This window comes from Girardinichthys multiradiatus, chromosome 12 (genome assembly GCF_021462225.1).
Source record: "Girardinichthys multiradiatus isolate DD_20200921_A chromosome 12, DD_fGirMul_XY1, whole genome shotgun sequence".
NCBI lineage: Eukaryota > Metazoa > Chordata > Actinopteri > Cyprinodontiformes > Goodeidae > Girardinichthys > Girardinichthys multiradiatus.
Window position 1 is genome coordinate 16,886,047 of NC_061805.1, and position 144,179 is coordinate 17,030,225.

General features: G+C 40.5%; 5 protein-coding genes and 2 long non-coding RNA genes across 14 annotated transcripts in view; 4 read left to right on the forward strand and 3 right to left on the reverse strand.

Moving 5' to 3' along the window:
- Positions 1 to 3,846: 3,846 nt before the first annotated feature.
- On the reverse strand, positions 3,847 to 11,867 carry unm_hu7912 (un-named hu7912). The gene is made up of 2 exons (XM_047382677.1): positions 11,674 to 11,867; positions 3,847 to 8,348 (listed from the first exon to the last, which is right to left on the reverse strand). Exon 2 carries the CDS (start codon positions 8,294 to 8,296, stop codon positions 5,105 to 5,107), a length of 3,192 nt encoding a protein of 1,063 aa, XP_047238633.1. The 5' UTR covers positions 8,297 to 8,348; positions 11,674 to 11,867; the 3' UTR covers positions 3,847 to 5,104.
- Positions 11,868 to 19,106: 7,239 nt separating this feature from the next.
- LOC124878617 lies at positions 19,107 to 23,292 on the forward strand. The gene is made up of 3 exons (XR_007040831.1): positions 19,107 to 19,897; positions 22,599 to 22,713; positions 22,795 to 23,292. It is a non-coding gene; the product is annotated as an uncharacterized LOC124878617 (long non-coding RNA).
- A 2,226-nt stretch (positions 23,293 to 25,518) lies between these two features.
- On the reverse strand, positions 25,519 to 44,745 carry syn1 (synapsin I). 3 transcript variants are annotated; one of them, XM_047382194.1, is made up of 14 exons: positions 44,411 to 44,745; positions 43,735 to 44,187; positions 41,905 to 41,962; positions 37,743 to 37,834; positions 37,513 to 37,669; positions 37,327 to 37,416; positions 36,526 to 36,588; positions 36,296 to 36,438; positions 36,124 to 36,198; positions 35,937 to 36,039; positions 35,701 to 35,850; positions 32,606 to 32,675; positions 31,991 to 32,489; positions 25,519 to 29,785 (listed from the first exon to the last, which is right to left on the reverse strand). In XM_047382194.1, the coding sequence occupies exons 2-14, from the start codon at positions 44,052 to 44,054 to the stop codon at positions 29,650 to 29,652; spliced, it is 1,956 nt and encodes a 651-aa protein (XP_047238150.1). In that variant the 5' UTR covers positions 44,055 to 44,187; positions 44,411 to 44,745; the 3' UTR covers positions 25,519 to 29,649. The 3 variants fall into 3 exon arrangements, with proteins under 3 accessions (XP_047238150.1, XP_047238149.1, XP_047238151.1); XM_047382193.1 differs by having other exon boundaries at positions 43,735 to 44,066; positions 44,411 to 44,738; XM_047382195.1 differs by having other exon boundaries at positions 25,519 to 29,747; positions 43,735 to 44,066; positions 44,411 to 44,706.
- An 8,113-nt stretch (positions 44,746 to 52,858) lies between these two features.
- On the reverse strand, positions 52,859 to 59,189 carry ccdc157 (coiled-coil domain containing 157). Of its 5 annotated transcripts, none has more exons than XM_047381806.1 (9): positions 58,838 to 59,189; positions 57,240 to 57,390; positions 56,490 to 57,165; positions 55,912 to 55,989; positions 55,657 to 55,826; positions 55,389 to 55,565; positions 55,142 to 55,310; positions 54,289 to 54,422; positions 52,859 to 53,003 (listed from the first exon to the last, which is right to left on the reverse strand). In XM_047381806.1, exons 1-9 carry the CDS (start codon positions 59,083 to 59,085, stop codon positions 52,980 to 52,982), a joined length of 1,827 nt encoding a protein of 608 aa, XP_047237762.1. In that variant the 5' UTR covers positions 59,086 to 59,189; the 3' UTR covers positions 52,859 to 52,979. The 5 variants fall into 5 exon arrangements, with proteins under 5 accessions (XP_047237762.1, XP_047237761.1, XP_047237763.1 ...); XM_047381805.1 differs by having other exon boundaries at positions 54,289 to 54,428; XM_047381807.1 differs by having other exon boundaries at positions 54,289 to 54,428; positions 57,269 to 57,390; positions 58,838 to 59,056.
- Positions 59,190 to 59,212: 23 nt separating this feature from the next.
- On the forward strand, positions 59,213 to 71,360 carry sf3a1 (splicing factor 3a, subunit 1). 2 transcript variants are annotated; one of them, XM_047381810.1, is made up of 16 exons: positions 59,213 to 59,263; positions 59,379 to 59,460; positions 62,109 to 62,221; positions 62,316 to 62,523; positions 62,612 to 62,869; positions 62,963 to 63,037; positions 63,127 to 63,277; positions 63,358 to 63,554; positions 63,734 to 63,851; positions 65,839 to 66,146; positions 66,257 to 66,505; positions 67,934 to 68,138; positions 68,233 to 68,387; positions 70,624 to 70,725; positions 70,814 to 70,885; positions 70,974 to 71,360. In XM_047381810.1, the coding sequence occupies exons 2-16, from the start codon at positions 59,413 to 59,415 to the stop codon at positions 71,073 to 71,075; spliced, it is 2,361 nt and encodes a 786-aa protein (XP_047237766.1). In that variant the 5' UTR covers positions 59,213 to 59,263; positions 59,379 to 59,412; the 3' UTR covers positions 71,076 to 71,360. The 2 variants fall into 2 exon arrangements, with proteins under 2 accessions (XP_047237766.1, XP_047237767.1); XM_047381811.1 differs by having other exon boundaries at positions 62,112 to 62,221.
- A 4,068-nt stretch (positions 71,361 to 75,428) lies between these two features.
- On the forward strand, positions 75,429 to 90,562 carry LOC124878090 (TBC1 domain family member 10A-like). The gene is made up of 9 exons (XM_047381872.1): positions 75,429 to 76,071; positions 78,305 to 78,404; positions 80,546 to 80,653; positions 80,969 to 81,075; positions 81,176 to 81,290; positions 84,257 to 84,322; positions 84,539 to 84,728; positions 84,812 to 84,966; positions 88,184 to 90,562. The coding sequence occupies exons 1-9, from the start codon at positions 75,890 to 75,892 to the stop codon at positions 88,688 to 88,690; spliced, it is 1,530 nt and encodes a 509-aa protein (XP_047237828.1). The 5' UTR covers positions 75,429 to 75,889; the 3' UTR covers positions 88,691 to 90,562.
- A 42,062-nt stretch (positions 90,563 to 132,624) lies between these two features.
- LOC124878313 overlaps positions 132,625 to 144,179 on the forward strand; it is a 15,551-nt gene continuing 3,996 nt past the window's right edge. Inside the window, exons 1-2 of the long non-coding RNA XR_007040710.1 lie at positions 132,625 to 132,710; positions 141,591 to 141,717. This is a non-coding gene — a long non-coding RNA (uncharacterized LOC124878313). The remainder of the gene's footprint in view (positions 132,711 to 141,590; positions 141,718 to 144,179) is intronic.

Here is a 144,179-nt window from a genome sequence, read left to right on the forward strand (position 1 = left end):
AAGCAGACAAGAGTGAACAACACACTTTATCACCTTTGAAATCATAAGATTGATATAGAAACAACAAACCCAACTTCATGTTCCGGTTCCAACTTGAAAAACCTGTGGAATATACTAACTGCTGGGCTTGGTAACAAGATAACTACTGTAGCAAAATAAGCAATTTCTTTGCATTTTATGTGTTGAAACGGTAATGGAACTAACAGAGCTTGTATACTAAGATGTTTATGAAAGTGTTGATAAAATACACACTGTCAGAAGGTCATTAAACACTCGAATGTATGCTAATATCTCTACATTTTAAATACAAGGCAGCCATATTTGCAGTGGCGGTTCTAGACCAAATTTAACAAAGGGGGCCAGGGTGGGGGCAGGGTTTTTTCATGGGGTACAAATGAATGAATGAAACAGAAATAACAGGGCATTATTTAATCAAGAACCGCCTATGTATATTGGATATAGAAGTTTGAGCAGGTGAGAAAACTCAGACTGTCCCACTAGGAGATTCGATTTTAAGGTACTTCCCCTTTGGTTTTTTAATGTGGAACTTGGAAGTTTATTTTAATAGTAAAAGAGAAATTCCTAATTATACCACATCCATGATTCAAACTTTCCAATAAAAATCTTTTCTGTATTTCTAATATCAAATTGTAAAACACCAAGTCCTGCTGTATTACTGTTTTAAAATGTCTGTCAGTACTTGTTACAAAAATGTTTGAGAATCACTGATTTAAGATATTCATCAGAACTAGCTGAGCATAAGATTCCTTCATATAAATGACAAATGTTTCACTGTATGTTATGAACTGGGTCAGATTAAATAACTAATACCCACTAATACTTACAAACCCACCTCATCAAAGTGTTTTGAAAAAGTATTGCCTCCTTACAGATTTCCCTTGTTTTGATTTATTGGCAATTTTCAAGAGATGCAGCCAGTTTACATGTTTGAAACCGTGTAAATACTTTTGATATCAGGCAAAAATAACCAGTGTAAATACAAACAAAAAAAGAGTTTAAATTATGACTTTATTTATTAAAGGGGAAAAAGCTATGACACTAAAAAACCTGGCCCCATGGGAAAAGGTCACTTCTTTCTTTTAAAGTTTATTGAACTTTTGTAAATTACAAATAATGACTGTAATACAATAAATTATAGTTGTTCAAAGGAGTGAGTAGAAGTATAAACTTATTAAAACCAACCCCTTCTCCCACAACATCACAATTATAATCTCTTCCTATTTATAAGCATTGTAGCAGTATACCTTCATTCTTGGTTAATGCAGTACATTCTATAATGTGCTTTCAATATTCCCATAGGTGAAAGTATTACTATAGGATCGTGAATAATATTAACAACAATCAATAATATTTATGCTAATAATGCTATAATAACAACAATAACATAATAACAACATAATATATCAAGATAGTTTATCATATTTAGAATAGGCCATTTCCTTATACAGAAGTTTAAATTGTTTAATATTTGGACATTGCCTTAATTCCACAGTCAAATTGTTCCATAGTTTCACCACAAACTGAAATGCAAAATCTTCTTCTTGAGGTTCTAAATCTTACAAACTCTAAATCTGCATTTCCCTATAAGATTATAAAATCCTTCTTCTTTTGAAAAAAACTATTGCATATTTTCTGGTAACTGTTAATTTTGTACTTTAAAAAGGATAAACACTGCTTGTAAATGCACCAAGTCAGCAAGTTTTAATAATTTAGAATTTATAAATAATGGGTTTGAGTGATCCAGGCGGCCAACTAAATTAATAATTCTTATTGCTTTTTTTGCAATATAATTATTGGCTGTAATGTAATTGCATAATTGTTGCCCCATATATCTGTGCAGTAACTGAGGTAGGGTAAAACTAGGGAACAGTAAAGAATCTGCAATGCTTTCTGAGTGACCAAATGTTTGGTCACTCAGAATGGTGTGCTTCAAGTTATTGACCTGCTGCATAACCCAAGTGTGCTTGAGGTTTGCCATAAGCTTGTGACCTTTGGTAAGGTCACAAACTAATGGCTGGACATTCTTCATTAGGGTTTTCTGCTAGAGAGCAGAATTTATGTTTCCATCACTGCAATGTTCCAAGTCCTGCAGCAAAGCAGCCCCAGACCTTCACACTAAGACAACAATGTTTGACCGTCGGTATGGTGTTTAATATCTGAAATGCTGTTAGTTTTACGCTCAATATAATGCAACATACACCTTGCAAAAAATGGTTACCTTTTGTCCCATCAGTCACTTTCTACCGCTTCTTCCATAGTGGGTCGTAGGGAAGCTGGTGTCTATCTCCAGCAGTCTATGGGCGAGAGGCAGGGTACACCCTGGAGAGGTTGCCAGTCCATCGCAGGGCAACACACAAACAACCATGCACACACTCATTCATACACCTAAGGGCAATTTAGAGTGACCAATTAACCTAACAGGCATGTCTTTGGACTGTGGGAGGAAGCCAGAATACCCGGAGAGAACCCAAGCATGGGGAGAACATGCAAACTCCACACAGAAAGACTGTCGGCCAGGAATCGAACCCAGGACCTTCTTGCTGCAAGGCAACAGTGTTACCAACTGCACCACCGTGCAGCCCCCTTTGTCTCATCACTCCACATAATATTTTCCCAAAGGTCTTCGGGATTATAAAGATGTTTTCTGAAAAATATGAGACCGGACCTTGTAGTCCTTTCGGTCAACAGTGATTTTTCCATTCTCCCATGATTCAGTTTTTTCCTAGTTCATTATTCAATTTTTGGATAATGAATGCTGTCCTCAACTGAGGCAATTGAGGACTGAGAGCTTTAGATGTTGTTCTTGGCTCTGTTGTGACCTCCTGGATGAGACATTTATGCGCTCTTTGAGTAATTAATTTTAGTAAGCATGCAACTCCTGGGAATGTTCACCACTCTTCCATCCCATTTGTAAAAAATGGCTTGATGATTCACTTGAGCCAAAAATCTTCAGAAATGGCTTTGCAATGCTTTCCAGACTGAGAGATGTTTGAAAGATGACTTTGTTTCTTATTATATGTTAACTTTCTTTAGCCTACTTCATGATCTTAGACAGGTTCCACAAAAGTCATTTCTTGTTCAACATGTCTGGCAGTAATCAGGTCTGCTTGTGACTAGTGAAACTGAAATTGGATTTCCAAAATAAAAGGTTAATCACATAATTTACCAAAGGTGGTAATTACTTTTCACATAGGTCCAGGCTAATTTAGATAGCTTTTTCTCTCTTGGTAAGTGATATCATTTGAAATCTGCGTATTGTATTTACACAGGTTATCTTTGTCTGAAATAGAAAATTGTTTGATGACCTGAAGCATTTAAGAATAACAAAAAGTAAAAACAGAATAAACCTGAATGGGGTTAAAAACTTTTTTCCACAGCACTGTTGATTATGCAAGTTGTGGAAAATATTAGTGGACGTAATAGGTGCTTTCTTCCACTAGGTTGTGCTCTAACAGCAGAAATGCGCACACACCTTGACTAGGCAATGCCACACAGTAGCAAGAATAAGAAAGATTTAATGCTCACTCACAGGTTGTCAAAAACCATGTCTCCACAAGTCACTTTGTTGATTGCTGGAACTAAATCCTTTAACAAAAGCCAACGAAAACTAGCGACTTTGGATTTTACATGTATAAATTCAATTAGGTTCCTTTAAAAATACTTGTTTAAGTGTGACACTTGTTATGGTGGCAAAATCTCAGTTGAACATTTAAAGGGATGTTGTTGGTCAAAAATGCTGAGGAGAGCAAATGATCTGACTGGCTAGAACAGCATTAAAACCATTATTTTACACATCCTAATTTGGAGAAATCTGTCACACTTGGCCACTTGTTAAAGTCAATTTATTATATATTTATACAGTAGTTAGAAACATCACAAAATAGAAACTTGAGTAGGGCTCTTGCACAAAGATATATAATATATATATAATATAATCAAGTTAAAGAGCAACCTTAGCTTGGTGATTAAGGACAATTAAAGCAGGCTTTCAGTGCTGGAGCATTGTGAACATTACTATTTTAGGACTCATGTCTTAGTGCAAACAGCTCAATTTAAAGGACTTATTCAGTTTTCATAGTAAAATAGGATTTTACAACGCAAGGTTGCTCTTTCATTGCATATAGGTTAAATTCAGAAAGTTTGGTGGTAATAGTTTCAATATGGTCTCTCGGTCAATATGTTCAAATGATCCAATACTCATAACATACTGTGTGATATACCTCTCACATTTCTAAGCAGCAACTGTTATCAACATAATAAATTCACTCAAAAGCAATTTTGCCTAAATATAAATAACATGCTTTAAGCAAAATAGTTATCTATTTACAGTTATAGTTAAACTTATTTCTAAAGCTCATAATACATTAGAAATACCTATCTCATACATTGCTCTGTGTCAGATGCATTTGTTTGTTTTTAACTGAAGGCCACTTTCATACTAAGCAATTTGTACAAGAATGACATCAAGCAATAGTAATAAATGAAATAAGCTCCAACTAAAATGCTTAGTCTGATGGGCAAAAAAATAAATGGTTCGATTGTACTTCTTTGTCTATGAAACATAATGTAAGAATGTGTTGTTTAATAATATCCACACAACCATACCAAGGAAATACTTGAATACAAACTGTTGTAATTTTACAACCACTGCAACATGGCATTTAAATTTCTAATATAACATTTGATAGTGAAAATACAGCTACCATTGCAATATGGCATTGGCTGTCTTAACTATGACATGGAGTAAATGAATGTGCACTCCCTGAATAATATGTGCTTCATTTATTGTCTTTCTACACGTCAACACCTGAATAACTGGGTTTAAGCCTAGTCTACATGCAGACTATTAGTTCTTCTGAGTGCATGATAATCAAAACAAGCCAACACAGATAAACCTTTGAAAGTGCATTTGTTTTGTCTTTGAGTTTAGGGAGTGGTTGGGGACAACTAAGAGAGGGGGAGACAATGAGTAAATTAAGTCACATATTTACACATATGCAATTGTTCAGTTTGCCACCATATGTATTTACAGTAAATACATTTAGTGCTGCTGACATCATTATTGTTGCTATTTAATGCTATGCTATATAATATCATCTAAAAGATGAGGAGTACCCAACCAGTCAAGTGTTCTTGGCTCAGATGCTGCCATGATCATGCACATGAACTGCTTCCCTGTTCTCTTATCTATTGGGTAAATAGTCGTGGGAGTGAACCTTTTGTTGCTCTCCACAAACTCGCACAGCTGATTATAGATTTTGGGGTACTCGTGACGGAGGAAGACTCCCCTGGTCCTGAGTTCACGCTGGATATTAACGAAACAAACCTCCCTCGCTTTCCTTCCCTCCTCCCCTTCTTTGTCAATGTCAGGTGTGCCTGGAGGCGGCGTGAGAATGAGAGTTTCCATTTCATTATCCTTCTTGAGCACTTTTTTGTCTGGACTCGAGGAGGCCAAAGATACCTTTGCATATTTTCGAACTGTTGGTGTTTGGACCCTTGGTGAAGGTCTGTTAGGCACTAGTTCACCGACAGCTACTGACACATTCAGAAGAAAACATTCATTGGGGTCGTACTCATTGCCTGCCTGCTGCAATTCCTTGCAGTATTCACCTAGGTTGTCCTTAAAGCCTTCCAGCTCTCTAAGTGACAAGTATGTAGGACATATAAGGAGGCTTTCCAGCCCAACTTGCAGGAAGTTCTCTGCAGTTTCTGGATTTGCAAAACCCAAAAAGAGAACACCTCTCCCTCTGGAGAGGTAGCCAGCTTTAGCAATGCGCGAGAAGGCCTTGTGGATTTCAGATTTCTCTCTGCAGAACTTTAGAGTATGCCGACACACACTGCTGACACGACCATAGAGACATGTCTCTTTATGGATCTCCCAGTCATCCCTGCGGCAATTTCTTGAGCAGTAAAAGGTGTAACAACTGTGACAGGATTTGAAGTACAAGCAAGCGTTGAACATGCTCTCAATTCTGCTGCACTTCTTGTTAGCGCATGCCATACTGTCATCTTCATCTGTGCTGTGGTCTGGAGAACATTCTTCTGCGCTCCTTTGGAAAGCATCACATCCACTATCAGGGTCTTTCAATGTATCTGGGCTAGATTTAGAAGATGGAAGCTGCGTGCCGAGGCATTCTAGGTTGTCGAGTCCCGGGGATTCTGTGTTTTTGTTATTGTCTTCAGTGATCAGTTGTTTTAACTGATCTAAAAGATTTTCACTTGACTTTTTGCTTGTCGGGGGTTTGTAGTCAACAACCAAATCAGCTAAGAGTTCATCCAGTTGTTCCAGGCTCTGCTGAAGTGAGAAGTTGTTATGTTTCCTTTCTTTGGTGATCTCTGTTGTGTTGGATGGCTTCTTCTGATTAAGTAACCTCTGAGTTGATGCCTTCTCACCGTCAGAAGTATCCCAGCTGACGGAATGGACATCACGATGCCTGGCATTGCCTGCACATAGGTCATTGTCTGTTATGGTGATCTCTGGAGTAACAAACCAGTGTCCACTCTTAGAATTTCTCCATGGTTTGTTTGAATTCCTTTCCAAGGAGTTCTCTGACAGAGAGAGGGCAGCATAGCGCCTTGGTGAACTTGAAAGGTTCAGTATGACTGGTTTAGCTGCAACATCAGATGATGTCCCTTGCCTTGCTTGTTGAAACAGATTCTCATAGCTCCGTCCCCGCGGTACAGTTTGCTCTCTTTCATGTTGATATATGATATTGTCCCATGACTTGGAGTGGTTTTTGACATCTGCTCCAAGCCTCTGTGCCTCTGTGTAGCTGTTAGTAAACCATGGGGGAATGCTAAGGTCTTGTCTCACTCTTGGTGGTGTGTTCTGTGACGAATGGCTCGAGAACCCAGAAATACTAGAGCGATACCAGTCGTCTGAAAAGGCCTGAGACATTCGAGGGCGTTGATAACCCTCTGTGTTATATAGCCTTGGTGGAAAGTACTGCTCTTCAGGAGATGAGAACGGTTTGGGATAAAACAACCTTGAGCTACTCATCTGGTATGGACTGAACCGACTGTCTTCTCCATAGTAAGCTCTTGAAAGTGGAGTTTGAGAAAAATACGAAGATCTCTCACTTGTGGAGTAAGGCCTGTTATATACAGAGTGAACTGGCTCTCTGTTGGTAAGGTGGTCGGTGTAGTATGACCTCACAGGAAGTGTGTGCACCCATCGAGTCCTTGGATCATACTGACTTGTGGTTGTACTGCCAAAACTAGTTAGACTGGAACGATCATCCTGGAAATACGTTCTAGCATAGGGGTGCACTGGATACCGAACAGCGTCCTCTGTATAGAAAAACTTTGTTGGTATGTTAGGATTAGAGTATGCTCTCTGTTCTTGACTCAGATATGGTGTTGTTGGTGATGGCATCCTGTGTGTGTCCAAATGCTGGTAAGAGATAGGAGACATGCTGGTTGTATAGAGATACCCTTGTCTAAAATCCCCATTGTAGCATTCGCTTGGAGTTGGTGTTGGGGAGGAGGCAATGTGCCGTGGGACATACAAACCGGACCTGCTACTGGCCTGAGAGTACCTTTGCCAAAGATGTTCACCATGTGTGTTGGGAATCTGCCTCGATGTGTGCTCTAGTACAGCAGCATCTGGTTTGATGTCCACACGGCACCTGACATGAGGGCTTACAGCTGGTTTTTCTGTTTTACCCTGCTCAAAACAGTCTGAGACGTAGAGGGGGGAGTGAGGCTGCAGTTTAATAGGATGCACCTCATTCAAGAAAGGCCTGCTAGTAGATTCTCGTTGGGTTTCAGCAGTCCTCATGGAATCTGAAACAGCCTGAGATCCATCCCTCCCATTCTTGGCATGTGGTGGAGATACAGAGATAGGGACAGGGGTGAGGGTAGCCTTTAGTCTAGGGGCACTTTTAGACCTTGATCTTTTTTTGGACTCTGACCATGTAAGATAGCTGGTTTTGTCTTCAGTAGCTTGCTGCTGGAATTGCTTGGTATTAAAAAGATCAGGAGACGAAAATCGAAGATGGCTCTGCTGATCCAGTCCATTCCAGAGATGTTTGTTTGCCTGATGTTCAGGCCTGTTGTAGTGTTGCTCCATTGAGGAGGACTGTGGATCATCCAGTGACTCAATAAAGTCAAAACTACGGCAGTGTCTTTTATTAATTATCTCTGATTTATCAAGCATTTTCAAGTCACATTGCTTTGAGGAATGGAGAGAAACGGAGTGACCAGTAGTGTCGCTCAGTGTGATGTCCCTGTACAGATTTGACGCCAGTATATCAGGGGGATGCGTTCTGGTCATCTTAAAGGGACTTCAAAACTCTCCTGTCAGTTTGATTTATGATCAAGACAGCCTAAGGAAGAGACAGAGAGATAAAAGAAATGCATTTTTCACCATATTTTTATTTTTCTGAGAAGCCACAAATAAATGTTTAAAGGAAACACACAGCTTTAAGTAAGTATTTCTCCACAACAAGAGATATCAGCAAAGGACTTTGCTAAATAGTTAGGTACTCCAATACAAACCAGATAAAAGAGGTTGCTATGCATGTTATGCATTAACTACTAACTTAAGAAAGGGTAAAAAAGTGCATGCACTTCAGTACAACCAACAAATTGCCATTTACAGGTACTACTGTGATGCATTGTTGCTAGAAAACACCAAAATTACTTCAACTTAAGTTTAATTTATGATAAAGAACAAGATTTTTTTTTTCATTTTGTGTTTTTGGTTGTCTTTAGGTTACCTATACACAAGCATAACTCAATTTTACACAAAGGAGTTGCCACAATCTGGGATTTTTGGATTACAATTCATTTACAATATCAGAATTTAATATCTTCAGTTAGTAACATTTTCCAATTCATTGCGTTTAATTAAAAATGTAATGCTCTGCTTCTCCTGATGAAAGCAAGTAAGAAACAACATAGGCACCAGCAGCCTTGCTGCTTCCATTTCTGCCCATACCTTCAGATGTATCAATATTTACAACATTTATAATTGCATAATAACCTTCAGAATCATTCTTTCATGCATTTTAACATTATACTACAGAGCTGATAAAACTGTTTACATATAAATGTGGTTTAAATATTTTGCTGCTGTCAACTCTGTGGCTTTATTCAGTGGTAGCCACTACATCCAGCAACAAAATTCCTCATCTATAAACTTCTCTGCAACGACTAGTCATTAATTTTTCATGACGCGGTGATTAAGAGAATTCACCAAGCAGCTCAGCGAAACAGTATTTTACTTATTTGGTGTGATGAACATATGATGGTGACACTTTTTAAACTGTTTTTAACCATTTTTATGAGAGCTGAAGGAAAACATGAAAGTCTCTCAAAGTTGCCAAACATATTGACATGGTGATGACAACTGTGACTGGATATGTTGTGCAACCAATTAGAACAGTCAGGACTGAAAGTATCGCTAAGTTTAACAGCTGTCTCACTGTGTTCTTGTATATACGACTGTGTATTGAATATACAGTATATACAGTCATATTCAATGAATTAGAATACTTGTTCCAAAGAGGTTCATTTGCCAGATTAAAAGTATCTTTTGAAAAGGACAACTGGTATTAAACCTAGTTTTCATTATTCCGACATTTCTGTAGTAAAAATGTTTTTTATTGGTCTGATGTATTATTGTAATCATTAATGCTAATGTCATTACCTAAAATTCATCATAATTAACAGAAATAAAGGCTTGAAAACATCAGTCTGTTTGTAATCCATCTATATAATGAGTTTCATTTAACGAATTGAGTAACTGAAATTTAATGAACTTTTCAACGTTTGCCACCCTGTATGAATACAGGGTGGCAAAGTCTTCCAATAAGCTGCCAGCATTTCCAAATCCTTTATGGTCCGTGGCATATAGGGGTTAAACGTTTAGAAAAATAAGATAAATGTACTGTACTTTACAGTTAGCATCTCTGTTGTCTGTTAGAGCTTTTGTTGTTTTCTCCTCAATTTTCATTACTATAACAATTTGAGATACCTTCTACCATAACAATTATCTATTATCTATTTTTTTATTATTATTATTTATTACTAATTGTAAATTATATTTTAAATGCAATTTATTAGATTTATTAGAGTAAAACTAGTCAAAATATAGCCTGCAGGATCATGCTGTCTAGATCTGTGGATGGATCCGTGAATTCAGCCGGAATGAAAGTGAAAATTCACCAAGAATGAAATCAGATTTGACACGGATAGTAAATCGGACTGGCCCCCGTCTCTACTATGCAAAGTGAAAAATCGCTCCAGATTTTCTTAAATAAAAGCAACCCAACCTTTAACAATTTCTTATTAAAATGTTTTCAGAGATTCGTTTTAGGTTTTATAAGGAACACTGGAGACAAAACATTTCAACAAGGGGCTTTTGTGCATCTAACACAAGCATGGACTTTTTAGTTGGCACTCGCCAACAAGCCAACAGTGAGTTACCATCTGTTCATTATGACGAGAGGAGTGACCAGCCACCTCCCCATCATATCTCCACGGCTCACCTTAATATCACGTCTGTTTACAACAAACCTCTACACACAAACCTTCCTCATTAGTTAAGGTGCACAATGATATTTAAATTATATAGATTTTGGAAAATGTTTTGGTTCCTTTTATTTTACACAGATTACATTGTCTAAGTAAACATACACGTCTAAAACCTACAAATAAGTTATTTAACTCATATAGGTGAAATCAGCTTAAGTTACATTAGATGCCCTGTTTTATAACATTTGTATGTTATAAAATGCATGACCTGATATTGAGTAAAAGATGTGTGCCTGTATCAATATGAATGATTTCGGTCTAATAAATGAACATGAATATAATAGTGCATGATTTGTGCCTACTATTGTGTTCCCATCTAGATTGAAAGCATTAACGCCAACTAATAAGTTACAATTTAATTAAAATAAGACTGATCATAAATATATACAATGAGAGAGATTTAGGGATTAGTTCATGGTCACAACCCATTTTAGACACATTTATAATTTCAAAATTTTCATCTTGACTAAGTAGCCTAAATGTGCGCATTCCTTCTTCCACTCATTCCCGTGCTTCAAAGCTTCTTTTCAGCAAGGACACTGCACTTTCTAGCAGTTTAAAACCACATGCCATATACTGTCTCCATGGCTACAGCCTACAGCAAGGAAACCATTCAGTACCCCTGCATTTGCACAAATCTCAGTCTGAACATAAAACTTACAAATAATTAGCGGGCATTGCTGGTGCTGATGGCAATATGTGGCATACAATTAACTAGAAATGCTTTAGAAACAATATTAACACAAATATTTTTTTTATTTTAAATGCTTGTTATTATATATATATATATATATATATATATATATATATAACTAAACGCAGAAGTGGAGAAGTGTAGTCTGTTCTGTCCTTTGGCTGGGTTATACAGACAGTGATAAATCTGATGCCGATCCCACAGGCCCGTGGGGCGCATTCAGCCTTGGACTACTTGCTTTAACGCACTTATACGCATCTTTAATTTTAGTGCTGCGGCAACGGCGTACCGCGCCGTCCACAGCCTACTAGGTCCCTAGCCGGATGCCTATGAGCTCGAAACGAGATTGTTTTTGGAGAAAAGGCAAAAAAACAAAAAGTTTGGACATTTAGGAGAGGTAACGGAGAGGCCCTCCTTACCGTATCGGCGGTGGACTGATCGGATGCGGTGGACATGATGGTAAAACGGTAGCCTGTTTCCCCTCCGTGAGGAGCAGCCTTAGTGTTATCGCACCTGCTGCGATCTTCCCGAAGCCGAGCACTCGTCCTTCATGATGTAATCTGCATCAGAAAGCATTCCCTCTCACTCTCGCTCATATCTCTGTGTTGGTGCGTGATGGAGGAGGAGGTGTGTCACAGCCTGCGCTTGTGCGCGTGCCTCTGGGGGCGTGGCTGTGCATGTTTTTAGGGGAGAGGAGGGGGTGATTAGGTGGGACGGAGGACGGCGAGGGAGAGGGGTATCTGGGCGTCGGAGCAGCAATGCGTTTTGCTTTGACCGATTTCGTTTTAGCACTGACCATGATGGGAAAATCTAAACTTGACACCTTCAGTTCCAGAGACTTCACGGTAAACACATTTTCTACAGATTTTCTAACTTGACTGAAGACTGCTGGTGCACCTCTCACACTCTTCGGACTTTAAACTACAAGATGAAAAATAATTCAAATGTTGTCATTTTGCTAACTCGGCTCTAGGTCAAATATTGATGATGATATCCTAAAAAAAATAGGGGCCAGGTTAAAAACATATCAAAATAACAGGAAAATTTAGTGTAACAATTTCATAGTGCAAATATTTTTTCTTTCAATATCGTTAACACAAATAAGCTCTTTTTATACAGCATCACTGAAAGTGGCAGCTAACTCACTTTTTCAGCTGTGCATCCAAGCTTTAATCTCCCGTCTAATGTCTTCAGATGTTCTTTCACTATGTTCACATAAGGTTATTTCCTGAAGATGCCATCTATTTTGTGAAGTGCACCAGTCTCTCCTACAGTAGAACACACAATGTGATGTTTTCTCAATGTACTTCACAGTTTGGATGATTTTCTCAGCTTTGTAAGCTTCGCCCTTTTTCATCCAAATGTAACCACTTTCATTTCGACAAAGGACTACCATTTTAGTGTCGGCAGAAGACAGGACATATCTCCAAAAATTAAGAAAACTTTCCCTGAGTGCATTTGCAAACTTTATCAAATTTTATGTTGCTTTCGGAGTAATTCTCTTTTCCTTCCTGAGTGGCCTTTGGCCCATGTCAATACAAGACATGTGGTACTGAGTAATGACACTTTCCTACCAGCTTTAGCTTGTGTTTTTACAAAGTCTTTTAAATTTGTTATGAGGTTGATATGCACATTTCACACCAAACACATTAATATCCAGCAAACACCCCAGAAAGCCCCAGTCAAGGTTTTAGCCCAGTACCTTCTTCCTGCATGGCAACACTACCAACAACCACTGCACTATACAACTTCAAATGAGCAATTTGTTTTTCTAGCCCTACTGAAAAACTGTTTTTACAACAAAAATTATAGAAGATTAATTGAATTACAAAACTTAAATCAAATAAAATATTGACTATTTAAATTGACATTATGACCAATTTGTTAGACAAAGTGTGAATGTTTATCAAAGCTGGCACTAGCATGCTCTAGCTACTTGGCAGGTAGAAGGCTAATGTTGTCTTATTTGAACAGACTTTATCTCTGGCGTGAACTAAAACGATTAACAGAGACAGCTGTAATTGCTATTACTATACAGCATATTTTTATCATCTTGAAATTTCTTATTTCATCTTGGGATAGATGTTCGTTGAGGTGTAATTAGATTGTTGTTTAGTTTTTCTAATATCCCTTTTCTATTAGCACCTAATCTGTTCGGGTTGGATCAGGTCAATTTAACACTGTTTGAGAGCCAGAGAAGGCTCTGGGCAATGAGACCTGAAGCACTGTGGTTAAGTACGGGAGCGAGAGGGAAGCCTTGTCAAACCATGTCAAACGGAAGGATCCAAACTAGAGGACATGTGAGGGTAAGCTAACGCTGCCTAATGCTCGCTTGCTAGAATAGTTTTCATATACATAACAAGCCCAGCATAAGATGAGTTGAAAATATTAGTTACTAAAATATTACTATAGTTACTACATATATATATTTATATAGTGACGCCAAGCCCTAACAATCAATGACCGACAGTCTTCTGACGCCATGTTTTTAGTACACCTCGGAAATGTTGAAACTGCAAGCAAGCAGGTACTAAAAAAGAAAAGCCGAAAAAGCCAGTTGAACTGTAGCGAACCGCTCTAAAAGGGACTAGTTGAAACGGGATATAAGCCAACAAACTAAGTCACATTTTTGGCCCAGTGTTTGGATTAAACTGCCCAACTTCTGTCCCAACAGCAGAAATTCAATTTTAGTTTTTTTTAAGAACTAACTCTGCAATTTTTAGAGTGTAAAATATGGGATATTAGAATATTACATATTCACATTTTTTGAATATGACTGTATAGTTCCATATCTGAAGTCTTTTAAACACCTGTGACTTTAATCAAACAACCTGGTTGCTTTTTCTGGCCAACCTTGTTGTACCTACACCTTGCTCGCCGTGTTCAAAATGCTTGTGCTCCAAGCTCCAACCTCACCTCATCCTTCTGCATTGTCTGAAACGAGGATGGGGACAGCTGGCTGCGAGCCTCAGCTCCAAGCATGTGACTCCAGCAGAGAAACTGCTTACTGAGGCACTCTTGCTGCAGATGGAAGCCACTCCAGACAAACTCTGTTAATCAGGCTGATGATTGCAATGAATATCAGTGACAGAGATCTTTTTGCCTTCGGCACATTAGATGTTGACCAATTTTGTTTTTGTGGGTTTGGATATTGCAAGTCCTCCTGCCTACTGCACACTGGTTACAAAACAACCCCCGGCTTACAGAGAACCCATCTGTGACATGCCACGTGTATGAGATATGATTCACAAAACATTAGATCTCACATTGTGCATCTAGCATCTCTATGTTAGCATGTGCAACTCACCCGCTCCAGCATGGCTAACTGGCATCAGCATGTGTCAGCTGTTGGTTAGCAGTGTCTGTCAGCTGGCTGCCAGCAGGTGTCTTGGGCACCTCATAGAGTGTGTGGAGAGAAAATCAATGGCTCTCTGTTGATTAGAAAACCTACTGATGGGGATCAATCAGACTTTCACCATGACAAAGTAAGAGCATTAAAACATAAGACTGACTTGACAGCTCAAACAAGCTTTCATGCTTCTCAGTAAACATCCTTCAGTTCTCTGGCTGACTCCCATTAAGTCTATGTTAGATTAAGTGATTCACTGTAGATTTACTTTCTGGTTGCCGAGTTCCCACTAGAGAGAATTACATAAGAGATGTGGGGATGGACACGCAATCAGAAGCCCATACATGTAACGTTTGGCCTGAAAAAGCTACTGTACATTGCAAAATTCTTCATATTTCTTGAACTTCAACTAGTTTTGAAACATCACAAACATTAATGTCTTTTTTTATTTCATGTGATAAGTAGCACATAATTTTCCTGTATTAAGCTCCACTCATCTTCTCTTTAAGTCTGAAAATGTCATTTCTGGAGCCCCTACTTTGTAAAAAAAAAAGAAAAAAAGCACTCCCACAGCATGATACGACCACCATCATGTCTCACAGTGGGATTGATGTGTTTAGTGGGATGTGCTGGATGTGTTAATATTGAAGAGACAGCATTTTGTATGTAAGCCAAAAAATCCTTCTTCCACATGTTAGCTGGGTCCCCAGCATGGCATATGGTAAACTATAACAGCAATGGTTTTCTTCTTGTCACTATTTAGGTCAAATTTGGGGAGTGCACAGCTAGTAATTGTCCTTCCTTAGCTGTGGATCTGTACAGCTTCTCCAGTGTTATCATACGCACACTTATTAAATTTTTATTCACAAAAATATTAAAACCTGTGTGTCATTTTGCTTCAGCATCACATTTATCTGTTCCTTTGTGTTGGTCTATGACTTAGAATCATAACAAAATACATTGATGTTTGTGGTTGTAAAATGAAAAACTGTTTATCAGTTCAAGGAGGGTGAATACTTTTGCAGAGTTCTGTTATGTGGCAGTAGGAAAAGTCTATTTTTTATTTTAGACTTCAATAATATATCACACCAAACAAGAAAAATAGATTAGATACAGATTAAAAAAAACAAAAAACAAATTCAGCTTCACTGTGCTACAATAAATTCCAAGAGGAGCCAAAGATGGTGTAAATGGAGTAGTGAATATTTCAAACAGCCAGAATTAGACCCCTTGTGAAAGCCACGTGAATGAATGCTGTTGGTTTTTCCACCAGAAAGACATTTGGATTGAGTGGGTTCACAGTCCAACAGAAGAGAATCTGAAGACTCAGTGGGAGATGCACCAAGAGTTTCACATAATTCCAGTCAAACCCTGATTAAATCTTCCCCAAATTAAACCAGTGAATCCTCTCTGTCTTCTTTCCTTGGGCCAGACAGCTGTGGGTGTCCATGTAGGATGCACACCACTCAGAAGTTTGATGAGGATTTAGAAGCCGCCATGTGAAGTACTGAGATGCTTTACAGCACTGCTGTGGCCCTTCCGAATCCACGTTGATGTAATTTTCTGTCCTACTGGATCAGACCAGATTAGATGCAAATTACTGTTTTAACTGTTATAGCGCCTTGCAACAGTATTTATACCCATTAACCTTGTCCACATTTTTTTACATTAAACCACAAACTGCTGTGTGTTTTATTGGTATTAACTGAGAGAGACACAAAAGGCACAAGGAAGCACATATCTGTGAAGTGGAAGAGAAATAATACATGATTATTAACCTTGTTTCTACAGCTTTCCAATTTTTACGCAGCTTTCCACCTTTGGAGAAAAAAAATTCTGCCCAATCATCTTCACAAACCAGCAATCGCTCAGTCAGGTTGGATAAAAGGCATCTATGAACAGGAATTTTTAAGCATTGCCACAGATTGCTACAGAAAACTTACAGCATGACATGAAGAGATAAGGACATGGAGCATGGGCAGAAAAATAAGTAGTGAAATGGAAAAGCCACGGGCATGGGAATGAAATACAGAGAAGAAACAATGGAAGGATCCAGCAGGGAACAATGAGAACCGATAAATATATATACTCAGGGACAAGTAGAGAATGGCTTAGAATGCAGGTGTGAGTAATCAGAGGGAAATGTGGAACTTCTGAGACAGAGTGAAATCAGGAAGCTGAGGAAGGGAGACTAATTAACCTGAAAGAAGCTGAACAGAGATACAAAGAAACACAGGGAAAATATCTAAAAGAGATCTAACAGAAGATAACGTGGACTACAAAGAACATGAGAATAAACTGGGAAGCTAAACACAAAAGACTAAACGAATACCTATATTTTCTTATATTTTTTTGTTACAATAAAAATTGAAAACCAGAGATCCCTTTACTTCCACTTCACCATCATGTCCTTCTTTGTGTTGGTCTATCAAATAAAAGGTCAATGAAATCTGTGGTTGTAATTTTACACATTGTAAAAAGGTTCAAGAGATGTCAACAGTTTTGCAAATCATTCCAATTAGAACAACCAGAGGAGAGGAATATTGTGTCCCTAGGTATCTGAAACTGCATGGTCTGAAAAGTTGCAAATTAAGAGATTTTATGGTAATATTTGAATAGAAGGGTAAAACGTATTAGACTGAATTTTCTGGTGCTCAATTAGAAAATTGTGACTGCACAGAAAAAAGAACATTCCAGTCCACTCAGAGAAACATTTATAAACAAATTCATGTGCCAGCCAAACCAGTTGGGAGCGGTATCCATGGTAACCCACACTGAGTAGGAGCAAAAAAGGCAGGATTGATTTGAAAGAGAATAAAGTAAAGGATTGACGAGAGTCATCCATGGAGACCATACAGTCTACGTCACATAGGTGAGAGGGAGGGAGGTGAAACTGCTCGTCAATCTTCACCAATCGGCCGATGCAAAGAAAGTTCGGATTTCTGCGGAATGTACTTTCAGTGGAAACACAAAGCAGGCATGTGTTTTACAAATCAGATCATCTCCAGCAGAGATTGACAGTTTGAAGTAGAAGGGAACTTTTATGGCAAGTAAGATGAAGGACCTGCAGTGATGCAGGCTTATTCTTGGATCCTCCTCTTTGGCAATTTGGGTCAAAGTAGAGAATAGTGCAGAAATTATTCAGAGCTTGTCTGAGCAAACACAAATTCCTCTGTCCTGGTTTCTGGAGTCCCAGTAAGACATCCCATGGTGAGATTTAATTAAATCTTTATTGCATACTCCTCTCTTGTCCTTCATCATCTGCCATTTTGGCCAAGGAATCACTCAGTCATGTGTGCAAGTTTATTAAAGGGGAAACACACTTGGAATGATGAGATGGGCCTCTCAGCGGCCGCCCGCTTCTTTCTGAGAGCTCCTGGTGATGTGAGCTATTTGTGCTAGTGCATTGTCACCATGATATTATGTAACAAAATAGAAATAGAATGCAGTAATGGTCCGTTTAGAGCGGCCAGCAGCCTCAGCTTGCAGTTTTATGGGCTTTTCTAACACAGGAAGAGGTCGGGAAGAGATTTTGTAACACAGGGCTGGAATTAAGGTCTCACTATTCAAGACTAGACAGACAAATAATCTTTTGTGCCTCAGTGAGGAAGAATCAATGAGGGCCTTCTAAATATGGATATCATTCACGGACCACCCCATTTCAGCACAATGCAAAGCAGTACTGGGTTGCACTAATTGTGCAGAGCTGTAAGCCACGTATAATAGCTGCAAACAGTCTCTTCAGGCTACAGTTTAAGAGTTAAATTGAACTTCTACTCTCTATCCCTTCCAAAAAGAATAACTGAGACTGTTATCTTCTGTGCTTGAATGAAACACGTGATGGTGATCTGAAAACACAATTCTTCCTGCCTAGCTAGGATGGCTGCACAGTTTGCATCAGTCACCCATCAGATTGCTTGTGCATATCGGTGTTGAGACCCACTTCTATTTCTGAATTAATGCAATCTTAATATATGTGGTTAGGCATTCTGTTTGCAGCCATACACACGCACCTGTACTTGCAGCTTCTCTGGGCTGTTTAAATGTGTCGGCTCTGCAGCTCTGCAAATATCCTGGCTCTCAGAGGAAGTCGTGATGCACCCCCCCCCCCCCGCCCCCAACCCCTACCTCCTTTCTTCTCTCTTGTCGGTAACAGAACAAAACTACTGCTGGCAATATCCATGAATCCTTTGTGTGTAACCAGCAAAGTCAGGAAATCTGTATCAGCAGGATTACACACAAAATGCTGCCTGTTGTTATTTTCTTATGAATGAATTTTCTAAGCTATGACAGTCTAGAAACAAACAGCCTGTGGTCTTCTGACAGGATATTAAAGTCATTATTTTGGTGGCATTATTAGACAGCGGGAGAGAAAATTTCTCCTGATCGGATGAGCATCCTGCACACTCACCAAGGCTGCATTTGTCTACCAGGGTGGAAAATACAAGGCAGCAAGACGGAGGACAAGAAAAGCAATGACCTTTCATGAGTGAGCATATATACTATTCTGCCCACAAACTGTAATTTTCACTTCTTTTTTTTGTGTCTGCAATGAAAGTCCCCAGTAGACAAAGCAAATGAACCATTTGGTGACTAAAACTGTATCTTGCTCAATGCAGGCAATCTATGGCAAAATATATAGACAGCACCTTTCACAGCTGGCGAGGAAAAGTAATATATTTTATGTTTTTGGATTTGTTTCATATGTAGATGAATGCAGAACAGGGCTCTAGAGATATGTGTTTTTGGGGAGGTGGAGGTGTCATATTCTCCTTCTACTGCATCTGTTGTATCTAGAATTAAAGCCTTAAGGAATATGAGACCAAAATATATCACACGACATAATAAAACAAGAAACAGGTCACTGTCCTACCAAAGATGACTCAATTCTAAACAGTGTTTTGTATTTTGCCACATTGCATACATCAGTATTTTTATTGTCTATGTAGCTTTGACCAGACTTATATGATTTCAGTTTAAATATCAAAATCAAATGAAAATGAATTTGTCCTTTTTTCATAAGATACATTTCTATTGAAACCCTGAAGAATCACAATTGCAACCATTTGTATACAAATAAACCCTTCATAAAATGTGCAAGAATGCACATGTTGTTACTATTGACAATTTTAAATTTAAAATGCAAAAAATCAACAAACTTTGAGTCAAAGTAATGTGTGAGTAGTTATGTGCTGCTGGAGGCTGCGAGTGACAGACTTGGTCTGCACCACCTTGTGGTCAGTGTGAAACTGCTGTTTCACTAACTAAACTGTGAAAATCTACTCAGCTCAGTAGTAAGTTGTATTTGTTTCCAAAGGTTTAAGTAAAAAAGACTTTACTGAACACCACTTTAGTTAAATGTCGCACAAGAGCATATTTGTCCCAAACATACCTTTTATCCTAATCTAAACTACAGATTTGTTCATGTGAATTTATATGTAAAAAACCTTCTTGTATGAAAGTGGTTTAAACTCCATGAGTCATTATTTTACTGGAAACTCAACTTAAAGGGACAGTACAACATTTTGAAGTGAGGTTCTGTTATAAGTGTCATGATGTAGGGTTGTTTGGTTTTTGGTTTCAGGTTTTTTCCTTATATGTTTTTCACTGTTCAAGATTTGAATCATGTTTCTGTTTATTTTCCTGGTCATGCTTTTGTTTTGTCGTCTTGTTCATATTTTGTCAAGTTTGGTTTTCGGATCTGGTTATGCTTTTGCTTCATGTTTTTCTAGTTTGTGTTCAAGAGTCTCTGTTTTGCTCCAGTCACGTTTTGTTCTGTTAATTAAGTTTATTCAGTTCACCTGCTTCAAGTTAATCTGTCTCCTTACTCCACCTGGTTTTCACGCCATATATTCACACCTGTTCTGTTTATTCTTCGCGGAAACATCTTTCACTCTCATGCTCATGTCTAGCTCTCTAACCAAGTCTTGTCTTTTTTTTGATCATGCCATGCCTGTCTTGCCTGCCCGTTTGTTTTGTTCCTGCCTCCTGCTGAGTGTGAGTTTTTGTAATTAAACCTTTTCTTCACTTACCATCACGCTGCCTGCTCGTCTGCATTGTGGGGTCCAATTCCAAGTAAACCGTGACAGAACCGTGACAGTAAGCTTATAAACAGGTAATATTTTACCTACAGCAGCTAACCTTCTGGGCTTTTTTAGTTAGTGTAAATACACATCAGTTTGTGCCAGAGTATGGAGCTAACGGCTGGTAGGGGTGGGAATCTTTAGGCACTTCATAAATCAATTAGGATTCAGAAGGTTTTTATACATTCATTATTGTCGATTTAATCAGATAAACGTAGACAAAAAAAAACTTGATTACAGAATACATACAAAAACGCACATCACCAGCTCTGGAAAAATTTTGTGGACCTTTGCTCTAACCCGACAAATGGACCTGACCTCATTTACAACTAAATCAGTGGAGAATGTGTGACTTCATTTGTAACTAAAACTATATCCTTTTTTAGTTATCTACCATTTCTCTGCTACATTCTTATAAAGCTCATTCATATTTAGACCTCTGTCACTCCTTCGCTACTCTCATTTGGAGCAAACAACACGCTAGTTGCTACGCATGAGAAAATGCAGTTATGGTTAAACAAGATTTCATGGCAATAACTGTTCGTGAGTCACATGTTAGAGTTGTGATAGCGTTTGTTTCAGTGTTGCAGTGTGTGGTGATTGTGTGGTGATTGTGCAGTGAATGCAGTTTTAGTAAAAAAATGTGGCTGATGGGAAGTTACTTCCAAAGACTGCTCCAGAGCTCAAAAGCCGTGATTTTCAGCAACTCTTGATAGTTGCAGTACCTTAACACTAAATATTGGTTTTTTGCTTTGATATTGCTAGCTCGATGGTTTACGGTGGCAGGTAAAATCCATTGTTTTACTTCCACCTCTGATTTGAATCGTTTAATATTGTTATGATTTGGGTTTGTTTGGTTTTTTTGGTTTCGGGTTTTTTTCTTTATGTTTTTCACAATTAAGGTTTTGAATCGTTCTTCTGTTTATTATTATTAGTATTGTTAGATTTTTTAATCATGTTTCTGTTTGTTTTTCTGGTCATGCTTTAGTTTTGTCGTCTCGTTCATGTTTTGTCAAGTTTGGTTTTCGGATCTGGTTATGCTTTTGTTTCATGTTTTTCTAGTTTCTGTTAGTTTGTGTTCAAGAGTCTCTGTTTTGCTCCAGCCACGTTTTGTTCTTCTGTCAATTACGTTTATTTGGATCACCTGCACCTATTAATCTGTCTTCTTGTTTCACCTGGTCACGCTCCATAAATACACACCTGTTCAGTTATTCATCGCGGAATCATTTTCAAATCATGCTCATTTCTTGTTTTGTGGATCATGCAAAGCCTGTCCTGCCTGTCCGTTTATTGTTTTGTTTCTGCCTCTTCTGAGAGTGAGTTTTTTTTTTTTTTTTATTAAATCGTTTTGCACTTACCGTCATGCTGCCTACTAGTCTGCATTCCAGGGTCCTCTATCTCGCAAGCCCAAACAAATATGCCTCCCCATGTTTGTCGTGTACCGAAATATTTCTTTTAGCTTTACAACGTGCAGCCTTGCAGTTCATAGCCCTGTTGTCTTACAGCAAGATGGGTTTGAATTCCAACCTGGGGCCTTTGTGCATGGAGTTTGCCTGTTCTCCCTGTGCATACATGGGTTCTCTGCGGGTACTCAGGCTTCCTCCCACAATGGTTACAGTAAATTCCCCTTCTGCATGAATGTGTGTGTGCATAGTTGCTTGTTATGTTTATCTCTGTGTTGCCCTATGATGGACTGAAGACTTGTCCACGGTGTACACTGCCTCCCACCCAATGACTGCTGGATATAGGCACCAGTCACCCATTAGCTTCAGCTAATGGATGGCTGGATGGACGGATGGCTGGATGGATGGTTTTACACAGACTGCACATGCTGTGGCTGTCATATCCACGGTGGTTGTGAGCAGGCTGGGTGTAGTCTGTGTGTTTGTGTTGTGTTTTTCCTCCTACTCAGGGTGTGACCAGCAGGTGCTGCTGCGCAGCTGTTGCTCCTCAGCGAGCAATCAACCTAGGCTCAAAAGGAGTGAAAAACCAGAGGGAGGCCTCAGCTCGTTGTCTCACAAGGCGTGGTAAACAGCTCGACCTCTGCTGCTGCAGTCCTGTGTTCTACTATTTCTTTGATCATCTTGTTTTTCTGCTGTGCCTCATAGGAAATGATTCTGCTGGAGTTTCTGTGGACTTTATGTCTCCTGCCGTGTTCAGATGAACATGGGAACTCAAGCCTCAACGCCTTGGCCGAGAGTTTCCTATCTGGCTCCTTCCTGGACCCTGGTTTCTGGAAATAACTTTCTATCAGCTTCTGAGAACCATCCATCCGCCTGTCCATCCTCTGACAGATCATCGTCCCTCCATGGGATCCACTGAATGGAGTAAAGCACAGTCAAAAGAACGAGGAAATACTTTCCCCCGCTGCTGCACCCTCCTGTCAACCTCAGCCATTGTGGTAAAGACTTATTCCTCCCTAACCTGGCTAAGAGTTCATTTTCCGTAAGTCTAACCCTGATGGACTTTAGTATTATTAATCCCACCTTTACTCAAACGCTCTCTAGGCCTATCTTCTTCTCCTTCAGTGAGATCCCAATCCTGCCTGTTGACCCAGTCCGGATTCCAGAATAAACCAACGTTTGTGAACTAAATAAACTGTTAGAACGCTGCCTTGGTTTCCTCGTGATTGTGTTAAAACAACCCATTATGACAGTGGCACTTGTCCTAGTCATTTTTCCCTTAAGTGCAGAGTGTGCTGGGTGCTTTACATGTGACTTTGTGTGCAACATAAACTGCATAAAACAACTCGCATCACAAAAACGTTATAACAGTTTATGCTAACATTATTTTATGAACCTTTAATCATCTTCGCCTTCGCATTGGTTGGTTATTTTATGCAGAAGGCAGCCATTGTTTTCATAGAAAATAGAAATGGGAGGTAATCCATTAGCTAATTGTTTGCAGGTTTTGAGCAGCGCTAAAAGGAGAGGAGGAATTTGTACATAAAAAAAATCGGCAGAAATTTCGTGGATGTTTTTTCTCCCTTTTTGTCCATCCCACAACCCTATTCCCCTCTCCTGCAGTGTTCATTACAGTACTATGCATTTGGCAAATTATGCAAATTAGCTAATACAGTAATTTAGCAACTTCAGGACAGTCATTAGCTAGCTTCTTTACTTTGAAGTTGTTAACCCTGTTTACATGTTTTATAAGCAATTTGTGTTGTACCCAGAATTATCATTGGTGGCGCACGGTTTCGTAACTCAATTTTCTGTGTAAATAGTTCTGCTACTACATAACCACCCAATGCAAGTGCAACAAATGTTTATAGGTTCATAAAATAGCATTTGCACACAACGCGCTAATATTTCAAAGATTGTAGTTATTTTAAGACAATGAAACTGAAACACCTGGTTTTAGACCACAATAATTTATTAGCATGGCGTAAAGCCTCCTTTTGCGGCCAATACAGCGTCAATTCGTCTTGGGAATGACATACACAAGTCCTGCACAGTGGTCAGAGGGATTTTAAGCCATTCTTCTTGCAGGATAGTGGCCAGGTCACTATGTGATACTGGTGGAGGAAAACGTTTCCTGACTCGCTCCTCCAAAACACCCCAAAGTGGCTCAATAATATTTAGATCTGGTGACTGTGCAGGCCATGGGAGATGTTCAACTTCACTTTCATGTTCATCAAACCAATCTTTCACCAGTCTTGCTGTGTGTAGTGGTGCATTGTCATCCTGATACACGGCACCGCCTTCAGGATACAAAGTTTGAACCATTGGATGCACATGGTCCTCAAGAATGGTTCGGTAGTCCTTGGCAGTGACGCGCCCATCTAGCACAAGTATTGGGCCAAGGGAATGCCATGATATGGCAGCCAAAACCATCACTGATCTACCCCCATGCTTCACTCTGGGCATGCAACAGTCTGGGTGGTACGCTTCTTTGGGGCTTCTCCACACCGTAACTCTCCCGGATGTGGGGAAAACAGTAAAGGTGGACTCATCAGAGAACAATACATGTGTCACATTGTCCACAGCCCAAGATTTGCGCTCCTTGCATCATTGAAACCGACGTTTGGCATTGGCATGAGTGACCAAAGGTTTGGCTATAGCAGCCCGGCCGTGTATATTGATCCTGTGGAGCTCCCGACGGACAGTTCTGGTGGAAACAGGAGAGTTGAGGTGCACATTTAATTCTGCCGTGATTTGGGCAGCCATGGTTTTATGTTTTTTTGGATACAATCCGGGTTAGCACCCGAACATCCCTTTCAGACAGCTTCCTCTTGCGTCCACAGTTAATCCTGTTGAATGTGGTTCGTCCTTCTTGGTGATATGCTGACATTACCCTGGATACCGTGGCTCTTGATACATTACAAAGACTTGCTGTCTTGGTCACAGATGCGCCAGCAAGACGTGCACCAACAATTTGTCCTCTTTTGAACTCTGGTATGTCACCCATAATGTTGTGTGCATTTCAATATTTTGAGCAAAACTGTGCTCTTACCCTGCTAATTGAACCTTCACACTCTGCTCTTACTGGTGCAATGTGCAATCAATGAAGACTGGCTACCAGGCTGGTCCTATGTAGCCATGAAACCTCCCACACTAAAATGACAGGTGTTTCAGTTTCATTGTCCAACCCCTGTAAGTCTGCATTGGCCCCTTTCAAAATGGCCTTTAGCTTCACCCTCTGAGTCCAACTAATCTGGACTGTATAAATGCCATTAACTGCTTTTAAAATTTTAGTAGAACCTGGGTACAAGAATCCTAACTTATCCCTATAAAAGTTGCAAATTTTCACATGAAGATAAAAGCACATCAGAAGGAGATTAAGGCATACAGGCAGCTCAATAACAAACCAAAGACAGCACAAACAAGATGTTTGTATTTGGTCATAGACTTTATTGGACATGTCCATGTTTCAATAACATATTCATTTTCACATTATATAGCTATATTGCATATAACATCTATTTTCTTTTTACACTTAATTCAATAATCCACCATGAATTATATGATGCATCGTCTTGTCTTTGATGACAAGAAACCTCAGACGTTTGCACTTTTTCACATTTAGGGTGGAACGACTTAAATATGGCAGGCATCGACTGACTGTTTTCACCCATTCACAAGTTCATAATGATTTTATATTTTCACAATGATTATACAGTGCAATAGGTAAACAATAAAATGATATGTATGAAAGGAAAAAAAGTACATTCACAGTCAAATATAGCCACGGTAAATAATAAAATCATGAACATCCAAAACCTAAAAAAAAAAAAACTTCCTTGCATTGCTGCGTCTGCTCATTCTGTCCATCTGGGACAGGTCTCAGAATGGCAAAGAGGCCTCCTAGGGTGTTTTTCTTTAAATGACCATCCATGCTAAATGTGATGGCTTACTTTTGCACATTGCTTTTGCACATTATAGACTGTAATAAATCAGACAACAATATGCATTGACGCTGAGTTGTGACATTGAAAAATGATACCCTGAATCAATTAATGCATAACATTACAAGCCCCATATTGTAGAACCTCACAGATTTTACAAAAGGAATGCAATAATAAGAAAAAAAAGCATTTATGCACTTCTAAAATAAAAACTGAACAATTTGCCAGCACACCTAACATCAACAAGCACAAATAGCAGCAGGGGGAGAAGATCTACTTCACTCAGAGCTCTTTACAGCACATCTATTTGGTTTGGACATTCACACATTTATGCACAATTGAGCATAAGGGGGTCGCTGTGGCTACACGAACGGACCGACAAGCATAGGCGGTGTGGACAAAAACCTGCAGGGGAATCAGGGCTCGTTCATATTATTAATCACTCATTGCTTCTCTAAAAAGCAGGTTATTGCAGCTCTACATGAAGATTCAAGAGCAATGCACTCTTTCTGGAAGACATGTTTAGTGTCTGGCAACAGAATTGTTTTTCAGTAACAACTTGGATTTCCATAGTAATTAGAGAAAGCTTCTGCAGAGTGCGTGTTAAAACCTATGCAGAGAAACATCCTCTATTACACTGTTTTGCTTTTATTATTGTATAGATGATTCTCAAATATGTATGCAACATTCCTTGGCTGAGTATAAGGGTAAGCTTCTATGAACGAGTAGGAAGCAGTGTTGGAAGCAGCTGTTGAGATTTATAAAACAGACTCAAGTTTGGAGTGAAATTGCAAAACCCCTACAAGCCCTGCATTCAGCCAGACTTATTGTAAAACCTGTAGACAGTTTTCCACTGTGCCATCCCCTTCCATGCTGCTTCCCTCTGCAGCCCAGCACCACCTCAGAGAGAAAATAGTGAGCTGTTGCTTTATCAAGTGCCCCATAAATAAACCTGAAAATGCAAACCTCATATGTTTGTATTTGTGCACGACATTGTTTTCAAGTAAGATTTTGCTGTCTATGTGTGCAAAAGTATCCCTCATCATCTGTAAAGAGCCACATTATGCCTGAAAATGGAAGACCCTCAGCCACGCACAAGTGTCACAATCAAGTGGACATCCCTGAGACCACTCCATTTGATCTGACGTTCTTGTCTGTCTAAGGCGTGCTTTCTTTTTTAAGGTCTAAAGTGTTTCATTTGTGTGTAGTAAAAATTAAAGGAAGAAGAGTGAGAGTGACAACTTACTCACAACACCTACTTGACTGACTAATCCACTACATGTGACGACACAAGTTACAAGCGCCAAAGTGAGATGCTGGAAAACGCAACAGTTGCCTCCTATAGACATGCAGCTAAGACATCACTGTGAGCACTCAAAACGGCTCGAGCACATCTATAGTGTTTGCTAACACTGTGGGGAGCTGTGGAAGTGCACTGTACAAACATTATTGAGGCAGATGGTGGTAGGATTTTGAATTTTTCAAGTGGCAAATTCTCATAATATTACGATAGGATATCTATCTGTTCTCATTTTAATTTCTGCTTAAACCTGCTTAAACTACTTAGACTAACACAAGCACCAGGTAGCAACCTTGGGAGGGGGGTTATGGGAATGTATGAGGCAGGGGATCCGATAGGGTCGGGACCCCACTGGAGTATGCAAATGAACAAATGTGGGATCTTGAGATTTTCCTTGGAACTCAAATTAAAAAAAACTATAATGTTCAAAGTGTATTCAAGCTTTAAAAGTAGAAAAACATAAAAAAAACATGCCATGATATCATGAGATAAAACAATATCTTTGTTGTTGATGCTATTTGTATTGTCATTATTCCCCTGTTTAAATGACTTATTAGTAATGCCTATATTGGATACTCAGTCAGTTATTAGGTTCACAAATTCATATGTTGTGGGGCTGAAGCTGAATGGTTTGGGAATGAATACTTTAAAGTTTAATTACTAGCACACATACTGTACATTTCTTGTCGAGTGCTATTACTTTTGCTTTCACAGACTTTCATCCTACCCCAGCAGGGTTTTATTCATTGCTATAAGAAATGTTTGTGAAAGCTATTAATCCTAATTAAGACTAATATTGAAAACTGTTCTGTTGAACATACTTAGTGCAATAAGTATATGGCCAAAATGGCAAACATTCAAAAAGTAATTAAACCTATCATTAACAATATCACAGCTAAGAATGGGTTTTTATGATATAATAACCTTGATTAAAATACAAAGGTTTCATAGAAGCAACCCATTAACAGATATTGTATACAAACATATGAAAAGCTAATTACTTTTATTTAAAGCAGAATAGCATAAATTAAAAAATGGAATCAAATATTGTTTTACTTCAGTAATAACAATTTGAAAAGTATACGTGCAACTAGCAGGACGTAGCAATAGCTGTGAAATTGAGAGGGTCGATTGTGGCGCTACTTTATGCTTCAAACATTGGGAAAAAACTCCGGTCATTCTCTGGCATCTCATTAAAAAGACTTTAAAGCACAGGAACAGAAAGATGAAAAGTTTTTTGCAATTTTGTAACCATAACTTGGTATCTACCTTGATATTCACCCTTTTAGCTGCTCCTATCTGACAGAAGATACATTCTGTTAAGATGCAGAATAAATATGTAGAAACTCTTTTATCCCATCTGTTTTCTTTCTCCTAAATAATAGGGAGTTTCCTTTAATAAGTTATGATTCAGATGTTATTTATTGCAGTGTTTTAATGCAATCCTGGTACATTTTATCATTCTTAAACCAATGGTCCATGGGCGTTTTATATTGTGACTTCTCTAACTTACTGTACCAGCTAGCTATACTGTGGAGCTAACGCTAGCTTGTACAAAAAAAGAAAGAAGTGGAGATTCCGCTTCAGCTGTGCTATTTTTATTTCTGTGCCTTCCTCTACACCTTTGCTACACCTAATAACATTTCTGTTAACTTTTCAACTTAGAAATAAAGTGCAACAGTCTTTGCCTGTGCTTTAGTCATTTTATTCTAAGGTAAAGTACCTGCTTCATTTAATCATCACAAGGCCTACAGCCCACCTTTATTGCCACAACAGCTCTTTTCAGGAAAAGGAAATGTATTTTCTTCACTCTCATTTTAGTATAAATTGTAACAATTTTCACTAAAACAGGGTTTTACTTAAGAATAGGAAAAACTAGTACTATTTTCCTCATCCCAATAACATTTGTACAGTCCTTCAGTTTTTTGACCACAAATAACACAATGAATTTACAGCACCAACAAACAAGAGGAAGCAGGATTGTGTTGCTTTGTTTCTGATTTTAGTTAATGGTTGTTGCATGCACATATATAGGCTTTTGTGAGGTTTGATATGATGACCCAGTTAAGCTTTAAGCAAGGCAGGAAATGTTTGAAACACCACAGCACCTGACTCTATTCTACCTTTTGTTCACTCTAATAGGTAACAATTGTTTGGGCAGTGGGTGTCAAGTGTGTACACTTTCTCATGAATTGGAGATTCTGTTGGTCCTTTCTTTTTTCCGGGGGGTTGGAGAAGGGGTCTCTCCAACAATTTGCTGGTCCGTTTATCTCTTAGCCGGAGGAAGAAAGAGGGATGGGAGGATCTGATGCCAGCTCAGTCTGAGAAAAGACCGGCAAAAGATTTGCGTAGATTGCGTATGGTTTCAGCCTTCACCTCATCCTGGTTAAGGCTGGCTCGTGGCGCTGGGATTTCTGGAATGTTGAAGGTATTGGTAAGAGACTGGGATTTGCTATAAAGAGAGGGAAATGGCAATAGAGGAGAAGGAAAGGCTATTAAAGTCATGCAGCAAACCAATGAAATGAGAAGACTGGAGCACAGCGAGGCAGAGGGAGAGATAGAGACAGAGCGATAAAAAGGAGGAAAGTTCAATAAAAGATGAAAAAAGGGTCATGCCTTTTCTTGGGTCATTCAAAATTACCTTATCATTTCAAGTCAGCATTGACATGATATGAATAGTGAATGACGTTTTTGGGAGGCACAGTGATGTGTATTGTCTGGGATTGATCATGAAAGTATTTTAGCAAAATACAAAATAAATACCGGTGGGTTCTCACCGGGTACTCCGGCTTCCTCCCACAGTCCAAAAACATGCCTGTTAGGTTAATTGGTAACTCTAAATTGCCCTTAGGTGTATGAATGAGTGTGTGTATGGTTGTATGTGTGTTGCCCTGCGATGGACTGGCAACCTGTCCAGGGTGTACCCTGCCTTTCGCCCATAGACTGCTGGAGATAGGCACCAGTTTCCCCGTGACCCACTATGGAATAAGCGGTAGAAAATGACTGACTGACAAAATAAATAACAGAATCCAAAAAAGGGCATCAAATTAATTTCTAACTGAAAATTGACAGCTAAAGAACGCAAAAAAAAAAAAAAAAAATGTAGGTAAAAATATTAATCCAAATTAAAACAGACAATAACACAATTCAACAAGCCAAAAAACATGTTGTCAAACACCTTTTTACATAGATGATAAATATTTTGTGGGGCTGCACGGTGGCGCAGTTGGTAGCACTGTTGCCTTGCAGCAAGAAGGTCCTGGGTTTGATTCCCAACCTGGGGTCTTTCTGCATGTTGCATGTTGCATGTTCTCCCCGTGCATGCGTGGGTTCTCACCGGGTACTCCGGCTTCCTCCCACAGTCCAAAGACATGCCTGTTAGGTTAATTGGTAACTCTAAATTGCCCTTAGGTGTATGAATGCGTGTGTGGTTGTTTGTGTGTTGTCCTGTGATGGACTGGCGACCTGTCCAGGGTGTACCCTGCCTCTCGCCCATAGACTGCTGGAGATAGGCACCAGCTTCCCTGCGACCCACTATGGAATAAGCGGTAGAATATAAATTAAAACCAAATATTTTGTCTTGGTGTAACTGTATCAGAGTAATAACTTTATGTGACATTTTGCTCACATAAATTTTTGTTTTCGAACATTTCTGGTGGTTTCGATGGTTATTCTGAAACAAAATATATTCTTAATACATTTGAAGGCATTAGGCTATTTGTGACTTTTGGATCCTTGCCTTGTTGCATAAATTTGTAAAATGTATTTTACATTTCAGAAATGACCATTTCAAAAATTAAAACATATTGACCTGTGCCAGATAAAGCACAGGAGGTCCAAAGCCACCACCACCACTATGTTTCATAATAAGGATAAAGCTCCTACTCTATGCACTGTTTTTCTGATGTAATTTAAAACTTAAAAAGTTATCTATTAACCTTTTGGCTTTTTCGCTTGATCTTTACTGACCCCCAGATAAATACCTCTGTCCTAGCATTCGCTGATTTGACCTTTAAAAAATACAATGACATTTTTTGAGACATCAAAGGCTCTCACCTCTGCAGGGACTTTGTGTTTTCACCACTCCAACAGAAGTTAGCGACTGTCTTTAGATTTATTTTATTTAAGACGAGCTTGTCATGTTTTCTGTTATTTATGTCTGTTTTATCATGTGTGCTCAGATATAAAATTCAACAAACAAAAGATTGGGCTTTTATAAGTACCAGTTGTGTAAACCGAAGTCTTTACCAACCAATTATTAAGTCATTAACTGTAATTTGATGTTTAAATGTGTCCCTAAGAAAACCAATTTTCTCAGGGACGCAATGAACAAGGAGCAAGGATTTTAAGAAACTGCATCCCAGTTTGTTGTAGCTTCTGCCTGTTCCTTTAATGTTTCACAACCTCACCAGACAATCTAAAGTGTTAAGTTTGTGAAAGTGCTGCTGTAACAATTACAAATGCAAAAACCAATACGACATGCACATTCAAGTGGATAACTTCTTTGTGAGCGGATATTTGATAGTGGCATGCATACCTCGGTGCAGGCAAAATGTAAGAATAAACATTCTGTGGATGTTGGCCCATAGGCTAAAAAAGTACAAATGAAATGAAACAGATCCAATTCATTGTTCTGTTCTCATGAAAAGCTACTTACTTTAGTTGTGGAGAGCCGCCCATGGCGGGGCCGTCCTGACTGGGCTTCTGTGGGGGCTGGGGCTTTTGCTGCAGAGGGGGCCGTCCTCCTGGGCCACCCTGACCTTGAGCGGCAGGTCTCGGCTGCTGGGTGGTTGGTGGCCCGGGACGGCTTGGCTGGACCTTCTGCTGTGATCCCCCCTGCGATTGCTGCCTAGGGAGTGGGGCAGGTTTCTGGTGCTGTTGCTGCCCACCAGGAGATTTCTGGCTAGGACCCCCACCAGAAGGTTTCTGCTGCTGGGAGACAGACTGCTGTCTCTGAGTTTGAGGGGAACCTCCCTGACTTCGCTGAGGAGCACCCTGACCTGGGGCTCGGGATTGGGCTGAAGGGCCTTGGTTAACCTTTGCCTGAGAACTGGGCTCAGCAGTACCCGGGGTGGCAGCAGATTGCTGAGTTGGTGCAGGAGGCTGGCCTTGTGGCTGTGGGCGCTGCTGGGATGGGGGACTTTGTTGGGGACCACCTTTAGGAGATAAAATAAGGCACCAAACATTTTCATATACTGTGGTATTATTTTGGTTGAGACTTTTTAAATTAATATAAAATATTCCCACATGTTAAAAGATTATGATGATTTACCCTGAGGTGAGGGGCGCTGTTGAGCCTGTGGTACTCTGGGCTGTGAGACTGGCTGAGGCGAAACTGCTTTCTGCAAAACCAACGGATGGCTCAGAAAATGTCTCATCTATTACAATATGTACAAATTATACAGGTGGAGGTTGCCTTGAAAATGTTAAAAAATAGTTGCATGTAATTACATACACGTCGCTAAGTATTAAGAACATGTTCACTGGAGATATCGTCATAAATGGATTTTTTGGTTTAGTTTTTAGATTTGACTGCAGTGCAAAAATATTCATACCCTTTTATTTTTTCATATTTTGTCAGAAACCTAATTTTTATCTTATTGGCGATTGTATGTGTTAGATCAGCACAAAGCAGTGCATAATTGTGAAATTGAAGTAAAACTGCATTGTTTTCAAAAGTCAGTCAGTCAGTCAGTCAGTCATTTTCTACCGCTTATTCCATAGTGGGTCGCGGGGGAGCTGGTGCCTATCTCCAGCAGTCTATGGGCGAAAGGCAGAGTACACCCTGGACAGATCGCCCCTTAATACATATAATGTTACAAGGGATATTAATACTTTTGCAAGACACTGGGCCTGGCACATCAGTCTTTCACATGATTTCTTTAAAATGTTATTTTAGCTACCTCCAGTGGGCCCACCACCTGCAGGGGGAACCGTGAGGGACCGGTGCAAAGAGGATTGGGAGGCGAACGAAGGTGGAGACCTCAGCGGCCCGATCCCCGGATGCTTAGGCTGGCTCTAGGGACGTGGAATGTCACCTCGCTGGGGGGGAAGGAGCTGGAGCTTGTGCGGGAGGTCGAGAGATATCGACTAGAAATAGTCGGGCTCGCCTCCACGCACAGCGTGGGCTCTGGAACCCATCTCCTTGAGAGGGGTTGGACTCTCTTCTACTCTGGAGTGGCCCACGGGGAGGGCTGGTGTGGGTTTGCTTGTAGCCCCCCAGCTCAGCCGTCTCGTGTTGGGGTTTACCCCAGTGGATGGAGAGAGTACCTCAAGTCTGGATGTTGTTGGGCTGTCATGGCTGACATGCCTCTTCAAGATTACGTGGTGATCGGGGACAGTGCCTCTGGACTGGTAGACTGGGGTGGTGGTCCCCTTTCATAAGAAGGGGGACCGGAGGGTGTGTTCCAACTACAGGGGGATCACACTCCTCAGCCTCCCTGGTAAGGCCTACGCCAGGGTATTGGAGAGGAGAGTCCGGCCGATAGTCAAACCTCGGCTTCAGGAGGAGCAGTGTGGTTTTCGTTCCGGCCGTGGAACACTGGACCAGCTCTATACCCTCTACAGGGTGCTCGAGGGTTCATGGGAGTTTGCCCAACTGGTTCACATGTGTTTTGTGGACCTGGAGAAGGCATTCGACTGTGTCCCTCGTGATGCCCTGTGGGGGGTGCTCCAGGAGTATGGAATCGGGGGCCCTTTATTAGGGGCCAGCCGGTCCCTGTACGAGGGGAGCAGGAGTTTGGTCCGCATTGCCGGCACTAAGTCGGACCTGTTCCCAGTGCATGTTGGACTCCGGCAGGGCTGCCCTTTGTCAACGGTCCTGTTTCTTAACTTTTATGGACAGGATTTCTAGACGCAGCCAAGGGCCGGAGGGGGTCTGGTTTGGGGACCAGTGGATTTCGTCTCTTCTTTTTGCAGATGACATCCTGCTCCCCCCCTCTAGCCAAGACCTACAGCATGCGCTGTGGCGGTTCGCAGCCGAGTGTGAAGCGGCTGGGATGAAGATCAGCTCCTCCAAGCCCGAGGCCATGGTACTCGACCGGAAAAGGGTGGCTTGTCCTCTTCAGGCTGGAGGGGAGTTCCTGCCTCAAGTGGAGGAGTTTAAGTATCTCGGGGTCTTGTTCACGAGTGAGGGAAGAATGGAGCGGGAGATCGACAGATGGATTGGTGCGGCTGCTGCAGTAATGGGGGCGCTGTGTCGGTCCGTTGTGGTGAAGAGAGAGATGAGCCGAAAAGCAAAGCTCTCAATTTACCGGTCGGTCTACGTTCCTACCCTCACCTATGGCCATGAACTTTGGGTCATGACCGAAAGAACGAGATCCCGGATACAAGCGGCTGAAATAAGCTTCCTCCATAGGGTGGCTGGGCACTCCCTTAGAGATAGGGTGAGGAGCTCGGCAATCCGGGAGGGGCTCGGAGTAGAGCTGCTGCTCCTCCACATCGAGAGGAGCCAGTTGAGGTGGCTCGGGCATCTATACCAGATGCCTCCTGGACGCCTTCCTCGGGAGGTGTTCCAGGCACGTCCCACCGGGAGGAGGCCCAGGGGACGGCCCAGGACACGCTGGAGGGACTATGTCTCTCGGCTGGCCTGGGAACGCCTTGGGCTCCACCCGGAGGAGCTGGAGGAGGTGTCTGGGGAGAGGGACGTCTGGGCGTCTCTGCTGAGTCTGCTGCCCCCGCGACCCGGTCCCGGATAAGCGGAAGACGACGAGTACGAGTACGAGTTATTTTAGCTACTGTAATCTATGATTGCTTTATGTCTTTGTTCATGCTTCAGTTTATTGTTTGTTTTGTTTTCCCATTTAATCTGGTCAGAAATCTCATTCATTGTAACTATATTATGTTATAAAAGTGAAAGACAATGATCGATATTTAAAGTCAAATAAACAATTTCATATGACTATTTTCGTTGCTTTTTTGAATCTACAGCTTATCGAAATTTTTACACAAGGAGCTAGCACAGGTCAGTCTGATTTTACACTTTGCCATGATTTAAAATATTGAAAACCTGTGAGAATGAGCACTACTTCAGTCAAACACAGACTGTAATACCGTACCTCCGAGTTCTTCATGTAAGAGAAAATAGATGGTAAATGGCAAATGACCTGCACGCGTGTAACACTTTATCACTTTACACGGCAGTCAGTCATCCACCCATTCATACACACATTCACACTCTGAAAGTGGTAAGCTACATTGTAGCCACGGCTGACTGACAGAATCAGTGGCAACCCACCAGTTACAGGACGAACCCCTACCACCTGAGCCACTGTCTCACTGTGTTGCAATGATGAAGAAAGATGGAGAACAAAGGGAGTTTTTTTTTTCCTTATTAATACAAGCATATTGTGCCTGCAGTTTAAAGACCTGTGCTGGCTGTCCTGCTGCAGCCCGGACAGAGGAAAAACTGGGAGTACGTGGAACAGTCTCTTGCATCTTAGAAACCACAAGTTCTGCAATCTGAACTCGATCCTCGTCCTGCTGGTCCCCAATCAGTGGCATTGAACAGTCGTCGACCTAAAATGCAACAACATGATTACAATTTTGAGGAACAGCCTTGTAATAACAGACAACCATCAGCATGCTTGTACTGCGGTAAACACCTCTATAATGTAGTCCTTGCCATCTTTACCATGTAGAGCCTCCACAGCACAGATATCCAACCCACCAAAGATATCTGCACATGAATCCACCCACAATTTGTACCTGCAACCATGTGTTAAATAGGGATGTTGTTATCCTGTGAGACATATTTTTGCATTTTAGTAGCATTCAATCACATGTTCTTACTTGTCTGACATGGCCACCTGCTCAAGCATAGAAGACCCGGTGTTAGTTTTCCAGTTACCAGAAACGGAGGTCCTCCTAGTAAACAAAGTAGTTGTTTTATGACACACTTCCAGTGAAGTGGGTGAGAGGAAAATGTGATATGCTAGGATGTGAACACAGCTAAATGACTCACATATAAGCCTTGTAGTTGTTACCAATCTTCTGGATGCGGACGTCATATTTTGCATCAATGAAAGGCTCGGAAGTGGCATAAGTCTTGGTCAGCGCCACAACACTAGCAATATCTTGAAAGTCATATTGATTGTCCACTTTCACCTAGTTAGTAAGGGTCAAAGCACAGATTTGATGTCCCATAAATATTGTGTTTTAAATAATATCAAGTACTGATCATTCCATCCCTACCTTTCCCATTCCTGAGTGAGCATGGCCCATCTTTACGACAACAGGGAACTGAGGGGCGCTGATCTGTTAAAAAACATTATATTATGAACTACTCCACCATTTGATACTGAATCTAGGACTCTGATGCCATCAGGTAATCAGTTTCTTTGAATATCTACATTTAGAAACTTCATTTAATAAGCGAGAAGTCCATGAGCTTATTTAGCTGTTCCACAGCAAATACTGGCGTAACAGTAGGAAAGACGTAACAGATGATAGAGAAAACTGAACGGACTAAAAAATATGACCCAAACCGAATAAAAAGATATATCTACAACACCTGGTGAGACTAAAGTCAACTTTTCTGCACTCCTACATACTCCAAGTACACAATAAAATGTATTTAAAGGCTAAAAAAGTGGATTTTGCATAGTATGTCCCCATTAAATGTTTGTTATTCTTTTTCAATAAAGCAATTGTTGACAAAAGTGCATCCCCTTTTTATAGCATATCATTTCTAATGATTAAAACATCAACTGTTTAGTCTTTCTGATGACTTGAAAGCCAGCCCAGTTCTGTCAGCCTGAGACAGCAGGGATGAAGGTGATTGCTCTGCAGCAGCAATCTCAACGTAATGTTCCTGTAAATGACTCGGCAACCCAAAAATTAGATACTCTGCCTCTGCAAGCAAAAAAAACCCAAACAAACAAATATAAGCCACGCAAATTTAGAATGGCCTAAGCTGCTTTGTGAAATAAAACATCAATTACCCCCATCTATGTGACCCATGAGGAAGTGGTGAAGAGGAAATTTCACACTCACCATTTCCTTATGATTTGGATAGTAAACCTGCTCAATCAGTGGGAACTCCGCTGGGCCCAGCTGCTTGTGGAGTCTTGACATCTGAGCAAACTGAGGGAGTATTTAACCTTAAGATGCCACTCTAATTGTCTTTATATCTAGGATCTTTTCACTGTGGACTGAACAGAGTTTTCAAAGACTACTTACCACCCATGGCTTGTCACAAAAGTTATAGACGGAGTGCAGAGTGTTAACACTTGGCAGTCCAGCGTACTGCAGTCCAATCACCATGTTGCGATGGTCTCCATTCCTGTCCATGCTGAAAGCATGCTGCCTGATCAGCACAAAGTCTGGCCTAAAGGATCTGGTTCAGAGGACATGAGGGAAATATTGAAATACTGAACATTAGACCAAACTGCTAACTGAGAAAGACTTACTTAGTAACCTTATGCCCACTCCTGATGGCATCAAAATTGACGTTGTAGGTGCCACTGGCATTGGCCACCAGGTTGATCTCTGAGAACTCTGCCTGGAAAGAACAACATCAAAGTCAAACCTTCCTCAACTATAAGAAATGTACATTCATCATAATCAGGGCGCAGGAGCATAAATAATAGTTTATGCACCAGCCAGGTAGACTGATTATAAGCTTTTAGTCATTAAATTAGTATGCTGTGAGATTATTATCAATTCAATGCCTTGGAATAATTCCACATTTTATCACATTACAACCACACACCTCAATGATTTCTGTAGGGATTTTAGGTGATAGAACAACACATAGCAACAATTGTACAGTAAAAGAAAAATGACATGGTTTTCCTATGTTTTACAAGCAAAAATCTGAAAACTGGCATGCATTTGTATTCACTCCCTTTACTCTGCTACCCCACATGGAACCAGTTGCCTCCAAACATTTCCTTGTTCATACATAGCGTTCACCTATGTGTAACTGTGTCTGAGTATACTGTAATACATCTGTTCTATGATGTTTATTGGAGAGCATTAGTGAAAAAATAGTATCGTGAAGATCAAGAAACACAGCAGACAGGTCAGATCACCAGCCACTGTTTAGTCCATCCTAAGAAAAGGGAAATAGTATGCCACAACTGTAAACCTACCAAGGCACGTAAACTGACTAGTTAAACATGAGACCCATGTTAACTTTGGAGGAGCTCTAGAGATCCACAGTTCAAGAAGGAGAACCTGTACAACATCTTGACTTGCAGACAAGTCTTTCAAAAAACCCTGTACAGCATACAGCAAACATGTGAAAAAGGTGTCCTGGTCAGATGAAAGCCAAATTTTACTTTTTGGCTAGTTCTACAAAGTATTGACTCTGGGCAACTGAATGTAAATGTATGCCACATTTTGGGCCTGATCTACTAAAGGCCTGTCGCGGCGGCAATCCCAGAACCCGGTGGTGGACACCAGCAGTAAGGGATGCTGTCAAGCTGAAGAAGGAGTCCTATCGGCTGTGGTTGGCTTGTGGGACTCCTGAGGCGGCTGACGGGTACCGTGAGGCCAAGCGTGCTGCGGAACGGGTTGTGGCAGAGGCAAAAACTCGGGCCTGGGAGGAGTTCGGTGAGGCCATGGAGAAGGACTACCGGTTGGCCTCGAAGCGATTCTGGCAAACCGTCCGGCGCCTCAGGAGGGGGAAGCAGTGCTTCGCCAACACTGTTTATAGTGTGGGTGGGAGGCTGCTGACCTCGACTGAGGACATTATCGAGCGGTGGAAGGAGTACTTCGAGGATCTCCTCAATCCTGCCATCATGCATTCCGTGGTGGAAACAGAAGCTGGGGACTCGGGGTTGGACTCTTTCATCACCCAGGCTGTAGTCACCGAGGTGGTTAAAAAGCTCCGCGGTGGCAAGGCTTCGGAGGTGGATGAGATCCGCCCTGAGTACCTCAAATCTCTGGATGTTGTTGGGCTGTCATGGTTGACACGCCTCTTCAACATTGCGTGGCGGTTGGGGACAGTGCCTCTGGACTGGCAGACTGGGGTGGTGGTCCCCCTTCATAAGAAAGGACGGCCCAGGACACGCTGGAGGGACTATGTCTCTCGGCTGGCCTGGGAACGCCTTGGGCTCCACCCGGAGGAGTTGGAGGAGGTATCTGGGGAGAGGGACGTCTGGGCGTCTCTGCTGAGTCTGCTGCCCCTGCAACCCGGTCCCGGATAAGCGGAAGACGACGAGTACGATCTACTAAATGTTTGCATGTATAAAAACACATGCAAACTTCATAGCGGGTGTAAAAATGATCTACTATCCAGGTGCCATGAGCATTGCATCTATCAAAAGAGCTGAATACCGGGGGCAATCCATTTAGCGTGCTTGACTTGATGAATATGCATAATTTATGTTGATTATCAGAACATGCAAAATACTGGAAGGAGGATATGCAAATGTTATCATTTAGCAAGCTCATTGCAATGTATCAAACATGAAACGTCTGTGCGTATACTTTTAGCATGTTTGCAAGGCAGGTGCACACTGGTACAGCGCTGCAAACACATGTCTGCGGTCATTGTGGCAAGAAGGAAGCATAAGAACAATGACAGACAACGAAGAGAGAGAACCGTCTGTGAGCATTTCGACATATTGGACTGGCAGAAATAAAAACAACAGAAATCTCATCACCTTGATAGTGGATCAGCGTTACACACGCTTTGCACACGGTATCAAGTTTGCATTCATACAGCAATGCCATTTTTTAGGCCTGATTTGGACCAAGTCACAAATAGAATCCATGCCATATCTCATATGGAAAATTTCCTTTTAATACTGCATGGTCTTGTGTCTGGATGATTCTATCACACAATCACTTTATGGCTCAACACCTTTTTCTGGATAGCACTGGAGGAGCACTTCTATATAGCCCAGAAAAGGTGTCAGATAGTTACCTTCTGCGTGTTTCACAGCATATTCATGGTGCCATGAATGTCGACCAAAAAGATGTCTGCGCAGGACTGATTAATACACTGGGACAGCAGACACAGTCCAATCTGATTCAAAGGCACTTCTCATGAGCCAGTTGAGGTATGCATTTAATTTAAATTCTTTATGCAATTAAACCAAAACAGGAAATCCAATGACTGAACTTAAATATCGTAGCATATTTTAAAACTGAACATTGACAAGAAAAACTGAACACTGACAGCCACTAGAAATCATGAAACCATTTCAGAGCCTGTAAAGGGACATTGAAGAAAAAAAAAATTGAAACTGCCTTGCGTGCACCTGAAAGTTTTTTTTTTTTTTTTATTCACTTCAATGTCTTTTCCAATGTACCTTCTGGGATTCTAGAAACAGTGGCCAGTCTGCACGTGTGTGTCATCAGAGAAGAAGTATGGCAGCTGCAACCATTTGGCTCTGCGCTCCGCACTGCATGATGGCAAAGTAGGAGTAGGAGGGGCAAGGTGGGGGCTTGTGAAAGGCCAGTTCAATCAATAATGCCCCTCCAATGTCAAAACACTTTTCAGGGAAATTCATGGCAGAGATAGTCATTTTTATTTTTAAATATTGATCAATGAAAAAAAAACATTGGGCTTCAGCAGAGAGGGTCCATTTCTCATCCAGGGCAAAAGGCCTGGTGCTTGAGCAGCACTAGGGGTCTACCTGTGCATATGCCAGAAAATGTCCAAACTCTCCAAGGTGATAGCCAGTAGCACACGCAAATACCTCATTTAAATAGGGCCCTATGCACCACCTTTGCACCTGTTTTCAAATGTGCACATACACTTAGTAGATCACCACAACAAGCCCACTAATAGAATGTGCAATTTGGGACTCCAGCACTCCTTATTTGGGATCTTAGTAGATCATGCTCTTTATGTTACAAGTGTGGAATGCTTTACCTTCCACTTCACAATTATTATTATAATTGTGGGTCACATAAAATCCCAATAAAATGCAGTGAAGTTTGCAACGTAACAAAATGTGAAAAGTTCAGGGGAATAAATACTGCAAGGTCCTATAAGTCAGAGGTGAGAGAAAAAGTGACCAAAATACACACAGTTAAAAGTACCTGAGGCAATTTTGAAACATTTGGGAGCTTTTCTGCTCTAGCATGTTATAAATAACCACTTATTTAAATCTGTATTCAGAAATAGTACTATACATGTTTCTGCTTCAGATTTGAGCTAAATTACCCCTGATTGGTCATCAGGCCACATTAACAGCTGGGTTATTTGCATAATGTATTTGATCCCTCATAATGACTTTATAGTATATTGACAATGTTTTAAGTAAGAAAGCATTTTACTGAAAATTATTGCACCTTTGAGTATCAGCTCTTACTCAATAGTGAAGCGGACCCTGAGACATTTATCATTCCGGGCTCTCTGTGAACATAGCAGCTCATTAATATTGCCAGTGCTTTTATCTGTTTGTCTGTTTCTGTTTCCATATAGGAAGATCAGAGGCAGTGTTATCCATCAGCAAACAAAAATGTTATGATCTCATGAAAAATCATATAACATCCCTCTCACTGAAGACTGCATCTGATAAAATACTTCCAATTTCTTCAAACGTGATTTTATTTTGTAACTATGCTCTCCTCCTGTGGAAATATAAGCTAATATAGGGGTATAAAACCTACCTGTTCTACCTTGATGTCAAATTCACCATGGATCTTTCTTCCTTTGAAGACCTTCACCCTGAATGTGAAACAAGGAGGTAAATCCATTCGTTTGTTATTCCAGAAACAAACAAAAAAAGAAAACAGTTTAAGATTTTTTCCCCCCTACAATTAACAGATGACAATTTTTTCCAGCTCAAGTAGGACATTGTGAAATTGGGAAATAGTCTTGTCTTTAACACATTGAAGCTGGTGACACTTCGAATTGGAACTGAAAGTGCAGCTTCAGTGTGTTTAAAACTAAAATTCGTATGTGATAGTGATTCATTTTGTCTATGTAGTCACACATAGGGTGTCATTCCTTTTCGAAAATGTGCAGTTCACAGTGCCTTGCAAAACTTTTACACAATTTGTCACATTACAACCACAAACTGTAATGTACTTTACTGGGATTTTACCTAAGACTTACACAAAGTCTATAACTGTGAAGTAAAAGAAAAACAATACATGGTTTTCAAAGGTTTTTATTAATAAATAAAAAAAATAGGGTGTGTATTTGCATTCAGACTCCCTAAATCTTTTATAAAACCACTTTTAACTTCAATTCCAGCTGCAAGTTGTATGGGGTTTGTCTCTACCAGCTTTGCACATCAGGAGGCTGATGTTTTTAATCCACTGTTCTTTGCGAAATAGATCTAGCTCAGTCAGATTGGAGTGTACATATACCTGATCTAAACAATTGCATTACAGCTCTGGATGTATGTTTAAGGCTGTTTGTCCTGCTGAAAGATGAATCTCCACCCAAGTTTCAAGAGTTTTGCAGCTTTAAACAGGTTTTCTTCCAGGACTGTCATGTATGTAGCTCTGAAAGGTTTTATTTCATCTGACCAGAACACCTTCTTCCACATGTTCGCTGTGTCCATTCACGCTTTGAGTAAAAAATGCAAATTAAACTCCTTCAGGCTTTCTTTTAACAATGCTTTTCTTCTTGCCAATCATCCACAAGAGGTCACATTTGAAGAGTGTTAAAGGTTTTTTCCACCTGAGCTGTGGATCTCTGCAGCTCCTACGGAGTTAGCACGGGCCTCTTGGCTGACTCTATGATTAATGCTCTCTCTACCTCACCTGCCAGTTTAGGTGGATGGCCAAGTTTAGGTATTTTTTGCAAATTAATTTTGCTTTTGGATGATGGATTAAAAAATACTCAGTGAGATTATCAGAGTTTAGGATGTTGTTTTATAACCTACACCTGCTTTAAACTTCTTCACACCTGCTGTGGTCTTTGGTCTCTGTGATGCTGTTTGTTCACTACTGTTCACTAAGAGCCTCCTGAGGCCTTCACTAAACAAATGCACTGACACAAGCATAGTCAATTTACTATTTAGGTGACTCTTGAAGAGAGCTGGTTGCAGTGGATTTTATTTAGGGGTATCAGGGTAAAGAGGGCTGGACACAAATGCATACCCTACTGATCGTATTTTGATTTGTAAAAAAATTGTGAAAAACATGCATCTGCTTCTTTCTATTTCATTATTCGCAAATAGAATGCAATGAAGATCGTGGTTGCAACGTGACAAAAAAGTGGGGTATCAATACTTTTTCAATGCAGTGCAGCTTTAACCTCAATCTAGCAGCGACTGCAACCTGGCTATAATACACGATGCCGGTCTTCTGCATGCTTGGTGCATCTTTGTCATACCTTATCTAAACATAAAGCTATTTGGCAGCTTCACGTGATGCACCTTTCAGCATCACCTGAATCGTATGACCTTCCAGATCTTGTGCCACTGCAGCCCAAAGTGGGTCTGGCACATAGTCTCTGTCTAGACGGGCCGCTGCGCCGCTTCTTACCAGTCAGTCTGCTGGTCGTCGATAACCAAGAGGATCTTGCCATGACTAGAGACACCAGCCCGATCCGCCGCTTCGGATAGCGTTGCTGCCGCAGCGGCAGTGGTCTGTTTCACAGCGTTGGATATAGAGGAGAAGAAACCGGAGCCCCCACCTGCAGATGGCTGCTGCTGCTGAGCTGGGGGCATGCGCCTCTCCGCCGGCCCGGGCGACACTGCGGGGCTTTGCTGCGGCGGGTCGGGGCGCTGGAGATCGGTCATGTAGCCATTGGGCAGATTGGACATGAAATTACTGTCCGAGAGGCGTCGACGCAAGTAATTCATGGTGGAGATTTGCTGAAATGACGGAGAGACGGGGATTCAAAAATCCCACCTACTGACTCAGAACCTGGTGTTCGGTGAGAAAAATAAATGACTGGACTAGTTGTCCATGTGTAACTACAGGAATCAACGTAACCTAAAGAGAATAAAGTCGAGTTTTATTAGTTAGACAATGATTTAAAATAAAAAATGAACATAATAAGAAATCGTGACTGCTAAAGCAAAGAAAAGCAGCCTTCAGATTACAGCTGTAATATGGCCAAGTTAAATCACTCGTTCGAATAATTCTCTCATATTGATGTATTTGATAAAGCCACCCTGTAATATAAATAGACATCATGGTATTCACTGGAGCCTACCTGGGAATGTATCCAAACTGATCCGCCCCAAGGATGAAGCGATGGTTTCCTACTGATCAGTCACGGGAAAAGCCTGTACACAGGTAATTCTCATGTCCTCTGGGCGCAGAGCCAGGCCGTGCATCCGATTTAAAACCGGTGAAATAAAGAAAAGCTAAAGTCGTTCCAGCATCCCCGCCGCCCCGCTTCCCTTCAAGACCCAGTTTTTTCCGTCTGCCCTGCGTCACTCCCAGTCATCCTGAGGGAGAGGAGGCTGCGAAGCTGGACAGTTGTCAAGGTAACGCAGGCTGCAGAAGATGATTTCCGGGGCTGTTTAGAAAATAAAGGCATGCTCTTAGAAATTGATTATTTTTGGGCGAATTTCCTGCATGAAATGGCATCTAAAAATCCAATCGATTTAATTGGCATATGCTTTACTTATTTACTTTAGTTTACTGCTAATTAAATAAAAATACGCGTCTTATGGTCCACTATCAATTGAAAGGGACATTATCAGACTTCCCGTGTTATGGTTGTGTTAATGTGCTTTGACGCAGCAGTGTGATGGGTAATGAGGGTGGTGCTGATGAGAGCAGGGACAGGGTCGTCGGTCTCTTACACACATGAACCAGCTGCTGGCTCCACAGGACAATTCAGGCTTGTAAATTTATATGGGAAGCAACAGAAAAGCATCTATTTATTGTCCAGGCGCTCATGTTAGAAGGTTTTGATTTTCAATCCAGTCGATTTTTAGAGATGCGCCATCTCTTGGTGATCAACCCAGACCACCCCCCCCGGGAGCCCCATATGTTCTACTGTACTATGGAAACTGCACTATGGTGGTGATCATAAGGGAAACAGGCACTTCTGCCTTCTTGGAGAATAATTGTATAGTTAACGTTTTGCTCATAAAATAAAATAAAAACAAAAACATATGTGGATCGATTTTGTATCAGTTTGTTGACTTATACTTCATGTGAACAAGTCCTACACGGTGGCATTTCTAGGAGGTTTTGTAAAGGGTGATCAGATGGGGGCCACTAATGTTGTGAAGTACCCCTTGCGAAATGTAGTTCAGTGATATTAAAATGCTATAACCCCTCTTCTTTTTTTTTTTTTTTTAGTTTAATTAGCTACAATTTATGTAAGTTTAGAACAGAGCCAGGTGTATGGAGGTAATTCTGGGGCAAAACGTTTTGTGCATTGTAACTGTGAATTTAAAGCTACATAGAGAAATGCTTTAGCAGTTTTGTAATTGTCAATTTTTTTTCTGTCTGTCACAATTACAAAACAACCGTTACACCTCTTCAAATTCTTAAGTACAACTACAGAAACTGTATTCTGTGAGTCACATAGCAAAACCTCTTATTCATAGTTTTGCTCCAATTGTCCCAAAACAAATTGTGCAAAACAAATTTACAGATGTAATAACATTTTCACACCTTTTTTTAAAATATTTTAACAGTAAAGTTTGGTATGACATTCAACTCACTGTACTTGTTATTTTAGGACAATAGTCAGTTAGTCATCTTTAACAGGCAATGAATCATACATTTAAACAGATAATAGTGTTTGATTACACATACACAACCTACGGAAAGACTCGCTTTATTTAGTTCACTGCTGTTTTTTGTTTTTCTTTTTTGTTTATTTGTTTTTGACTTGTAGTATGCTTTAGTTTATGTTTTGGTAGTTTCATATTGAAAATGGCAGAAGATACTTTTAAAAGATAGTTTATCAACTTGTAGTTCATCTTACCTCACAGTAGATGTCAGCAAAAGGTTGGAATCCCCCATCTAAGACTTTAACAAGAATTGAAATGTCACTCCACATGTTATAAGTCGATTTATAAACAGTGTGTACCCCTTGATTTTGTTAGGATCATGTCTTAAATGTCCACACATGCAAAGAACAGCCATTTAAAGTAAACCCATGATGAAACCTCTCATTAATAAGGCCAAGACAACATGTCCAGAAAACAAACAAAAAAAGGTCAGTGAGCCTCAAAGCAATAGGTGGATATTTTTATAGATTACAACTTTATAACTTATCCGTTATGACAAACTTAACATTGCAGATAAGACATATCCTTGTAACCTCAGTAACATGCATTTCAAGCACAAGGTCAGTCTGATTTGGGAGCTATACCGTGAGTAGATACAGACGTTTCTTGTATGATAGTGATTAAATTAAAGCTGAAACGGTCTCTTTCTAGCCCCTTACATATGTATGAACACAGTTCATACACAAGGTAATGGAAACTATGTTTTACATACTCTCACACAAACAAAAGGGGCAGAAATTAAAACACTTCATTATTAAAAAAAAACATGAAAATATCAAATATTATTTGGACAAATTAAAACATAATTAAAAACTAAATCATATAAGGACACTACAGCAGTTGAAATGCAACAAAATATATCCTAGTAAAGGGAATAAATTTCACAAGTGAGGAGCAGCAGAGCAGAATGTCCGGTTCTGGTTCTAGGAACACACAGTAGGCAGCACTTGGATTACAAGCTGTGTTTCAACAGCTAAACAACTTCCTAACAATGACCAACCGCTTCGATGTCTTCCAGTCAGGCTTCCTGCTCACCACAGTACAGAGACTGCTCTTGTCAAGGTGTTCAATGACATCCGAATAAATGCAGACTGTGGAAGAACCACAGTGCTGGTATTATTGGACTTTAGTGAAGCATTCGACACTGTTGATCACTCCATTTTATTAGAGCGCCTGGAAAACTGGGTCGGCCTTTCTGGTACAGCACTTGATTGGTTTAAATCCTACTTGAAGGACAGGGACTTTTTTGTGTCAGTAGGTAACTTTACATCAGAGAGCACAAAAATCACATGTGGTGTTCCCCAAGGGTCCATCTTAGGGCCCCTTCTATTCAATATCTACATGTTCCCCGTAACTCAGATTTTAATAAACAACAACGTAAGTTATCATAACTATGCAGACGACACACAGCTTTATGTTACGATGTCACCAGGTGACCATGAACCCATTTAAGCGCTGGGTAAATGCTTAGAAGAAATCAATGCATGGATAGGCCAAAATGTTCTTCAACTGAATCAAAACAAAACTGAAGTAATAATCTTTGGACCAAAGGAAGAGCGTTTAAAAATGAGCACACAGCTTCAGTTAATACAGCTAGAAACCACCAGTCAGGCTCGAAACCTGGGTGTAGTGATGGATTCAGACCTGAACCTTCAGAGGCACATAAAGACAGTAACAAGGTCGGCCTTCTATCACCTAAAAAACATCTCCAGGATTAAAGGACTAATGTCTCAGCAAGACCTTGAAAAACTAATTCATGTGTTCATCTTTAGTAGAATTGATTACTGCAACGGTGTCTTCGCAGTTCTGCCTAAAAAGTCGATCAGACAGCTGCAGTTGATCCAGAACTAAGAAAGTGGAGCACAGCACCCCGGTTCTTAAGTCCCTACACTGGCTCCCTGTAGTTCAGAGAATAGACTTTAAAATACTTCTGTTAGTCTATAAATCACTGAATGGCTCACCACTAAAATACATTACAGACTTGCCAGTGTATCAACCACCCAGACCTCTCAGGTCTTTTGGCTCAAATCTACTCTGCAGAACCAGAACCAGAACCAAACATGGAGAAGCAGCTTTTAGTTCTTATGCTCCACTAATCTGGAGTAAACACCCAGAAAACTGTAAAATCGCCAAAACCCCAAGTTGCTTTAAATCAAGATTAAAAACATATTTGTTTAGAGTGGCCTTTGACTGTGCCACCTAAGCATTGTTAGTTGCGTTTTCAGTCCAAATTTCCTTTCATTTCTTATCCATCATTCTATTCTCTTTATTTTATTTTTATTTTTTTAAATTACCGCTGTTTGATTTTCTGTATCATTGTAATGTTTTTCCTTATGTACAGCGCCTTTGGTGCCTTGTTGCTGAAAAGCGCTATATAAATAAACTTGACTTGACTTTCAGGGTTTGTTGTTAGACTAAATGTGACATGTGTAAAACTGTAGCAATAGTGTTCTTCCAAACGTATTCACACATGTACAACTACAATACAACATAGAAAACTATAACATTAGTGTTAACATTAGTGAGATTTAAATTCTTGATAAAGTTTTAGCTGTAGGATTCCGACAATTTGCGGACATCTGCTGTCAGGTAAGAGGAACTGCAAGTTGATAAACTATCTTTTAAATGTATCTTTTGTCATTTTCAATTTGAAACTACCAAAACATAAACTAAATCAAATCAAATGCTATCATCTGTTTAAATTGATGATTAATCACCTGTTAAAGATACCTGATGTTTTATTGTCCAAAAATAACAAGTACAGTGAGTTGAACGTCATACCAAACTTCATTATTAAACTGGGTGATTAAGACAGGAGCAGAATAGTAGGAGCATACTTTCTGTCAAAGATCAGGGATCCTCTGGTTGTGTCTACCCTTGCAGTGTACTGATTGGGTAAAATGCCCTCAAATCTAGTGGCTGAGCACTAATAAAACAGCCTCTTGATGATAAAATATGCATATACGCATTTGCGCATTTGCGCATAAAAAACTTCGCATCTCGTGATTTAAGGATTAGAACAACGCATTAGAATATACGGATAATTTTTTACCCCTTTGGCTTGCCATTAAACGTACCGCTGACCGTGGAGCAAAATGATCTGTGACTTGAAGGTAATTTGTATGGCCATACAACAGAGGGTGCAGCCTGCTCTAAACTCTAAGTGCGCTCCAGGCAGAAATACAGATACCGCCATGTTGAGGACAAGATGTGAGATAACATGTTCTGTAACTCCTCTCTCCACTTCTTTTGACGATCACCTCACAATAAATCCAAATTACTACTAATGTTCAGATTCTATGTCTCAAATGTCGCTGGTTAAAAGGGTTTCTTTTTTATCAGGTCATGTCAGAAGGTGATAGACTAGGATCATCTCAAAACTCAGTAATTATAATCTGGTGTTTAATTTTTTTGTTAACAAAATCCCAAAACAAAGTCATTACGTTTTCGCAGCACTCTTAAATCACCTGACAAAGTATTATAATCACATAATTGCAACCCAAAATTAGATTGTTGTATTTGATGTGGAAATACACTGGTTTTTGTCTAAAGGCCAGTGAAAGCCACCAGGATACGGTTGGTTGATGACGTCTGGACATCTCTTTCACCAATTTGAGAAGAATTAGCCATCACTAAAATACATTTATATTTCTTTACTCTGACGAAGGTCCCAAAGAGGACACATGATTCTAGAAAAAGCAAAGCTGATCAATAAAATGAAAAATGACTAACATACTGGGAGCTGTTTGGTGGAAGAATGAGAGCAGCAGCACAAACTCATAACTGTTTTCATCAGATAGTAGTCGGTATTAACCCTAGAACACACAAAAACTGTTGTATTGCTGAACCGATTCTGATACAGACTTTTGAAGAAGATTTAGGATAAAAGTTGGGCTACCTATAGCAAACCTTGTTGTCTTTACATAACAGGTGGACCGTCATTCATGATGACATGCTCTTGATTTCCTGAAATGCAATGGATCAACATACTTGCCTCTAAAATTCCAACAATGCAGTGAATGGGAAGCCTGGGTGAAGATCAATATTATTTATTTTTTCTAAAAAAAAAAATTAAAAAAAATCACTGGGCATTTTGTGTCAGTGGAAGCAGGGCAATACACTATCACAATGCGAAGTCCAGCGCCACTCAGTGCAGCTGTTGATAGCCCCTGTTTAGCATTATGTACAATGCTGTTTACTTTTGCCCAGTAAACTTTGTTTTAAGTGTGGTAGTATTATTTCATATGCATTCATCTTAAAAACGCCAAACAAACTCACCTTGAGGAAAGCGGCGGTCATGTCCTCAACGCTAGCGCGTTGGCATCTAAAACATCAACAGCAGAAGCAGTTTACTGCAAAAACATCAGCTTCATCTTTCCATTGGCCCAATACCTATCTCTACGTGAGTTCAAATCATTTTGAGAAGCTGGTTGCACCGTTTGCTTTTGGAACAATTGGAGCAAAACTGAATTTAAGAGGTTTTTGATTTGTGACTCACAGAATAAAATGTGTGTACTTGTACTTAAGAATCTGAAGAGGTGTAACGGTTGTTTTAAAACCTGTTGTGTCAGGAATATAAGTTTTGAAGTCATAATTCTGACTGTCAAAGTAATACAGGTCCTTCTCAAAATATTAGCATATTGTGATAAAGTTCATTATTTTCCATAATATAATGATGAAAATTTAACATTCATATATTTTAGATTCATTGCACACTAACTGAAATATTTCAGGTCTTTTATTGTCTTAATACAGATGATTTTGGCATACAGTTCATGAAAACCCAAAATTCCTATCTCACAAAATTAGCATATCATTAAAAGGGTCTCTAAACGAGCTATGAACCTAATCATCTGAATCAACGAGTTAACTCTAAACACCTGCAAAAGATTCCTGAGGCCTTTAAAACTCCCAGCCTGGTTCATCACTCAAAACCGCAATCATGGGTAAGACTGCCGACCTGACTGCTGTCCAGAAGGCCACTATTGACACCCTCAAGCAAGAGGGTAAGACACAGAAAGAAATTTCTGAACAAATAGGCTGTTCCCAGAGTGCTGTATCAAGGCACCTCAGTGGGAAGTCTGTGGGAAGGAAAACGTGTGGCAGAAACGCTGCACAACGAGAAGAGGTGACCGGACCCTGAGGAAGATTGTGGAGAAGGGCCGATTCCAGACCTTGGGGGACCTGCGGAAGCAGTGGACTGAGTCTGGAGTAGAAACATCCAGAGCCACCGTGCACAGGCGTGTGCAGGAAATGGGCTACAGGTGCCGCATTCCCCAGGTCAAGCCACTTTTGAACCAGAAACAGTGGCAGAAGCGCCTGACCGGGGCTACAGAGAAGCAGCACTGGACTGTTGCTCAGTGGTCCAAAGTACTTTTTTCGGATGAAAGCAAATTCTGCATGTCATTCGGAAATCAAGGTGCCAGAGTCTGGAGGAAGACTGGGGAGAAGGAAATGCCAAAATGCCAGAAGTCCAGTGTCAAGTACCCACAGTCAGTGATGGTCTGGGGTGCCGTGTCAGCTGCTGGTGTTGGTCCACTGTGTTTTATCAAGGGCAGGGTCAATGCAGCTAGCTATCAGGAGATTTTGGAGCACTTCATGCTTCCATCTGCTGAAAAGCTTTATGGAGATGAAGATTTCATTTTTCAGCACGACCTGGCACCTGCTCACAGTGCCAAAACCACTGGTAAATGGTTTACTGACCATGGTATCACTGTGCTCAATTGGCCTGCCAACTCTCCTGACCTGAACCCCATAGAGAATCTGTGGGATATTGTGAAGAGAACGTTGAGAGACTCAAGACCCAACACTCTGGATGAGCTAAAGGCCGCTATCGAAGCATCCTGGGCCTCCATAAGACCTCAGCAGTGCCACAGGCTGATTGCCTCCATGCCACGCCGCATTGAAGCTGTCATTTCTGCCAAAGGATTCCCGACCAAGTATTGAGTGCATAACTGTACATGATTATTTGAAGGTTGACATTTTTTTGTATTAAAAACACTTTTCTTTTATTGGTCGGATTAAATATGCTAATTTTGTGAGATAGGAATTTTGGGTTTTCATGAGCTGTATGCCAAAATCATCCGTATTAAGACAATAAAAGACCTGAAATATTTCAGTTAGTGTGCAATGAATCTAAAATATATGAATGTTAAATTTTCATCATGACATTATGGAAAATAATGAACTTTATCACAATATGCTAATATTTTGAGAAGGACCTGTATGTATGCCATAAAGAGTCAGAAGTTAAGAGTTTCAGAATCATACTTCTGAGATTTGAATAAATTATTTTGACTTTCAAAGTCATAATAATAAGATCCCATAAAGAGGTGAGCCAGTTGTTTCAGTTGCTGATGTAGGTTATTATATCTTTTACTTATGAATAGATCAACACCAACACTAATACACTGGTCATCCTGGTCCACATTACAAAAATCCACAAGTTGAAGTGTCTGACAAAAAAATGGGTTTAAAATTAGACTAATAAACAGTCAGTCAGTCATTTTCTACCGCTTATTCCATAGTGGGTCACGGGGAAGCTGGTGTTATCTCCAGCAGTCTACGGGCGAGAGGCGGGGTACACCCTGGACAGGTCGCCAGTCCATCACAGGGCAACACACAAACAACCATGCACACACTCACTCATTCACACCTAAGGGCAATTTAGAGTGACCCATTAACCTAACAGGCATGTCTTTGGACTGTGGGAGGAAGCCGGAGTACCTGGTGAGAACCCACGCATGCACAGGGAGAACATGCAACATGCAACATGCAGAAAGACCCCAGGTTGGGAATTAAACCCAGGACCTTCTTGCTGCAAGGCAACAGTGCAACCAACTGCACCACCGTGCAGCCCCGACTAATAAACAAAGCAGCAAAAACAGTGACTGGGAAATATCATATCAATGTTAAACATTTTTTTATTTGAGTATTTTTGTTTATTTAATTTCTTCCACATAATACAAAATGAGGTTGTTCTTGGGTTTTAAACTCCCAGGCAAACATCTGGTCCACTTCCTGGCGTCATGTGTGTTGAGATGGAGCTTCCTGTTTGAACACATAACGAAAGTTACGACTGTAACTACGGTTCTATGAATCCTGGATGACTGCCAGAAGCTGTGCTTCAAGCACTGAATGAATATTTTTACGCATGCGCAGGTGGAGTACTAATGACAACAAAGTCACCCCCTGTCACTCAGTTTAAAAAGGGCCCAATCCTTCCATGAGCCAGCATAGCAAAAGAACAGCTGGTTGAGAAAGTGAAAGTCCGAAGGGGAACTGTAAGTGCCTCCCCTGGAATGCAAAGCAAAGAAATCAGCAGTAATGCAGAGCAACTGGAACATACACATCCGTCAGGTCGATAGACATGAACCAGTCGCCAAGGGAAACATTTCCCTGGTGATCAGCATGTGAAAGGGTATCATATTCAGATAAACATCCAGCCCCTGAAATCCACCACTGGACTCTTTGGAACCAGAAAAAATTTGTAAAAAAAGCCCCCCGGATCCAACAGAGGAATCACAGGCACTATTGCGCCTTGGACAGCAAGGTGCAGAGCTCCTGGTGCAGCACCTGCGTCTTCAGCCAATCGCAGATGACTGTCATCCTGACCCAGACAGGGACAGGGGCCCAGCGTCGGAACTGAAGACGGTATACCCAAGACAAGAAGGACAGCACCTATGAATCTGGGATGTGGGCAGCCCAGTGGCTGAGCTGTCCTGTGGTAAAATATCCGACTGCCAGCCCAATCACATCATCTGTGGGCCTCACAACGTCTTAAAGACCTTGAGGGATGCCAACCAGATTGCGTGGTCAAAATAGGCACGATGTCCAGGCCCCCACTTGGTCGCCCTGGTTCCAAGCTGGTCTCGGGTCTGGTCACTGAATGAAAAGCCGATCTGATGGAAAATGAAAGCAGTTGCACAGCCCCTGGAGGGCGAGACCCACCCGCCACTCCGACCACAAACCAGTCAAGAGGCTAACAAGCAAGAAACGAGAAGAGCAGTGGTGTACACAGGGGTTACACATGCACTCAGTTAACCTACATGTGAGAAGAAAAAAAGGGACTGAGCTCTAGGTGTCATGTGACTATATAGACTCCCATGGGTCACTGGTAGGTCACGGGTGACTTTATTGACATTAGTACTCAACCTGCGCATGCGCAAGAATGATCATTCAGTGCTTTAGGCACCACCTCTGCTGGTCATGAAATAGAAAGTTTTCCATGATCCAATGGTTATCTAGGAGTTACTGTAAATATGAAACATTAAAACACACCAAATACAATTTTTTCTACCGAAACATATCTCAAATTGGCTACCCATGTTCTTACCTTAGTGGCATTAAACATTGCTCCTTGTCGTAGTTTCTCAAGACTTTTGTGCAGAGTAGCATTTTCCTGTTCCAGAACTTTTATACGAAGGCTATTTGCTTGCTGTTGTTGCTCCATATCCAAAATCAAGTTTCCTGTAGCTTGTGAAGGAAAAAAAGTCATCATATAATTCACCACTGTAGTTTACAGCTGCTGTAAATGACAAGAGTTAGTCTTTGAAAGTATTAAATGTTAAATTCAAGTCCAGAAATATATAGTTTCAGTGCAATCTTTGTCATGGACATGGGGATAGTAAATGTTTTTTTTTTTTTTTGTAAATGCAGCACCCTCCGTGTTTATTGGCAATCCCAGTAAAAATATGCAAAAACCTTAACATGATCTAAATTTTTTTTGCAATGGTATAAGCTCACACTGAAAAAATGCTCCCATTATCTCATGTTCTCCATTCTTTTCCATTTCGAAGAGTTGCTAAGAGAAATGGGCCTCTGTGTCACATCATATCTATATCCCACAGAAACAGAAACATGGAATAAAGTTCCAAGAAACTGATCAACTTAAATAGGTCAATTATACATAAAACAATAATTATGCTGGATTTATTTTATAGGAATTATTAGGGCTTCCAATAATTGTGATGCCACTGATTTTTATATAAACTATTAATTATTAATGTGTTTTTTTTTTTTTTTCAATTGAATAAATGTACCTACATGAAAGGCTGGATTTCTCTAGATTGTTTTGGTATGGGGTTAGCTACATTAATAAAAGATTAATATGTTCTAAGGCCATTTTTCACATCTTTATCAGAAAAGCAAAGATTTGAAGTGCTTTAATGCATGTGGGAGTTTCCTACTTTGTGGTTGGGTTTGAGCCCAGTTGTTGAGTTCTGGGAAAGCCACCAAAAGTCTCTCCCTCTCCGTCAATGCTTGCACGTGCTCCATCAATTCTGCAACATGCTTTTCCAGCTCATCTACGTGTGTCTGTAGTCTTTGTTTCTCTTTTTGGAGCCCTCTATAGATATCCTGATGGAAGAAAACGAATATGTAAGCATCTTAATTGTATGTTTGTGAGTTATGGGTATGTAAGGGCTTCTTATCTACCTGCTGCTCAGAGAGCTGAGCCTGTTGTTGCTCCTTCAGCTTTGACATCTTTTGCAGCTGATTGTTTAGGTTAATCTGTGTCTCTTCTTTTTCTCCCAACTGCCTCTGTAGCTCTTCACACTCTTCATCAAGAGCATCCACTCTCTCTAATAAGGACTTCTGCTTTGTATGCATCGACTAGATTCACAGCCATACACCAATTAACCCATAAGAGTATAAATCAGTTGACTCTGGTTACAAACAACTGCGTTTTAAATGCAAAGCTCACCTCCTGATGACGACAAGCACTCTGATACTTGGCCTTCTCTTTGTCAAGAAGAAGTTGAGTGTCACCGAGCTGAGTCTTGATCTCCTGGATCATTTGCTGCAGTTCACAGCATGTCTCCTCCTCTCTGCAAAGTGTTTTCACTTTCTGATGCAGCTCGTCATTTTCATTTACTATCAGGAAAGAGTTGAGAAATGGTTCATCATTATGCAGCAAAAGTAAAGAGCTGAATGAAAAGACATTTAGTGTGTCCTTTACCAAGTGCTTGCAAGGTGTCTTGCTGGAGTTCTACTTTCTCTTTGAGCCTCGTATTGCTTTCCTCCAAGGACAACATTTCTATTAGAAATATGCAAAAGAAAAGTTTTGTCAAATATGAAAAGTAGTTAATATTATAATGTATGCAAAAATTATTTCCATCTCTGAACATTTATTCAAATTTTGTCACATTAAAACCAAAATCATCAATATATGTGACTGGAATTTTAGATGATATACCAAAGTTAAGTGGGCATGAATGTGGAGTGGAGGACAGGTTTGTTGTTGACAGGCACCAGACCCCAGTAACTCTGCAATCATTAACGCGTTTAGGTAATTAATGGATAAATAGGATCAAAGTAAAGAAAGCTGAATGCACAACACAAATTTCCAGATTTTCATTTATAAAAAATTTAGAAAACCATCTATCATTTACTTCCATGTCAGAAACATGATGCTCTTTGTTGGTTTAACACATACAATCTCGGTGAAATACATTTAGGTATGTGTTTGTAATGGATAATGTGTTTGACGGATATAAATGACTTTTAAAGGCATTGTATAAATAATACATTTACTACCTCTTTTGAGTTGTTTATGTTCTTCTTGTAGCCTTTGCTCTGTTTCTTTCGCGGATCTCTGTGCTTTCCGAAGAGAAAACTCCAGCTGGACTATACTGGTCTGGTGTTGTTTCACCTCTTGCTTAAACTCCTTCTTCATGCTTTCCAGTTGAGAACTGAATCTATCTCGCTCGGTTTCAGCTTTCGCGAGGGCTTCTCTGAGAGGCTGCACTGTACTCCGCACATCCTGAAGATGTTTTGCAAGGCGCCGCATGTCCCTGAGCTGCTCTTCGGTCCACTGGGCGACATCACCCGCCGTCATTTGTCCTGCATACACAGTGTCTTGCATGGCATCTGAGAGAGGCTGAAGAGATGAGGGCAGACCCTCACTCTGGAAAAGGTCCTTCAAAGCATCTCCTGTGTTTCTCAAAAGGGATTGGACTCGATAACATGCATCACAGGGAATGAGGGAGGACTCTGTTGTCTGACAGCCAGTATTGTGCAGTTCAGCTTTTGAATATGATGGGGCATTGTAAGTTGGACCCGAATGTATGTTATTCTGGGGGGGCGAAAACAAGGTAGATGAACAGTTTCTGCAAAAGTCAGTGTCTGACATAGTTGGGGAAGACATAGGTGACTCTTTCTTTGTGTGCTTACAGTCTAATGTCTTTGTTTGTTTTATGTCTTTAGAGTTCTCCTACAAAACAAAGAACCCATTAAAAACAGTAAAATATTTTTGTTCCTTTCAATCTGTAACAGTGCCATGAATACCTTCTTCTTTACACACTGAAGCAAATTACCCCAGTAGTTCCTAACCACAAGGCCCACTGAGAGGCATCCTTCCTGTTGGCTTCGGTCTCTTCTGGATCTGCCCGCCTGTAACTCAGTATAAGCACTGACGCTTTGCAGAAGGAGCAGGAGTCTAGTTAAAGCAGAAGAGAATAAAGCAGCATATTAAAAAAAGTCTGAACAATAATTTTGTAACAAACTTTTTGCACATGCTTTGTATAGGTATTCATGCCCCTTGAATATTTACACATTTTGTTACTTTACAGCAACAAATTTGACATATTTAAATGGGCTGTGTGTGATAGACCATTACAAAGAAGTACATAATTGTGAAATGGAAGGAAAATGATACATAGTTTTCAAACATTTTCACAAACAAAAACTAAAAAGTCTGAAGATCTATTTGTATTCAGTTCCCTTTAATCTGATGCCCTGAAATAAAAACCACCGCCTTCAGAAGTCACCAATTAGAAAACAGTCCACCTGACCAGGGAACAAACCAGACAGGTCATGGAAAGTTAAAGCACAGCTAAAATGCAAAACAATATCATCTGACAGAACCTTGTTCAGTCAATTATCCACAAATTGAAACAGTATGACACCATTGCAAACCTACAAAAACATGGCCGTTTACTTGCAAGACGACCAAGTAGAAAATTAATCAAAGAAGCAGCCAAAAGGCAAATAGTAACTCTGGAGGAGCTGCAGACAGGCCACTCCTCAGGTAGGCAGATGACAGGACAACTATTAGTTGAGTAATCCATACAACTGGGCTGAAAGAATGGCATGAAGGAAGTCACCTAGCTGTAGAACTGTCAAAAACAAATTGCTTGAGTAAGCGCTCCATCCTATCCAGCATCAGGCTGTTATTAAGTATTACTGTGTGTTTATGACTGTGAAAAAGCTGTTTGAAAGGATAGCAAACAGCACATGCCAAATACCGTGTGGATGGTGATAAGGTTGGTCTACAAGCTAAATTGCACATCAGCGTGAACACTCGATCTCCACTGTGTGGCATGGAGGTGGCAGCAACTACTGTGAGAGTGCTTTTCTTAAGCAGGGTTAATAAAATGGGGGTAAAATAAACCTGTTGGGGTTACTGTTCACCTTTGGACAGGACATTGACCCTAAACATACAGCCAGAGCTATGATGGAACGATTTGAACCAAAGCATATTGTGTTAAGAGTGGCCCAGACAAAGCTTAGACTTAAATCCAACTCACATTTTCAATCACGTTTCCTTCAGGCTGACTGAGGTTGAGTTATTTTGCAAAGAAGAATGGCCAAAATTTTTGTCTCTAGATTTGTAAAAGTGGTAGAGACATTGTTCAAAAATACTGTTTTTGCAGTGAAAGGTGGTTCTACAAAGTATTAACTTGGGACAGCTAAATGCAAATAGAGCACATGTACTGTCTTCTGTTTCTAAAAAGATTTTAAATCCCTGCATCATTGTACTTCTACTTCACCATTACAAGGGGTGTTCACAAAATACCCAAATAAGATAGGTTTCAACCACAAGCTTCAACGTAACATGTGAAAAAGTTTAAAGGGTAAGAATAGATTTGCAGCTTCTGTAATACCTGTCAACCACCAGCTCCAGTAAAACAATGTGCGAGTGCTGATTGTATGCGTCCTCTCCATCCACAAAGTCATACTCCCCCAGCAGAGCCACCATATCCAGACTACAGGCCAGTTTGTCGGGGAACTTCCAGGACGTGTAACGGACCGGTCCGGTTCTAGAAACCACGTCCACAATCGCACTCTGAATATCGACCACGTCTTTCCGGAGGCTCTTGATGCAGTCCTCGCTGCCCAACAGCTCACTCATGTCTGCCAGCTTGTTTTTATATTCTCTGGTAAACACACAGCAATAAGAGTCCTTCTGACGTGTTGACGTAGTGTTTCCCCGACAACGACAAGAACCGTACTCCAAGGTCCATAATGCACTACGGTCCCCCCCCCCCGGAAGTAATAAATCTCCATTAAGCCAACGAAGTCGAACCTCGGTGAGTATTATGAGTTAGGCAGTTTAGCTTTAGTTAATTGCATTTTTAAAATACCTTGAATTATTAAATTGCGTTCGGTTTATGTTTACGTGTCTTTGTGGATGTCTGTTGTCAGGTAGCTTTCTGTTTCCAGCGGTGAAGACGCAGCCATGCCGCCCGGGCCCGTCCAGATAGTTCAGCCGGAGTCCAACAACAAGGTAACTCCGCAGCTTAGCTAATGGTAACGGTGGGCCTACCGACATGACTGGAGGACACTGTGGGGTTTTACCGAAGCTCTTACTGTAGAAAATGTTTTTATGTGTCTAACTGTGTGTTTAGGTTTTAAAACAAGTAGCGGCCTTTGTTGAACATGCTAGATTAATTAATTAGCATGTTAGCTTGGACGCTCTCGTTTAATACGCAGTACTCGACTTAGACCTTGAATGTAACACTTTTCAATTATGGATTAGTATTAAAAACTGTTAAAGTGTAACCAAATAGCCTTTGCAGACTTTTCTATGTGTTCAAGTTTCCATAGTAACATTTATACTTTGTAAATAAAATTTGTTTAAAAAGTAAAAAAAGTTTTTAGATTGATTTTGTCTAATTGATATATGGAATCCAAGATTGTTTCTTCTCAAGATCAAGAGTTGAGCATCTTACCATCAAGAAACAAAACCTAATAATTTAAGTCGTGGTAATGGTTCCAAAATAAGCGGTTCTTTTGTTAAGCCCAGTCATGACACTCACTTCTGGGTTATCTGTAACAGTAATGCTGGTCTATGGTGATTATTATAAAATACAACGAGTTGGTAACATCAATGCCATGAAAGCTGAGTTGATTTAAATATTAGAGATTCAGAAACAGAACATCCAGAGATTACAATTGGCCTGTTTTCCAATTATTAGCAGGACAAATACAAAATAAAATCTTTCTCATTGAAAAGACCTAAAATACATCAGCCACCAGCAATCAAATACAAGTTAGGGACATATGATTTGATGGGTATAATCTTGTAATTCCAGTAATTTGTGTTGGGATTCAAAAGTGTTATCTCGATCAAAGAACCCGTACCATGTTTTCCCATATGTAACAACAACAATAATAATAATAATAATACATTTTATTTACAAGTGCCTTTCATAACACTCAAGGTCATTTTAAAAATCAAATCAAAACAAAATACAACAACAATAAACCAGATCAGATAAGTGATATGGAACAGTGCAATCGCAAGGAATAAGCAGTCTTGAACAGGCTGGTTTTATGTCTGGATTTAAACACTGGAGGAGTGACACTGTTACGGATGTCTGGAGGAAGAGAAAAGTGGGGGCGGATCTTGAATGTAAACCGAAGTATTCTGAATTGGACTTTGAATTTGACCTGGATTTAGTAGAGCTGCTGTGGAACTGGGGTGATGTCAAATGAAGAAGTTCTGGTGACGAAACGAGCAGATGAGTTCTGGACTGTTAGACGCTTATGTTGGGATTTGTGAGGGACTTTAAAAAGATGAGAGTTGCAATAATCAGTACAGGACGTGACAAAGTTTTTGTCAAGAATTGACAAATTTGAGTGAGGGTAAAGAGAGGGAGAGAGACCATTAATGTATAGATGAAAATATATAGACTGAGTGATATTAATGTGAGAGGTGAAAGATGAGGAGCTATCAAGGATGTCACCCAGACTCTTAACTAGAGGTGAGGGGAAGGCTGTGGAGCTGTCAATGGTTAGAGGAAAAACTGTCTGTTTTGGATAATACTTGTTTTGTTTCTATAAGAAGGAGCTCAGTTCAAACAAGAGGTGGAGGAAGAGGGTGCCAGTACAGAATCTGGTTTACTGGATAAGCTGAGTGTCATCCACATACAAAGAAAATGAATGTTAATCTCACAAACAGTATTGCCAAATGATGAAGAGTAGGGGTCCTAGGACAGTCCTGAAGCACACAAGATATTACAGGAGATGGGTAGGAACTAAAGGACAAACTTAAAGAAAACCAGCATAGGTCAAATGGCATTATTTCAAGATGATATTGGGATAATGAAACTCATCAAAAATGGTAATTGAGATATTGTTTTATTAAGATAGTACAATAATAAATCTTTTCCCATCAAAATTAGTTTAAAATCAAATAGACTGTGATTTAGCCATAAACAAGCTGAAGATTTTGTTTCAAGAAAATGAGATAATAAAACTGTAATTACAACAAGCTGAAGGTCATGAAAAACTCCAACCATGAATGTTGCAAAATGAAATCAAAATCTCATCATGAAATTGAAGAACAGTTAAAACATCAAAACAATATTGAGTTATTTCGGTATCTTAACATAAGCAACTCGTATCTCGATAATTTTGTGAAAGTGAATATCTGATGCTGATGTGGATTTCTGAGTTACTAGCTGAAATCAGACCTACAGTTGGATTTCTATTATGGGTTGCTGTGATTCAGAGGATAAAATTGGTTTTATTCAAAGATTTTGACCTTTCAATGCAGCTTCACCACACTGATGCTAAAGCCCAAACCCCATTAAAAACTATATTACTAAATAACACAAAACCTTCGTTCTTTCATGGCAAAATTTTTCTGAAATCATATGAGATATTTGTAAATGTAAGCCTCAAATTGTCTGTGAATTTAAAACAGAAAATGTGTAATCCACACTTTTCCATCACTCATTAAAGAATTAATGGTAATAACATTCTCGAAATTTGACTTTTGGTAAAGTTTACTTTTCTATACATTAGTTGTGATGTATTAAATAAAAACAAATCTCTTTTGTAGTAGTTTTTTCTTTTAAGTTGTTTTATAAAGTGTTTAGTTCTGCAGTTGTACATTATGAACTGGTTAACAGTTGTGAATCCTATCAGCAGAATGATGGAGCCGCAGAAGAGACCCCAGCCACTAAGCCCATTGTTGGCATCATATACCCGCCTCCAGAGGTCCGAAACATCGTCGACAAAACGGCTAGTTTTGTTGCCAGGTTAGTTATTCTGCATTTGACATTTATGTGCAGTGCAGCTACAATCCAAAATGGGTTTTCTTTTATTATGTATTTTTTTCTTATTATTTCACAGGAATGGACCAGAGTTTGAAGCAAGAATCCGTCAGAATGAGATCAACAATCCTAAATTTAATTTCCTCAATCCCAACGATCCCTACCATGCTTACTACCGCCACAAGGTCAATGAATTTAAAGAGGGCAAAGCACAAGAACCATCTGCAGCAGTACCTAAGGTCATGCAGCAACAAGCCTTGCAGCAGTCCCAGCAGCTTCCTCAAAAGGTGTCACATTTACTCTATATTCACTTTTTGTTTTCTTGTAATCGAGTAGTTTTGTTTTTTGATGATGAATTACTTTGTTTGTTTGTAGGTGCAGTCGCAGGTGATTCAGGAGACCGTAATCCCAAAAGAGCCACCCCCCGAGTTTGAATTCATTGCGGATCCTCCGTCAATCTCTGCATTTGATCTGGATGTTGTGAAGCTCACTGCCCAGTTTGTTGCTCGCAACGGACGGCAGTTTCTCACCCAACTCATGCAGAAGGAACAGAGGAACTACCAGTTTGACTTTCTGCGCCCACAGCACAGCCTCTTCAACTATTTCACCAAATTGGTGGAGCAGTACACAAAGGTGACCTAAAAGGTTCAGCTTGAATCAGATTCTCTTGTTGGTCTGTGGTGTTGTAGTAATGCTAACTGTATTTCTAAACTATTGATCTTTTAGATTCTGATCCCTCCCAAAGGCCTCTTAATCAAACTTAAAAAAGAGGCTGTGAACCCAAAGGAAGTTATGGACCAGGTAATTTCTTAAACTGTTGCCTGACAAAAGAAAAACAAATCAAAGCCGATTTCTCAAGTTAATCATCTGTATTTGGGTTCAAACATCAGGTGAGATACCGTGTTGAGTGGGCAAAATACCAGGAGCGTGAGAGAAAGAAGGAGGAAGAGGAGAGGGAGAAGGAGCGGGTTGCTTACGCTCAAATCGACTGGCATGATTTTGTGGTAGTGGAGACGGTGGATTTCCAGCCCAATGAACAAGGTAGTACATTCACAATGTGTTTATACATACAAGCTGAAAAATTAGTTATTTAACTTTATTGAATTATTTGTTCCTTCAAGGCCATTTCCCTCCACCTACAACACCAGAGGAGCTTGGCGCTCGCATCCTGATCCAGGAGCGCTATGAGAAATATGGAGAAAGTGAGGAGGTGGAGATGGAGGTTGAGAGTGAGGATGAAGAGGATGAACGAGAGAAACGGGCTGATGGCCAGCCTTCGCAACCTGATCAAGACACTCAAGTCCAAGACATGGATGAGGTAAGAATTTAGCAGAGAAATTATGAACAAGCTAATTTGGACCTATTTTAGATATAATAGAATGATTTGTAGATTTTTATTTTCATTTCCATAAATAGTCCATGTTGCTATTGCAGGACTTGAAAAGATAGTAAATGTTAAATATCTACTTTAACGGCATTTAACTTGTTGTTCTTCAGGGATCTGATGAAGAAGAGGAAGGCATGAAGGTTCCATTGCCACCAGATAACCCAATGCCACCGCCGCTGCCTCCAGCTCCAGCACAGGTTATTATTCGCAAGGACTACGACCCCAAAGGTAACATTTATTAAACCTGTTTCTACTTTAATTTACCAGGAAAGACCCATTGAGATTTCGAATCCGTTACAAGGGTGTCCAGACTAAAATGACAGCAGCTGAAAACCGCACTAAAATACAACAACACACACACAAGGTTTTTAGAAAATCCTTAAGATCAAAGATCACTAAAAGCTAAATAAAAAAGTCAAATGACATGCAACAGTTCAATCAAACAGAACCATGAATTAAAACATCAACATACAGATATCTGAGCATTTATTTATTAACTTTTATCTAAACTATCAGTAAGTTGAGTTCCTTCAAATGTAGTTAATGTTGGAATGGTTTTCAAGAGTGAGGGCCATAATATTTGACTATTTGTGAGCGAGCAAAGAAAACTCAAAGGAGGGTGTGGGATTTTTATCTGAAGGTCGGAAATAGCTTTATAAATGAGTATATGCCAGTAGGTTGATCCTCTCACAGACAAAGCAGATGCTCCAACACAAGAATACAACATAAAAGGATGAGTCAGAGTTTTAAAGTTTGTGATGAACCTCTTAGCTCCATGTTACAGTGTGGGAAGAGCATTTAAAGCTGTTGTCTGTGAGATTTATTTGTTAAAATAATTTAGGAAATGCTTAAGTTAGACTGTCATTGTTATATGATGTACATTAGGTAATCTGTCAAAAATATTACTGTAGATAGAGTTGCATATTTGTCTGGAGGGAGGTATCAGTCAACCTGTTTGTGCAGCAGTGTTCAAGAAACGGGAGAGGCCCAGCTAGGAGACTCAACGAAGACAGACAAACAAAGACCATAGTTACTAATTCCTCAGCCCTTTTCTACTTCTCAAAGGAAGTTTAGACAGTGTAAAGTCCTTCGCTAAACTTGCCGTGAGACATTTACAACTTTCTAGTAGAATTTACAGTGGAGATGCTTTTAGAAGATGGAGGATCTACAAGGGCTCAAAAACTGACAGAGAGTTGGCAACGTTTCTTCTAAAGAGGTAAAAACAAAATAATTATAATAATCATAGAACATGGTCAGATAGTCAATTTAGGCATTTCTTAAATTATTTTAACAATTAAATCTTGCGGACCACAGCTTTAAGCACTGAAAAGCATTATCATAAATTACATTTCCATAATTAATCAAGACATAACAGTACCAGATGTAAGTCTTTTATTTTATTAGTCTCAAAAGGAAGAATGGGCAAAATGAATGTTATGGTTTATCACAATATTAGTGGTAATAACGTTAAAAGTAAAGATAAAAACCTAATTGCAGTTATTTTGGCAAGAGATTGTCTGGCTATAAATGCACATCACTACAAAGCCTCCCAAACACTGATGCCGCTTTTTTTCTGGAGCTCTGATATTGATGTTTTTCCTGCTCTTGTGCAACCCACAGTTGAAAGAGATTTTTGGTTTTGAAGTTTGTAAACATGTATAGTTTATTGTCCACATGATAAATCAAAATTCTTAGAACAATAAAAACATTTCACAATAACAGTAATTAGTGCGACAATTGCCCGTCCGTGCTCAAAAGAATGGCAAGACTTGAATCTGCAGAAGGGAAACTGGTTTAACTTCAATATTTTAACCACCCGCTTGATGTGAGACTTTAACGAGTGAATAACCAATCAAGATTCCAAGGTATTTACATTTAGACACTAACTCAATCTCTGAGCCATGTAGAGTAGCGACCATTGGAAGCTTGAAAGAAGTTAATCACGAACTTTATTGAATGACATTGAAGGATTGTTGGATCAGGTGTGGAAGCAACAGAATATATCACAGTGTCATCAATGTAAAAATGATATTCTTTCATCTTATTAATATATGCAATATATAAAAACTGCCTCAGAACAGATCCTTGGGAAACAGATAAGATTCATGAAGGAAGCCACACACCGAATTCTGTTGGCGAGATAAAATGATATAAAGATGATAGAAAACTTATTGGACTTCAAACTCAGCAAACCTGTGTATTCTTGTCCTTACAGCTTCCAAGCCGCCGCCATCAGTTGCAGCCCCAGATGAGTACCTTATTTCACCAATTACCGGTGAGAAGATTCCAGCCAGTAAGATGCAGGAGCACATGCGTATCGGCCTCCTGGATCCGCGCTGGCTTGAACAGAGAGACCGAAGCATCAGAGACAGGCAGACTGAGGATGAGGTCTACGCCCCCGGTTTGGATATTGAGAGCAGTTTGAAACAGCTAGCGGAGAGGCGTACTGATATCTTTGGTGTGGAAGAGACGGCCATCGGAAAGAAGATTGGTGAAGAGGAAATTCAGAAACCCGAAGAAAAGGTAAGAATAGTTATTGGTTCAAACGTGAAGTTAAGTCTTCGCAGTTTTAATCCTCAAAGATGAATGAAACGTTGGTGGTTTTTACATATTTGTTTGTTTGTATGCATCAGGTTACCTGGGATGGTCACTCAGGAAGCATGGCTCGTACACAGCAGGCAGCCCAGGCTAACATCACTCTGCAAGAGCAGATTGAAGCCATTCACAAGGCCAAAGGACTGGTGGGAGAGGATGAAACTAAGGAGAAAATTGGTCCAAGCAAGCCAAGCGATATTCATCATCCTCCTCCCATCCCCTCATCTGCACCAAGTCTGCATAAACCTAGTCCTCCTGTCACATCTGTGCCACGCCCACCTCTCTCTGTAAGTTGCTATTCAACAATAACATATCAATACAGTGCCAACACAAAGTAGTGTGTAACTGGTGTTTTTTAACATACAAATCTGAATGATGTGATGTGCATTCAGACCAGTTTGCTCTGATACTCCTACAAAAAAAAAAATCCAGTGCTACCAATTGCCTCCTGAAGTCACCTAATTAGTAGATGGAGTCTACCTTCGTGTAGTTTTAATCTGTGCATGAGTCCAGCTGTTCTGCAAAGGCCTTAAATGTTTTTCAAGACCTTATTAAATAAACAGCTTAATGAAGACCGGGGAAGGAAGCTGAATATCTACCAGCTTATTAGGCTATAGTTGACTGTTCTTCGGACGTCAGGTAGCATTACATCTCAAAAATGTTGTTGAAAATGAAATCACCACAAAATAATCAAACCTCTGAAGATGTCAAAATGATCAATAAACATCTATTTGGTTTTACAACACTTGAAATCAGAATTTACAAAACATTTTGTTCTAGCTATATGTTAATCACGTTAGTGGCCGCATCATGCTGTGGGATGTTTTTGGGGTTTTTTTTACAGCAGGGATGGGGAAGCTGCACAGAGATGATGAAAACATTGATGGAACTAAAAAAAGGACTATCCTGGAAGAAAACCTGTTAGACACTGCAACAGAGTTGAGACTGGAGTGGAGATTAGTTTGCAAGCAGGGCGACAACCCTAAATAGAGCCAAAGCTACAAAGAAATGGTTTAGATCTGGGATGTTAAACTCCAGTCTTGAGGGCGTTGATGTCCCATAACTTTTAGATGTGTCTCTGGTTCAACACATCTGAATCAAATAATCAGGTTATTAGCAGGACTTTGCAGAACTTGACTGCATCCTAAGGACATAATTCAGTTATCTGATTTAGGTGTGTTGGACTAGGGACACAAGTTGTAGTCCTCGTGGGCTGTAGTTTGACACGCCTGGATTAGATTGGAGAATATTCATGTGTTGTAGTGGTCCAGTCAAAGTCCAGACCTAAATTCAATTGAGAATCTGTGACTTGAAAATTGCTGTTCACAGATTCTCTCCATCCAGACTGACTGAGCTAGAGGTATTTTGCAAAGAATAGGCAAAAGTTTCAGTCTGTAGATCTGCAAACCTTTAGCTGTAATTGCATTGAAAGGTGGTTCTACAAACTATTGATTCAGAGGCGCTGAACAGGAATCCCAGCCATGCAGTTCTGTAAAGCATGTAGGATTCTACTTCCACTTCTGTTTTTGAAGCTTTGTGTTGGTCAGTGTATGTTATGGTCCACATGCCATACATTGATATTTGTATTTGTAATCTAACATGGTAACGTAATATGGAAAACTTTAGGGAATGCTAGTATTTTTGCAAGTAACTGAGATGGCAAAACTTTTATTGTGCATGAGCACCATTTTACTCTTTAATTTGCTATTTAACAGGTGGCTCCTCCAGTCCGTACCACTCTGTTGTCTGCTGTACCTGTGATTCCAAGGCCCCCTGTAGCTCCTGTAGTACGTCTTGCGCCAGGGCAAGTCATAACACAGATGCCACCTATGATTCCTGCTCCTCGTGTCAACGTGGTTCCTATGCCACCAGCACCCCACCTGATGGCCCCCAGACCACCCCCTATGGTTGTTCCAACTGGTAAGATCAAGGTTTCCCAGAACTGTTTAAAAATGTTCACTGCTCACTTCTTTTGTTTCTTCTTTCAATTAAAACAAACTCTCTCCTCTCCCAGCATTTGTCCCTGCTCCTCCCATACCACAACCACCTAGCGCTGCTCCAGCACCACCCATCCACCCACCCCCTCCTCATGAGGAAGAGCCAGTCAGCAAGAAGATGAAGACGGAGGACAACCTCATCCCAGAAGAAGAGTTCCTTCGTCGAAACAAGGTATGTTAGAGTAACGGTGAATAGAATCACACCGAATTACATATAATTAATAAAAGGTTATTTATCTTAACTAAGGAATCAAAATAACCTGTACAGAATTCAATGCACGATTTGAAACCTTGATAAGGGGCGACTGTAAGCGGTGGGTTGCCGGTTCGAGCCCCAGCTATGTCTGTCTCAGTCGTTGTGTCCTTGGGCAAGACACTTCACCCGCCTTGCCTACTGATGGTGGTCAGGGTTCGGAGGCGCCTGTGTGTGGCAGCCTTTCTTCTGTCAGTCTGTCCCAGGGCAGCTGTGGCTACAATGTAGCTCACCACTGTTAGTGTGTGACTGTGTGTATAAATGTGTGGATGACTGAATGCAGTGTAAAGCGCTTTGGGGTTTCTGGGGACTTGATAAAGCGCTATACAAGTACACCTTTCAATGCAATATACCATAAGTACACCTGCTGAGCGCCCATCCCTACCTGTAAAATAAAGGGATAGAAAAACCAATAACTGAAGTATCATTAGTATCAGTAATATTTTATGCAAGGTTAGGGTTCCTGCAGTCTGGATTCCACTTCTAGATAAAGGTAGGTAAATTATAAATAATAATCATTATGAATAAAAACAAAACAAAAGTGGGTAATTGTACTCCTGTTTTTGGTCTTAAGACCCTCTTTCAGCTCAGTTTTTTAAATCGGACCTGGCATTCCTAAATGTTTTTTTTTTCTTTTTTTTTTTAATGCCAAATAAAACTGGGACACTGCTGAGCCCAGAGACCTTTTTCTTTTTTAATATTTTTACAAAAATTCACAGATCACAAGCTGTGATTTAAAGAATCTGTAATCTGTAGGATACTCCAGTCCAGATTTAAGAAATCTAAGTCTTAAAGATTTTGAAAAAGAATCGATCTGTGTTAGTCCAGATGTCAATAAAAGCAGTGAAATAGACCTTTATCTTAAACCTTTAGCATCGAGTGGTTTCATGACTTGTGGAACATACAGAAACATAACCCAACTTAGTACATTTGAGCCCAAAAATATTTATACCCCTGCAGATTTATGTTTAAAATACTCTTAAGTTGATATTGTTTCTTCTGAATGGAAAAGATTGACGTTTCAAAATACCACAATGTGCCATAGATTTCAGCTAAAAAAACCAAACCTGTATGATTATGTAAGAGGCATCTATATAATTGTTCATTCAAATTGTAAGAGTTTGGGGGGGAAATCAAGGCCCCGAACTATTCCACATAGTCCTCCCCGTGTATCCTAATGAACCTGATTAATTGGGAACAGCTTTTTCTTTTAACTCAACAGATGAAAAACATCAGCTCTCTGCAGTAGGTGTGTGGTAAGTCATGGCTGAAACAAAAGTGCTCAGTGAGGACCTGCATCAGCATATTCTGCCTACACAACTCAAGAATGGACTACAAGGTCATGTCTAAATGTCTTCAAGTGGCAATAGCACAAGGATTAATAAAAAATACAAAATGCGCCACATGTGGAAATTATCAAATGATGTGAACAAGTCAAAAGCGACACCAGCACTGGCTGGGCTGATGTTGCGAAAGGTGGAAAAGGAACCCAGGCGTCACCACCAAGCCCACCCTGAACAATGCGGGCCATTTCGGTGGAAACCTCTCAAGGCAGACAGTCCAGTGGACACTGCACACTGCTGGATTAGATGGATACAGCTTAATGGGGAAGCCACTACTCTGAGTAAGGCACACAAAAGCCTTTGCAAAACCTTTGCTGTTTGGCTACAATGATGTAGCCTTCATTTGGCTCATAAAATGACAAGCATTCAACCCCATGAAAACAGCATTCCCATGGTTAAGCATAGTGGTGGAGACATAATGCATTGGGGATGCTTTTTCCACCAGTGGGACAGGGATCATATCAAAGTATTCTTGGTGGAATGATAATAACTTTAATTATACATTTTCCAAGGGTAAAATTATTTGGGCTTATCTATAGATGTTTTGTGCTCAAATGTCCAGAATGTTTAAGAAATGCTGGAGAAATCTACACATTTGTGTCTGGAAAAATATGAAATCCTGAAATGGAAAATTTGTAGGATCCCAGTTTATTGCTGCACTTTAGAGAAACTTGGTCAAGTTCATCTGTAATATATGACGCTTTAGTCGTAATGGAAATAATCACGTTACAGCTTAGTTCTGTAACACCTAGCTTATAGTAACAAATACATATTAAAATTTTTTTTGTTTGTTTTTTTTTTCTTGTGTGCAGGGTCCTCTGGCAGTCAAAGTACAGGTCCCCAACATGCAGGACAAGACCGAATGGAAGCTAAATGGCCAAGTGCTGAATTTCACTCTCCCACTTACGGACCAGGTATGTTAACATATATTGTACTTCGAATGTGTGCCTGTAGATGAGCTCTTTTCATAATTATGAGTTAATAAATTAAATGCATTTACAGGTGTCAGTTATCAAAGTCAAAATCCACGAGGCAACCGGCATGCCAGCTGGAAAACAAAAGTTACAGTATGAGGTAAACCTCCCTCCGAACTTCACTGGAACATTTTATTTCATTTGAGTCATGGCATTATTAATTCATCATATGCATGTATGTTTTACAGGGAATATTCATCAAGGATTCAAACTCGCTGGCTTATTACAACATGACCAATGGTTCAATAATTCATTTGGCCCTGAAGGAGAGAGGTGGAAGAAAGAAGTGAGACGTTCTTCGTGGAGTAAACGTTAGTTGTGCTACTCATCCCTGTAAAGTCATTTGAGTTCAGTCGAAAAGTTTCGAAATATGTTGCTTTTTTTTTTCCAAAGAATTATTCTAAAAGTTATGCTGTCCCTGAATGGTATGTTGTTCTTACTTAGCAGTGATTTTTGGTTCCAACTCCTGATTTATCCTTGATGATATATACACTGATGTTGTTTCACAGGTAAATTCCTCAAAATATGGAGTCCTGGCTTGTTTGTTCCTTTTAAATAAAGAACTTAAGCAATCATTTGTTGTTGTGTATTACATGTTAATTACAATTGATCAGTTATAACTCATAATGTCTTTTGACCAACTGTTCTCACACTGTGGTACCAGTACCACTGGTGGTAATTTGGTTGGGTTGCTTTTAGTAGAACACATTTTTTTAAGTCAACTATTTACAAGGCAAATGCAAAGCATGTTGCCTGTAATGTCCAACCTCTTAAGACCCAACCCCCAGTACTGGTGGAAGAATTTAACTTTCATTACTGTAGGTTCCCTTAGTTAAACGTGAACATGTGTGGTATCCACAGAAATTACTTAAATAGTTTTTCTCAGGAATTACAAACTCTATTTGATTTGGCCATGTTATTTCGAGCACAAATGTCACAAAACGTCTTGGGGCTTAAGAGGTTTTAAAAGCAACGTGAATTGCCTTTCAAAGTCAATAACGTGAGACTGGATGTTGACATCTGTCACCCCTGTTGAGTTCCCTACTGTATTGATCAGGAGGGCAGCACTCGCTTTTGATTTCCATTACAAGATTTTTACCTGTATCTAGTATTTGATTGTATTTGTTTCTCATTCAATGAAAAAAGCAACACCCCTCGAATTTTGCTGCACCTTGTCACATTACGACCACAGAATTTTATGTGTTTTTGAACCACTGTTGGGGAAGAAAATGCATCCCCACAGCAAGAGGCTGCCACCACCATGTGTCACAGTGGGACTTGTGTTCAAGGTGATGCAGTGTTGCACACTTCAGATTTTGATTTGTGAAAATGTTTCTAAATCATGTACCCTTTTTATTCCACTTTTCCACTTATGTGCTATTTTGTGTTTATCACATTAAATCCCTATAAAATATATTTTGGTGTGTGTGGCTGCAATTTGACACAATGAAAAACAGTTCAAATTATGAATACTTTTCCAAGGCACTGTGTCTCCATTTTATGCAGTCAAACCCAAAAAGAGATTAGACATGACGGGAAGTTCTAATGTCAAATAAACAGCCAAAGTTGCAGATAAACTTTATTACTGTCTCTATCGTTGTGTTTTAGACAAATGTCAAGTCATAGGATTTGAGGTCAAGGTTGGTGACTTGCATCTTGCCCTCATGGAACTCGGACTTTAGGGAAATTCTTGGTCATTTTTCCCAACCTAAAAGCAGGGGTGAAAGTGAGCCGGTACGGTCCGGTACTGCGTACCACTAAAAGATTCTGCGCCGGTACACAGTACCGGGAAGATGCTATGAAGCCGTCATCCAGAACCAGTTACGGCTGCAACAATTCATGAGCACACAAAGAAGATCCGCTACCAATACAGTCTAAAACACGACTTAATCTGTTTATAAATATAGCTTTTTCCCCTCATTCCAAATTGTTTCTGAACTGTTCTATGCTGGAGCCTCAATACTCTTGCTTTCCTTCTCTCCCCTCGGAGTTCGAGGCTTTTATGAACGGCCAGCCTTTAAAACGAGCACCGCTACGTTTAATGTCTGTCTGCTCGCTGCTAAATACCCCAGTTAAAACCAAAGGGAGAGAAACTAGTTGTGGTTCATGTTATTTTACTGAATTACAGCAACACAGTACAGCTCGAAAACACCGCTTATGACCACTAGATTTCACATACACTACACAAGAGCGCATGCGCGCTTACCTCCAAAACAGAGCGGTTGCCAAGGAGATTGGTGCGTTCGATTTAATGGACTGGGAGATTTTACACAGGTGGTGCACAGACATATAAAACCGTCGTTTGCATTACGACAGGACGAACAATAAATCACTTACCATCTACAGACTTAAATAAAAAATAAAACAACCGAAATGTCATTTTTGATGTAAATGAAATCAAAACTTTACCACAATGCTGAGAACAATAACTTATTTGTTCAAAAGAAAAGACGCAAACTGAAGATGAAAAGTTATGCATCAGAAAATGGTTTATCATTGTTTGATGCATGGCAGTTATTTAAAAATTGAAATTATATATATAGTACAGACCAAAAGTTTGGACACACCTCATCCAAAGAGTTTTCTTTATTTTCATGACTATGAATAATGTAGCTTCACATTGAAGGCATCAAAACTATGAATTGACACATGTTGAATTATATACTGAACAAAAAAGTGTGAAACAACTGAAAATATGTCTTATATTCTAGGTTCTTCAAAGTAGCCACCTTTTGCTTTGATTACTGCTCCACACACTCTTGGCATTCTGTTGATGAGCTTCAAGAGGTAGTCACCTGAAATGGTTTTCACTTCCCAGGTGTGCCCTGTCAGGTTTAATAAGTGGGATTTCAAGCCTTATAAATGGGGTTGGGACCATCAGTTGTGTTGTGCAGGAGGTGGATACAGTACACAGCTGATAGTCCTACTGAATGGACTGTTAGAATTTGTATTATGGCAAAAAAAAAGCAGCTAAGTAAAGAAAAACTAGTGGCCATCATTACTTTAAGAAATGAAGGTCAGTCAGTCCGAGCAATTGGGAAAACTTTGAAAGTGTCCCCAAGTGCAGTCACAAAAACCATCAAGCGCTACAAAGAAACTGGATCACATGAGGACCGCCCCAGGAAAGGAAGACCAAGAGTCACCTCTGCTGCGGACGATAAGTTCATCCGAGTCACCAGCCTCAGAAATCGCAGGTTAACAGCAGCTCAGATTAGAGAACAGGTCAATGCCACACAGAGTTCTAGCAGCAGACACATCTCTAGAACAACTGTTAAGAGGAGACTGTGTGAATCAGGCCTTCATGGTAAAATAGCTGCTAGGAAACCACTGCTGAGGACAGGCAACAAGCAGAAGAGACTTGTTTGGGCTAAGAACACAAGGAATGGACATTAGACCAGTGGAAATCTGTGCTTTGGTCTGATGAGTCCAAGTTTGAGATCTTTGGTTCCAACCACTGTGTCTTTGTGTGGCGCAGAAGAGATGAACAGATGGACTCTACATTCCTGGTTCCCACTGTGAAGCATGGAGGAGGAGGTGTGATGGTGTTGGAGTGCTTTGCTGGTGACACTGTTGGGGATTTATTCAAAATTGAAGGCATACTGAACCAGCATGGCTACCACAGCATCTTGCAGCAGCATGCTATTCCATCCGGTTTGCGTTTAGTTGGACCATCATTTATTTTTCAACAGGACAATGACCCCAAACACACCTCCAGGCTGTGTAAGGTCTATTTGACCAAGAAGGAGAGTGATGGGTTGCTGCGCCAGATGACCTGGCCTCCACAGTCACCGGACCTGAACCCAATCGAGATGGTTTGGGGGGAGCTGGACCGCAGAGTGAAGGCAAAAGGGCCAACAAGTGCTAAGCATCTCTGGGAACTCCTTCAAGACTGTTGGAAAACCATTTCAGGTGACAACCTCTTGAAGCTCATCAACAGAATGCCAAGAGTGTGCGGAGCAGTAATCAAAGCAAAAGGTGGCTACTTTGAAGAACCTAGAATATAAGACATATTTTCAGTTGTTTCACACTTTCTTGTTAAGTATGAAATTACACATAGTTCATAGTTTTGATGCCTTCAGTGTGAAGCTACAATATTCATAGTCATGAAAATAAAGAAAACTCTTTGAATGAGAAGGTGTGTCCAAACTTTTGGCCTGTACTATATATATATATATATATATATATATATATATATTCAATTCAATTCAAAATTCAAAAATACTTTATTAATCCCAAAGGGAAATTAAATGTTGTTGTAGCTCATATATATATATATATATATATATATATATTCCCCCCAGTGCCTCCCCAGCCCCCCTCTAGCTCCGCCCCTAAGTACCGGCAAGAATTTAAAACTACTTTCACCCCTGCCTAAAAGTGAAAAATATTTACCACAAACGTGCAATGCAAATGGATGTGAAGGTGTATTTTTTTTCCTTTCCCTGCTTTTTGTGATAAGACACAACTAATAGAAAAGTCCAGCTGGTATAGTGCTGCTTTAAGCTGTCTTGACTGTAACGCGGTATTCGGAAAACAAAGTATTTAGTGAGGCACTTTTTATGAGTTTGAGCGCTGATTTTTTTTTCAATTCTTTCATTTAGCCACTAGGGGTAACCATGACTTTACCTAAGGAAAAATCCAGTCAGGAGTGTAGATTTGGCTGCTCCCTGGTCGAAGCAGTCTGTCCCGCTGTACACGGGATGACAGCAGAGCCCATTATTCTAGTATTAGTCGCTCATAAGTTTAATTACACAGACGAAAGGGCTTGCTCGCATCTAGGAAGGTTTATATGATGTAACGCTGAAGGTTGGGACGTTCGGAAATAGTTTAGGGTCGTCTTGTTACGAGCACTTAATGCTAACTAACAATTAGCTTGCTAATGTGCAATTTAACATACGTTATCCGCGAAAGCTTATTGGTAACCAGTTGGATGTTGTCCGATTAAAGAGGCTTGGGAACATTTATCAAACAAGGCGGTTGTTGGAAAAGTTTTACTCAGATTTAGAAATCATGGCGTCGATGTAGTTTGACTGATTTTGGGCTGTCAACAAGCTCGCTGCTGACGTTAGCTAACCCTGGCTAGCCAGCTAGCTCTCCTGCCACCATGGCCAAAACAGAGAACGGCCGCCCGTCAGTGGACATGGGGAGCATCAGGACGCTCAACATCAGCCACCTAGAGGATGAGAGCTCTTTGGGCTCCGACTCAGAGATCAACGGCTTCACCAGCGAGAGGCAGACCGACAGATACGGATTTATTGGCGGGGCGCAGCAGTATTCGGAGGAGTCGTAAGTTTGTTTCACTTCGAAGAGTGATTCATTCCCACACAATGTTGTTTTGCAAGCCTACTCGAAGCAAACTATAACATGGGAGTGGTGGAATCAGTTGCAGACTGCATAGAATGGGTATTGTTTTACGTTTAATGTAGTTATGATGAAATGGCACAAGAATGGGTTGTGATGTTCAGTTGACTTGGATGAAGGGCAGAGCTCCGAACAAGCTGCGTGGCACAGCCTGTTTTTTTTGTTGTTTTTTTTTAAATACTAACTCGATGCCTTTCTTACCTTAGTTAAATAGAAAGCCAGTAACATTCGGATTATGGTTCACTCATATTAAGATTCACTAACACCAATCTTAGTTCCAGCCAATCACAAAGTACATTGTTAGGTAGCTGTTATTTTCCACACTTCTGTCTGGGTATCACATTTTCAATGAATTCACAGTCAGCGGGATAGGATTTATTCTGATTTCATTGAGTTTTCTGCTAAGGCATTTCATCTTCTTTCATGGCAAAGATAAAAAACTGTGCCAGTCACTCCCCAGGTTTTCTTGCAGTAGTGTTGGCAGATGCAGAGCCCCATCCTCTGACTAAAGGACCTCTTTTGGCTCAGTTTGTTGGTCTCATACTTATGGGTTTGCTTACAGGGCTTGGCAATGAGAGTACCTTGAATGTTTAAGGGTTTTAAAAGCCTAAAATGCCTAGAAAATGAAATAACTTGTACTTGTCCTTGTCCACCACCATCAGTCTGCACTTTTAGCTGATTGTGTTTAAAACAGGAAACTCTATGACAGAGTTTTAACCCTGTTATTACAGGCTTGTGCTGATAAGATAATTACATATCTCAATAAAACATCAGACAATATGCGTAATGTTAGTTTTAACCATCGTGCATCTTCCTTTCTGTTGGAGAACTTGGTGTCCTTTGTTTTGCATGAAAGAACTTCACAGTTAAGGTTTTACTCAATATGCAAATCCTGATTCCAGGGTTAAAATAGGGTTTTTTAAGTGAGCTTCATCTGAGCATCTTTCTTTTAACATCTGAATGCAATAATCATCCGATGCAAAAAGCTGGAGATGCACGACTTGATGATTATTTGGTCAAATTCCCCAAAAATCTTTTTATTAATTTTTTGTTCTATCTTGTTCTACTATCCCTATTGAAGAGCCCTCAACACATTTTTCTCTTTCGTGTGTTAAAAAATAATTGAATCAGTCATAATAAGAAAAGAGGAATCGGCATATCAGACCTCAAGGAAAACTGGAAGACTATATGGGCCACGAAAACCCTGGTGACCACTTCTCCGACCATGCATGCAGAAAGATTATTTAAATAACAATTTAAAATAAAAATGTATAACATGACCTATTTAATATTTAAAGTAAAAGAAGCTAAAAATGTAACATGTGGGTATCAAACCTATATAGAGTAGCACAAGTATAACTACTTAACAAAGTTGCTGCTTGTAGCTTGCCAATTGTTTTAATTGCATTACATAAAAACGAGTGGCGATATGATACTGAAGCGGATAAGCTAGAAGTGTGAGGGTAAGCTACCTAATGCTAGCTTGCTATAGTGGTCATATACCCAATAAGCCAAGCGTGCAACAATTGAGAGTTGAAGATATATTCATTATTTTAATGTATGCTGTGTCTAGTGATGCCGCCCCCTACCCAAACATAGACCGACAGTTTTCTGACATTGCGTTTTCAGCATGACTCGACCTGGTTGGAACCACATCCAACCAGGTACTAAAAATAGCAATGGTTTCATGTAACTGTTAATGGAAAAGCCTAAAAAGCGAGTGGAGCCGTACCGAACCGCACTGAGTAGGGACTAGTGGAAAAGGGTTATTACTTTGCGTGCCTTCACTGTCTGTGTTGTTTGGAGCCATAAATATTTCTAAAGAGACTGGTTTGTCTGTCTTGTAAGTAAGGGAAAAGTGAAAAAGGTCTTTTTCAGCCAGCGGACCAGCCACGTGCAGCAACAAGTGGGGAAGGGGCAGTACTGCATTATTCTATGTTCACGCCCACATTTTTCTCTGGAAGCTCATTAAAAGGACTTTCAGCCGTAGTAGCATTATGACCGTAACTTGGTTTACACTGATATCGATATCCGGCCCATGCCTTATGCAGATGTTCTATAAATTTGGTGTTGCTCAGTTTTATTTAAATGAAATGTGGTTTTGTGTGTAATATATTCACTTACATTTTTTTACACCCTTTCTCTGTTGTGTGACCAGAGCTCAGGACGTGCCCCCGGAGGTGCTCAGGCAACGGGAGGTGAAGTGGCTGGACATGCTAAGCCATTGGGACAAGTGGATGATCAAGAGGTTCAATAAGGTCAGCACCGGTTATTAAAAGCGGTCAAGCAGATCTTGTGTATGTCTTCAATTGTGTTGTTGTTGACGTGTAAACGTAATCTCTGTTGCTTCGAAGATTTTAATTGCGCAAGCTAAAATTTTATGGACTTTGTTTGCATATCCACTTGTCTAACAAGTTCTGTGTGAACCGTTCTCTCCGACTTTGCAAAGAGCTGTAACTTCACCTCGTTTCCACGAGTCAGCAACAAGCCAGGACACAACCCTTCTTTTTATTACACTATGCAATATGTCACAAAATGACTTGTCTCAGATTCAGGGTGGGGCTGTGCTTATTTTCTATGAGAGAACCATGTAATAACGGCGGCGTAAATGTAAACTATTCATGCACCCAAGTGCAGGAAAAGTTTGAGAGTCTCACAAGAGTTCACAGCAATTGAAGAAAGCAATTCTTCAATTGCCCTGATGGTTAGGGTTTTCTAATTATCCTTCTTTTATTGAAATCACTTGTAATACTATTAAAAAGACACGTTTATTTAGAAGCATACAGGCATCATTTTAGAGAGTAAAGTAAAGCAAATAAGATCACAATGTGAAGTGTGTTTTTCAGGTCAACCAATATGTTGCATCATATGTGCAGCACTTGGAGACATAACATAAGCTGCATAGTATTTAAGCTCTTGTTGTATCCCTGAGTACACAGACAGCACAATTTGATCCCACAAAGGTAAACATAATCCTCATCCAAATTGTAAGCCAATCAAAGAGCTGTCTCAGTGCGTTTTTGCATGTAAAAGATACATGTCTTTAACTATCTTTGGCCAATCATATTCTTTGTATCCACTGCAGTGTTTATCAGACTTCTACTGCTTGTAGGACGCTTGCTGTTCTCAGTTGTTTTTACCCAAGTGTTTTTTGTTTTTGTTTTATATGAGTAAATTAAAATGTTATACAAACTCTAAATTGAAGGGTTCATATGCAGTTCAGTTCAAGTCAGTTTACATATAGGGCCAATTCACAACACGTGTTGTCTGAAGGCACTTAACAAACTCAGTTCAGTCGAGTCCTTCAAAATCCATGACAAGTACATACCAAACCTAGTAAGGCGTATTGCATCACTTCCTGCTTTTGCTATTGCACTCATTCGATTGTTTGTCATGTCAGGCTCTCTCGATTTGATCTGAATTCTCTTTACTGTGACATCTCTGACTTATTAACACATAAGCACATTAAAACCCATATTTTCTGTTGCTGCATTTTACGTTTGAAAAGCAGTCTTGAAAAGTGCGGAAAAATTGGGGATATTTAAAAATCCCCCGATTTTTTTTGCACCTCAGGTTAACTATTGGTAGTGCAATAAAAAAAAAAAAAAAAAAAAAAAAAAAACTCCAAACATTTACCGTCATATATAGATTGACTACACTGATTTCTGTAATTTTAATGTTTGTGGCTTAAATCTAATTGAAACCCAAAATTCAGCGTCTTAGAAAATTAGACCAAACAATGATTTAAATGATTTTTAAAACAGAAATGTTGGCCTAGTGAAACACAGGTCCATGCACTACAGTATATGCTTGTTTAAGACTCCTATTTGTTCGAATTACATTAGCGATTCTCAGGTAGTTTGAGTTCTCTGCCTCTCCACTCTTTGGCCTTGATTCCCAAATTAAATGCAAAATTTACCTTCATCTGAGAAAGGGACTTTGGACCACTGGGCAACAACACTCCAGGTCCTTTTTCTTTTTGGCCCTTGTAAGACGCCTCTGAAGTTATCGTTGATCCGGGAGTAGCTTAAACACAGGGAGTATGACAGTTGTAGTGGTGGCCCTTGAAACACTGAGTCCAGCCAGAGTCCAAACCTGGCTCAGATTTTCAGAAGGTTAAATATACTGATTGGATAATCTAGAAGTTTAAGTTTGGAACAGTATAGGATTCTGAACTGGAAAATATGTAGAAACCCTGGAGAAAACATCTTCTCTTTTTAAAGTTAGAGGTTGTGTTCAAAACCAGATGTTTCAAGCAAAAAAGAAGCCATAGCCAAGCATTAGAGTCCTCCCTTTAACTTTTTATGTTATGCACTACATAAATGTTTATTGGCTTTTGTTTAACTTTGACACCCTTCCTGTTTGGTCTATACTTTATTTGTAAAATCTTTTGGCTCAGGTGAGACTGCGTTGTCAGAAAGGGATTCCTCCTGCTCTCAGAGGCCGTGCCTGGCTCTACCTATCAGGAGGGAAGGTGAAGAGGGAACAGAACCAAGGAAAGTTTCAGGTCCGACAACTTCTTCTTTCACTTCCTCCTCCTCAGCTCTGTTGTTGCTGTATTTTGGGCTCATTTCATTTTCTTGTATTTCATTGGAAAATTTGACTGAAACTAATCGGGTGAGAAAAGAAAAACCAGCCTAAATTGGTATCTACGACATTTACATTGAGCTGGTTTATATTTTTGATTCACTTCAGATTTATGACATTAAATCTTAAAACAAATTTTGTACGTGAAATAGATTTGTCGTATCTTTATTTCAGTGCCGTTACTATGCAGTAACTGGACAGTAATAGTATGTTGTGTATGTGTGTATTTTGTCAGGAGCTCGACAGTCAGCCAGGAGACCCGAAATGGATCGATGTGATTGAGAAAGATCTTCATCGACAGTTTCCTTTTCATGAGATGTTTGTGTCACGAGGAGGACACGGGTGAGTTCTCTGACGTGTGATCTTTTAAGCAGTGACTGTGTCTTGTTTGACAGTAAATATGAATAAATCCTGTGTTTGTGTGTATTTTGGCCCTGTGCAGGCAGCAGGATCTGTTTCGTGTTCTCAAGGCATACACTCTGTACACACCGGAGGAGGGGTACTGCCAGGCCCAGGCCCCTATTGCTGCTGTTTTGCTCATGCACATGCCTGCTGAGGTACTGCGTTTTGTATGCACACAGAGACGACTCAGGTGTTATTTGTAGTGTTCTGATGAGATGATTTACACTTATCATGCTTTTAAATCCTTTTCACACTTAAATCATTTAGTTATGGTCTATATAAAGTGGAACTGCAATGCTTTGGTCTGACCCCTCTTTTACCCCTGTTCTTAGGTGTGTTTGAGAGCAACTTGTTTTGGTGCGGTCTCTTTAAATGCTATTGACGCACTTCACAGCCCGCCCCCCTTCAGGTCAAAGAGTGTTCCACTTCACTCCATTCGGCCATTTTTGTAGTTTGATAACAGAGATAGAATTATCTAGTCCCGCAGAAACAAGACAAAACAGCAAAAACAATGCAACATTTTTTAATGTAATAATAATAGTAGAACAGTACACTTATGTTCTCAAGGAGCTAAGAGCAGCACACAGCACTAACATAGGCAGAAGGCACGATGCTACTGCTATCAACAATGGCCAGGACTTCATATCCACACAAAATAAATCCATGTCTACTATAAAGTTTGTTGTCATTTTAGCGTTATTTGCAGGTTACTGCTTTGCCGCGTCCGTCATTTCCATGGACAGAAGGAACTGACCCCTTAATCAGATGAAGTCTTTCAACAAATCCTTCTTGATACTGGCGGAGACTGCTGAAGCCACTCGTTCCTGTATTGGGGAAATAACAATCTCTGCGCTGATGTGGGAACATTTCCATGAAAAATAAAATTTAACCAGGCACGTTGAAGAGGTTCTGATGCTGTGGAACAGTGTAATGAATTGTGTAGGTTAATACACCCAACAACCGAACCGAACTTATCCTCTTGCAGCGTAGGCATACCTGAGCTTGGACTACAAAATCCTAGCGAGAAATAAAAATGGTGGATACGCGAAACTGGAAGACCATGACCTCATTAGGCTGTTCTGCATCAAATATTGTAATGTAACAGTTCAAAAAATGTGACAGATGATAGAAATAGCTAAATGGACTGAAAAAAAATGACCCAAAGAGTATATAAAGATATCTCCGCACCACCTGGAGAGACTAAGTTCAACTTCTCTGTACTCCCACAGACTCCAGCTAGACAACAAAATGTATTTCAAATCAAAAAAGTGGATTTTCTATGATATGTTCCCTTTACAAATATTTGGATAAGAGGAGAATTTATGCTGTTTCTCTTATGATTTTTTTTTTTTTTTTTTTTGCTTTAAAGTTGTGACCCAGGATAAGTTTACATCCCTTGTAATGCACAGAAAGACAAATGCTACGTCTGCTCTAAGACTTCTGTGGTATTTTAGTTGAACAGAGACTCTGATCAGTTCAGCGGTACAAATCAGTTGTTTCAATCAATTGTTGTTTCCTGTTTCTGAGGATTTGTTGTTGGTTTCAAGAACTTCCTGAGTCGCTCTGACATATTCATGATATTTTTTTTTCAGGTTTTCAGTTCCTGGTTCAGAGCTATAGCCTTATAAATGCAGACCAGATAGGCTGATTGTGAATCAAAAGTCTTTTCAAAGTGCTTTGAGGATGACTAACTATTACTACTACAAACTACATAATAGTTTTTGTTTAGTATTTGATTTTGCTAATATCTTCAATAGAAACGGTCTAACAACACGAAGTAGGCTAAAAGATTTCCAAAAGAAACGCATCATGCCCCAATCTAAAGTCATTCATAACTTCCACTCTGGAAAGGGTTACAAAGCCATAACTAAGGCTTTGCGACTCCAGCGGACCACAGTGAGGACATTATCCACAAATTAAGAAAACCCGGAAAAGTGGAGAACCTTCCCATTCATGGCTGGCCTACAAAGGTTCTGAAAATTGTTTTGCAACCTCCCACTTACTGTCTCGAGCCCCCCCCCCCCCCACCTTGGGAAACCCTGCCTTAGTTAATGTATATAGCCCAGTAACTGACCTAATTGATCTAATGTAAACTACTGCTAATATATACGCGTGTATTTATAAATATAGGCGCGTATTTACTGATATAGAGAGATCTAATCCGTCTTTAGTGAATTATTTAAAAAATCCGGCCCTTGTGCTCGTTCTGTTTCCTGTGGGTGTGATATGATTCATGCAGATTTACTTCGGCCGTGCTCCGGACAGGTTGATTTGGATGGTAATCCGCACCTCGTAGCACTTTGTGCTCTGCCATTTGATGACAGCTGATTTTCTTCTTCTGACTCTGCAGTGTCTCTCTCTGATAGTGTTAGACATATATCTAAAGAAACATCAGATTCTTTGCTACTGTCTGTGTTGCTGGCCATTGTTGTAGCAGCGGTCAGTTTATGTGCGGGAGTTCCCCTTTTACACTATAAAAGAGCTCAACAAAATCACAAAGAAGTAGTCTGGGAGTTCGTTTTTAGTGAAATATCTGACCATATATCTCAACTTGGGTTTTCTCGGGCTGTATGGTGCACTGAATAGCACGGCGGCAGCCCCCTCCTCCGTCTGCTGCTACACATTGTTGGTCAGCTGGATGCACATGCAGATAAACCAACTAATTATTCTGCTGATATAAATTATAAAAAGGTGTAACATTCTGTGTAATAACCATTAGAAAACTGCAACTAAAATGAGTAAATGCTAATTCTTTTGCTTAAATCTGTTTCAAAATCGAAAAAATGCTTTTTATTAAAGTTGTAATTTTATTATACCTGTAAGCATCAATATGTTAGATCAATTTATACATTTTTCTTATGAACTTTTGTATAAAAATATTCTAAAATCTTGTAGTATTTTTATTATTCTACTAAGGGAATCTCACACAGCCCCATTGCTTTCAATATGAACACACTGCTCCGGTGAACTGATGTAATTCAGTGTTTTAAATGATTACTATTGCATGTCGTGTTGTCTTATTTGTAAACTCTTTGATGTAATGAGCATTATTCATTTAAAAGTCGCTGTCTTTTAGATTTTTTTAGATTTGATTCTATGAGGATCTTCTGTGTTTCTGCAGGATGCTTTCTGGGGGCTGGTCCAAATCTGTGAGAAGTATCTTCCTGGTTACTACAGCCCTGGCTTGGTGAGATTGTTATAAAAAAGCATACACAATGACATCACCCGAGGTTAGAAAAAAACAATGGATAGATAATCTTAGTACACACGGGCAAGTTCTAACAATACTTATACGGCAGGATTGTTGTGCCTGAAGCTCTCTGTTGAACCTGCGAGAATCAGACTCATGTCTTGAAAATACAGAGATTTTCTCCTCATACTTTCTCACTTTTTTCTGTTTCAGGAAGCAATCCAGTTAGATGGAGAGATCCTGTTTGCTCTGCTGCGACGCAGTTCCCCAATAGCCTTCAGGCACCTGGAGAAACATAAGATCGACCCCATCCTCTACATGACTGAGTGGTTTATGTGTGCCTTCTCCAGAACCCTGCCCTGGGCTTCAGTGCTGCGTGTCTGGGACATGTTTCTGTGTGATGGTAATAAGCACCCCAGAGTACCACACACTTCTTTCGATGAGCATTGCAATGTCTTCACTCTAAATCCCCTTCTCTTCTCTTAGGAGTCAAAATCATTTTCCGTGTGGGTTTGGTGCTGCTTAAGTGCACACTGGGAACTCGTGAGAAGCTGAAGACTTGCCAGGGTCTGTACGAAACCATGGAGCTCCTCCGGGCTATCGATCCTCGGTACATGCAGGAGGGATTCCTTGTCCGAGAGGTAAGAGCAGAGAAGTGGAATCGCATGGAAATCTTCTCCTTGTCTGGATCATATGAGAGGATTTTATTGCCCAGTGGCGGCAGACAAGAGAACTGATTTTACATGAGTGTTTCTTTCCTTCTCTTACTTTTATTTGCATTTTATTGCTTTCTGACGTGGTGTTTTCTCTCAACTAAATACTGTGTAAATTGCGGTTGATCTCAAACTAAAAGGGATCTCTTTGAGGGTAATATTTTATTTAACCCAATTAATAGTTTAATTGAAATGAAAAACTGTTGCGCTAACAGCATTTCAGGTCATCTTAAACCGATGAAGGTCCTTTTCAAGGCATTCAACAATTAAATTAGGAAATGTTGAGGTTTGCAATTTACTGTTGTCACATAGACATGTATGAATCTCAACTATGAGCCATACCAGAGGATTTAGACTCCAAAGTCCCATTTTCTTCTGTGCTTTGAAGCTCTGCTACTAACACCTTGTAAAATCCAGGCATTGCAGAGATCACAACAATCTGTTAAACGCTCTTATTTAAAGCTTACAAGCATTTCCAAACAATAAACATGTTACAACGGCCCTAACACATATGCTGCAAAACAAAATGGAGCTCAGAAGTTTACTGCACTCAGCGACCTGGACACCGTTTTTAGAAGAACAGCCTTTATCTGGACACCAATCCAATATTTAGGATTGGGTCGGAAGAACCTACATCGCTGTTATTGTGAGGACTGTACTGAAACTTCACTGCTTATCTACGCATTGATTTTGGGCTTTTGGTGTCCGTGGTAATATTTTAAAGTTTGTCAGTCTTATAATGCCTTGCAAAAACGTTCATAACTTTTGTATTTTGTCTCATTGCATTCACTAAATAATGCTTTTTATTAAGATTTCATGTGAAAGAGAGAGTCAAAGTATTGCACACCTCTGAAGTGAAAGGAACATGATCGTTTTTATTCTTTTCATTTATTTATTTTTTAAAGATCTGAAAAGTGTGGGATGCATTTCCCTTCAGCCCCCTTTACTCTGATACCCCTACATAAATTCCAGTTGACCTAATCACCTTCAGAAGTCCCCTCATCAGTCAATAGAATCCACCTGCTTCTGATTTAATCTCAGTATTAATCCAGCTGTTCTGTGAAGGCCTCAGAGGTTTTGTTGGAGAACATTAGTGAACAAACAGCATCATGAGGACCAAGGGCTGTGGTAACTCTGGAGGAGTTGCTGAGATCCACAGCTCAGGTTGGAGAATCTGTCCACAGGAGGGCTTCTAGTTGTGCACTCCAGAAATCCATTCTTTGTTGAAGAAAGCAAACGTTGAAAGAAAGCTGTAAGAAGTTCTGATTGCATTGAGCCACATCTGTTGGACACAGCAAACGTAATCTGCTCTGGTCAAACAAAACCCAAAACTAAACTAAACCTTTTTGCATCCAATCATACTACTAGGGCTGCAGGATTATTTTAGTAGTCGACTAATCTTTCGATTATTTGTTTCGATTAGACGACTGACTCTTCAGGATCATTTACTTATGATCTCCATCATCACGTTCTGTGATTGAAACGTCAGTCACTTGTAAACATGTTTTAACCCAGTTGGTCTAGTCTACACACCTGTGAATGTCTTTGTAGCCCTTTGTTGCCACTCAAATACTTTTACAAATAAAAACCCATCAAATATAAATTTGAAATTTTACTATTTACTATTAACAATGTAATTATTTCAATTTCTCCATCTGTCCACTAAGACGTCAAAGTTAAATAAAGTCCTATGAATAGAATAAAATATTGCTTTGACAGTTTGACTTGAATGTAGTTGAGATATAACTGACATGAAATGTAATTTGCAAAATATTGTAGAAAGAATAAAGGATATCCACAGGGATGCCATTAAAAGTAGTACAGTGTTTAAAATACTAATAACAAAAATTGTACATGGTTAAATAAAGGGTAAATGAAATAATATAAAACAAGGATTCCAATAATCATATACAGTAATTTATTAGTGGAGTTTAATTCCTGGACATATTAGCACAAAACAAATACAGATTCTGATCTTTAAAGATATTTTGTTTTCAGCACTAGTGGCCTTTATTTTTTATTTTTTGAGAGTAGGCAGACAGGAAAGAGGGGTAGAGAGAGGGGGAGACATTTGGCAAATGTCGCCGGGTCCGGGACTCGAACCCACGACGGCCGCTTCGAGGACTGTAGCCTCCGTAAATGGTCACGAGATTAACCCCTACACCATCAGCGCCGCGCCTGAGATTCTGATCTTCAAACATTTTCTAAAAATGTACAATATGTTTTGTAAAATCTTGTTCGTTTTATTAAGTTTGTTTTGCCTCCTTTAGCTTCGTCAAAGAGGAAATAACCTCCTCATTAAGCCAGTTGGGCTGGATAGGCTATGCTGGCATTTGAACTTTTCACCAGTAGTGTTTATGTCTTAACTGCTCCCTTAGGAACAAATATAAATTCACAGCACTCTGCTGGATTGGCGGCCAGAGCTCTTTTCCCTTTTATCCTCTGCCTTTCCGCCCCTCCTTTCCTCATTCGCTGTCTTTCTTGTTCCGTTTTACAAGCAATGGGGGTGGGCACGTAACCTGGTGTGTGCGCACTGCTGTGACAGCCTCAGAAAAAGAAGGGGGGGGGGGGGGGGTCTGGGAGCTTCAGCGGGGCAGAATGAGCTGTCTGAAATGTCCCGGTGCTCTTTCCATTTCACTTTGATGTTTTATTTAGTTTGGTATTTTCTGTGTTTATCACTAAACTGCATGCTTTTTATTCTCAATTAGTATAAGCCACGGATCATTCGGTTTCTTACACTGGTAAAAAGTGTTGTCACGGTGTGAGTAGAAAGTTGGAGAGAACAATAGTTGTTTTAGATTCAGGGAAGAGAAGAGCAAAGTCTGAGAGTCAATTGAATTGACAAGAAACAGAGCTATGTAGCAGAGTGCCACATGGGCAGTGTCTGCTCATGTGCTACGTTGTGTAGGAACCTCTGTCTCCTCTAACAATAAACCCTCTCATATGGAGGGCTGTCTCGACTGTGGGTGACCGAGTATCCACAGCAGCTTGGCCTCCTTTGGCATTTACTGACAAAGCACAATTCACAGTTCACAATTCGAGCACGACATGGAGGGGATTCATTTTCCAGTGTGGGCTGTTGCCTCACTGTATCATAATGACGTCTCTCCCTTTTTTTCTTCTTCTTCTTCCTACTACTTTTCAGATTCTTGAAGTGCCGGTGACAGCGCGGGACATCGAGAGGGAGCATCACTCTCAGGTCAAACGCTGGAAGAAAAACCGCGGAGAGATGAACTTCAAGCCGGCTCCGAGGATGCATGGCGCTCGCCTCATCATGCTGGCTGAGCCACCCAGACGCCAGGACCTGAGGCAGAACCCCACCATCTTACTTGAGGTGCCCGAGCCTCCCCAGCAGCTGAACAAGGGCAAAGAGGAGAGGAAGAGCAAAAAGAAAAAGAGCATAAAGAAACCCCCTGTCATGGAGGAGGTCCCAAACCCATACCCTCTCCACACAGATCCATCTCCTCCATCCTCAGATCCACCTGCTCCACTTCCAGACAGCAGCCCGATGCTGGAGACCTCACCAGAAACTAAAAAGGACTCAAATCACCAGCAGGGAGCACCTTCGCCAGACCTTCCTGCTGCCAAAGAATCTGCTCTCCAACAATCCACACAAAGCCTTTGCAGCTCAGAGCAGGATACATACCTGTAGCTGTAAAGCTGTGTTGTGTGTGTGCGTACGTGTGCGTGCGTGCGTGCGTGTGTGTGTGTGTGTGTGTGTGTGTGAAAAGCACCAGCACCCTACAGTCAAAAGCCAGCCTTGCCGATGTCTCCAACTGGCCAGCATCTTTGTTATTCTTGTGCTGGACAATTTTGTTTGTATTCATGTTAAACACAAGTTTGCCTATGATATTATTCATATAGTCTAAAAACTTGAGTGCAAAGTGTACAACTACTTAAATCCTTCTGTTATTTGGTCACATCAAGCTGTCATATTAGATGTTTAATGCTCACTGCATGTCTTGTCTGTTCAGTTAGTTGTCAAGTTACAAAGTTTTGTCTTTGTGGATTAACATAGAACTTGAAGAACAAAAGTAATGCAGTTTTCACTCAAGCCTAACACTAGTAATTTAACAGGTAATACGATGCAGCACAAAAGCCACTGGTTTCAACTTTGCAAGACAATACTAGTTTGGTCCACTAGAGGACAGTCTTACACAGCCTTGATTTGTCACATTACTATTTCTAAAGCTGACAACAGTAATGAGTCACTATTTGTACTTGCTTGTCAGAGAGATTTCTCTTGTCTCAGTTAAACTGTTGTGCTGTAAATATCTCTTCAGTTAATCATCTTCCTGCTGCCGCCTTCCACCAGCAGGTTTCTAAGTTCTTGGGACTTGAGAACACTGGACATTCCTCTTTGTTTGACACATTCCTGGGTTTTTAAATGCTATTCACTTTGGAAAAGGTCTCTTGCAGGTCTGTGTAATGTGGGGAGTGTGTGCACGTGCTTCCTATGAAAACTCGGAACACCTCACCTATTGGTGCTGACCTTTCTTATTTGTGTTATTTGAGAATCTTAATCGTAAGATGCTAGGTCAACTTTTTGTTTTGAATCTTTAAGTTTTTACTGCTAAATCTTCCAAAGAAAAACAAGACTGTTCTGAGACTATCCGTGTTATTGCTACAGGCCTTTGCTGTGTGCATGGCCAATAGGGATTATGGGATTTCCACATGGGAGATTTGTAGCTTGGTAATTACTTATATGGAGACCTTCAGGGGTTGTGATGTTTTCTTTTTTTTAAACACAGCAATCCATGTCAGTCCAGCTCTTGTTACTTTTGTCACTATGTGGATGTGTGTAAAAAAACATCGAGTATTTATATAAATGTCTGAAAAAATCAAAAACACGCAACCAAGAAAGCAGTGAGGATTAGGTGAATGATGAGCAGTCACATCTGTGTGCAATTTCTTGTTCCACATTTTTCTTTTTGTGTTTAAAAATACTTTATATGCAGATATGATGCGAAAAAAAGTTTATTTTTATTCTTTTTCTTAAAACAGTGCTACATTTGTACTAAGCAGTTAAAGAAATTGTAGTGCAGACATCTCTAAATCAGAGTAGACCTTTACACTAGGGGGGCAAAAAAGAAATGTTTAAAATGTGGAGTTTAAAGGAAACCTGTGCCATCTTTTTTACTTACTCTAAAAACATAATGGATTTTTTTACTTACACTAGGTTTATACAGGAAATGTTTGATTAGCACAGGGCTTGAGGTTTATAGTTATGAAAAATGTTTTTGGTTATTGCTTGAAACATTTCTGTTGCACTTTTGATTGCCATCTGCCAGTAGTGCAGTGTGCCCTGTTCACCAGCAGATGGCACACAGGAGTCACTGCTTTGAACCATCCTTCACTGTGGATTGCATGAACCATTTTTTACATATACCCTTGCACCATTTATGCCCAGATGTAAGGGTAAAGTTAACTGTATATTTCAATTACATTTATAAACATGCTACAGCTCAGATTGACGTTACAGCTCATATTTTGAATAAAGTCTACAAATCTATGCAAACATGAATGCATCTTTGTTCGCTGTTTATTTTAGGGCCAGTATGTACCTGGGACATAACTCAAAGCTCCGGACCCTTGATCATTATTTTCTGCTTCCACAAAGTTTTTCATTTATATGCCAGGAAACTGTTCAGTTTATGTTGGCATTTTACGTTGGGAGCAGTTGACTCCAAAATTTATAGTAAAGATCTACTGTATTGCTAAAAGTATTCGCTCGCCCATCTAAGTAATTGAAATCAGGTGTTCCAGTAACTTCCATGGCCACGGGTGTATAAAATCAAGCACCTAGGCATGCAGACAAACATCTTTCTCCAAAAAGTTGTGAAAGAATGGTTCGCTCTCAGAAGCTCAGTAAGTTCCAGCGTGGTACTGTGATAGGATGCCACCTGGGCAACAAGTCCAGTCATGAAATGTCCTCACTCTGAAATATTCCATCATCAACTGTCAGTAGTATAACTGTCATGAGGCCTTCAGATTAGCTCCAGAACTGTGTGGAGAGCTTCATAGAATGGGTTTCCATGAGTGAGCAGCTGCATCCAAGCCACACAATCCAGTGCAATGCAAAGTGTCGGATGCAGTGGTGTAAAGCACATCGCCACTGGACTCTAGAGCAGTGGAGGGGTGATCTCTAGAGTGTCAAATTGAGCTTCACCAGATGCCATTCTGATGGAAAAGTCTGGATTTAGCTGTTGCCAGGAGAACGGTACTTTTCTGACGGTATTGTCCCAAGTTTAAAGTTTGGAGTGGGGAGGATGCTGTGGGGTTGTTCTCAGGAGCTGGACTTGGCGCCTTGGTTCCAGTGAAAGGAGCTCCGAATGCTTCAGCATACCCAGAGAGTTATGAAAATTCCAAACAATTTAGAGATTGCCCCTTCCTCTTCCAACATCACTATGCACCAGTGCACAAAGCAAGGTCCATAAAGACATGGATGAGAGAGTTTGGTGTGGATGAGCTTGACTGGCCTACACAAAGTCCTGACCTCAGCCCAATAAACTCCTCTGGGATGAATTACAGCGGTGACTCAGAGCCAGGCCTTCTCATCCAACATCAGTATTTGATGTCACAAATGTGCTTCTGGAAGAATGGTCAAAAATTCCCATGAACACGCTCCAAAACCTTGTGGACAACCTTCCCAGAATAGTTGAAGCTGTTACAGCTGCAGTGTGGACTAACATCATATTAAAGCCTTTGGATTAAGAATGGGATGTCTGCGAGTCATGGCAGGTGTGCGAATACTTTTGGCAATATAATGTAAGTTATATTTTAATACCAATATAATCACAATTTAGTTTGTTGGACTTTCTTGCAATAATGTAAAGCTAATCTATATTATACTTAGGCTCTCATCTAAGACAGGAATATGTGGAACATAACCTTCTCAGTGTCATAATCCACCCTTGTTAGGGGTTTTGAATTTGAGTTCTGTCTGCTTATGCTGCACTGCCATGTTCTTCATTTGCTTTGTTTCAGTTCATTCGTGTTGATTAGATTCATCATTCATTCTCATGTTTAGATTACTTGGATTTCCGTGTTAGATGTTTTAGTTTGTATTTCCTTATAGATCTGTTTCCTCCCTGTTTATGTTCTTTAGGTAGTCCCTTTGTTTACTTTTTTGTTCAATTAGATGTTTTGTTATTTCCCTGGATTACTGCTAATCTGTGTTCATTAGCCACTCTCCTTCGGTTGCCTGCATTCCCTCTTCCACCAGCTGCTCTTGATTCCCACCTGATTAGCTCCCAGTGTTCATTGGTCCATTCGCCACCGTACCACAGTACTAACACTCTCTGCTTTTCATTGTTTTCTACTGGTTCCTCTTGTTTGTTGCCTGCTCCATGCCCTTTGACTCCACGATCCTGTTTCCTTCCTGTTTCATGTTTGTCACCCTGCGTGCGTACCGATCCCTGTATCAGCCGTATAAGTTTGCTTGTTATTGTTATTAAAATACATTCTTACTCACCTTTTGACTCCCTTGCCGTTGTCTGCATTTTGGTCCAACAGCAAACCCCTGACAGTCGTTCTGGTGTCTGCTTGTCTGGGGACCCTGGAAACCCAAGCAGAGTTGGAATGTATTTGCAGCACATTTGACCTCTAAGCTAAAACAACTCTTTACCCCCTCCAAAGCAGTAGTTCATATTAAGCATGGGATCTTCAATTCAATAAAATGCATGTGTATCTCGTTTAGTTTTTAATTCATATCAATTCATTGTGATTTTATTGTAAAACTAATACAACAAAATCAACACTGTTTGTTGGAATAAAGCAAATAAAAGGTGTGGTGCATGGCGTAGCTGTAAGGCGCACAACCCCTATACTGAAGCTTCAGTCCTCGATGCAGCTGTCCTGGGTTCGAGTGCCGACCCCGGAGACCTGTGCTGCATGACTTCCCTCTCTACACCCTGCTGCCTGTCTGCTTAATTTTGAAAAATTACAAAAAAATAAGGATCACTAGTACCACAAAAAATCTTTAAAAAAAATAAAGTGAATAAAAACATAACTGTTTATGAAAGAAAGTTAAATAAAATTAAACCTATGATCTTAGCAGCTTTAATGAGAAAGTGGTGCAGAAATTGGGTGGATCTGCTTAATTTATTTATTTTATTGTTTTGTTATAAAACCAAATCTGCTTCTTTTTTGAACGGTTTTATGGCTTGTAACAATTTTGATTTACTCGGAGCGAGGGCGATAGTGTCTTTTTCATTAAAAAGGTTGCTGACTCCTGGTTTAGACAAATGACTGGTTGCTATTATTTTCTGAATTCACTCTTGGAGCTCCCAAATGCTCCTTTTCTCCTCTTTGGTGTGTGAGATATTTATAGTTTCCCCCCTAGGCTTCAAAGAGTTCAGTGGAAATTGCAGCCTTGATGACCTCAGTAAGCCTGTTAACTCATTCCTAATCATCCAGCAAGGTGTGAGCTGCAGCTGTTGACCTGTGGTCAGCAGGAGGTGAGCAAAGGGATTAGCACAGGCAACAACCTGGATGAACTTTAGAAGTGGCTATTGTCAAACCAAGTTTGTGAAACATTTGATCTTCACAGTATCATCTCAGGTGTGCATACGTATTCATACCCCTTGAGCTTTTTCATGTTACATTTACAAATTTCAGGGCATTGATTAAATGACTTTATCTGATAGACTAACAGAACGTACGGCAGAGCTAGATAGAAGTGGAGAGAAAATTAAACAAGTTTTTTTACAAACAGAAATCTAAACACTTGTGGCATGCATTTTTTCAGTGAATACAGTGCAACCAATTGCCAACCAACACATAATCAGGAAATAGACTCCACTTATGTTCACTTTAATCTCGGTATAAATCCAGCTGTTCTGTGAAGGTTTGTTAAAGAACATCAGTGAGCAAACAGCATCATGAAGTCCAAGGAACATAGCAGACATGTCAAAGAGGAAGGTATGGAGAAGTTTAAAGCAGGGTTAGGTTATTAAACGATAAACCAAATTTTATAAAAATCTCTTGGGGTATGGGACAACTGCAAACCTAGCGAGACAATTCCACGAGAACTAACAGGCTGAGCAAGCAAGGCGATAATGAGGAAAGCTGCCCAGAGGGCCAGGGGGTGTGGAGTGGTCCATTAGGTGAGGACTTCACAAATCTGGCCTTTATGGAAGGTTGGGCAGAATAAAGGAATAAGACATCCTGTCGGCAGCTTGCCACAAATCATTTAAAGGACACAGCAAACATGTTAAAAAAGGTGCTCTGGTCAGATGACGCCAAAGTTCCACTTTATGGTCTTCATGCAAAACACTCTGTGGCCGTAAAACAAACACTGCACATCACCTTGAACACACCATCCCAATCATGAGACATGTTGGGGCCAGGATCATGCTGTGGGGATTCTTTTTTGAAGGAGGGACAGGAAGCTATTCATAGTTAAGGGAAGCTGAAGGAAGCTAAATTCAGGGCAAAACCTAAAGAAAGCCTGAGACTGGGGTAGGCATCACCTTTCAGCAGGACAACAACCTAAATATTCACCCCAAGGGACAATAGAATAGTTCAGGCTGAAAGCATGTTTATGAGTTAGAATAACCGATTCAAAGTCCAGACCTAAATCCACTTGAAAATGTGAAATAAGAAGTAAGAAAATTGTGTTCAACAATGTTGTCCATCCAAAACTGACTGAGCTTTAGCTATTTTGCAGTGAAGCATAAGACATCATTTTTTTTGTCTCTAGAAGTGCAAGGAACTGTATCACACAGCAATTGATGGTACCATGTAATCATATCTGATGTCTGATTTCACCTGAGCCATTAGGGGAAATTATAATGTCTGCTGATATTTCCCCACATCAGGCAGAGCAATAGTTAATGCTTGAGATCCCTGAGGAATGCATGCACCGTCACGCTTTCCCTCTTTGCATTGGACACCTGGCCCTCTTTTAGTGCCTCCATGCCATTTACATCTCAAAGGGAGGGGACCAAGAAGGCTTTCTCTGTGCTCGCTCCCTCACTCCAGAAATGATCTGATTTATCTCTTCATCAACGGAAATATATGCCTTCGGAGGGCCACTTCGCCGCTCTCATCTCCAGCTAATAGAGATCATAGATGGTAGATGGAGCAGGAAAAAGAAGAACTTGTTATCCATCGTGTGATCCCAGACCTAACGGACCCAGTGGCGGATATAGAAAAAATATTTATGGGGCGGCAGGGGTGAAGCAAGAATTTACAATCACTTCCATGGCTGCAGTTGTATAGAGTTTGATGTGAAGAAACTTGACTGGCCTAAACCATCTTGAACACCTTTGGGATGAATTAGAACCGAAGCTGCAATTCTGGTTTATTAATCCGACGAAGAACACATCAATCTATATGTCTTATATTCTGTGGTCTTCAAAGTAGCCACCTTTTGCTTTGATTGCTGCTCCGCACACTCTTGGCATTCTGTTGATGAGCTTCAAGAGGTAGTCACCTGAAATGGTTTTCGCTTCCCAGGTGTGCCCTGTCAGGTTTAATAAGTGGGATTTCAAGCCTTATAAATGGGGTTGGGACCATCAGTTGTGTTGTGCAGGAGGTGGATACAGTACACAGCTGATAGTCCTACTGAATGGACTGTTAGAATTTGTACTATGGCAAGAAAAAAGCAGCCAAGTAAAGAAAAACGAGTGGCCCTCATTACTTTAAGAAATGAAGGTCAGTCAGTCCAAACAATTGGGAAAACTTTGAAAGTGTCCCCAAGTGCAGTCGCAAAAACCATCAAGCGCTACAAAGAAACCAGCTCACATGAGGACCGCCCCAGGAAAGGAAGACCAAGAGTCACCTCTGCTGCGGACGATATGTTCATCCGAGTCACCAGCCTCAGAAATCGCAGGTTAACAGCAGTTCAGATTAGAGAACAGGTCAATGCCACACAGTTCTAGCAGCAGACACATCTCTAGAACAACTGTTAAGAGGAGACTGTGTGAATCAGGCCTTCATGGTAAAATAGCTGCTAGGAAACCACTGCTGAGGACAGGCAACAAGCAGAAGAGACCTGTTTGGGCTAAAGAACACAAGGAATGGACATTAGACCAGTGGAAATATGTGCTTTGGTCTGAGGAGTCCAAGTTTGAGATCTTTGGTTCCAACCATCGTGTCTTTGTGTGGCACAGAAGAGGTGAACAGATGGACTCTACATGCCTGGTTCCCACCGTGAAGCATGGAGGAGGAGGTGTGATGGTGTCGGGTGCTTTGCTGGTGACACTGTTGGGGATTTATTCAAAATTGAAGGCATAATGAATCGTAAAGTTATGCATATAACTACTGTTCCCTGAAGGAGAGTAACGAAGTACAACACATGAGTAAGGGATATCACGCCCTGCGTGCTCTGGCTGAAGCCACCTCTAATCACGCCTCCTAGGCAAATGATGTGATGACGACAGGTGACAGGCCCTGCCTGCACTATATACCTGTCCATCATCGTCGTCATTACTCAGTTCGACAGCCGCTATTCACTGAGCCCAGCTGATCAGCGGGGCAGCCATGTGTTATACTTCGTTACTCTCCTTCAGGGAACAGTAGTTATATACATAACTTTACGTTCCCTTTCAGTCGATTCACTCAGTACAACACCTGAGTATGGGACATATATAAACGCCCCGCAGAGCTGCCATCAAACCTGGATCATGCACTAGTGCAGCACTTCAGACCCAGCAGAAAGAACAGAGTGAGCCACAGAAGGGGTTATCACATCCAAACAATAAAACTTTACAAATGTGTGCAGCGAAGACCAGTTGGCTCTAAATAGGGCCTTAAATAGGGCCCAGGAGGTCACTATGCCCCTGGTGGAGAGAGCCCCCACACCACGTGGGATTGGGAGACTCCTGATCCTGTAAGCTAGAGAAATAGCCTCCACAATCCATTGAGTCTTTGTCTGAACAGAGCTTTCCCCCTTTCTGGGTTAGCGATACACACAAACAGTTGATCACATAACCTCACAGTTTGAGTACGGTCAATGTAACTGCGCAGTGCATGTAAAGGGCACAGGAAGGCTTCTAGTACCACTGTGAGATCCCAGGAAGGAAAACTGGGTTTAATCACAGGTCTGAGTGTGGTCTGAAATGGAACAATGTGCTTGTCCTCACACCACTGCTCAAAAGCCCGCCATTTATAAGCGTATAAGCCTCTAGTGGAGGATGCTCTTGCATTCTGGATTGTTGCCACCACATTAGGGAGGAGGCCTTTGGCTAATAAGCTGAACTTCTCAGCAGGTAAGCATGCAGCTTCCACAGCTCTGGGTGTGGATGAAATATCTCCCCCCCTGCCTGAGTGAGGAGATCCCGGCAAACGGGGAGTTGCCACGGCTCTGCTGCCAGCAGGCTGATTATCTCGGAATACCATGACTTTGCAGGCCAACGGGGTGCTACCAAAATTAGGGACAGACCCTGTTTGCGCACCCTCTCTACTACAGGTAGTATCATTTCCACTGGGGGGAATGCATACAGGAGTACATTGGGCCATGGATGGGCCAGGGCATCCACTCCCAGTGGAGCATCCTGATCTGTTATGGAAAAGAACAGAGGACAGTGGGTGTTGGCTCTGGTGGCAAAAAGATCTATTGCTGCTGTCCCAAACAGACACCATATCTGTGCCACCACGAAAGGGTGAAGCCTCCACTCTCTCACCCGAGGTCCGCCTCTGGAGAGCAAATCTGCACCCAGATTCAGCCGTCCCGGGACATGAGTAGCTCTGATAGACAGAATGCGTATGTTGCACCACTGCAAGAGGGTGTGTGATAGCTTCAGGAGAGGAAGTGAACGAGTCCCTCCCTGTCTGTTTATGTATGAAATCACAGTGGTGTTGTCTGTCCTGACCAGAACATGTTGGTTTAACAGAACCTGGCAGAAATGTTGCAGAGCCAGCAGAACCGTTAAGAGCTCCAGGTAGTTTATGTGGAGTTTGGATTGTACTGGTGTCCAAACCCCCCTCACCGCCATGCCATCGCACAACGCGCCCCACCCTCTCAGGGAGGCATACGTGGATACCACCTTGCGAAAGGTTACTCTCCCTATATATATAGCCCGAGACAGATGGGACAAGCCTCATGCTGGTCCTTCTCATGAAGCGAGAAGCCGCACCCCTGAGGACAGGGAAGAATAGAAGACTTCTGCTTCGCTTGCGTTAGCTTTCTGCTCATCCCGAACCACGAAAGCCAGACTGAACTGCTTGACATTAGCGCTTTGCGGGCAGACACACTTACCAGCAGGCAGCAGTGACTAACTCCAACAAAAGCTGTTTAACTAGTTCCAAGTAGCCTTTAGAAAGAGACACAGAGCTAACCAGCAGCAGCTAGCTAGCCTGACTCAAAGAGGTGTTCTTAGCGAGGTGAAGAGCGTAAGAACTGAGTAATGACGACGATGACGGACGGGTATATAGTGCAAGCAGGGCCTGTCACCTGTCGTCTTCACATCATTTGCCTAGGAGGCATGATTAGAGGTAGCTTCAGCCAGAGCACGCAGGGCGTGATATCCCATACTCAAGTGTTGTACTGACTGAATCGACTGAAAAGGGAACAGCATGGCTACCACAGCATCTTGCAGCAGCATGCTATTCCATCCGCTTTGCGTTTAGTTGTACCATCATTTATTTTTAACAGGACAATGACCCCAAACACACCTCCAGGCTATGTAAGGGTTATTTGACCAAGAAGGAGAGTGATGGGGTGGGGTAAGACATGTTTTCAGTTGTTTCACACTTTTTTGTTCAGTATATAATTCCACATGTGTTAATTCATAGTTTTGATGCCTTCAGTGTGAAACTACATTATTAATAGTCATGAAAATAAAGACAACTCTTTGAATGAGAAGGTGTGTCCAAACTTTTGGTCTGTACTGTATGTATATATATATATATAGCTATATATGGTTTTATTTATGTTTATGACTATTCACATTGTACGTAGATTCTCACTGAAGGCATTAAAACAGTGAATGAGCACATATTGAATTATGCAGCAAACAAAATAAAAAAAACATTTAATATGTTATATTTTAGATTCCTTAAAGTGACCGCCCTTTACTGTGGTGACTGAAATATTAACCTTTGGCCGTCTCTCAGTGAACTTCTGGGAAGTTCTTTCATGACAAGAAAACTATTTAAGGTGACCACCTCATGAAGCTCGTGGAGAGAATGCTAAGAAGCAGTAATCAAAGTAAAGGGTGGCTATTTTGAAAAATATAAAATATAAAAATGTTCAGTTATTTAACACTTTGTTTACTACATAATTCCATGTGTTCATTCACAGGATTGTTGCCTTTGGTGAGAATCTACAATGTAAATAGTGATAAAAACAAAGACACCCATTAAGTGAGAAAGTACATCTAAAATGTTTGACATATATAGTATTTATATATCACCAAGTGTATAATTAGCACTCAAGTATTGTACTAATGCAACAAATTAGGCAGCATTTGTACTAAAGTATACTGCTGAGTAAGAATGTACTTGTAAATATCTGTGGACAGAGATGCACCAAGGTGAGCATAAATGCATTGTGTGGAAATATATTGATTCACTGCAACATATTACTAAACTTTTTATTATTTATTGATTTTAGTGTTCACTCAGATCACATGCTCCCCCTGTTCATTAGGACAATTCCAAGGGCCCCTGTCCAGCATTTAATCAGTGAATCATATATTTAACTTGTCCCTGTACGTTTTACCACACTTAAAACAGATGAGTCCGAGTCAACAAGAGCCCTAACTCCCCGTACCAGCATACCTCCTCATCCTTGTCCCTGTGGAAAAGGTGAGCAACACTGTGTTTGCTCACCACATTACAAAATATTATTTATTTATTTCTTGTTTTTTTTTTTTTTGTGGTAGCCTAGTGGTTAGAAAGCAGGGCATTTGCATCTGGGAGAGGCCAGGGAGAAGTACCCTGGTTCGAATCCCACAGCCTGCCACTTTGGGTCCCTGAGCAAGACCCTTAGCCCCTGAATCCTCCCCAGGTGCCGTGCAGTGGCAGCCCACTGCTCCCTGAATGATGGATTAAATGCAGAGGACAATTTCTCCATTGTGAGATCAATAAAGTCTACATTATTATTATTAATCATAACAATAAAAACAGCCGCCTGTCTGGACTGGATGCTGGACGGTTGGAAACATCGAGTACAAAAAAATAGAGATTAAATAATAGAGACTTATGATATGGCTTTTAGCACATTTTTTATGCCTGCTTTTAATCTTGCTTCAAATAGACTGTGGCATGTACAATTCACTAGCAGTAAATATTGTGTTAGTACCAGTATTGGACTAAAGGAAGCAAGACAGTTGCAAGGCTTTAAAATTAGTTATCTAAAGCTTTTCATGGGTCAGTTAGATTCTAGAGATGTGGTGACGTAAGCTGCGCAGGGGGGGACCCAAGATTCCTGATATCACCCCTGCATACACCTACAGACACTTATACCTAAATTTATTTGTTTTGTTTAAGGTCATCATTTCTTCAACTCAAAGGCTTACCAATGAGAATAGATACATTTTGCTCAGCAACATTTGTCTAGAACCAAAGATTTAGATTTTGATTAAATACTGTATACAGCCTGATAGACTCTCTGTTAAATAGGCATTTATCTCTTAAAAACATTAGACTGGGTGGATTTAGTCCCTGCACACCTCAGAATATGCTACAATTTGTGTTAGAAAATCTTCCTGTTTCTCCAATCATGTCATCCAGAACTGGTTAGTAGACTGAGACATAAAAGATACGTTTGCTGTTAGGAAGTACATGCTGTCTCAAGGTGGGGGGCAGTGACACTTTCCTGAAACACATTTGTTGTCAGTCTTGACCTCTGGTTTTTGCTGGGTTTTATCAATGTTACTTTGTTGACATACATCAATTGTTTCTCTCCACAATTCCTCAAAAGAGTCATGACAACAGTACTGGACCAGTTTCTCTAAATGATTCAATGAGTTCAACTTCCTTAAAATAGTCCACTATTTTAAACTGGAGCATGTCTGGTAAGTATTTGAAGTCACTTATGGTCATGCAAAAGAGCTTATTAGTCTTATTCACTTTACCTATCAGCTGTCATAATTGATTACTTTATTCAACAGACTCATGGTCCACAAGAAAACAACACGACATATAAAAAAGAGAAGAGAGAAAAAAAAAAACATTATAAAAGAGGGCTGCACGGTGGTGCAGTTGGTAGCACTGTTGCCTTGCAGCAAGAAGGTCCTGGGTTTGATTCCCGGCCGGGGGTCTTTCTGCATGGAGTTTGCATGTTCTCCCCGTGCATGCGTGGGTTCTCACCGGGTACTCCGGCTTCCTCCCACAGTCCAAAGACATGCCAGTTAGGTTAATTGGTCACTCTAAATTGCCCTTAGGTGCATGAATGAGTGTGTGCGTGGTTGTATGTGTGTTGCCCTGCGATGGGCTGGCGACCTGTCCAGGGTGTACCCCACCTTTCGCCCATAGACTGCTGGAGATAGGCACCAGCTCCCCCGTGACCCACTATGGAATAAGTGGTAGAAAATGACTGACTGACTGACATTATAAAAGACGTGCATACCAATGTTTCCACAGAGCCGACTGGTATCTTAGCGCACTAAGAGATGTATGTGAAAACATTACAATAAGACTGTTTTTAATGAGCTGCACAAACGACACATAAACTTATACAGGTCCTTCTCAAAATATTAGCATATTGTGATAAAGTTCATTATTTTCCATAATGTAATGATGAAAATTTAACATTCATATATTTTAGATTCATTGCACACTAATTGAAATATTTCAGGTCTTTTATTGTCTTAATATGGATGATTTTGGCATACAGCTCATGAAAACCCAAAATTCCTATCTCACAAAATTAGCATATTTCATCCGACCAATAAAAGAAAAGTGTTTTTAATACAAAAAACATCAACCTTCAAATAATCATGTACAGTTATGCACTCAATACTTGGTCGGGAATCCTTTGGCAGAAATGATTGCTTCAATGCGGCGTGGCATGGAGGCAATCAGCCTGTGGCACTGCTGAGGTCTTATGGAGGCCCAGGATGCTTCGATAGCGGCCTTTAGCTCATCCAGAGTGTTGGGTCTTGAGTCTCTCAACGTTCTCTTCACAATATCCCACAGATTCTCTATGGGGTTCAGGTCAGGAGAGTTGGCAGGTCAATTGAGCACAGTGATACCATGGTCAGTAAACCATTTATCAGTGGTGTTGGCACTGTGAGCAGGTGCCAGGTCGTGCTGAAAAATGAAATCTTCATCTCCATAAAGCTTTTCAGCAGATGGAAGCATAAAGTGCTCCAAAATCTCCTGATAGCTAGCTGCATTGACCCTGCCCTTGATAAAACACAGTGGACCAACACCAGCAGCTGACACGGCACCCCAGACCATCACTGACTGTGGGTACTTGACACTGGACTTCTGGCATTTTGGCATTTCCTTCTCCCCGGTCTTCCTCCAGACTCTGGCACCTTGATTTCTGAATGACATGCAGAATTTGCTTTCATCTGAAAAAAGTACTTTGGACCACTGAGCAACAGTTCAGTGCTGCTTCTCTGTAGCCCAGGTCAGGCGCTTATGCCGCTGTTTCTGGTTCAAAAGTGGCTTGACCTGGGGAATGCGGCACCTTTTAGCCCATTTCCTGCACACGCCTGTGCACGGTGGCTCTGGATGTTTCTACTCCAGACTCAGTCCACTGCTTCCGCAGGTCCCCCAAGGTCTGGAATCGGCCCTTCTCCACAATCTTCCTCAGGGTCCGGTCACCTCTTCTCGTTGTGCAGCGTTTTCTGCCACACTTTTTCCTTCCCACAGACTTCCCACTGAGGTGCCTTGATACAGCACTCTGGGAACAGCCTATTCGTTCAGAAATTTCTTTCTGTGTCTTACCCTCTTGCTTGAGGGTGTCAATAGTGGCCTTCTGGACAGCAGTCAGGTCGGCAGTCTTACCCATGATTGGGGTTTTGAGTGATGAACCAGGCTGGGAGTTTTAAAGGCCTCAGGAATCTTTTGCAGGTGTTTAGCGTTAACTTGTTGATTCAGATGATTAGGTTCATATCTCGTTTAGAGACCCTTTTAATGATATGCTAATTTTTTGAGATAGGAATTTTGGGTTTTCATGAGCTGTATGCCAAAATCATCCGTATTAAGACAATAAAATACCTGAAATATTTCAGTTAGTGTGCAATGAATCTAAAATATATGAATGTTAAATTTTCATCATGACATTATGGAAAATAATGAACTTTATTACAATATGCTAATATTTTGAGAAGGACCTGTATATCAGATTTCTCACAAGTGCCTGGAATGTTCTGACATGTGCATTACAAAACATCTCACTTGCTCTGCTGAACTTGGGTTTCTTGAGCAGAATTCTCAAAGAGTCATTATAAGCAACCTTAAGCTTCTGCATACTAGCTTTTTTAAATTTACACCACAAAGGACCTGTATACAAGGATGTACAGTAAGCTTTAAATAGGCTTATTTTTACCTCATCCGTGCACATATGGAATTTCCTCCCCAGAATGTTTGCCTGGGCGTACAACATGCGACACTGCCGATAAATGTCATCATCATCAGAGAGCTGGTCTGTGATGTAATGACCCAGATATTTAGTTTTGGAACAAACATTTAACTTTTGCCCTGACAGAAAAAAAAAATCAGGGAAGCAAAGTTGTTTGTCAGCTTTAGTCCTACAAACTAGTACAACAGTTTTCTTAGCATTATACTGTACATCAAAACTCAACCCATAATCAGAGCAGATGTTCAGTAACTGCTGAAAACCTGCACTGCTGGGTGAGAAGACAGCCAGGTCATCAGCATACATGAAGTGATTGACCAACGTATCACCAATCATGCATCCAGTTTTACAGAGGTTCATTTCTTGTGACAGGTCATCCATGTACAAGTTAAACAAGGCAGGCGGAAGAAGTCCACCCTGACGCACACCATTACTCACACCAAAGGAAGCAGAGATGTCATTGCCCCATTTTACATGCATTTTCTGGTTAGAGTACCAGTGAACTAAAATTTGTGTAATAATATCTGGAACACCTCTCTGTTTTAATTTGTCAAATAACTTAAAGTGGTTGACACGATCAAAGGCCTTAGAGGCATCAATAAACCCAATTAACACCGATGAATTATTCCTTAGATATGCTCTTGCTGCTTCTTTCAGGCCATAAATACAGAAATCAGTTCCCAACTTGGCTTTAAAACCAAATTGATTATCTGTTGTACTAATAAACTGATTGAGCCGACCAAGCAGGATTTTTTCTAATACTTTAGATATCACGCTAGCTAAAGCTATTGGTCTATATTTATTAAGGCTACCAACCTTGCTAGCTTTATCCTTAATTACCGGCACAAGGGTAACAGATAATAAGGAATCAGGCAACTGCCCATGGGTCATAAACCCAGAAAAACACATTGCAAGCAGCACAGCCACTTTTTGGATAGTATATTTCAGATGTTCTGCTGTAATGCTACCAGAACCTGTTGCCTTATTCTCACACAAATACACTATAGCCTGCTGGACTTCACTAGGGGTTATTATAACCACATCACTCTTAGCAATGTTTCCCAGTCCATAGGGTTCACTTTTTACACAATTAAATAAGGCAGAATAGTGCTGTCTCCATAGATCTGCTATATTATGAGCCCCAGATATGCCCTCTATGGCACTGGGGAGTAATGCAGCAGACCTGTTTAAGGCTCTGACATCATTCCAGAAGCCAATGGCATTATTACAAAGCAGTTTTTCAGCCATGGAGTCTGCTCTCATGTTCTGCTCACATTTAGAAATGTATTGAATGGCATATTTAAATTTTGCACTGGTAAGTTTTTTATAACCTAGGAGAGTCCCATCTCTTGGTCTACCTGCTTGTACCCACATCTTATATGCCTGTTTAGCTTCTGCATGATATCCTGCCACATGTTTATTCCAACCTGGCCTTATGTTATTTGCCTTTCTGCATGTAAGGTATGGTCTTGTACTCTCATACAAAGCATCCACAATGCCATCATACATAGTAGGAAGGTCAGTACAGTGAGAAATATCACTGCAATTAACATCTGAGCACATAATAGATTGAAGAGGAAGACTTATTTTACTCAAAAGAAGATCAGTTTTCATATGATATGTTAATAAGTCATCTTTAGATAGTCTGGACCATTTGAACTTAACTGTGGGGGCATCATTTGCCCCCCATATAAACTCTGGAAGACGTTTAATATCCAGCATCATTGAAAATGGAACATGATCTGACATAGAATACTCATATAAGATTTCTATTGATTTTACAACAGCATGGGCATCAGCAGAGCTAATGCAATGATCAAGCCATGACGTTGTGTGCCAAGCTTCACTTATATAGGTATAGCTTTCTGCAGGTAGCAGGAGCTGACTGGACAATACAAAACTGTTATCATCACAAAACTGATGCATATGTTTAGCGAATGAAGAATATTCATCAGATATATCTGAATTCATATCACCTACTACATACACAGAGGTAAAATAATGGTCATCAATAAACGAGTTCAAAAAAGCAAGTCTATTCGAATAAATGTCTTCATTCTGAGGACACTCATATGGTGTGTAGACATTAATAATGACAAATTCTTTGTTTCCAACTTTTAAATGCACAGCAATACACCAGTCAACACCAGTTGTGATGACATTTAAAACTAGACCCAGGTTTTTGTGCCATAGAATGGCTACTCCTCCTGCGATTCACCCCCTCACCATACCCATAGAAAGATCCACAGTAGACTCACCAGCTCCACAGAAATAGTCCTTAATACAGTTCAGACTTCCCAAATATTGTTTCGATAAAAAGGTTTCTTGTTAACAAAGAATATCACATTTTTGCAACAGTCTATCCACAACCAGACGTCGTGCTTTATCTCCAGCTGTTTTACCGACACGCAGTCCCTGTCAATTGTAAGAAATAACACGCATTAATTGGTCTATTAATTGGCATAATGTTATGCCTAGTAGACGTTTTACTAAATAAAAAGACAAAGAAGCAGAAGATAAGAAACCAATTAAATCCCTGAATTCAGGCCTTGCTTCCAATTTGTTGTAAATTCAGTTTATGTCTTCTCAACATCTCCAACCATTTAAAGTAATATTCAATCATAAAGACTGCAATTCAGTTTACATTACACATAATAGACAGACTCAGATCCAAACAGATACAGTTCAGCTTTGAATATATTTCAGTAAGGTAAGGTTCATCTGATCATCTAAAAAAGAGGTCCAGCAAACTGCGTTGAGTGATTGATTGACTTTACAGTCATCCCTCGTTCTGAGCAAACAAGTGGCAACAGTGGGGAGGAACAACTCTCTTATAACCAGGGCCGTTTCTAGGCAAGCAAGAGGGCAGGCAGAAATGTGAATGGGGCATCATAATGTGTACATATTATGCTCCAGCATGTTTATTATTGCTGCTGATAAGGGTCTTCTTCTTGGGATTGGGCTAAGCTGTGTCCAACCCCCAAGAAATGGACTGCACTTTGTCAGGCCTCTACTGTAAGACCTGTCCAGCTTTTGGTGTCCCCCATGAAGCCAAAACTTCTTCTGGTATAACTCCTAGAGTCACTGCGGAGCGCAAACCCCCTGACTACAATAAGGAGGCAATCTCTCAGTGGGGAGACAGAAAATAATTATTATTATCAATAATAATACATGATAATAACAACAAATAAAAATATCCTTCATCCAGGTTTGAACAATCAACAACATATAGCTTATTGGATGGCCATTGGGCATATATGCACCTCAAATAAATGTGAACTTAATAACAATAACCTCAAAAAATAAAATGAACTAGAAACCTGCAAGCAGCTTTGAAGGCCCTCGCACCCCTCAGCGCAACTCGGGCTGTCAAGCGACCGCAGGAGCACTGGCATCACCTCATACACGCCACCGATGATGACACTGCTTCACTTCAACACGTCGTCACTAAGTGGTACTGTGAGCAACATGTCATATGATCTTCGGTAATGCAGAGTTTCGGTCTGGCAAAAAGCGTTCAAAATTGCGAGTAAATCGGACCTAAAACGACATCATCAATTGACTGTGTCAAAATGTCCATCATGAACTCATGATCATGTATACTACATTACAAGTGGATCCGATGATGAATGAGGGAGATATAGCCCTTGAAGTGTCCTAGGGGGCGCTGTTGATCCAAATTTAAATGTAATCCAATAGAGCTGTTTGGGGGCTGACAAAGATCAAGCATATTCAGTTTGGAGTGAATCGGACCTTCCATATTGAAGCTACAGTCATTTGTTTATTAGTGGGCAGGGCTAGAGTGATGTAATGTTTTGACAGTGTCAACATGTCCAGCTTTGATACATGATGATGTACAGTAAGTTTGAAGTGGATCCGATCAGGCATGAGGGAGCTAGAGCACTTGAAGTGTCGTAGGGGGCGCCGTTGAGCCAAATTCATATGTAATGTAATAGAGCTGTTTAGGGGCTGACAAGGATCAACCATATTGAGTTTGGAGTAAATCGGACCCTGCATGTGTAATTTAGGGGCAAACGTATCGCCGTGGCGTCACATCAGATTTCGCCACGCCGCCACGGCCACACCCTCCAGCCAAACCTGTCAGTACTGGAGATGAAGTTAGGCCATCGTGTTATCTGTCATTGGAGACAGTTTCATGTTGATTAGTTGAAGGAGATCAAATATGGCCCACACTAAGTGAAACATGACACTTCCTGTTCTGAGGGGGCGGGGTTTCGATGATGTCAGCATCTGATCAGTGAATATTGTTCAGGGCCAGAGGCAGATCAATCCCAGAAGGTTTCATGTGTCTGTGACTTTCTTTGTAGAAACTATAAGAGTTTCGTGTTTCATGGCGAGAAGTCAGATTTTGAGCCTTAACCACGCCCACATACTTTCATGTAGCAAAAAGCTTTTGCTAACTTTTGATCCCCAGTGCCTTAAGACCATACTGATTGATTTCGATTTCTGTAAGTCAAAAGCTGTAGGAGGAGTTCACTCAGAATCAACGTGTGTAAATAGGACAAAATGGCGGTTTTGATCCAAAATGGCCGACTTCCTGTGGGGTTTGGACAATGGGTCCAAGAGACTTTTTTGTAGGTCCTGAGAAGTTACATAAGTGTACTGAATTTCATACACCTCGGACACAGCATGGCATGGGGCTTATTGTTTTAGTGCTCCTAGAGAGCGCTGTTGAGCAATTAGGCCACGCCCACCACTTTTATCACTGGAAATCTTTAGGGGGCTGGAGCAGTATCAATCCTATTGAGTTTGGTGGCGATCGGCTTAGAAATGTGGAAATAACAGGCAAACGTAAGGCCATGGCGTGACGTCTGTCATCGCCACGCCGCCATGGCCACACCCTCCCGCCTAAAGTGTCTGTGTTCCAAACCAACTTAGACCATGTTGTTATCTGTGACTGGGGACAGTTTCGTGTTGATAGGGTGACGGGGGTGAAATTTGGACCTTTCACAGTAAAACATGACACTTCCTGTTCTCAGGGGGTGGGGCTTAGATGATGGCAGGATGTGACCATTGAATATTGTTCAGGGCCAGATGTGGATCAATACCAGAATGTTTTGTGTGTCTGCGACTTTCCTAGTAAGAGCTATAACAATTTCAATTTTTTTGGCGAGTCGTCAAACTTTGAGGCCTGGCTCCGCCCCCTCAGCATGCTCAAAAACTCACAATTTTGATAACTTTAGATCCCGCATCCCTTTTGAGCAAACTGACTAAATTTCAAGCCGATTGATCAAAATCTGTAGGAGGAGTTCGATCAAATACGAAGTCTGTAAACAGCAAAAATGGGGTCAAAATGGAAACTTGAATCCAAGATGGCCGACTTCCTCTTTATTGTAAGACGTGGGTGCAAGAGAGTTTTAGCTAAGTCTTGGGGAGTTCTACAAGTGTTCCAAATTTCATAACTGTACGATAAACTAAGGTCAATGCGGAGGTTTTTTGAAAATTTCAGGGGGGCGCTGTTGAGCCATTTTTATTGCGACTTTTGTGAAACCCTTAAAATACGTAAATTTTCACCACAACTGATGGCTCCGCCAAATTTGCAGACTTTTTGAATATGTTAAAGCCGCGAAAAAGGCGATTCGTTTCTTGCCTGAATAATAATAATAAACATTCGAATTACAATAGGCCTTCGCAGCTGCTTTGCTGCTCGGGCCTAATAATAAAAATAATTTGTTAAACAGAATGAACAAATACAGCATATGTCAAAAAAAAACTTTTTTTTTAAACTGCTTGAAAATCTCGTCCGTTCTTACCACTCCGGTGTCCTTTCAACTCCCTCTAACCTCATTTTTTCTCATTCCACTCTACATCAGTCTCCTGTTTCCCTGTGCAAAATCTCTCACATATTCATAAATATCCAGGTTATTTGTAATGGACTTCTCATGGGCCAAGGTCACCAAATTTATTTTTCTCTTGTATAACATGGTAAGGGATTAGGACCCATGACAATGTGGAGAAGGAGCTCTCACGTGATGCTGAAGATACACCAATTACCAGGGCCATCACATACAATGTATGCCACTCCCGAAAGGTCGGCTTGTAATCATGTAGGTTTCATTTGAATATTTCTTGAACAACATCTGTTTTGCCACAAAAAATTCTTTTTTCAGGTTGGGATTATCTGTCACCATCCCAGCCAGCACAGCCAGTGGGTGCAACAGAGCAACATCTAGAAATGTGCTAGACTTGGGGGCAATTCTGGTTATGGCTTTCATCAGGTCAACATTCTTCTGTGAAAATCTATTTTCCATTTCTGAAATAGCCCTTTCAATGATGTTGAGTAGAGACCTTTCAGAGACTGATGAAGGGAATGGTTGGATCACCAGAGTCTGTATGGTCCACAGATGAAAGCACAACACTTCCACCAAGATGTTTGCTTATTGTTCTCCTTCTCTTTGGAGGATGTGGATCATCCCCAGCAACAGTCTGAGACAACTCTCCCCAAAACCTATTGTCATGGTCCCAGATGTTTTCCCAGATGACTGCACAGAAGCACTAATAACCTCAGAAGCACTGCACATGTCCAATGTCTGAGACTGGAGTATCTTATTGGTTGGTTTCAAGACACCAAAAACCCGCACTAGAAACTTCAAAAGGTCTCAAAGAAGTATTGTCTCTTTATTTGAGACAGCGAGGCTGATGCATTGGTGCACCTTGTCACCTCAAAGTGGCTTGTTCAATATAAGCAGCCTTCGAAGATTAGGTGAATTATATTTCTTGAAAACATAGTGATGGTGAAAAAAGTTATAGAGTGAACTGGAGAGGTTAAAAAAATCGTTTTGCAAATGGTTCACTCTGCATGGCATGCACAACCACTAAGTGCAGTTAGTGGCTGTAGCAGTGGATGTATGGGACATGTCTTGCAAGCTTCTTTTGAAGCCTAGCTTGTACACCACCTCTTGCCCCACTCATCACAGAAGCTCCATCATAACAATGGCTAAGTATGTTGTCAGCACTGTAGCCTGCATCAGAAAGGTGTGTCAGTATCTCAGAGGTAATGTATGCCGCATCAAGTTGACCCAAGTCAAGAAATTCAATAAGATGCTGTTCTGGCATGGAACTGGTGATAAATTAGATCATCACAGACAAATGTTCCACATTGCACCTGTCCCTGGTCCCATCACTTTTGATGCAAAACCCTGAAGAATCAGCATTTTCATAGTTTGCTTGCTCTCTCCAAGCATCATGTCTGCCAGTGTTTGAAATATTTCATTTTGGTTATCCTCAGTATTTTGTATTTTTGGGATACATTTACCAATGTTCGCTAGTTTCTCATCTTTCTTCATCAGTTTTAGAAAAAGACCTGAACAAACATCATCATTATCAGCTGTAGGCCAGTCATGTCTCAAAGTTATGCCGTCCCATGGAGCCCCAACTCATTCACACAGAGAACTTTTTCAGCATTGCCCACACTCTTGACATAGTAATGGTTTTTTTCAAGTTGTATTTTACCAACCAACAGGGAGTCACAAATTTGATGCCTCTCTGCTTTTGTGCTGAATCCAGGTGGTTGAAGCACACACATGATTGTGTTTGGACATATGTTTCTGTAGAACCTTGTCCCGATCAAGTGCTGCTTTCCAGTTGTTAAAACCAGGTAAGAACAACATCCCTCTCATCAGTAGTGCTGTATGTCTGACAGGGGAAACAGAAGCATGCATCTTGCATAACAGAGTACTCTAGCCATGGTTGTGTGCTGTAGCTACCCTGTATTGGCTGAGATGGTGCACTGCCATTTAAATCACTGGGTACAGTGATACAGGAGCAGCACTGCCTTTTTCAAAAGCTCTGAAAAATGGATGCATCATGCAGCATGAACTAAGTGGAGCTTTTATAAGTTCAATGGCAATGTGTGTTGTTATGCAACGCTACACTGTTGTGTGCAGTATAACATGGAATGACCAAATCACTGAGGAGAAAATGGATGCAGGACCACACATTGAGCTCTGTATGAGCTACTGAAAGTTGCAAGAGTAAAAAGTGAGAAAAGCTTTGTAAAAATCGCTAAAGAGCAAACCAAACTAGAGGCTGGACAGGGCTTGATGTAGGGGTCTTTCACACACAAGTCATTTGTCTGCAGTCGTGTTATAAACTGAGCACACACCTGTCTGTGCTTGAGTAATTGAGGAATGGTTCCACTAACAGGCTCACATTTGAAAAGAACAGCATAGCTGACAGAAGAAATAGATGCTATACTTATGTTTGTTTGTTTTTTTGTTGTTGTTAATTATCTACAAAGTATCTCATCACTTGAATTGCTACGACAAAGTTATCTGAGTTTCACTGCTTCCTCAAAGTTTTCCCGCTTCAGCCGATCCTGAGACAGAAACCTGACACCTGGTAGTCAGACTATTTCTACACTCATTTGCATAATAAACAGTGATAGGGTGTTTACTGGATGGAGGCTCTCTGTTGACTGCAGACAGAAGATCGCTTAAAGACGATCCAGCACACAGCATGGAGCGGAGGGAATAGAGAGAAGAGAAAGCCTCTGCCTTTTTCAACAGATTTGATTTGAGGGGGCTAGGCATGCCCTGCTTATAGCCAGCCTTGCTTATAACAAGAAGAAACCTCCAGATTATTGAGTGGCCATATTCTTTGACCTGCTAATAATTAAGAAAACTAGATACAGATTCAAAAAAACAGAAACACTGGGACATGAGGACTTTGTATGTGAAAAAAAAATAAAGGGCATACACAACAGCTTCTTCCATGGAGTTGTCTGAGAAAGAAACAAAAGTTCAATTCAGTTTAGCGGTCTGGTGCCTGTCTCCATCAGTAGGCGAAAGGCAGAGTACACATCTCACACCTAAGGGTAATTTAGAGTGACGGATTAGTTATTAATTAGTTTGTAGATGGTGGGGAAAGCCATAGTACCCTAAGTGAACTCACGCATCCTCAGCGGGAGAATGTGCTAACTCCATGCAGAACGGCCCTGGCCAGGGAATTCAAACCCAAGACCTTCTTATTGTGGGGCTGAGGGCTAACAACTGCTGCCAAAATGATAGCTGATTTTTCAAATGTTACCTGCAAATAAAATGTGAGCATCTGAAGCAAAGACTGCGGGTTAATAGGGCAACGCAGGTAGACACACATGCACATACATAAAACAAGCCATCTAAGAGTGTAGGATAAAATATGACAATAAACAAATTAATGTATGTCTTGTATCAGGCATGTTAGGAGTTTTAACTCAAGTTTATAATGGCTGCATACACAACTCTTAAAATGCGGGTACCTGTGATCTGTAAATTGGGAAGAGCGATATTGTTCCTACCAGTGTTTTTCAGCTAATAGATTGTCAGTTTCTATGAGAAAAAAATAAAGTTCTTCGGAGATGGCATTGATGACTTGGTAGTGGCAGGGGGTGCTGGCTTAAGCTTTGGTTGCTATGTGAGATTTTCTGCTTTAAGGGTTGATTGTGACCTGTACGGAAGCCCTGAAAGGCAGGTGATAAAAAAAAAAAAATCTAGATTAAATTATTTTTACGTTGTTTTTTTCTGTTCTGCTCTGAAAAAAGGAATTGTTCAAATGAATGGTATCCAAGAACCAATGACCCATTTTCCAAATTAGTTTGTTGTAAAGTAAAACAAATTACAGTAAAAGCACATAAATAGTGTATTTGTTGGGCATGCTATGTTGTTATCATACGAAGCTTATATATGCATGTGATCAAGGATATCTGTAGGGCAAATGAAAATTGCCCACCATGACTGCTCTTTCTTCACTGTTCTTTATTTCCACTGCTATATGTACAAAAACAAAAACCTCACTGAGAGCAAAGTGTACCGGAGTCAAATTCCTTGTTTATCTGTACAAAGTTGGCAATAAAGCTGAATCTGATTCTAATAACACCATGCCATATTGAGCTGGTATTCACTTGACAGACTGAAAGCTGTCTGGCTAATGATTTCTGATCAGGTGATGGCTTGATGTGTTAATCTGACTGAACATTTTATATTCTTAATTTGCGGATGACTTATTCTTTCTGCTGCTAGGCTTGTTGTGCTAAGGCTCGGGGGAGGCAGTGGTGTGTTTAGGGGAACACAACAGTGAGCAACCACTCTTGTGTTCCTGAGGTATATGATTTCCACGTTTGATGGAGCATAACAGGTTGGCTCAGGTCAGATTAGAAGGCTGCAGTAACAAATATGGGAGGGGGGGTAGCAGACACTGGGATCATCTGTGCTGTGAACTCTGCAGCAGAGAGAATAAAAAGATATTTATTGCACCAAGGAAAAACATCAATCTTTGTGCAAGCCACATTAAGAAGGGGGTCCTTGTGCTAAAGCATGGATGAATAAATGAATCCCCAAGCGCTTTTTTTTTTTTCCTGTGTCGACCGATTATCTACCTCTTTTAAGATTATAAATGAGCTCTTTTATACCCATAGACCTTTAGAAGAATTCCTCCACACCTGTCTTTGGTTTTCAAAGGTCAAAACTTTTCTGGAAATTGTTATATTGGGTCTGGTCTGTGGCCTTGCAATAGTATTCTGTGTGGAAGCATGAGAGCTCTGAAAATGTTTTTAGCTGTCCCAAACTTTACGATGGTTTAAATTTTGTAAATATTAAATATTGTAGATGTTTTTGTCACCACTGGCCTATATTAACAGTTACCAGACAGGAAACGGGCAAAGAGAGAAGGGGGGAAGACATGTGGTAAAGGTTGGGAATTGAACTCAGGATGGCTGTATAAAGGACTATAGTCTCTCTACATGCATTATGTCATGTCAACAAAACCATGCTCTTCTGATGTGGGTTGAGCATGCATCTGTCACAAAAATGGTCGTAGCACCCCTATTTCATATAATTTCGTTTGAATCTGTCATCGTTTTACCGAGCTTCTTGAACCACATGCAGAAACTTTCAGGAGACAAACGAAGTTTTAAGAGATTTATTCAGAAGGGATATGACATGAATGAGGAATTCAGGGCAGCTCCGGCGGAACGTCCTCTGAGGAGGGAAAGCAGAACGGTGAGTATTGTTTCAGAGTGAGGAGGGGAAGATTGAATGATGAAGGCTTACTGTTGCTGGCAGGAATGGAGTGGTGGTCTGGGTGGTCAGTTCTTGGATGGAAGGTCCGTGTTTCCAAAAGGTAAGCAGTTCGTTGGAGGGCGGACAGGTTAGGCAGCTGAGCATCTAGAACCCGGTGATGGTAAGCCTGCGATCCAAACGGGGAACTTCAGAAGAAGAGTGAGAACAGGTTGCACAAGAACCACCAGAAGGATCCAGGAAGGCACCTTAAAAGGGAACAGAGCTAGGTCAAAAGAAGATCTCAGAGAGCTTGTAAAACAAGAACAGAATACAGGGCTTGAGGTACCACAAAGGACGACACTCAAGCGTCGAAAAAACAGGGAACCATGTCAGAATAAACAGACCGATCTAAAAAAGAAAAACGTAATCATCTTAAATGCACAACTAAAGAACTCTAAGAAAATGTTGTGCATAAGGTTCTTCTTCTTCTTGTTGGTTTTATTGGCGGTTGGCAACAAACGTTTAGTAGCATTACCGCCACTTACTGGTATGGAGTGTAGTTCGTGTCGGTCTATCTATTTATATATATATATTTAATTCTACAAATTAAATAAACAAATATATCTTACCTATATGTATATATACAAATAGACATACTTACACATTACATTGTATTCTACCCTTCTATATCCTCCATACTTTCACAATTTTATCTACTATAATCAAATTCTATGAAATAATTTTGTTTTCTTTAAAAAACAAATCACTATTTGTATATGTTTACTCCCTAAATTCTTCCTCAAAATATCTAATAAATTAACCTTTTCCTTAATACCTTCAAACTCTCTCCTCATACATCTTCTTTCTCTTTCATATTTATGACATTCTAATATAACATGTTCTATTGTTTCATATTTTCCACAGTAATCACATTTACCAGTATCATGCTTTTGAATTTTAAAAAGTGTATAATTAAGTCCTGTATGCCCAAATCTCAACCTTGTTATCACTCTTTCCTCCTTTCTATTTCGTCTTCCATTTCTTCTTTCTCCTACCATCTTCTGAATTTTATAAAACCATCTTCCTGTTTTTCCTTCATCCTACCTTTTTTTCCATTTTTCCATCAGCTTTCCTTGAACAATACTCTTTCCCTCAGATTTACTTGTTTTAACTATAAAACTAATAGGATTTTGAATTATCCTCTTTGCTATTTTATCTGCCCTCTCGTTTCCTTCTACTCCAATATGTGCTGGAACCCACACAAATATAACTATCAAGCCCATTTTTTTGTATTCTGTTTAATGTATGAAATATTTCTAATAAAATGTCCATCCTACTATCTGATTGATTATAGTTTAAACTTAATAATGCAGAGCTTGAATCTGAGCAAATTACTGTTTTTAATGGTTTTATGTCTTCTACCCATTGTAAAGCTAATAATATAGCCAATATTTCTCCTGTGTATACTGATAAGCCGTCTGTAATTCGTTTTCCTATTTTTAGATTGAATTCTGGTACTACAAAAGCTATTCCTACTTTTCCATTTATTTTTGATGCATCTGTATATATTTGAATATATCTATAATAATTATTAAAATGTATCTGTACTGAATAACTATCTACTATGGAAGATTTATCTTGCTTCTTTTCCATTATTGACATATCTACTATTGCTTCTGGTAGAATCCATGGTGGTATAGTTGATATTGGTGATGTTTGACTAATTTCTAAATCAATCATTTTAAATTCTTTTACTTTATTTTCAATTGTCCATCCAAAACTCTTCATTTCTTTCTTTTCTTTTTCCCAACATGGATTTAAAATTTCCCAAATTGGATGATCCAAGTTATTACCTTGTAAATTTAACCAATAATTTATTTCTAGTTTTATTCTTCTTAATTCTAACTGCATTTCTCCCATTTCTATTTCTATTGCTGCTGTTGGTGTAGATTTAAATGCTCCAGTACATAATCTTAATGCCTGATGTTTTACTTTGTGTAACAAGTTAATTGAGGGACTGTTTGATACGGGACAGTATTGTTCCTTATTTCTTCATTTTGAATGCATTTTCCTTTAGTTGTTCTCTATGAGAATGTCACGATATGAGGGTTGATTTCTGTTTTTTCTGTTTTTTTTTTCTTCTCTCAGTTCTGACGACAATGCTGGTGCAATTAAACATGTAAAAACATGTTAAAGACCCTGTTGCCAAATAAATGCTAGTTAAAACGAAAAACAACTTAAGCCCTTTATTAAACTCGAGGGGAGTAAGACTATCAGTGAAGTTTAGATGAAATATACTCGTACTCGTACTCGTCATCTTCCGCTTATCCGGGCCCAGGTCGCAGGGGCAGCAGACTCAGCAGAGACATCCAGACGTCCCTCTCCCCAGACACCTCCTCCAGATCCTCTGGGGGGAGCCCGAGGCGTTCCCAGGCCAGCCGAGAGACATAGTCCCTCCAGCGTGTCCTGGGCCGTCCCCTTGGCCTCCTCCTGGTGGAACGTGCCTGGAACACCTCCCGAGGAAGGCATCTAGGAGGCATCTGGTATAGATGCCCGAGCCACCTCAACTGGCTCCTCTCGATGTGGAGGAGCAGCAGCTCTACAGAGACCGGATAACCCCTAATAAAGGCCCCCCAACTCCATATTTCTGGAGCACCACCCGCAGGGCATCACGAGGGACACAGTCGAATGCTTTCTCCAAGTCCACAAAACACATGTAGACCGGTTGGGCAAACTCCCATGGACCCTCGAGTACCCTGTAGAGGGTATAGAGCTGATCCAGTGTTCCACGACGAAAACCACACTGCTCCTCCTGAAGCCGAGGTTCGACTATCAGCCGGACTCTCCTCTCCAATACCCTTTTGCCCTCCAGCTCAGCCGTCTTGTGTTGGGGTTTACCCCGGTGGATGAGAGGGTCGCATCCCTGCGCCTTCGGGTTGGGGACAGGTCTCTGACTGTCGTTTCGGCCTACGGGCTGAGCGGTAGTGCGGGGTACCCGGCCTCCTTGGCATCCCTGTCAGGGGTGCTCCATTATTCTGCTGGGGGACTTCAACGCCCACGTGGGAAACGACAGTGACACCTGGAGAGGCGTGATCGGGAGGAATGGCCTCCCCGATCTGAATTCGAGTGGTGTTTTGTTACTGGACTTCTGCGCTGGTCACGGATTGTCCATAATGAACACCATGTTCAAACATAAGGGTGTCCATCAGTGCACTTGGCACCAGGACACCCTAGGCAGGAGGTCAATGAACGACTTTGTTATCGTATCATCAGACCTTCGGCCGCATGTTTTGGACACTCGGGTGAAGAGAGGGGCTGAGCTGTCCACTGATCACCACCTGGTGGTGAGTTGGATCCACTGGAGGAGGAGAAACCCGGACAGACTTGGCAGGCCCAAGCGCACAGTGAGGGTCTCCTGGGAACGTCTGGCGGAGCCCTTGGCCAGGGATGTATTCAACTCCCCCCTCCGGGAGAGCTTTGACCAGATTCCGGGGGATGTTGGAGACATAGAGTCTGAGTGGACCATGTTCTCCGCATCTATTGTCGATGCTGCTGCCCGTAGCTGCGGCCATAAGGTCTGCGGTGCCTGTCGCGGCGGCAATCCCTGAACCAGGTGGTGGACACCGGCAGTAAGGGACGCTGTCAAGCTGAAGAAGGAGTCCTATCGGCTGTGGTTGGCTTGTGGGACTCCTGAGGCGGCTGACGGGTACCGTGAAGCCAAGCGTGCCACGGCCCGGCTGTGGCAGAGGCAAAAACTCTGGCCTGGGAGGAGTTCGGTGAGGCCATTGAGAAGGACTACCGGTTGGCCTCGAAGCGATTCTGTCAAACCGTCCGGCGCCTCAGGAGGGGGAAGCAGTGCTTCGCCAGCACTGTTTACAGTGGGGTTGGGAGGCTGCTGACCTCGACTGGGGACATTATTGGGCGGTGGAAGGAGTACTTCGAGGATCTCCTCAATCCTGCCATCACGCATTCCCTAGTGGAAACAGAGGCTGGGGACTCAGGGTTGGACTCTTTCATCACCCAGGCTGAAGTCACCGAGGTGGTTAAAAAGCTCCACGGTGGCAGGGCTTTCGGGGGTGGATGAGATCCGCCCTGAGTACCTCAAGTCTCTGGATGTTGTGTGTAGATGAAATATATATTGCCAGTAAATATAATACAACCTAGGGTTTGGGTATTATATCCCTAATCTGGCTGAGGATAAGGAGTACAGGGGACCTGTTCAGGAGCCAACTGCAAAGAAAAGGAGAACATTGGGTGAAGACATGCAATACCATTTGGCACTGGAGGTAAGCACTTGCTGCAATCTAATAAAATGCTGGGACATATTATGGTTTTAAATCATTCCTTTTCACACTTAAATAATTTAGTTGTAGTCTATGTAAAGTGGTACTGCAATGCTTGGTTAGAATTCATTGTTATTGTAGCTTCACAGGCTCCTCTTTTACCCCTGTTCTGAGGTGCCCCTGAGAGCAACTTGTTTTGTCTCTTCAAATACAATTAAAGCACTTCACACCCCACCCCCCTCCAGGTCAAAAAGCACACCACTTTAACCCGTTCGGCCATTTTTGTAGTTTGATAACAGAGATGCAATTATCTAGCGGTCCAGAAACAAGACAAAACAATGCAGAATTGTTTATGTAATAATACACGCAATATGGTTATGTTCTCAAGGAGCTAAAAGCACCGCACAGCACTATCTTATCTCTCTTGCTCTCGGTGGAAGACACACGGATTTTCTCTCTCTCTCTCCCTCCCTCCCTGCTGACCCCTGCTTGTGCTTTTGTCTGTTTTTTTCTCAGAGTCCCACTTTGCATATCCTCCAAACTTGTAAATTATGGATTTGGTTAGCTGGTCTCTCAACGTAATTGATAAAATGTTTTCGACGGGAAGACAGGGTAAAGGAGAACCCTCTTGTCCAGACGGGACGTTCTTCTCTGGATACACAATGGATTCTTGGCAGCAGTGGAAGATTATGTGCCTGACTACGATGTCGGTCGTGGATGTAGAAGATGTGTACATATTTGGACTTTTGATAACAGGATTTCTGCTTTTTGGAGTTGGTGGTTACCTGGATTATCGAGTGATTCGCAAAACGTGGGCGGCTGTTCAAAGCTTTCCAAAGCTGCCTGCAATGTTAGATGGAGTCTGTGGAGCAATCAACACTCAGACTGGAATGTTAAGAGAGCAGAATCGCAAGTTGGACACGATTCTTGAACAGAATCGCAGCCTGGCAGCGGTTGGACTCAGACGTTAAAGGATATAATCTTGGAGAAGTTGTACGCTCAAGATCTGCGGAAAGTACCAGAAATTTGGCTACTTGGATTCGCAATTGAGACATACCAGTAAAACTCTTAAGTTAGTTGGAAATTCACAACTGCCTGAACCATAACATTTATTGTTTTTCTAAATCTGGTGCCCCAATGTGGCCTTGGGAACGTCTGCTAACCTGCTATCGACAAAATATCTGGATGTTATATAAACATGACGCTCTTCCCCAGCACTCCCCTACCAGCTGTGTGCTGATGGGACTATGCGGCCGATTGATAAAACTTCCACTTCTCTTCTCAAGAACAATGGCGCTTCTATCAGTGTTGACAGTCTAATTCTTGCAAACACCGTCAGACTTATATATATTCACACCCTCAAGATTCCACCGTACCCTTGCTACATCTTTACTTATGTGTGTGTTGCTTACACCTGCAGAGGTTTTTTGTACTATTTCAGACTCTATTCTGCTCAGAATAGTGTGAAATATGATTTTTTTTCCCCTCCTATCTTACTTTACCTAAATGTGTGATTTTCATTACTTTTCACTGATTTTGAGATTTCTCAGAAGGATTACCAGCAAAAGCCAAATATTATTAGTATATGAAAATTTTACTAAAGCTGTTTTTACACCAATGACCAGAGATTTTTAGATTTCTTAGAAGGATTGTATTACAACATTTTCATACCAGTGAAAGCGAAACATTATTAGTATTTAAAAAGTTTGGACTAAAAATGTTTTATACCAGTGACCCAGCTTACTGAATGATGGGACCACAACTGCCTCATACCAACGACCTCAAGGATTAATATTTTCATTTTTCTTCTAGCACAAGATTAATTCCTTACCACAGAGGACTTAATGAGCTAATTACCTCTATTAGAAAGATTGGATTAGAACTAGCTCTTACCAGTAAACTCCCACGGATTATTAATGTAATTTTTTTTTTCTTTCTGTGTTTGATTTCCTGTATCATTGTGATGTTTTTCCTCATGTACAGCTTTGAGTGCCTTGTTTCTGAAAAGTGCTATACAAATAAACTTGACTTGACTAACATAAGCAGATGGCACAATGCTACTGCTATCAAAACAGGATGCCATACCAACACACAATAAATTCATGTCTAAAGTAAAGTTTGTTATCATTTTAGCGTTATTTGCAGCTTACCGCTTTCCTGTGTCCGTCGTTTTTATAGACAGAAGGCAAATCCTTCTCCATACTGGTGGAGATTGTTGAAGAACTCGTTCTTGAAGTGGTTTGTGCAGACAAATTTCCCCACCATGAAAATAAAATTTAACCAGGCACTTTGAAGAGGGTCTGATGCTGGGGGACGGTGTTATGAATTGTGTGGGTTAATACAAACAACAACCGAGTCGAACTTATCTTCTTGCAGCGTCGGGATACTTGAGCTTGGACTACAATATCCATGTTCATGACCTTATTTAGCTGTTCCACCGCAAATACAGTGGTGTAATAGTTCAAAAAACGTAAGGCACTTAATCCTATCTGCGTATGTGAGTGCGTCTGGGTGAATGTGGTAAAGCGCTTTGAGAGGTCAGTATGACTGGAAAGGCGCCATATAAATTCAGTCCATTTACCGTGTGACACCATTATGAGCCATGCCAAGGAGAGGTTTTCTTTCATCAAGCACCTCTTCAGCTCCACTACCTTGCAAGGAAACTTCTTCCTACAACACAGCATAAAGATCCCAGATTCAGCACTGAAAACCACGGTGGAAGTCTATGCAACATTTGACAAGGCCAGACTTAAGACAGGACTGTCCCTTATCGATGAGAACGAGGAGCTCCAGAGTTACAGTGGTGCACTGGCTCTCTACCAGGTTAAAATAACCTACACGATTCACAAACTGAAAGTCTTTTAAACATCCTCATCACCACACTAATGGCGTTTTGTCTTTTATGGCCACCTCCCTGTTTTACACCAGCCACAATTTATAGCCACAAGCTCTTATGTCCAGGAGACATAAGAGTACCAGATCACATGTTCTTTAAAATCATGAAGTTGCGTTGAGATTTGTTTATGACAGATGGGATTTGAAGTCATCCTCTGGGACAGGGGCAACTCACGATTTTAGCTTTCCGGATATTCTTTGTCTTTTTCACCTTCAGTATGATGTTGTCTCTCAACATCAAGTCAAAGCTTAACAAAGTAAAGGCCGCACATAATGACAACTATTTATGTTATAATTTTCACATGAATAATTTCTAAAAACCCTCCTAATGTTGTGAAAAATAGCCCAAATTTTAACAACTGGCCCAAAACTATTTTTTTCCAGCCCAACGTGTTGAAAAGAAGCCCAACTGGGGGAAACCAGTCCAGTCTGGCAAATTGCACAGCACTACACAGTTTACCCCAATTCCATAAAGAAAGCACTAATCAATTCAATACCTTTTTTCTATATTAAGTGACTTTTGTTAAACTTGCTTTGCAACACATCCATCCATCCATCCATCCATCCATCCATCCATCATCCATCCATCCATCCATCCATCCATCATCCATCCATCCATCCATCCATCCATCATCCATCCATCCATCCATCCATCCATCATCCATCCATCCATCCATCCATCCATCATCCATCCATCCATCCATCCATCCATCCATCCATCCATCCATCCATCCATTCAAATTTAAGGAATGAATACTGTAAAATGTATTTCCTATACATTCATGCTGAACTTTACATTAATACTTTAAAATTGACTAAACAAATACTTACATTTTTAGTAATTTTTCAGCCCTGAAAAGTGTAAAATATAAAAGGAAGATGTGTAGAAACCCTAAACAAAATACATGTATAGAAACCACCTGTTTACAGCTAACTTTGGTCTTTCTCCTGTCTTTGCAGGCCACTCTCCTCTGCTGTTTGGGTGGAATTCATAATTGATAATAAACCAAAACAAGTCTGTAGAATTGGTCCTTTGGACTGTTTGTTTATTTCTGTGCATGCCTGTTGAGGCTTCTGGCCAGTGGGTGATGAACTACAGACACAGATGGTGGGCATCAGCAGGCTGGCTGGGGGTAGATTAGCAGCCTACCAATGTCTGAGTAACCCCCGCAGTCTCTGCAAGCTCCCACTCCCTCTGAGCCTCAGAGGAGCGCCTGTCTGTAACCCTACTCGCTTCTGAAAGCCACATGTGTTGATGGAGGTAGACCATGGGCTTATCTCGTCTTATTCCGACACCAGTGAGCCCAGCAGGCTCAGGGCTCCCAGAGAGATGGGTGGGGGTGTCTAATGGGAATGTCTGCGTAAGCAGCCTTGTTTTGAAAGAGTAATTCTGTTGCCCAAGAGCTGTAAATTAGAGGTAACTCAAGGCAAGTAAATAAAGGTTTCTCTAAACGCTTGCACATTTGCACCTGCATATAACAGTGATGTGATCGTTCCATATTTAAGCCCTGTGACTTCATATAATTCATATAAACACAGGTCCCAGTATTTTTGTGAGCCCATGCCTTGGTTTGCGGCTGCCATATGTGCCACCTCCCTGAGGATGTGTTGGTAATCCCATCCTCTGATGCATAAAACTTGCTTACAGTGCAGTTTTTGGCATTATGCTTCATTTATGTTCCACTGGACAGGAAGCCTAGTTCAAACAGTCCAGGTCAAAGGTCAGCCAGATGCAGAGATGTGGGTGTGGGAGTCAAGAGGACTAGGCAGCCTGTGGGTTGGTGTTTATTTTATAAATACTGGAAGCAGATTAGTGTTGGAGCCAGGCTCCCTCGGCCATATGGGGAGGATGTCCTCTGTGTTAGGGTGCTCTTAACAAACCATTGTGTTCCTCACTACAGACGCACAGTGCCTGGCATCATTTCTGGTCACCACTAATGATGAGTTGATGTTGCTGCCAGCCGCAGATGTATGTGAATGCAAGGATGTGCTGTCTGCTTTGCTTCCATTCTGACCGTAATAGAGTATTGAATGATAGCATTAGCAATGGTTGACAAGTTTTTGAGCCATTAGCAGAGTTGGCACACGTAGGCCCTCGACACTGCTTGGCTGGGAATTAAAAACAGGAAATGGATGCATCCCCGCCACCCTCAGCGCCAGTCTGAAGAGTCTTGACCAAAGATGTTTGTGTGTGGTTCATCTCCTGAAGACTTGCAGCCGCTTCCTTCCATTGTTTTGGGGGTTTGCAAGATGCGGTAGCAGGAGAGTCTCTTTGATGACTTAAACTGTCATCTCTCAGCTAGACTGATGGCTCTGCATCGACACATTAGGCTTATAGCAAACACATTCCTGCTTTAGCTGTTTAAATTCAAACATCAAACATTCAAACAAATATCTTCTTTACGAATCAAAAAAGCATTTTCAGCTTTGCCAAAGGATTCCTACTTATTAAACTGATTTTACAATTTGTCACATTAGATCCCAAAACTTCAATGCCCAACACCACCCCCCATTTACGTAAAGACTTTTTGGGTTTTGCCCTTTCTTCTTTACAAAATAGCTCAACCTCATTCATATGGGATGGAAAGCATCTGAAAACTATTTTCAAGTGCTACCACTGATTTTCTGTTGTAATTAGGTTTGGACTTTGCAACCTTCTAATACATGAATAGGCTTTCAATCTATTTGTAAACCGGTCATTTACAGCCACTGTCCTGCATCTTTTAGATCTTTCCTTGATTCATAACACCTTAATCATGGAAATTGCTCATTACCAGGACACTGTAGCACTTGATGAGATGATAATGAAGTAACCATTTGATTCAGGTATGTTCGAGCAGGGATGCATTTAAAACATGCAGGACAGCAGCTATGGATGACTCGAGTTGGAGAATCCTGTTTAAACCATTCTATTGTAGCTCTGGCTTTATGTTTAGGGTTGTTAGGCTGTTAGAAGGGGAACCTCCCACCTCAGTCTCACATTTCTTGCAGCCTTCAGGTTTTCCTCCGGGATTGCCCTGTATTTAGCTACCTGAGCTGTGGATTTATGCAGGTCCTCCAGAGTAACCATTGTCCTCTCAGCCGCTCCTCTTAAAGCTCTGCTGTCAGTTTAGGTGGACTATAGGTGGACTATATTTACTTGCAATGCAATTAATTGTATTGGATTTAATTAAAGACTAACAGATTAAATGAGGCTAACATATGCATGCCAACATTTTCATCTTTTATTATTTGTGAAATACTTGTTAAACACCATGTAACTTTTTCCTTCTGCTTAACAATGATACCCTACTTTGTGTTGGTCCATCACATAACATCGCAATGAAATCTATTAAAGTTTGTAGTTTTTGATGAAATGTGAAGAAATTCAGGTCGGATGAATTATTTTGCAAGACACTGTAGTCTCCCGAGAATATAGTAAAATCATAGTTTTCTGTTCCATTAATTTAACCCTACATTAGTGCCTGTTGAACTTTGAAGTAGTGAAAATAAACTGCTTATTAAGGCGAACGCAGCTTCAATAGAGTTTGTGAAACGCTGCAGGAACACATGTAAACTTTCAGCTCCAGTTTTGCTCCCATACTAATATGAACTCAAGACAGCGTCTCATTAATCTTGTGGTGACTATGATTGCGTGTGTGCACTGCTGTCACCTGGACTCAGCCACAGACATACATTTGCTTCAGGCCTTAGGTCCTGAAAGATGGATAAAACGTGATTGCTGCAGATGAGAGGAAGGCATTAATTCTCGATTGCAGAGAGACGGTGGAACACACGAGCAAGTCCGAGATGTTAAATTAAGTTTGACTTCTCCATTTCACTGCAATCATGAGGAGCACTAACAGACACGTAACATATATCACTTTTATAAACTCTGCAGGCCCGAAGTGGTCAAATGTGAGTCCTCTCTCTAAACAAACCAAGTCCTCAATAAGTGCTATCTGATGTTTTTAATGGAATTACAGTGTAATATAAGGAGGGTGTCCTTGGAGGGAGGGGGATGTATGAGGGAATGGGGCCCTGAGAAAGAGGAGTTATACCACAGTGGCGTGCAGACTGCAGTGACCATGGAGATTAGAAAGAAGAGGAGACTGCCTGGGATAAGAGCAGGAAAGATGATAAAGGACAAGGAGGTTCCACAGAAAAACAGCTTATCTGCCTGTATGCATTAGGTTTAATGCAGTCTGCAAGTAAAAGTTGCTGTTTTTTCACTGTTCAGCATATACGTGACAGAAACATGCAACCGTTTTTTTATTAGTGTAGGTGTTTTTCTTTATGAATTTTTACTTTTTTTTGAAAAACAAAACTGGGGTGTGAAGTAGAGACATGTGAACAGAGTCTCAAAGTGATTGTTTTGCTGTTTGGCCTGTGTTCAGTAACCTCTTCACTGAACGTCCTCTATTTTCACAGGAAGGGAGAGGGGCTGCTCGCACATAAGGCTGTCCTGTGCTGTCCTGAACACACTGTCTGTTTTACAAGACGACAAGCAATGGCTGTGAAACACACACTCTAAGTCTGTGTCCACTTTATGATGCTGTCACCTGGCAACCTAATGTTCGCTATTAAACTATATGTCACAAGAGCTGTTACCTTGCCTTGCATAAATGTTCATACTCCTTTAATATTTTCATATTTCAAAGTGTGGCGTTCATGATGCTGTTCGTTCACTAATGTTCTCTAACAAACACCTGAGGCCTTCACAGAACAGTTGGATTTACACTGAGATTCAATTGCAAGCAGATGGACTCAGTTTACTAGCTAGACTTCTGATTGAAATCAGTTACACTGGGGTTTGTTTTGGGGTATCATAGTGAGGAGAGGTAAATGCATGTGTTGGCCACACACTCATAAAATGTTTTTTGCTTAGTTTTTGCAAAAACTTTGAAAAGCCATGTTTTATATTCCTTTCACTTAACAATCAAGCACTTCTCTGTGTTGGTACAATGAAGCTTGTGATTGCAACGTGATAAAATGTGGAAATGTTCAATTGATATACAGTACTGTGCAAAAGTTTTAGGGAGGTGTAAAAAATGCTGTAAACAAAGCAATATAAATGATAATTGTTTCCTTTTTATCAATTTACAAAATGCTAAGTGAGCGAACCCAAAAATACAGCCAAAGTCATTAAGAATCTTCAGCATAAAGAAGAACAAGACTTACTGGAAATGATGGTATGGCCCCCACAGAGCCCTGATCTCAGCATCATGGAGTGTGTCTGGGATTACATGAAGAGACAGAAAGATGTGAGAAAGCCTACATCCACAGAAGATCTGTGGTTAGTTCTCCAAGATGTTTGGAACAACATCTCTGTGTTTCTCTGTGTGCAAGTGTACTTAGAAGAATTGATGCTGTTTTGAAGGCAAAGGGTGGCAAATATTGATTTGATTTCTCCTTTGTTCATTCGCTGCATTTTGTTGAGTGATGAAAATAAATGAATAACACTTCCATTTTTGAAAGCATTCTTTGTTTACAGCATTTTTCACACCTGCCTAAAACTTTTGCACAGTACTGTAAATACAAGTTATAAACGTGTCCACAGTACTCTAATAACATCTGAGAAGAAGCACTTCCACTTTTCCACTTCCGCATTTTTAAAAAAGATTTTTTGCAGCACAAGTGGCCTTTATTTTTGTTATCTTTCCAAAGTAGGCAGACAGGAAGTGGGGTGGAGAGAGGGAGAGGACCTGCAGCATAGGTCTCCGGAGTCGGGACCTTAACCCGGGAAATCCACTTCTAATGCTCCAATGGCAGCAAGATTGGACAACTCTGTTTGGGTGCACTGCATTTACAAACTGCTGATTTCAGCTGAAAGAACTGATAGAAGCCAAAGCATGCCCCAGCTGAATTTTAATGATCCTCACCCAACCACTGGTTCAGTCAAAAACCAGCAGGCCTGTAATTAGATGACAATAGGCCCCTCTCTGGTGAACAGATTGATGGCCACAGAATTATTGATCAAAGACGCAGGGACAGGAAGAAGAGAGGGGAGCAACAGGTGTGCTGTAAATGGTCTGCTGCATGAACAATAGGTGATGCAATGCACATCTTGCAGGCATATATACTGGAGGCAATCTGTCCAACAGCAATGGTCTTTGGAAATTAGATGATGCACAACTGGTTGTTATTGCCTCGTCCTAATGGAACTGATGATGCTGATCCACTCAAACAAAGGCTTCTTCAATTGGTTAATCATGAGACATAAAAGGTTTGTTAAATTCACTATCGTTAGAAAAAGCAATTATATTTAGCTGTGTGTTACTTGACACCTGAGGGTATTTACAAAATTGTCAGTGCCTAAATATCTTTAGGTTAAGATAAACTATTAGAAATCCCTCTCAGAGTTTAATCAACATGAACTCTGACCTGTTCAGCAGAATCACCTTCTTCACCCCGTTTTACGCTCAAACACAGGCCAAAACGTCTAAAATACAGTAGCTCATTCAAGTCTGCTGAACACTCCAGTTTTGTTGGGATGGAGCCACGGACTGCTGCTGCACACGTGTCTCAGCAAGGCGCTGGCCCAGATGGTGAAATGGAAGTAGTCCAACTTGGGCTTTTCTCCTCCCGGAGCCGTGCATACTTGGGATATTACTCCGATGTCATGAAAGAGGTTGATGTGGTCTGACCAGGAGGCACCGCCTCACCGCAGAACAGATGTGAAAATGTCACCAAGTGCAAAGCGTGAGGTGGGAGAAACTAAAATATTCTGTTAGAAGCTTCAGTTAACGGTTCGATGTGACAGCTGCATACTGTGAATAAAAGTTGTTCAAAAAATCAAATATGAGGATGTTTCAGCAATAGATGACAGATGTTCTGACAGAGATTATGTGTCCTCCAAATTCATCTTCACTAATCTGTTGTTACAGTTACAACCACAAACGTTAAAGCATTTTATGTGACAGACAAACACATACTGTAAATAACTGTAATATAAAGAGAAAATGGTTGTCTTTTTTTTACAAACAGAAATCTAAGAAAAGTGTAGTGTGCATTTGTATTCACCCCCTTTAATTTGATACGCCTGAAGAACCCAATGCTCAGAGGTTTGTTGGAGAACATTAATGAAAAACAGTTTCATGAAGAACAAGGAACACACCTGGCAGGTCAGGGATGAATGTCTAATCAATGACAGGAAATTAGGCAAGCATTGCACGACAGCAATTACACAAAGACATAGCTGTACACCTGAGCAAGGAGATCATTAATCAGAAAAACACCAAATAGGCCCATGCTAACTCTGGGGGAGCTGCAGCTGCAGCTCCTGTCGACAGAAAAGCTATTGTTTCTTCACAAAAATCTGCCCTTAATGAAGAGTGACAAGAAGAAAGCCATTGTTGAAAGAGATCCAAAAGAAGTCACATTTGCAGCTTGCTCCAAGCCATTGGCGACAGCAAACATGTGGAAGAGGGTGCTCTGGTTGGACTAAAACAAAACGTATTTTTTGGCCTACATGAAAATGGTATGTGGTGAAAAACTAACACTGCACATCACCCTGAACACACTATCCCGAAGGCGAAACATGGAAGTGGCTGCATTATGCTGTGGGAATTCTTTTCTGTAGTACAGGAAAGCTGGCCACAGTTCAACAGTTCTGGTAGAAATGTCTGTTAGAGGTGAAAAAAAGCAAGACAACAAACCTAAACCTACAGCCAGAGCTGCACTGGATTTGTAAAAATCAAAGCATATTTATGTATAAGTATGGAACAGGCAAAAGTACAGACCTAAATCTAAATAGAAAACTGTGGAAAGGCTTACAAACTGATATCTACGTTTCCATCTAGTCTGAGCTTGAAACTGAGCTTTAATTTTCCAGAAATTAAAATCTGTCAAATAAAATCCCAATCAAATATGTTGTAGTTTGTGGTTATAACTTGACTAAAAGTGATAAAGTTAGCAAGTTGAGTCTCAACACCTTTGCAAAGCACTGTATGTAAGCAAATAATCTTCCACATAGTGGAACAGTTTTATAAAAGGACAGAGAACTCAGGGTCTGTGTAGCTAAAAGGTTTTTAAAAGTTTTTCCTCTCTAATTTGACCCTCTGTGGAGCATTAAACACCATACTCTGCACCGCCTCTAAAACATATAGTTGAACCGCCAGAGCTTTTCATGTTGTTGTAATTACCTCACAGCCCTTCCTCTGCTTTGTTAAAAACTTAACGCTGTTGATGTGCCCTCTGCACGCCTCTTGCATGTGAATAAAAGCACTCGGGTAAAGTCAGTGGTCATGTTTTCTGTGCTTTTATGTGGGAGATCTAAGTGCAAGCAGCATCCAGTTTCTGACTTCCAAGTATTGAGACCATTACTCAAATTGTTATGGGGTTTTGTTCAATTAAATGGACCCACTATTATGTGTGATATGCACTTCCTTTCCTCTTTCTCTTAATTCCAGCTGATTTTGGCATGAACTTCAAAGATATTATCCCTCTAACATTGGTTTTAAGTGTATAACACTCTGCAAAAATTCAATTTAGACTTTTCCTATAATATTTCTCGTACTTAGTAGTACTCCTTCATGTACACAGAAGCAAGTGCCGGCCAGGCCGTTTGTTTGAGATCATGCATGATCTCATAATTCAGTGAAACACAAATTAAAGAAGAAAAGTGAAAAATGTTCATAGAGTTGAGATCAAATTTTGTTCATAAACTTTAATGGTTTATGGTGGTTTTAATGTGACAATTTGCATTTGCTCTATGGTACTTTGAAGAATGATCAATTAAATGAAATTATCTTAATCAGGGTTATTCAATTTGAAATTAATTACAAAAAAACTACCATCATAATTTGAACAGTGTTCTGGTTAGCTCAGGAGAAAATAATAAAAAGGAATAAGTGGCTGATATCACTGACATTCTAATTGAATTAGAAAATTAAATGGGAGAAATGATGCTGCTAGTAAGACTGTGCGCAAATCAAGAATTTCTGAAGTCATCAAGAACTTCAGGAGAGACGTTCAGCTGCTCTGAAGAAATCTTTGAAGCATAAAAAGTGACAGGACTGTCTCCTAAAGAGGATGGAACTGATGTTCAATCCTCAAAAGTGAGAAGGGTAAGCATCAATCAGAAGTTGACCCAGAAACTGATATCCAGTAAACCGGGGCAACATGTAGGAGTCTTGGAAAAGAATGTCTGCCACTGTAACTGTGGATGCTTTGCATTGACCTGATGTGTTTCTCCAACATGTGAAATGTATTGTAAAATGTTTAAATGTAAATGATTAACAAAAGTGATCTTTAGGTGCATCTCTATCCAATCTGACAGAGCTTGAGCTAATGTGCAGGACATCACCATCACCAAAAAGTGGTTCTGGGGGGCCTAGGAGGGCTGCAGCCCACAATGTTCAGGTTTTTATTTGCAAAAAACATTTTAAAGCCTTATATGCTTTTCCCTTCTTTTCACAATTAAGTATGGAGGACCAATCCTGCCACAATAAGGAATACATGCAGAAATTAGTAGAAATTACTGGGCCAAAACTGGGTAGACATATAAATTAGTGTATATTTTAACCCACTGATTTAATTTAAAATACAAATTTTCAAATCATATTTTTTCTTGAATTCTATAATTTCTTCTTGGTTTATTTAATACAAGTACATTTATTGCTGTTTGTTTCACTTTTGTTTTTACATTACGAGCTGCATGTTGAGTCAGAAAAGACAACACAGCATCCAACGAATGTAAAAAAGAAAGATGAAAATAAATGAGCTCAGGGAAATCTGTTGGGTAAGAAAATAAATATATACAGATAGATTTAGATGGATATATTAGATAAGAACATTTATCATTGTTAATGAATTAAACATAGAGTTAAATAATTTGAAAAATTTAATATTTTTGCAGAAAAATCAGAAACAAATAAAACAGCAAAAAAAAAATCCACTGTATTAAATTAACAAAGAAAAAATATAGAGCAAAATTCGTGGATTAAAAATAAAATATATATTCATATCTGATTAATTGATCAATTATTGAATACATCTTTTATTATTTTTTGCATTTAATGGCACACTAATTTATTCACTACTCACAAAAAGTTAGAAATATGTGGCTTTCAGGTGAAATTTAAAGAATTTGTAAAATGTTCACACAATAGTGATATTATATCATGAAATTAGGACATTTAAGTAGAAGCATGCAATGGTGATTTCCTCTTCTCAAACAATTTATTGAAACAAAAGTCAACAACAGTGGTGGGTATATCACAAATGTCAGTGTCTCAATAAGGTGTCATGTGCCCTTGAGCATCAAGCATGTGACATTTTGGACTTTGTGTTTTGTTTTGTTAACTAGAGGTTTCTTGTTTATGGCTTTGCATTCATGTTTTCAGTTTTTCCTACAGTTCAGGTTTTCTTCTGCCTCCCAGTGTGTTCTCCTCTCACCCTTTGTTCCCTTGGCGTTGCTTTCCTGTTCTTAGAATGGTTTCATTATTATTATTATTATTATTTTTGTTTTTATTATTAGTAGTTCTCCGGTCCCCCTTAGCCTTGTTCCTCTAGTTTATCTTTGTTCTCTAGTTCCTCCTTTATAGGTTAGCTTTAGTTATTGTTTACTTTTATTCTAGTCCTCGTTTCCTCTGCTTCATCCTCAGTTTGGTTCAGTCAGTGTTTGTTTAGGTTTGTTTACTCTTTAGTCAGGGTTCCCTTTTGGTTCCTATTTTGTTAAGTGTTTAGGCCTTATGTTGTTGTGTTCCCTCCAATTTCTCAGTTTCCTTTAGTTCATGTTTATTCTTGATTCTTATGTTTTATTTATCTTTGTTTATAGTTTTGTTTTAGGTCTGCTCATTGTCTTGTTAATTAGTTGTATTAGGTTCACCTGTTCCCTCTGCCTTCCTGCCTCCTTGTCTCACCTGTCCTTAGTTCCTTTGATTACCTGCCTTTGTTCTCTCTCTGCATATTAGTTGGATTGTTTCATTATGTTTGGTGGGTTCCTTGCGTTACAACTCCTCTACCCTCGTCCATGCCAAGTGTTTCCATGTTCCTGCAGAGTCGGCTTTGGTTAGTGTTTGGATCTCGACCCTGGTCAGTACCTGTGTGTTTTTTGTTATGTCTGTGAACTTGAATAAAGCCCTGGATCTTTCACAACGCTGCTACCAAGCTCTTGTCTGCGCTTTGGTCCAACCCAAAACCATTCTGTGACAAAGCACAGCTTAACTATGATGTCTCAGGCTGTTCACAAGTTGATTTATTGTCTGGCATCCCGCTCTTCTTGAAGGACGGCCCTCAGGTCATTGATGTTCTGGGGTACAGAGTTATGAGCCTCTAGATGACAACTCTGATTGGCAAGCTGATCCTATAGGTTGTCTATGGGATTCAGGTCTGGAGAAAGTGCAGGCCACTCCATTCGAGGAACCCCAGTCTCCAGCAGCCGTTCCCTGATGGTGTGATCTCAATGAGCTGGAGCATTGTCATCCGTGAAGATGAAATTATCTCTTTGTTGTTCATGCAGGGGCACAATGTCTGGATTAATGTACTTGTCAATGTACCATTTACAGAGTCTAGGGCAGTTCTGTTCACACCTGCCCACACCATAACACCACCAAAGGCGTTTCTGGTGACAACAGTGGCTGATGCAAAGCAGTGACCTTGACGTCTTGAACATCGGTGGTGGCCATAATTTCTGCTCAACGTGAATCGACTTTCATCAAAAAATAGGCAGACAGGACATGGGGTTATGACCGAGGTGAAGACATGTTGCACAGGTCGCTGTGGCCAAGACTAGAACCAGCCACGCCGTGTGCCGAAGCCTCTCTTTACATAGGCCACATGCTCAATTGCTGTGCCAGTGTCACGCTCCCCATTGCTGGACCGAAACTGTCTAACGTGACAGTTTGGTGCCTTTTGCCTCCCTAAATGTTCCTGGAGTTCAGTGACATTCATCTCCCGGTTCCGCAGGGCACAGGTCACAATGAAGCGGTCAGTCGGGATGTGGTCAAGGCAGTCCTTTCTGTGACTTTTCCAGCCTCTCTATATCTCTGTTGCATCTTGCTAATGACACTCTGTGACACTCTAAGCTCAGTGGCCATGTCCATCTGAGAACATCGTGTTTGAAGCCTCGCAATGGCGAGGTACTGTTAATCAATTGTTAGGTGTCGTCTTGGTCTTGCGATGTCATAATGTTAACAGCATGATGAGGAGCACTGTTTAAATACCAATTCTTATTGAACCAGGAAATTTATTGGATGATTACTTGATTAAACACCTGTTGTGAATTTTGCCGTTTAGCTCCTCGGTAAAGAACAGCACGTTGTGCAAAAAGTACTGAAACACTGTTGGACATGTGCATTTAAAAGTTTAGAGAAGGTCACTTCATCTGTAAAGGTTGTATTGCATTTTAGGTTCATCCTGAAATTTCACCCAAAAAAATATCCCTAACTTTTTGTGAGTAGTGTCCAGCTACTTTTTGGCTGACTAATTATTTTATTAATGAATGTCATTTATTTATTTCTGTATGTATTCTTAATTATTGCAGGATTGGACCTCCATAATTACATACTGCTTTGTATGGTCTATCGCATAAGATTCCATGACAAAATTGTGAAAAAGTTCAAGAGAGAAAAATAATAGTAGAAGGAGCAAATTGGGAAATAAAAGCCAAAGAGAAACATGCTCCTACTGATAAAAAGGACAGTGTATTTGCAGTTTATAATTTGCAAGGTGGTGAAAAAAGTTTTGACTTCAGTGGCTCAAAATTATTGCTACCAATGTGCAGATGTTTGGGGTAAAATTGCTTGTGATCATTTTTTACAAGATTTAAAAGTGGAACAAAGAGAACATACCAGAACATTTTCCTGATTTATCTGTTTTATCTGCTTAGATGACATTGGCCAGATTTTAAGGGTGCAAAAAGTCACCAAAGGTGTATTCACACCAGGAAAGTCCCTTGGTCCGGACCAAAAGAAAACTTTATTTTTTTCATTTGGTGCGGTTTGTTTTCACATTGTACTTTTTGCAAGTGAACTATTACTTGTAAACAAAGCCACGCGGGTGACGATCATTGTTCCCTTTGGACAGAAATGACGGGGGCTGGACGGAGCACAGACCCGGAAATTTAGGAAAACAACTGTAATCGTGCTGCGTGCAGCAACTCTGTTCTGCATATTTATGCCGTCATTACAGCTGCAATATTATTGTGAGGGTGAAGCTCATTCAACACCGACTTTAAGACGTTCCATTTATAATGTTGGAACCCTGTCGGAGAAGGCGTGCTGAACGCTGACGTTCTCTACGTGCCTTGTCCCACAACAAGCCAGTAGTGTTGCTAAGCAACACACAGCTTATCAGGTATGATTACCTTACAACACACACCTTTGCTACCGGCTACGGTGGCTTTTTATGTCCAAAGAGACGTACTCTGTTTGTAGTTGTTTCCGATCTGGGCCGGTTTGTATTCAGACCATAAGCGAACCGCACCAGAGTCCGTTTGGAAGCGGACCAAGACCGCATCAAAAAGTGGGTCTCGGTCCGGTTATTTGGTCCGGACCAGGGTTCGCTTGAGTGTATTCACATCTGCACAAAAGGTCTGGACCAAGGGGGGAAACGAACTCTGGTCCGTTTTAAAGTGGACCAAAAGTGGCAAGTGTGAATGCGCCCCAAGTTACCACAAGTAACCGATACAGAACTTTTGGCCTTTTCTTGCCTACTAAGCCATGGCACTTGTGTCTCTCCTTCTCCCTACTGTGTCTCTCCTCTCCTGCTTTCCAGTCCCACTTTAGTTTTTTCCTTAAAAAAACAGGAAGAGGGTGTGTTTGAAAAACCAGAGCCTGAGAAGTCATGCCGTTCTCCACTTACTGACTGTCTATCCTCTCTGCATGTGTGTGTACATGCATGCCAGAATAATTGCCTACGGGGGGGGGGGGGGCACTAAATGCCTTGCCTTGTCTTGTTTCTTTAGCACCCAATGGATCTACAGTGTTTGGTTTGGGGATTGTGCCCCAAAGACAACATCTTAAGTATTATGCATGTGGCATGTTACCTGAGGCGTGTTGCTGCCTGTCTGTCTTGCACACATGACGAAGTGTTTTGTTAACCAGTCAGAGATCATTGAACTCCAAACAGGGTTTGTAATGTCTTTCCAAAGTATTCATACCCTAAGTCATACTGGAGCCTTTCACATTTTATTATGATACAGCCAAAAACTGTCAAATATTTTAATAGAATTCAATGAGACAGACCGACACAAATTAGTGCACAAAAAACCATGGCTTTCCAACTTTTTTACAAGGCACCTCCACAATATGTTGCTGCCAAGACTGTGTCACCTTGAGGATGGTGTGTTCATATTTGTGTGTCAAAATGTTTTCTCATCTGACCAGACCATCTTCTTCTACAAGTTTGTTCTACTTGGCTTGTGAAAAATGCCCAAGGCTAATGGTTATTCTGTTAATAGATTCTTCCACCTGAGCTGCATATCTCTTCAGCTCCCCCAGCCTTGCTCCTTTGACTAATGTTTTCCTTGCTCATGTTGCTTGTTTTGAGCAATTGTCCATCAGATGTTCATTGCTTGGGATATTGTTATATGGCTTTATAACTTAACTCTTTACTAATTGGATGACTGCTGAAGGGAGTTGGTTGCCATGGATTTTATTTAGGGGTATCAGATTTAAAAGAACTGAATAAATATTCATGCCACATTTACAGAAAAAACTATTTTTACTGTAAAAAAAAAAAACCAATTGAAACCATGCATCATTTCCCTTCCAATTCAGTTATATGTTACTCTGTGCTGATCTATCACATAAAATCCCAATAACATACATTACGTCTATGATTGTACTTCGATAAAATGTGGAAAGATTGAACAGGTATAAAGACATTTGTCTTTTGCAAGGCACTGTATCTTTTGGGCCTCTGTGCCGCTGGGAAGAGCAGCACCGCAGGTTGGGTTTTTGCATAGCAACCCCTCTGTCTGATGGGAATTAGAAGCGTCCCGTCTGTTTACTCCCAGCAGGAGCCATCATGAGGGCCTTGACGTCCTTGCACAAAGCCTCTCTCCTGTCGGCACTGGTCAGGGGCCAGCGTTAGGTCATGCTTGCAGCTTTTGCAACTTTTTCAAACCGACCCTCCTCTTGCACTATGTATGACTGTTAGAGTTCAAAGAATGTGACAAACCCTGCTCAAGCAGCAAAAGAAAGAAGATATTTTTCTGCATATAATGTAAAAACCTAATCCAGGTAAGATTAAAGATTATATTGTGATTTTGGCAAAACAAATGCTGCAGCTTAGAGTAGAAAGACTACTTTTATCAGATCAAATTGACCCCATTAAATTCATATTTTGTGATTATTAGCCCTGGTTGGTGGCTAATTTGATGCTGATGTTATTTTGCCTGATAAGATACTTCTCTGTGAAAACTTAATGAGCCTTCCTCCTTTCCTACCCTGTGGTGCTTGTTAGTGGAGGGATTCAGTGTGTCAGTCCACAAACCATCCCAGTGAGACAGATCCTGACATGGTATGCGAGATATGAAGAGAGAAATTCCCTAAAATTGGGCACGAAAAGGAGTAATATGTAGGGAAAAGGGGTAACTTGAATCATGAAGGGAACGACTGTGATTTAATGGGATGATGGAGTGGTTGAACAGCATACAGAGAGCTGCGGTGAGAATGTAAAGATTTCATCTGATCCCTGAGGGCAGTTAGCTGTAAGTTTAGACAATCTGGGTAATGACAGGCAGCAGCTGGGCAGCAGAGAGAAAATCTCAGTGTCTGCCTCTGAGACCTGTATCTAATCTAAAGAAGAGCTGGCCTGGTTTAGTGTCTTCTCAACAATAACAGGCTTTTAATACAAGTGTCCCCAGCTGGACCTAATGCTGCTACTATATCCTCACTTCACAATGTAATGCTGTAATCCTTCCGGTGAAATTTATATTGTGGACTATAAATCTCTCCAAGGCTGCCTCTCATTTCCTATCTTACAGCAGTGCAGCTGAAAAGACCTGAGTTCCTCTCCAACTTTTTTTTCTCTGCTAGAACAACAAGGTGGTTCTGGGAACCAGTGTGTCAGTTCCTCTGCAGCTAGATGTACACAGGTCCAAGATGCCACTTCCTCCAGTCTAATGAATCGCTATTTTAACCTATTTTGTTCTGTCTCTTCCGGAGGGCAACGTCTTATTAGCAAAGTGGTATTACCCCTTCAAAGCAACATTAAGATTTTATTTGTTTAGCAGCAAAGCTCTATAGGTAATGCATTGGAAATAAAAGCTTACCTTCAAGAACCTTCTGAGACTTAGCAGGTATCTACTAGAACTTGGTAAATGGTTACTTTCCTGAACCTTTAACAAAATTAGCAGGTACTTCCCAGAATCTTCATGGAACTTTCATGGAAGCTACAAGGTACTTTTATGAAAAAAATTTCACGGACCTTACCAGATGTGTTGCAGAAAGTATCTGGAAAGGTTCAGTAAAGTAGAGATTTTCAGAAGTTCAGAAAGTATCAAGTTTTGCCAAAGTTCAATGAAAGTAACTTCATAATACAGCCTAACTCCTAAAGGTACATTGTAAGTTTCATGAAAGTTCCATTAAAAGTCCTGAAAGTACCTACCAAGTCACAGAAAAGTGTGACCCTGACTAACAATAATTGCATTAACACATTTGTGATAAATGTTTTAGGATTTCGTTGCTTAAGTGGGCTTTATTCACAATAATCAGACAGGAAATGTGCAGACAGAGAATCAAACCTTGGGTAGTTGCCTCGAGGACCAATTACCTCCATATATGGGGCACCTGCTCTGCCACTATGGCACACGCGCCCCCGAAATTAACTCACATTTCTAATGAGCCCAAATAAAACAAAGGTACCGTGGGTCTGCCTTTGCAATCCAAAGAGATACTTTTGCCTTTGCACTCTTACAAAATAAAATTGGTCGAGGGCTGTAAAATCAACATAATTATTAGGAAAAATATGGTTTATCAAGATTTATAAACCTCAACTATAACAAAACTATGATAAGGTGCTGTAATCAGATGAGACTGGAGCTGAATATTTCGGCCAACATTCGAAACATTACGTGTGACTGAAAACTGACACTGGACATCGCCTTGAACACAGCATCCCCATGGTGAAAGATTTATCAGAGAAAAGGCCTAAAGGCCTGATGTAGCTCTGGAGGAGTTGAGGAGATTCCCAATTCAGTCTCCATCCATTCTCACTAAACTAATCCAGGAATGGATTATGGATGGGGGGGTTCTGTATGACACTCTTTCAGATTTTAATGTGTAAAAACAGTTTTGAATATCATCAATGCCTTTTCTTACACTTTACAATTATGCCATACTTTGTTTCTGTGCAAAACTAAAACATAATGTTCACAGAGGCTCTCCAGGCAATCTGTGTGAGCTTGAGTTACTTTGCAAAGAAAAGTAGGTAAAGGTTTTATTCTTGGAATGTGCAAGGCTGGCAGAGACTTACCCCTAATGGTTTAAGTCAGTGAATACATAAACCTTTATTCATCCAGATAAAACCTCACTGAGATTTCAAATCTCTTTTCTAAAGGGGACCAGGCAAGACAGCAGTACCATTCACAAATATCAACAATTATATTCATACAGTGCCATACATTCATATAGTTTGTAAAGCATAAAATAATAAAAATCAACTAATATTAACATGACTAACTCAAAAGCAGTTGAGTTATTAAAGCTATCTTTGGGGTCTTTCAGTAGCGCTTTTAGCTCACCAAGTGTCATTAGGTCGTCAATTTGGACTGAAAATCATTCCAGGTTGAGGGGGCAGCGTATTTAAATGCTCTCTTATGCAGTTCCGTTCTGAGTCTGGGAACAAACGTGATAAAAAGTCTGGGAGCACCGTCCGTACTGGGTGTGGGGCCTAGAATCAGGCAAGGCCGAAGTAGTCCCAAAATACATGTATACACAAAAAGGAGCATGTGTATCTGTATACAAACAGAAAAGGAAGGATGACCCGCACCTAAATACAGATGACAATGGTGAACATAATATCCACAACTTGTGATAAAACATAGAGCACAATAATACACTGAGTCCAGTGTCTTGAGATTTTGCTCAGGTGAATTTATAAACAACAGGTCACTACAAATACCTGGAATATTTTTTATTGGGTAGAACTGGGTGAAAGGAATTCACTGCACTGAAGGACTGGAAAATTTATTTAAACCAACCTAATTATGGGGAAGTTGTGAAGAAAACTGCACTACACCTCTAGTCCAGCGGGTGGCTGTAATAAAGAAACACAAAGGCCAAACAAGCAAAGCCCGATCGAGAAGCTCATATCCTATTTGTTCACAAAACTAGATGGAGAACACACAACTGACTTTTTTGCTTGTACCATTTTCAATCACAAAAAGTATGCTTAAACAATCTCATATAAAGTATAAAACATCAACACGCAGGTCTTAAATATGGTGGGGAACAGAAGTAAGAACACTTCAAGAAAGGGTCCACCAATCATTGTTGTGCAGCAATAACCCCACCCCTCAACAACCCTGGGCTAATCTGAAAGTCCTACTCCCAAATCAGGACCTTTTTACCCGGGAAAATGTGGACCCAGGAAATTTAAATTACTCTAGTAAAATTGTGTCGAAATGCACAGGAACCTTCAGAATCCTAATTTATAATGGCTGAAAGTTCCTGCAATGGAAAAGGGGCTACAGCCCAGAAGAGGAAGGAATGTTGCTAAGATTAGGTAATCTCGGACTTGTTGAGAGAAACAGGCCTTGTTTCTGTAGAAGAAACCCATCTTAGATTTTAATTTAGACACAAAATTGTTAATGTGCTCATTGAAAGACAGTTTATCATCTAAGATCAGACCAAGGTACCTATAAGAATTGACCATTTGAATTGCTGTCCCAATTGTAGTTTTAATTGTAGGGATAACAAATTGTAATGATTTACCTAATGAAAACAACATGAGCTTAGTTTCTCCATCATCTAAAACGTGTTTGAGCTGAGTCAGATGTAATGGAACCTGATTAAAAGTAGATTAATCAGGATTAATCAGGTAGATTAATCAGATTTAAAAGTTTGCATAAGAGCAGTAAATGATAGTATCATCTGTATAGAAACGGCTTGTGATAACATAACATAAAAAAGGAATAAAAGAAGTTCAAGAATTGAGCCCTGGGGAACACCCTTAGTGAAAGGTGGTTCTGCAAAGTATTTATGCAAGGGAGTTGAATTCAAATGCATGCAAAACTGATCAGATCTATATTTCTAAAAAGTTTGAAAATCATTTTGTTTTCATGTATCAATATGCATTACTTAGTGTTGGCACAATGCATAAAACCCCAATGAAATACATTCAGGTTTGTAGTTGTAACAAGATGAAATGTGACAAAAAGTTGTAAAAATGATGAATACTTTTGCAAAGTACCGGATATGGCTTTACTGTCACTAACTAGATTGGGATGAAGCTTCTCTTCTTTCAGAAAACGTGTATAAAGTTTAGAGCTACTGGGGCATCATCCACATGTTTTTTTTTCACTTCCCATATTTGAACAAAAACACAGAATTTCCAGAAAAGTATAGTCAGAAAAAAATTACATGTAGTTTTTATAAACATTTCCTGATCTCAGTTGCAGTTTTATATAGAATTAAACTACAAATGTCTGTTTGGTGAAAAGTGAAAGACTTAAAATTAATAACATTGTGTATCATCTTTTTAACACTATGTTTAGCAAAGAGTAGAAATAAACAATATGTGGCACAGCAGTTGCATAATTGTTGAGAAAATGTATTTCAAAGAAAGTGTGGAAGTGGAACACAATTGGAAATCATATTCAGATACCCCCAGAGAACTGTATTAAAAGTCTGTTATAATCTTAGCTGCTCCAATACCTTAAAAAATGTAAGAATTGTAGCGTTCAGTGAATATCTGTTTTGACTGATGTTTTGATGCCGTTTCCGTATTTTTATTGATCCCTCTCAGGCAGAGCCTGGAAAGTCAAAGGTCAACCCTGAGTAATGGAATCTGTAGCCTGTAGTGACTGCAGCAACGACCTGTTGACCTGCCCATTGTCCTGTCAGCCACAGGTTCATTAGCCTGACAGGTTGAGGTGAGTATGATCAGGGCTTCCTTGTCATATACAGCTCTCTGAGGAATGTTACATCCTTACTAATGCACGGCCTGGAGGGGCTCCTAAAGGCCAAAGCTCCTTAAGTCAAAGCAAGGCATAAATTCTGCCTGATGTGGAAGGAATCTGTGTTGAAACACGTGTTGTGACACAGTTGAGTAATGTTCAATCTATATTTGTCAAACAATTACCATTTATTCTCTGTTAGAAGACTAAACATAGAAGGAAAGCCCTGATGTTTTCTTCACATGCAACCACAGTTTATTACCCATGAGTTTTTATGAGGACCGTCGACACAGCGCATGATATACAACCAGTTCAGGCATTCACTGCACTCAGATCCAAAGAACATCTTCTCCTCTTTGTGTAATAATGCTCTGAAATGGTTTCATTAACGACACCTTTGGGGGTGCCAACTCAGGAGAAAATTACAGTCTCATGCAAAGCTGCTCTGCTTTTGACATTTATCCTCTAACAACTATCAATACTATATCTGCTCGTAGTTTAACAGACTCAAAACGTTCATGGTGGTGTCTCCCAGAAGACCAACTGACCAAAGGAGAGTTCAGTCTCCAGACCCAGTTTAGTTTCCTCTCCACGCCTGCAGAGGATACTTCACCCACCTCCTGTTTACGCCGTAAACTAAAAGGTCGACGAAAGTGATGGGGACAAAGAAGCAAAATTCCTGGATTATGCACATTTTTAGAAGGATGACCCCACTTTTGTAAACTGGGATCATCCTGCTATTGTAGATGATTTGGAGGAAAAAAGAACAACTGCACTCGGGTCTGAGGACGAAATCACCAATGCTTAAGAGGTTGAACCCTTTGTAATACCTACAAAAGCAATCTATCTGAAGTCTTTATTTATTTTTTATTGGATCAATAAGGTCTATATCATTGTTTTTTTTCCAGGGCTACGGATACAGCTCTCTGTAAAACTAAAAGACGACTTGCACCCATGTAGGGGACAAAGCAAACATGTCGAAGATGATGCTTTGGTCAAATAAGAACAAATTTGAACTTTTTGGCCTACACACAAAACATTCTGTGTCATAAAACCAACATTGCACTTCACCCTGAATACACCTCTGCCATGGTGACTTATGGTGATGGCAGCAACATTTGTTGAGATGCTTTTCTTTAGCATGGACAAGGAAGCTTTTTGGCCTTGTTTAGAAAATGGATGGAGCTAAATACAGGGCACTACTGGAAGAAAACCTGTTAGAGGCTGCAAAATAATTTTTTTTTTTTTTTAAGATTTATGTGGCACTAGTGACCTGTAGTGAACCGTAATTTCGCAGGAAAGATGGTAAAGAGAGAAGAGGAAGACATACAGCAAATGGCCTGAGATTGGGAATTTAACCCAGGACTACAGCGTTGAGGGCTAAAGCCTATGCACATGGTGCGCCTGGACCACCAAACTGAACCACCAAGCACTCTGGAGGAGACAAATTTATCTTGCCACCACATACAGTGAGACAGTAAGGGAGGTTGGAGACCTGCAGGACAGAGTGGCATCTTAGGTTCACCAAGTATCCATAGCAACCATTTATTATAGAAGGTGTCATCCACATCTTTACCAGATGTGCCAATAATTTGGAGAGGCTGTATATACGCGGGTTTGAGTGTATCCAAGTTAATCATTTCAAATGTTAATACAAGAGAAGATAACATCACTTTAAGGTACGTCAGATTGTGCTTAACAAAAGAAACCTTGGCTCAGGCTCCCTTATTCTTTATTGTGTTCCTTTATAGTAACACTCAAATTTGAATTAATGAATCATCTAACCCAAAATAAGCCCAAAGGATTTTTTAGGCCATGCTGAATAGACTGGGCGGAGAGACAGGGCATGGGTCTGTTATGACCTTGTTGCATGCTCTGACGGATCTTACAGTGTCCTCTCCTCTGCTCGAAGGAGGTACGGCTGATTGATGGACTCTAATCAGCAGCAGACAGACCAGCTACAGGAAACATCTCCCCATCACGTTTACGGAAACCAGCTCTTCTCCAGAGACTGGCTGATAGCTGCAAAGGGAGAGGGGGGAAGGAGGCAGAAAACAATAGAATTCTCAGTTTTTTCTGCAAAGAAAATCAGCAGACTGTCAGCTCCCTACCAAACAAAATATGACTTAATGATCTGCTGCCAAACAGCTAGGCGAAACATCACAGATGTGGAAATATTGATTGCCTTTGAAACCACTCCCCAAGATTTGTTTTGGGGAAAAAGCAACTAATTGATTTCCTGCTGCGCTTTGTGTTAACTTTGACAGTTAAATAGGAACATGCATGACATTGTAATTTTTAAATATTTTGGTACATGCAGTGAGGAGAGAGACCAAGTTGGCTGAAAACATGGCAGACAGCAGCTTCTTTCTGATCAGCTCCGAGTGATCCATAATTAATGTACAGATGTCAGATTTAGGTCCATAAGTCCTTTTAAC

Excerpts from the sequence above, each read along its gene's own strand:
- ccdc157 (XM_047381805.1), bottom strand. The coding sequence starts at position 59,085 with ATGAGTGAGCTGTTGGGCAGCGAGGACTGCATCAAGAGCCTCCGGAAA. Across the intron at positions 57,391-58,837 it reads CTGGAGCTGGTGGTTGACAG|ACTCCTGCTCCTTCTGCAAA; the intron begins GTATTACAGAAG and ends TGCTTTAACTAG. Across the intron at positions 55,311-55,388 it reads CTCAGCTCTCTGAGCAGCAG|GATATCTATAGAGGGCTCCA; the intron begins GTAGATAAGAAG and ends TTCTTCCATCAG.
- unm_hu7912 (XM_047382677.1), bottom strand. The coding sequence starts at position 8,296 with ATGACCAGAACGCATCCCCCTGATATACTGGCGTCAAATCTGTACAGG.
- sf3a1 (XM_047381810.1), top strand. The coding sequence starts at position 59,413 with ATGCCGCCCGGGCCCGTCCAGATAGTTCAGCCGGAGTCCAACAACAAG. Across the intron at positions 62,222-62,315 it reads ACGGCTAGTTTTGTTGCCAG|GAATGGACCAGAGTTTGAAG; the intron begins GTTAGTTATTCT and ends ATTATTTCACAG. Across the intron at positions 62,524-62,611 it reads CCCAGCAGCTTCCTCAAAAG|GTGCAGTCGCAGGTGATTCA; the intron begins GTGTCACATTTA and ends GTTTGTTTGTAG.
- LOC124878090 (XM_047381872.1), top strand. The coding sequence starts at position 75,890 with ATGGCCAAAACAGAGAACGGCCGCCCGTCAGTGGACATGGGGAGCATC. Across the intron at positions 81,076-81,175 it reads GTGTCACGAGGAGGACACGG|GCAGCAGGATCTGTTTCGTG; the intron begins GTGAGTTCTCTG and ends GGCCCTGTGCAG. Across the intron at positions 84,323-84,538 it reads GTTACTACAGCCCTGGCTTG|GAAGCAATCCAGTTAGATGG; the intron begins GTGAGATTGTTA and ends TTTCTGTTTCAG.
- syn1 (XM_047382194.1), bottom strand. The coding sequence starts at position 44,054 with ATGAATTACTTGCGTCGACGCCTCTCGGACAGTAATTTCATGTCCAAT. Across the intron at positions 36,439-36,525 it reads CTCACTCAGGAATGGGAAAG|GTGAAAGTGGACAATCAATA; the intron begins GTAGGGATGGAA and ends CTTACTAACTAG. Across the intron at positions 36,040-36,123 it reads CAGGTGGCCATGTCAGACAA|GTACAAATTGTGGGTGGATT; the intron begins GTAAGAACATGT and ends ACATGGTTGCAG.